Source organism: Spodoptera frugiperda, chromosome 20 (assembly GCF_023101765.2).
Source record: "Spodoptera frugiperda isolate SF20-4 chromosome 20, AGI-APGP_CSIRO_Sfru_2.0, whole genome shotgun sequence".
NCBI classification, from domain to species: domain Eukaryota; kingdom Metazoa; phylum Arthropoda; class Insecta; order Lepidoptera; family Noctuidae; genus Spodoptera; species Spodoptera frugiperda.
The window spans coordinates 12,021,220-12,165,398 of NC_064231.1; the positions used below are offsets into that span (position 1 = coordinate 12,021,220).

Genomic DNA, 144,179 nt, shown 5'->3' on the forward strand with positions numbered 1-144,179 from the left:
GACTGTGAAGCACAGCTGTTCACACGGAGGGCTCCTGAACTAAGCGCCCTCCAATTAAGACTAGCTCCAAGTACCTTGAGCCACTGTTTTTAAAACCATACGAATTACTTTTTTTTATCCTTCGTTGTTCGAATTTTGAAATATACCTTGTATTATTGTATTATTTTTTTTTTAATTAAGGAGCATTAATATTTGTGAAATGTTTTGTATATCAAGATATTGTAAGACTGTCTCGTTGGTCGAGTGGTCGCAAGTGCGACTGCTAGACAAGGGGTCTCGGATTCGATTCCCGAGTTGGGAAAAATGTTATTAACTTTATATTAATTATGTTTGTAACAGTGCAAATAAACTGTTTTTCTTTCTTTCTTTATTAGGCATTTTCGGCATATTAGCAGGAAGTCTGAAATTGTGCCTCGTATATGGCAATAGGCTCACCCCTATTTCATAGGATTTATAACACATGTGGTGAAAAGTGGGTGTATAGCGGTATCACGTACCGTAATGTGCACCTCAGCCTACCCCTTCGGGGATAAAAGGCGTGACGTTGTGTGATATATTGTAAGTATAACGACGACTCATGTTCGATTCGCGCGTGTATTAATAGTAGAGTTTCTATAAAGGAAATAGGTTAAAAAGTATTTAGTAACTTAATTAACTATACGTTAATGTTCCTATATTCCTTCTTACTACTTAGAATAAGGGCACTGACGATAACATATTACTAATTAAATTTGGCGTGCTGGCGCGCTGTTGCCGCGCAGTGTGTGGCGGGTTCGATTCCCGCTCGGAGCAACTCTGTGTTGCACTTATATGTTTGTAAACACACCGAGGTCACAGGATAAAATCCTAGTATGGAGCAACGTTTTATATAAGATTAAGCGCCAAGTTTATACACAACCTGATGTTACCACAAATAAGGAAGTTACAGGTAAGAAATAAAACTCACCATAGATGAAGGAAACATTCCAAAATGAATTGTAAGTAAACAGATCACGATCGCAATTGGACCGCAGGTAGTCATGCTCGACCAGCGTAAAATTTAATGTACCATGAATACGTACTGACCTACGTGACATAGTATAACATTGCGCCTGCTTTTCTCTAAGAAAAAATTAAAGGTTTACAGATTTTTACCTGTTTTTTTATTGAGCACGCCGTGTAAATGACCTTGCGTATCACCTGATGGTAAGCAATCGCCGCCGCCCATGGACAATTGAAACACCAGAGGCGTTATAAGTACGTTGCCGGCCTTTTGGGGGTTAGGAATTTAAGGGTTGTTGGGGAATCGGGGATTGGGAATATTGGGAAGGGAGGTAATTGGGTCTCCAGTAATCTCACTCACACAACGAAATACAACTTTATCTGCTTTGATTGTTTTAGGAGGTGACGGGTTTATTTATTTATTCATTTATTGCACAATGTACATAAATAGAGGCATTATATACTAGTACAGTACATGACCCTGTTAGGGCGTAGCAATTTATCTGGTAACTAAATAATCATCTAATTTAGGTATTACATATTATACTAATTGTTAACTTACTTACTATAAACTTATTATTATAATTAGAATGTATTATCAAATTCTCGTTTTGATATTATACTAGTTAGTAAGTAACCTGGCCAGTAGGCCTGACAAATTTCATACCTCACCATTTAAACCTTCCATAAACTTCCACAACAAAAAAGAACCAGATTTCTTATATCACATTAAAAATACTTCCTTACTTGGCACGATATAAAATTAAAACCCGAAACATTTAAGTCTTAGAGCTATCAAACCACATGTAAATACAAAAAGAACCCGCCAACAAACCGAACAACTCTATTAAAACAAAAGACAATCCAATCAAAAGAAAAAACGTCTACAGAAAAAAAAAGAAAATCAGCAAACAGTTTCGTGCGTCGGAATTCACTTAGCGTTCCGAAATTCATGTCGAGATATCACTAAATAATTTGAACGCTATTGCAACACGATACGGCATATATTCCACGTTCCCTGACCCAAATACTAGGTATTCAAGTATTAAAGCTAGGGCTGTACCGTCCGAGACGATTGCATTGTTTAATAATTGAGACTACGTTCCGACGGGGCGTTGTATGGCCCAAGTATAATACTTTCGCGGGAAAATTTATTACACGTCGTAAATAGTCCTTTCATTTCGTTCCAATTTCGTATGCATTTGTTTGGAATTACGAGGTTCCGTTTTGGAAAAAGATGATGATTACATTTGAATTTAATTATTTTGCGAAATCGAGAATGCCTTGGCCTCGTTTCGGCAGGCAGAGTTTTAAAAGATTTGTGTGTTTTTACCTATTGAATAGAAGCAGCTTGCTTCTTGATTGCTTGACACAAATGTATTGGATTTTCATGATAAAATTAAACATCACGGAAGGTTTTGATCCACACTAAATTATTATGGCACACATTTAAAATGAATACCGATGAAATCAGTTTATTCGATTTCGTCATTCTCAGTGCCATGTAACGCTTATACCTACATATCATTCATAACATAACTGGGAAAGTTCATTTTTTATTATATAACCACATTCAATGCACAACCTTGGGCGATTATAGTGCATGATATCGCGACGTAAATTAATTCTTAATTATTTTTTATTAAAGTCGCTTTCATCTTACCACTTGGTCCACATGTAACAATTTTACCAGTTTCTGCTCGATTCTATCGAAGATATCCTCTCGTAAAGAAGAGGTGTTATGGTTATTATCTCTTTAACCTGTTTACTATTTCATGAAGATACTCCTTTTGTAATACAAACTCTTTTCTCGCCACCTATTAAGTCTTGTTCCTGATCTTTTATTTTATTCTCGTACATGCCATTTGTGTACTGTTGCTTTGAGTTCTTTTTTTTTTATTTTGTTGGGACTTTAATAAGTATTGTTGTGGATTTTCAGACTTTTATTTTGTGATTTATATATTTTACTGCCTCTTTTGGGCATACGTCGAGGGGTATAGACCACTATCGTACAAAATATTATCGCTTCTGTTCTTTAGAGTTCGATTTTTGGGTTGGACGAAAAGTTATTGTATTTTTCGATTTTTCAAAATTCTCTAGTAGCAGGGGGTCTGAAATTATGTCCTGTGTATAGTAATAGGCTCACTAGTAAAGTATGCGTAGTACATTAAAAATGAACTTGTACTTCTGCCTTATTCGTTTAGAAACAAAAGATTTCTGATTTTGTGATAATAATTTAAAACTTATAACTGTAACGATAACACGAATAGGTATCTAACATAATATATTATAGCCAACAAAATATTAATTCTAGTCCCTTTTACATTTAATTTTCCAGCCAGCAATTCTGCGAACAGACCTTTTCGAAACACTGTTCTATGTTATTTTACTTTTAGAACTTCTATTCAACAATAAATGTTTTCTAACTAAAAGGATTAAATAAACAACACACACATTTCCAAATGTTTACTTTTAATTTCAAAATTTTCAAATCACTACTTAATTTTCTTATCTAAACAATACAGTATCTATTTGGTTCATTAATAATTATTTATATACAGCTAATAATGTTTTTCAAACATACTCTTTAGTATAATTATAAGCTTTCCTAAGTAATTTTTAAATATTTTTCAGTGTTATAAGAAGTCAATAAACCTGTTTTAGCTAAATATTATTAATTAGAATCTACGGCTTACTCACAAAACCTTTTGACAAGGATACTCGACTAGTTTCAAGTCAAACCGGAGCTCATGATTAAGAACAACACGAGCGACCATTGATGCGGTGAGCGTTTAATTGCTACGTCGTTCCTCACGTGTAAAATTAGTTGTCGTATGTAGGTATGAGTCCCTGATGTAGTTTGAAATTAGTCGAGTAACCTCGACGAACAGTCATGTGACTAAGCCGTATAATCTAACTAATTGATTACGTCTCATGGAAGTTTTAATACAACAAATAATACTTTTGTTTAAAACATAAAGAGATTTGACAGATCATTCTGTAGCTAAAATAAGTTTACTGTCTATTTGTATAATACAGAGGGTCAGCTAATGTTTGTATTGAAAACCGTTCAAGTCTCTAAAAATAAATCACCTCGCGGTAATGTTATGAAGAAATCTAGTAAGAAATATTATATGTACTGAAAAGAATAAAATAATAGAGTTTCTTAATTTAAACAAGAACCATTCTTTCATATAATCAAGCATTGAATTTGAATAGCCGTCAAACACTGAAGTTCAAAGCTAAACAAAACAAAACGTAAAGAAAATTAACAATTACAACCAAACAATTAAAATACAATAGAAGTTTTTTTTTAATCTTCAAAGAAACAATGATGACGTAAACGAAAGCAAATTCAAATATTTTCTCAAAACAACTCAATGGAGGCGAAGAAACAAAAATCTTTCTCTATTCAAACTCAACAATTGTTTCACATTCCTTTATGATTTTCCCTTCAATTTGCAAAACACCGTCTCTCGACTACAGTTGCACAATCAATCCTACCCATTTCCCTGAATATCCTCGACAAATTGACCAACATGTTCACGTCATTATTCCTGCACAACCATAAGTTCAATATATTCTCCGTCGGCGAACAAGTATTCGAGAAATAATAATAGAAAGAGGAAACATTTAATTTCTCAGCCAACAGTCTCCAGTCGTTCCCTTTCACTGACTGAGAGTCCAACAGCTTGCACAGTATCACTCTATCCGACTTGGTCAACACATTAGTTCGGTAATTATTGTCAACGCTAAAATAGCTCCTAATGCTGTGATTCTTATACACGAAGTCATACCTCCCCTCCTTCTTAGTCAGCGAGGAATAATTGAACGGGTTCTCTAATATATTAACAGTCTCTACACTCGCACAACTGAATCTCTTACTATTCATATTAAAGTTCAAGTCGTTCGTCTTGAAATTAAAATTGACAGAATTCGATTGCTTCTGCTTCTGATAAATAGAAACGTTTAACTCTAAACAGTTTATTGAGTCCGTTTGCTGCAACACAAATATGTATTGCAGAGGCTTCATTGTCATATTCCACACTTGTGAATACGACAGCTCCTGGTATTTCCCTCCGGAATGTACCTTCCAACCTACTCCTACATCTCTAATGTTTATACATAAATCAGAACAATTCTGTTGAAAATATAATGTCTTTGGATCACAGAGTAAAGAGCCACCTAACTTCTTTTCACTTTCGAAACAGTCGTAGAAAGCGTAAGGCGTATCGTGAAACACATGAATCTTCAAACTATAGTAACTGTCGTCCATTCTTTTAGATATAAACAAAGCTATTTTATACAACTTCGCGTCTAGACCGCTGAAACTTCTCCCGACTAGAACAAAGTCGCTTAGAAATTCGCTCACTAGGTAAACTTTGGAAGGGTCGACTTGTGCGAACAGTGGGGTCCCGGGCGTTTCCTGGCCCAAAGTCAAAACTTTCCGCCACTCCCTCGAGTTGACTTCTTCGGGCCTTTGGAGGATGGATAGTATCCAGCTGGTGTTCTTCAAAGCTGCACAATGTGGAAAGGACAAAACCACACTCTTGCAAAAGTGAAAGTTTTTGGGTCCGCACCGTATAATAGGGCTTAGTTGAGTTTCACCTACAAAAGAGAAAATCGATTCATACATGATTTATGTAGTTCCTATCTGGTAAAACAATAGTAACTAATAAATTATTCCAATGAATATCAATATATTACGGTAGTTGCTACAATGTCGGTCGGTCGCATTCCATAATAGATAGAACACAACATTCGTAATCCCCGAATATCTAATAAGGTACTCATTTAACTATGTAACATATTTCGAGGCAATCAATCGTGACCCGGCTCCGAAATAACATCGGTAGGTTGCGAGGCGGACCAACTTATAGGTCAGAATAACCTGACATTTGAGATTTAGGTCAGACCACGGCTCAGTGTAATCCCACTTCAGTTCCAACTCTGAGAATGGCCAAGTTTAATATTAAACACAAGTTTCTTACGCGGGCTTTATTTGTTGCAGGTGTTGAACTGAGTTCAGAGCTGCTTCTCTAAGAGTTTGGGATTTAATATGTTTGTAGTTGACGGTTTGTTCACACAAGTAAAAGTACTTTCGGATTTCGTTTGGGGCGTTCTGCTTAGATTTATAAAACTCGTAAAACAAATCTTCGCGTCGCATTTCTAACTTGTTTTAATGTTCATCCTCGCTTAAATTCACTTTCGATATAAACTGAAAGCTATTTAAAACCCAATCTAAATCTAGCGATCCGATCTCGATTCCTATCCAGGTCAATAGGCCTAAACTTAAATTGGATTTACCTTCTTGCAGTAGCGGCCTATTCCAGTCGTCGTCTGCGACCTCAATCGAGAATAACTCTTCGCCCTTTTCCACCACTCCATCGGGAACGAATAGGCTTACTCCACATTTATTAAGATTCAACCAATCACCGTCTGGTGTAACTATTTTTGAAGTAGCTGCTTCTAATTGCTTAGCAAAGAACTTTGAGTCTACTGATGCATTATTTACCAACGATGGTGTCATCTCTACACTTTCATTACCATACGATGAGCCGGCTGGAAGAAATGTTTCATCAACATTATTAAATATAGTACTTAAAATTCTAATAGAGCGGACAAAAGCTAAGAGGCATTTGATTGTGAAAGTGATGGCTAAATAAAAAATGTCTTTAAGTCATGGCAATAAAGTTCAAAATTATCAATTGTAACTGCAACATAAATAAAAATATTTCGCAATCTGGTGCCTCGCGAAGGTGCATAGAAGAACTCACAGCTCAAAAAGCAACTGGAGTCAGATCGGTCTGACTCGACGCTGTCCTTGCAAGCGTAATTCCTTTCGCTTCCATTTCTGGCGTTCCTTACCTCGTGGTCGATGGGTGTGATGTAGCTGCAAATGAAAAACATTTTAATGAACATAGTAACTTCTGAATTTAGTACCGCGTTTTGTTGAAATTTCCTTAAAGGAACCTTTAAAGTACAACAAATTCATGTTAAGTCAAATTGATTAAAAGTGTTCGGTAATTGAAAATTTTGATCCCATTTATCTCAATTGAAACCTCAAATATGATTCAGCAACGTGCATAACACATAAACATTAAACTATTTCAACGAGACAACTAAAAAGTGCATCTGAAAAATATTCTAGGTAATGCATAATTCTCAGTTATTTCATATTACAAACTAAATGTTCGTTCTCTTTCTCTATATTGTGCCTAGTTCATCCCCTAGGCAACCAATTAGTTGGCTAATTGCGTCTCTAAGGACCGGACTTGGTCCTCTTAACATCTTAACAATAATCCTTAGCTAAAACTAAGGATTTATTGTTGCAAATGATCTAGTAGTTTTTTACTGTTGAATTTTTATATTTGTATGGGAGAATTATTGTATTAGTACATACGTTGTATATACATTTATTTAACATTAGACGTACTTATTTAGATACTTGTAGTAAGACAAGAACCGATTTTATTTAACACTATTTATTTTAGAATATACCTTGCCTTCCGCTAAGAATTAGATTATGCGGTGCGTTTACAAACTTACAATTTCAGATGCACATGACATTTAGACCCGAAACAATAATTTGTGGACCAATTGCTCCGTGCATTGGTAGTATACGTTGCGCGGCAGCCAGTTGCCTAGCCACCGCGAAATCGACAGTTGAATTTCTGTCTTTGAATCAATCTTTATTTTTGACAGAACCTAAAGAAATAGACAACCACATACATATACTATATATACAAAAATCTGCTCCAAAATATAGTTGCAACATTCCAATTCACTCACACACATTTATACATACATAACAAGTTAAATAAAAGCTTGTAAAAAAAAAATTATATTTTACCTGTTAGCAAGCTGTGGTACTTCATACAGATGTTCATGGCGAGTGTTAGTAGATGTGCTCGTATGTCTGTGTGTCCTCCGAGAATCAATAGTTTGGAACTCTTCGTGTATAGTCAAGTCCGGCTGATTGGTTAGTGTCCTCTTTATTACGTTACCGAAGTAATTCGAACCTGTTATAAGAAATCTCTTATTGATTGATGGAAGAATTTTTCGTGTTTCATGTAAGATTTGTTGTTAGGAAAATTTATTATGGGATCTTTTTATATTTGGTCTTTTGGGATATATGATATTTTTCTTATATAAATGGACGTCTAACATTTCAGTATTATAGATAGTAATCACATCAGTATTTTATACGCTATTGTATTTTTTCTATCCTCCGTTGATATCTATTTTTGACTCGAAAGTCAGAATCGAGAAGTGTGTATCACGCCTTTTATCCCCGAAGAGGTGGGCAGAGGTGTGCATTACGATACGTAATGTCACTGTAAAATGTACACCTACTTTGTACCATTTATGTTATAAGTTCCACGTAATAAAAGCCCAGCATTACTTTTTCCGATCCAGGAATCGAACCCGAGACCTCTTGTCCGGCAATCGCAGAATCGAGCCTTATTTTATAATAGACGATGTTGTACTTAATAATGCTTATTAAATTACATTGAATACAGTACTGAAAGGTTTGGAAGTTTGTTTGTATAAATCATCTTGTTTATGTAAGCTTCAGTATTTCAGTAAAGCGCTACATACCTGAAGGTGGCTTCACATACGGCGAACTGTTGTTAACTTTGAACTTAATATACTTGATGCCCAATAAAACGACGACTATGAATATCAGGAGAGCTATCGATAACGCAATCAAGAGAGGCCAATATGGTCCTGCAAAAAAAACCTTTATTAATTTAACAGAAAAGCGCTGTAAAATAATGGCTGAGTAATTTTTTTAAGTCTAAAAAATCGAAACGAGATTTTAAAGTGTACCCTTAGTACGAGTTTGCTTTACGTTTCAAGTAATCGAATGAAGAACGTGTTAGGCGTTCTGATTGGCCGGCTCGAATAAACCAACCAATCATATTGAGTAAAACAAACTCATGCTAAGGGCACAGCATAATCTTTCTCCAGAACATAAATATAAATTGTCAAATACTTATTTATTTTTACTATCTTATTGAAAACCGCTAAAAGCAATCACCAACAAACCATTATATCATTAATGTAATTATATTTCTAACGACTTTTAAGCTTTATACACCATAATATATTAAACTTCGTAATGATTGACAAAAATGCATACAAAGATCTTACCAATCTTACCATTATCAAGATCACTCTTAGAAGTCCTGACACACAGGTTGCACTGTGCCACTTGGTAGTCTATTCCTCGGCAGGAATTTATAGACAAACATCGTCTCCTTCTCGTTCTAAGACAATCCAAGTCACATCTAGACCATTCTGACCACTGGGACCAACGTCCTGTGAAAATATTAAGAATGTTAGGAAAAATAATAAATATAGAAGTTCGTCGAATATTTCTATTATATTTTATTTATACAGGATAACTTGTAATTCCACGTATTCCACTTGGAAGGTCATAATACAACTAATTTTCTATAAAATTAGTTCTGAGGTCCCTGGAACTATTATTACCCACCGAGAGTAATACGACGAATTACAAGTCGCCCTGTATAATATACATTTAAAACTGAATATAAAAAGCTGAATATTACTAATTCTGTACAATCTGATAAAAATATTTTATTGCATCAAAAAACTCATCATGTCAGCGGAGAAAGAATCCAGACAGAGAAACAGGCAGCAAAAATAAAAAAAAAAAAAAACAAAACAAAATTTCAAAATATTGATTTCAAACCGTTTTGCTAACAAAAGATAAATTTATGATCAAAGGTAAAGCAAAACAATTAAAATCAATCATATTCTTTATAAACATGCATTTAAAAACAAACACAGGTTAGCACAAACACCTGAAAAAAAAAAACAAAAACACACAAGAGAGGCTAAATTTCTAAGGAACAATAGAAAATAGTTATAGCCCACCTAATAACAAGTCCGGTGATTCATCAGCCAACTCATCTAGTTCATCTAGATGTAAGAAAAACATTTATTATTCAAGTCCTAAGTCATCCATTATTCTATGTGAGTCATATTTGTATTAGCATAATTAATCAAAGCATTTTGTATTAATTACTTCATGAAATATATTATGTTGTACGATGCATCATTTCTTTTAGAAGCAAAAGTTCCCTTAATTTACTTAAAAAATATTATTTTTCACATGTTAACCCCCAATTACCTAGTGGGGGATTTGCCATCAACAGTATACTCTCGGCAGTTAATGCTTTGATTTAAAAAAATAATGTAGTTCTCATTTTCGTTTTTTTTTTAATGTAAGTATATTAAAACATATAAATTGTTGTCTAGTAAATAAATTAAGGGAGTTTTTTCATGTGGATTTGGACAAAGAATTAATTCTATACGCCCGTTATTGACAAGAAGATTAGTGCAAAGTTAATCACATTATTTCCTTCTTTTCTTTTCTTCTATCTACATACCTAAATCACAATCCAAACAATCCTGCGTCTTCTGTATATTGGGTCCCATACACGGTTGTCCTCCATTCAGAGGTCGTGGTGCCGTACAAGTCCTCTCCCTCTTCCTCCCTGAATGGGTTTCTCTTCCTTGCTCATCACAAAAGCAGTCGATCCAAGCCGACCATGCGCTCCAACCTCCATTGACTACAAGAGGGAAAATGGTCATAATTGGTCCTTTGGTAAGAGTCTATAGTCTAGAAGTATGACATAATATTATCACGTCTATGTATAGTCCCTAAGGGGCAAATTAAACTAACGAAAATTTGGTATAAGAACCCAAATGGTTGGTTATTTTAATTTGAGATTTGAAACGAATGTACAATGGAAATTGTTATTGCCAAATTAATTTCTTTTGGTTCTACCTATTATTGATTACTTTCAGCTATATGAGTTCTAGCGACTAGCCAAAAAATTTGACCTCATATGTATTTTAAATTTATGGAAACACAAAACCTCAACCAAAAATAAAATACCCTAAAATGCAAAAATGGCGTCAACTTTGTAACAAAATAAAGAAACAAACGAGCGTAGTTTAAAATTTTGTACGTACCGAACACAGTCAGCAAGGCTGGTTCAGACATCCGTTTCCCAGCTAAATTTTCAGCGACACATGTGTAGTTCGCCATGTCCTGAAAATTGTTTCACAATTGAAATCTGTCCGAGTCCAGTGCCCGTTAAATTCACTACTTTATTTACTCGTTTCAGGAAGTTTCATGTGAAACTGACGGGGCTTCTTTGTAACTAGTTTTACTTTGTAAACTTTTTAAATAGGTACCAAAAGCTTTTTATTTTGTTTTTATTACATAGTCATTACTCGGTACATGTAATGTACGAGCAGGTAGACAATACCATTACATAGACTTGACAGATTAGGAAATTATGCACAAATCATTTATCTTCTATGACAAACTGCAAGTTTTTTATGAATCATCGAGCACCAATAAAGAAAAGCAATTGATATTTACGAAATTCAACAACATTTATTATAACATTTTTTCTAAGGTAAATTACAACTAAGTTAACATACATTTTAATGAATCTTACCAACAACGAAGCTTGCTTGATAAGCAGATCTCTGTCTTTAGACACGTGTACGTTTTCATCTTCGACAACGGGAGCTCCGTTCTTTAGCCAGTAGATTTGGACGAAGGGGGCAGCTGGTGGCGGCTCGCAGCGAAACGTAACTGGTGTATACTGCTTAACCACTTGAGATTGTGGGGTTAAAGCGAAATGTTTCTTTATATCTAAAAGAAATATTGATGTTATACACTTTGCCATTTTTCAAGTGTTTTTTGTTAATGATACCAAGCTTATTAGTAAATCTCAGACTGAATTCGTTTCTGTGTTAATAAGATTAAGACAAAAGATTTAACAGATTTAACAGATTTTGATTTGATTATTAAACTAACGTGTCAAATTATACGTTAATTTTTGGTCCTAAGGTCCGATTTTTGTGTCTCAGGTTGTACTCGAGTCTTTCTGATTCAATATAAGTATATTTTTATGTAAGTATACAATCTAACATACATAGGAAAAATATAAAATATATTATTTCAAGAAATAATTTATAACCCAAACTGTTACAAACACGTAGCTTTCCTTAACTTCTGTACATACAAAGGTTTCTAAATAATCAATATTTGGCTACTAGCCAAAATATTAACTTAGCTTTGTAGTATCGGATCTAAAGACTGTATCAAAGTAAGTATGTTCGTAACCTAAAAGGTCAAAGTCAAAATCGTACATACACAATTATTACTTTTCCATTACAATTCATTCTTCTTATGACCACCCAGAAATGTTATGGTACGGAAGGTTACTCTTATACTTTCGTTTTACAAATCTACACTTTGGAATAAGACTATTTATTCAATGTTGTAACATTATTTTGATAAATATATTATATTAAACCATTTTGGAATAAGTAGTTTAAATCGACTGATTAACAAGTCATTTTGTTTTAACGTGTGTAAAACATTTGTTTTCCGTTAATTTTAAATGCTATGAATGTATAGTGACATGCTACTTACACGCTAGTTCAATAGTAGCAGGCTGGCTCCGTATATGCCCACGGCTAGTCCAAGCAAAACAAGTGCATTGATACTTGTCACTCCCAAAGTACTCCTCAACGTTCTCCCTCGTCACTTTGCACTCTCCCTCAATTATCCTCACTCCAGTTTGAGGGTCAACGAATTCGAAATTTAGTGCTTGAGTTTGTATGCCGTTGCATTTGAAAAATACCTTTGAGTGGAAAATAAAGCTGTTATAATTCTGTCCTGTTTTGTTATATTATTGTGAAAAGGGGAAAACCGGAATCGTAAGGAAGAAAAATATTGTGAAGTATATCTTGAAATATTTTAGGTACAATTTCTTAAGTGGTTACCGGTTATAAATAAGTTATTCACGTTTTAAAATTTGCAATTATAAATAGCAAGACTGTTTTTATATCAATGAGATCTAATCATTTACGAAAACAAGACAAACGATAAAATTTTTGAGATAATTGTAACCAAACAATTTTCATTCATATCTAATGACCACTATGATAAATTTTTGACAAATCAACATAAAATATGACGCCAAATATTCATCATCAGCGTCACCCCTTTATCCCCGAAGGAGTAGGCAGAGGTGCATCTGCACATTACGGCATGTAATACCACAGTACACCATTTGTTTCACCATTTGTGTTATAAATCCTATTGATATGACGCCAAATATTACAAAAGAAATACTCTCATCAAGTAATAGAATACCAAAACACGATAAAAACTTACTTTCAAAGCGTTAGCAGCCCGACATTTTAACGTAGCAGGTTTGTTTTTGACAACATAAGTGTTCTCTGGCTCCAATAAGAAAATAGGCAGATTATCCTTTGCCGTATGCAATGGTATTTTATCATCGACCACAGGAACATCATGAGTGTCTGTCCGAACCGTTGCCAAGTCTGGTGAGTCCTTATAATTTGATTCCTTTATCTCATAATCGTAATCTAAGTATGCTGTATCATCGTCATCTTCCTCATCCTCATTATCATCAGCGGTGAACACAGGAGGTAGGTAATAATCTCTCTCCTGTACAGTCGGACGATTTGGTATCATTTCATCTGGTTTTTCATTGTTGAGATCCTTTTTTATTACTGTATCATCTATACGATGGTGAGAATCTATAATGAAAGGTTCATGATAGTTTTGAGACGTAGTCGCTGATCTTTCAATTTTAAACTAAATAATCAACTGCATAAAGCTTTTAACTGACTTCATTTACGTAAATAATTTAAGGATTCGTTTTATAATATAAATAAATCAAATTAACTAAATAATATTAATAACTATAACTAAAATATAAATCCACACCTAAAATTAGTCACTGACTAAAATACTTTGAAAGAAATTAAAAAAAAAATCCTAACTTAAGGCTTCTTAAAAAAATAATAACTAAATAGATATGTTTAATTCACAGCTAAGTCAAATTAATTATGATAATAATCTCCCTTTTGATTCGAATCACAATTTTGTATCCTTTACTTAATTAGATAGAGTACCCATTCTTCAGAAGTATACAGTAAATAATATTAAGTAATACTACCTATGTATGGTTAAAGTCAGTTAAAAGCAAAAACAACTAACAAAATAATAACTGTCTCAAGTTTTTCGTATACACAGAAATACAACATCAAAGAAAAACAATACTCACGTTTGGCCAAGTTGTCTCCGTTCACATAAAAAACCAATTGTAACTGTACTAATATTACGACAAGGCAGACAAAAAGATTCACTTCCATTTATAAACTTATTCCTTTGCCGATTATTTAAAAAAATAACTGAAATAACGCGGGCATCGCGTTCCATTACTGCTTAAAAAGTTTTACATATTTTTATTCACTTTTTTAAAAACAAATTTTGTCATCCATTCATTGGTCACTTTAGCACAAAGGTCGTGTACAGGCTGATGTCACTTCACTATTGTTTTAAAAACTATAAACAGATTTGCGTATTACGTAAAAGTTTTCGGTTTCGCGCGAACGGTTGGGTAGGTGTTTGCCCAACGACAAACGACATACGACTGAGTTGAGGGTTGAATGAAAGTAACTTCCACCCTGTATACGATCAGTGCGCATGTCTACTGCGAAGTTGTAACGGAACTTTATGTTGTTGTATTTAATTAAACGTATATTGGCAATAATCATTGTAAATAATATTGTTTAATAATAAATAAGATGCCTTGTTGAAAGTGATAACTAGTAAGTGCCTTCGCAACTCTCAGGTTGAATATCAGGGTCGGGCAAAGAACTTAGTGTAATATAACTAAGTGCAATTCAAAATTTTCGGGTTTTCGAAATTTTTCAGTAACTCCTACATTTATGCCCAAGCGATATTGACAGTAGACTTATCCTCTATTATATGCGAGAATTGGAATCTCGTTCAATGTTGTAGCTCGGAGGTTTAGGTGCCCATTTCTAACGAATGTAGGGTACGGGTTTTAAACTGGGCATGTACCAATATGACTTTTTCCAGTATACTTGCTAAGATTATTTAAACTTACGATTGCGGTAAATATCGTGAGTAAATTCTGACTTATAATTTAAAATCCCAAATCCTCTAGCAATTGCAGTGATTAATGCCTGCCCATTTCTTTTTCGTACGAGAAGAGGCATTTTCTTAACAGTGAGACATTTACCGCCGTACTCAGAGTCTTTTAATGGTTACTTAACCCAGTCCTTAGCAATTGTTTTCGGAACAAAATCGTTACTAAGGAATAGTTTAAGTATTCATTAAATGTCTCTGAGTATGGCAGTTATAGGCTGATGGTGGTACCCATAACATAACTGATGATAAGTGGATAGGTAATAATGTATGTGAATATTGTTCATCGTTTTTTTTTAAACGTTACCTTTCTAGATTTTCTTCCTGTGTAATTTTAACATTAATAGCAAGCAAGCAACGTCACGCCTTTTATCTCCGAAGGGGTAGGCAGAGGTGTTCATTACGACACGTAATGCCGCTGTACAATGTACACCCACTTTTCACCATTTGTGTTATAAGTCCCATGTAATAGGGGGTGAGCCTATTGCCATATACTGGACACAATTCCAGACTCCGTGCTACTACTGAGATTTTTTCGAAAAACCAACCAAGACCCCAGTAATACTTTGCCTGACCCGGGAATCGAACCCGAGACCCCTTGTTCGGCAGTCGCACTTGCGACGACTCGACCAACGAGGCAGTCTTTAATTTTAAAATTAACATTAAAGTTTAACATTAATATGTTTATGTTTAATGTGCATAATGCACCTGTTTCCAAATTGTACATGGCGGGCGGCGAAGTGCAAACCCAAGTTGTTATCATCTGCAATAATATCATCTGGAGGCACGGTAGTGCCCTTGGCCAAGAAGGACCTCTAACATTTAGTCTACCACGAAAAAAAAACAATTCAACTTTAAAAATGTTTATAATAATCAAGAATACATGTAACTTTTTTATTATTTAAATGTTATAATAACAATATATTATGTAAAATAATTTTGAAATACTACAAAAATTAGTCTCCAATGCAATTTCAAACCGTTTTTTTTTTTATAATGTAACATTATTTGTTAACTTACTAAAGAAATTATTTTTATTTAAAATTCTTTTAACAGAATGTGTCTAACTGCCATACTCAGAGTCATTTAATGATTACTTAACCCAGTCCTTAATAATTGTTTTCGGAACAAGATCGTTACTAAGGAACAGTTTAAGTAATCATTAAATGTCTCTCAGTGTAGCAGTAAACATTTAAATTCAACAAATAAAAGTTTAAGGTATAAGTTCTGAATTATTATATTCGTTTTTTAAACTTACTATCCAGAGTATATTCCCGAGAACATTTGCTCTTTAAGAAACACTATGTGGAACAAAAACGGTCGATTAGCATGGAATATAGGAAGACCCAACTGTTGTGACAACTTTGACATTACCGCTCCTGCAGATGGACAAAAGAATAATTCTTTAAAATATAATTAAGCATAAATCGTCATAATGTATGTTTTTCTACTCACATTACACTATCAAAGTATATAACGTTCAAGGTAAAAGTTATATTTTTAAAGATATTAAAACCTTTTTTTTATGAAACACGCCGGTAATTGAGCAGACATATTACCTGATGGTAAGTAATCGCCGCCGCCCATGAACACTTGAAACACCAGAGGCGTTACAAGTGCGTTGCCGGCTTTTTGGGAGTTAGGAATTTAAGGGTTGTTGTTCGGGAATCGGGGATGGACCACCTTGTTGTGGGGTTTAATTGCTACCTATCTCTTTCGCACAACCTGATATACTTTAATAGCAATGACGTCACAAAACATTACTTGGTCTTTTTTTCTTCTATTTACTGAACAAGAATTCAACTTTCGGAAACATTTCAATTAAATAAATGTTTTGTTTAAATATCTTTCCTTTTTCATCTAGGTATTTGTCTACATACTGATGAAGATGTAATGAAAGTACAATCAAGAAATATAGTTAGTCTCGCAAAATGAGGTTGATTTAATGGTTCTGATTAAGTTTTTGAAATAGCTTTGTTAATATGATTAGTACTTATTATATTCCTATAAATATTGTGTTAATTTTTTACAAAATTCTATATTATAATGTATAATACAAACATTGATAAAATGTTGAAATACATTATATGTATTGTGAATTATACCAAGCCTAAGTTATCCTTAAACTTACTTACTTATGTATACATATACATATCGTCAGTACTTTAATTCCTGAAGGGTAGGCAGAGGTGCACATTATGCCACGTAATGCGACTGTACAATGTACACCCACCTTTCACAAATAGTGTTGTAAATCCTATGTAATAGGTGGTGAGCCTATTGCCATTAATTACTTATGTAAGTATTAAAAATAATTAAACACAGGTATTGAAAAGTAAAAAAGCAACATAACAACCAAATGATTTAGTTTATTTATTAAAACATTCAATTTGAATCGTGAAACGTGCCCACAAACAGTTGTTCCTTATTGGCTATGACGATGAAGTAAAACGGACAGGTTGCGTTAAATTTTATACGCTTTATTGGCACAGAAATTCCAACGATAGCTAACACTGAAAAATGTAAAAATTTTGGTCAAACTTTAATATAACTCGGAATATAATTACAAATACAAAATTTTATTCCTAAATCGAACTGCCTATTGCAGTAGTAACATCAATCGATCCTTGAATAGGCCATAGTTAGGCCGGCCTTATACATATACAGTATGGAGATCACTCATATGACTTTAATGAAACCGCAAGTATTACTAATCTACAGAATTTTTCAATTGAGTGTGAAAATAAAAAAAAATAAATGTTTAAACCAAATAATTATTAAATTAATCAAGTATTAAATTCTGTATGCATAGTTCCATGTTCCTTGATCACAGAAGAGCTGTAATATTGTAGGTTGTTCAGGAATGTTACGGACATGTGGCGCGATAATTTCAGAGCCGTATTTGTAAAGAGTGAAAACCGTATTTGAAGAGAGTTAGCTCGAAGAGAAAAATCCTATTTTGCTCATTTTGCGTATATTGTCAGCAAAGATGATAATAAATATGTGGCTTAAATTAAATCATAATAAGAGGTTTTCCCATACGGTATGTATGTGTTCAATAAAAATTGGACATAATCAATCTATATATATAATTCTTCTGTACGTGTGTATGTCACTGAACTTCTCTTTAACGACTGGCCCGATTTTGATGAATTTTTTATGTGTGTTCAAGGGGATCTGAGAATGGTTTAGATTCACAATTTTGTCCGCTGGACAATGTTTTTTTAATTAATTTTTAAGTTGTTGATTTTGGAATGTTTTACATCGGATCCGACGGACGGCGCTACCATCGCAGTGTCAAATATTAATGACGTTAGATATTGTCATAACATTTGAATAATAATTTTCATCAAAAAGGTCCAGAATGTTTTAGTTTATTAAAAAAGTTTAAAATTTTCAAATTAACGTGTAGACAGGACAACGTATGTCGGGTCCGCTAGTAATCAATCTAAAACAATTTGACCAACGACATAATATGCGACTAAGACGGGCTAGTTGATCGACAAAGTGTCATTCTTGGTGGCCAGTTTGTCTGTCTAGACTAACCCACTACACAGGAGATTTTATAGTGCACAAGTGTGTGCGCGAACACATGTAATACTGAAACACTGGCAAACACAAGAAAATCATGTGATAATCAAAAAATTAACTATGGACATGGGCAAGTAGAATAGTAAAGTTAGATGATAGTACAAGAATATTATATAGATCAAAAAAATAAAATCACCAAAGCACTTTCAAACCATTTATTTATAATTTCACATAATAATAATATATCAAGCGACACATTCCTTAGTTGAGGTTTAGTTTTATACTGACAACTGATTTAAAGTACGCGTCCACAGGCCCGCATCGTACGCATCGCACGCCATGGATTTTAATTTGTCTTGTATAGAAACTTATACAACTTCGTCCACTAAACCGCATCATCGGCAATGCCTATATGCGATGCGTACTGATGACGTCATACGGAATGCGTACGATGCGGGCCTGTGGACGCTTACCTTTAATGAACAAAATATAATGATGTACTTTAAAGATCGATTACTGCCCAAAAAATATTATTTACTATCCAGAATATACTCCAGAGAACATTTGCTCTTTGTAAAACACTATGTGGAACATAAACGGCCGATTAGCATGGAGTATAGGAAGGTTCAAATATGAGAGCTGCTGTAATCCCGCTACTGCAATCATGAATGCATATATTCAAAGTCAGATAACAGACGACAAAACCAAATTACTTACTACTACTTAAAAATCAAATATTGTGTTTTAATCGTAGTAGGTACCTATATTTTCGAAAAAATTGCAATAAAAAATTTTTTTTTTTATAAACGAATAAAATAACCAAACAATTAAGATTGTCATGCATGTCTCGTCACGCTTTTTATCCCCGAAGGGGTAGGCAGAAGTGCACATTACGACTTGTAATGCCACTGTAAAATGTACACCCACATTTCACCAGTTGTGTTTTAAGTCCCACCCCTATTACGTTCCGGAGCTGCGGACTACCTAGCGGGTTTACCGGGGCTCCGGGTCGAAAAGCAGGAGAAGGAACGGGGTGGTTTTTAGTCAGTAAGAGTCTGACACTCCCTCTCGCCTTACCCAAGGCGGGAGAAGTCATAGGATGATTTTCCCCCCTCAAAAAAAAAACCCTATTACGTTATCCTATTGTCATATACTGGGCCTAATTCCAAACTTCGTGTTACTACTGAGAAATTTTCGAAAAACCGAAAATAGTCCAGCAATACTTTGCCCGACCTGGAAATCGAACCCAAGACCCCTTGCTCTGTCGCACTTGTGACCACTTGACCAACGAGGCAGTCATGCAATGTTAGTATATTAAGCAATAGCAAAACAAAGAAGAAAAATTGAATTAAGAGATAGTCAAAAATAAGGTATAAAAACCCATGAATTCTAAAAAGAGAGTTTGAACAATGTAACTAAAAAAAATTGTATTATCGGAAATTATTTCTCTTAGACTTGGCTCTCGTTTCACAGTTATGTTTTTGTTGTAATACTTAAGTAAAAGTACCCTTTCAAAATATTCAAATGTGTTTTGTACGGAAAGATGACAGGTATGTGTGATACCTATTTTGTAAAAATCTTAATACTTTGACTGCCAAAAAAATCTGTTGAAGGCAAATCTTTCGCTAGCCCCGGTAATTTTTGCCCAAATTTAGTGTATCAAATAAACGATATACGACATTTCAAATCAAAGTATTTTTCTACGTTTTTGTTTAAATAAGAGAAATGTTTAAACTTCGTTCCAAGGTTTATAAAAATATATCAGTTTTATTTATTTTTTTATTAAATATTTATTGCATTTTGTTTTCAAACTTACCCCTATTTCATTTTCATCCAGATCCCATCAGCCGTTTTGACGTAATTGAGTGACAAACATACAAACAACATCACAAGTATTCGCATTTAAATAAGATAGATACTTAATAAGTGTATTTCGTGTAATGCATGGAAAAATAATATTTGTTACTGATTGAAAACTGCTAGACCGATTTGGCGAATGTTTTAGTTGGTTATTAATTATTATTTGTGCAAGTTCAGAGAAGGTTTAAAAGATGAGAAAAAATGTTTAAGGCGGTACGAAGTTTACCGGGTCAGCTAACAATTAATATATTATTAGGTTTAACAACAAGTTATTGAAAAAAAGTTAAACAACCTAAATCATTTTTTATGGAATAAGTGGCAAAGGAGCAGACGCGTTGCCGGCCTTAAGCAGTACGCTCTTTTATAAAAAAAATATGTTACCTTAAAAGTAAATACTATTTCTATCAATAGCCAAAATAACAAACAAAAATACCTCACGGAATTGGTACCAAATAATACTTTAAACGGGTATTGTAAAATATAAACCAACATATTACCAAATAACTGAGTTTATTTCAAAATAATTCATTTTTTACAACTCTGAAATGTGCCCACAAACAGTTGTTCCTTAATGGCTGTGATCATGAAATAAAATGGATGATTTGCTTCAAATCTCTTTGGACGTATACCAGCAGAAGTCACTATAATGGTTGCTGAAAAACATTTTAACAATGAACAGTCAACACCGGTAGTTACTATACAGGACAGTACTCATTAGTTGGATACTGAACTATTGAGCAAGCATGGTGATTAATGCTCAAACCTTCTCCGTGTGCGAAGAGGCCTTTGGTCAGCAGTGGTCACTTAAAGGCTGTCGCCACTTAAACGTAATTAAAAATAAACGCACGCAGAGGTGAATAGCTAGATTTTTTCAAAGATAGATATCATTCCTGTTGGAAAATCTAAGGTAGCTGAATACAAAATCTTTAAATATTATTTATTTTTTGTGTTTACAAAATTCCTATACAGAACATATTCCCGGGAACATAAGCTCTTTGAGAACCACTACGTGGAACAGAAATGGCTGATTAGCTATTATAAAAATCAAACTACAGTAAACTTTAACATTTAAATTTATTAATGTTTCCGATAATTTCCTTGAAACGTTCCCACAAACAACTGTTCTTTAATAGCAGTGACATAAAATAAAAATGGACGGTCCACTTTAAATTTCAATTTTTCTATATACTTTATTGGTTGTATAACATACACTGAAAGCACAGACTACAGTCAGGGAATAAATCAAATGTGGGAGAGTCAATCGTCGGCACGAATAGGCCGGCTCAACCAGAGTGATACCACGGCTTCACAGAAAACCGACATGCGAAACACGCTTGCGTTCTGTTTCGATATGTGAGTGAGGTTATCGGAGAGGCCTATACCCCCCTTCCCAATCTTCCCAAACTCCGATTCCCCAACAATCCTTGAATTTCTAACCCCCAAAAGGCCAGCAACGCACTTGTAGCGCCTCTGGTGTTTCGGGTGTTCATGTGCGGCGGCGATTGTTTACCATCAGGTGATCCGTCTGCCGGCTTAATGCTTATATCATGAAAAAGGAGTTGTCCAACCAAACAGAAGAAGTAACGTGGTATAGAAACTATTGTTATTACTTATTACAAAAATAATTACCAGAAAATTAAAACGAAGATAAAAGAAATAAGAATAAATAAAAAATAATAAATATTTACACGAGGAAAACAAAACTAGAATCTGGGGGCTATAATATGAATAAATATTATTTCTAGCAGTACCTAGTATTCTTCTAAATGGCCCATTCTGCCAAATGTCTACATTCTACCCATTAATAGGTGATGTCAGATTAACCAAAAATGTGTATGTAATCAGAAACTTAATATATTATTAACATCTACTTTACACTGATTTGAAATGTCGTTTGAGGTCGCGTTTCATATTTTTTTTACATTGCGAGCTTCTACTACTTTCAATTGAGAGTGTGTTTAAATAAAAGAGTTGTTCATTTTTATTTAATGGTGAAATTCGACCTGTCACTCAATCGATGTATGAATATAAAAAAGGGCTTAAAATAGCAAAACAATTACTTAAAAATCCAACGCCTATAGACCATAAAGAATATGACGATAAAACAGTGAATGTGATACAAACTGAAGTAAATTGAAATTTTGATCAAGTGGACGATGATTTCAAAGGTTATATAAACATTATTAGTGACACGAAGAAACTCACCGATATTGATTTTGCTACAGATTAGTATCAGCCACAAGCAACAGTAGTTAGTAAATAGATATGTTTTGAAAGTCCCATGATTGAGAATGAGGACCTTTTCCTCTAAATGATTTACTTTTTTTTCTTACTACATTGTGTTCGGCGATTTCAGTACCCTTAGTACGAGTTTGCTTTACTTTTAATGAGACCTAAACGACAGCGCGATCTGCGCTTTAATTGGCCGGTACGAATGAAGTAACCAATCAGAGCGCCGAATGCGCTCTCATTTCGATCTCGCTGAACGTAAAACAAACTCGTACGAAGCCCTTTGATGATGATGATGACTATTATGTATAAATATAAAAATATAAAAACTCCATAGATCTACCTCTAGACACTGAGATACTCGTATCTATTCATAAAGAATAAATAAATATGACCAAGGTAGATGTTAGATCTGTTTTAGAAATTTAAAGTGTTGATATTGTCTTGTATATTCTTACCTGAACTAGCCGCCGCTTCAGTTCCCTTCTCATTGACTTCTATAACAGCTTTATGTATGGCTTTAGAAACATGAACGGTTTCGTCATCAATTATACCGGTCAATTTTGATTTTTTTGGGTCAAATATTGAACGTACTCCGACCTAAAATTAAAGTTTAATTTGGTATTTAGTTATAAACACTTAAGTCTAGGATTGTATTTGTATAAAAGGCAGTACCCTTAGTACGAGTTGGTTTTATGGTCCGAGATCCCAGAGCTGTCAGACATATCTTATTTTTACAAGCATTTAACCTTCGGCTTACAGTAATCTTGTAGACAAAATCGCCTTACAAAATTGTATATATGGTGCCCCTGTAATGCAAAACAGTAGTACAAATCATCATAGTTTTACCAGATAATTTGCACGAACGTGATTACCATCGTGAATGTTACAAATGTTCTACTGCTTTGCCGAAAAGATATTTCTCTCCAACCTCACATATATTGCTATTACAATTTTGTAAGGCGCACTATTTTTTAGAGCTTTAAAGCGTCTGATAAAAGTTTTGGTCCATGGAAAATGTCTGATTTTTTTAATATTATTTCAGAGTAATATTCTACAAAACATATATAAAAATCAGACATAAAAATTTAAGTTAAGTGAGTCTAATTTTTAGTTACCTTTCTCACCTGGTACCTGCGCAGGTGTCACTCGGCAAGCTTTACAAACATTAAGGCATTAAAAAGTATATACAAGACTACTGTAAGCCGAAGGTTAAATGCTTGTAAAAATAAGATATGTCTGACAGCTCTGGGATCTCGCTCTATTACGTTTAACAAGATCGAAACGAGCGCGCGTTCGGCGCTCTGATTGGTTGGTTCATTCACGCCGGCCAATGAGATCGCCGAACGCACTTTCGTTTCGTTGTCGTTCAACGTAAAGCAAACTCGTACTGATCATCACAGCATCATCTTTACCCTTGTATAGCAAATGTTTATTTACTTTAACGAGTAAAACAGCGAAAGAGTGCTAGTGACTGCACGGTTAACGCGGTGGCTGGGCAACTGGCTGCCGTGGAACGTGTAGCGGGCTTTTGCAAATTATTTTTTCTGGTCTGGGTGTCACGTGTATGTGAAATTGTATATTTGTCAACGGACCCATGACTGTGCACAAAATTCTATAGCGGAGTAACAGCTTTTATTTTCAAAAATAAAAGTGTAAAGTTTGTTATTTACATAACGCATTATATTCTAGTGTTAATAATTAATTATTATCAACTCACCTTTTTATACAAATCACCTAGATCGAAATCAGTTTCAATTTTGAACTTAGGCATGCACAATATAAGGTCTGCTTTTTTCATTTTCTCCAAAGCTTGGTTTAATAGTTCAGGGGCTAGTTTTAAAGCTCGTAGCAGTACTGGAAGACCATTCTTATTGTATGGAAGCACAACAATCATTGAAGATTGCCCTCCTTCGTAAGGAATTTCGACGATCTGTTTACAACGATAAAGAACTTTAGTTTAGAATACAGCTTAATTCAATCTGTCTTATATCTTTAATAGATTCGTTCAACCCTTTTTTTAAGGGAGGAACGTCATTATAAAAAAAATCAAACGATTCATTTCAACAATTCATTCAAACGATTGATTTTAACTAAAAAATGTTTTAGGAACCTTAATGACTTTTTTAAAGTCCTATCCAAAGACACCCATCACGGATACATTAGTAGAAAAAAAATTTTTTTTTAATCAGTTCCATGTATGGAGTGCCCCAGAGTGGTTACCAGAATACACCAAGCTACAAAGTTTCAACTCAACGGTTTCGGAAATAAATGGCTGTTACATACGGACAGACAGACATGACGAATCTATAAGGGTTCCGTGTTTACCCGACTGCGCCAGAAGGAGGGTTATGTTTTTCGAGAGTATGTATTTTACCATTTGGCTACGAAACCCTAAAAAAGATTACCTGAGCGTTCAAAGTATCACATTGGTAGTAATTGTATGTCCCTTCCCGAGACATCATTGGTATACGGCGCGTTCCTGATGCTGAATGAAAGTCGTCTGTGTATGTCTTGGTGAATCGTTCATGCCAAGTTCCCTGAAAATTATAATTTCCATTATTATCAACCAACAAAGAAACGAATAAACAAAACAAAAATCTTTGCGACTAAAAAAATCTTTCTATCTCTGCAACTTTTATTGTTATCCGCAATAATATAAGAACAACGCACCAGTTACTTAAGCGGATACAAATTCATTTGCACTCGGCAACCCGGAAATGAGCTCAAACAATTAACCGGGCAATCCTTTTTTTGGAAAAGATGGGAAGGTATGTACCTACGTCAAACCATGTAAGGGCTTAATGAGGATAGGTTCGTCCTAAAATAGGCACCTAATGGAATGTGGGTCTAAAACACTTTTTGAACCTTTACCTTTCGCCAAACCAAATATAAACTTATTTAGGCCTACGTTTGTGTATTTCTGGGACAACCGGGAAGTAATGTGGTGGTGATAGAGTAAAATACATTTGTACATACTCTTACCACGAGTGTGGGTTAGGGTCATCGCAAACATAAAGCGTAAGGATACGACACGGCCTCTTATCTTTGAAAACTATACAAAAAGGCTGAAATTGCGCTGCCAGTTCGCGTTCCGCGCGCGCCTCAAAGAGCCATCAGACCACCACAGATGGGGCCCATTAGGGCTGATGCCTGATCCAGAGCTGCGGACCTCTTGGCCGTAATCGCCAACCTTGGCTATGGCCGCCAAGCTTGGCCATGGCCGCCAAGCTTAGCCGTGGTCGCGGTCGATTACGAAATATTTCATATATGTATGTATAATTGTATATTATATAATTTAAATAAAAAATGTTCTTTAAATGACAAATTTATCGCTGGGGTGGAATAATGCAGTTCAAATATGATATGTCTTTAACACAGAAGTGGATTTTACAGAGACCAAACAGCACTCTGATAAATGTGAAACTATAACTTTCTTTAAACTGCAATGTTCAGCCCACCTGTCAAGAGTCGAGGTTTAGTTTATATCTGGTTCAGTGAATTGCCATAAGCTTCATAACAATGATCAATTTTTGAAATAAAATTTCGTACTTACGTAGAAATAAATGGCGTTGACCAGAATAAGAGAAGTGTGTTTTGAAATATCCGATGGTTCAATCAACCTTTTTATTTTTCCTCGTGTTTTTTCTCTTACCTGAATTTTGAACATAATCTTAATTAAGTAAATATTGGTTACTTTACAACCGTACTCAGAGTTATTTAATGGTAACCCAATCGTTAGTAATTGTTTTCATTACAAAATCGTCACTAAGGAAAACTTTAAACAATCATTAAATGTCTCTGAGCGCGACAGTTAGTGATGATTTTATTATAATTGATGACTGTTTTTAAAATCTAACCAAGACTGGACTGCTGATTTTTGTAGCTTTGAATTGTATATCTTTATAATTGCCAATTTTACACCTTGCGATCTTTTTTAAGTTGGCTTAGTAAACTGAACTGCTGACCGATGGAACAAAAAAGTCCCAGATTGAAGGCTACATTTCAGCAATCGCAATAAAAAAATCAAAATGAATAAATGCACTGGTCAGTTATCCAACCTTACTTACCCAATTGTTAATCATCGATGCGGTGTCCGATGGTTCTGAGGTATCAATCCTCTGACAAGAGGACTTAAAAATTTGTTTAGTGTGTTTTTCAAATTTTCTGTTTAGTGATTTATCCGATGCAACATATACTCTGCTGGCCACATCCAGAGTAACTCCGGGCAGATATTGCATGTTTGTGATCAAATGTGCGAACGAGGTTTCTAACTGTATTGAAAAAGGAAACATTGAAATTGATACTTGTCTCTTCTTCTTTAAGGACCATTTTTATAAATAGTTGTAAGGCATTCTATATCTTCTTCCTATTTATTTTATTACTCTGTCTCACTTCAAATATCTTAGAGAACTAGTTAGAGTCTTCTTTCTATGTGCTATATGGAGTCGGAACCTGTTTCTCATGTATGAGTGTGCGGGGTGGAAACCTACTAACGGCAAACTATTAAAATATTTTTTTCCGAGTTATATCGTGAGTAAACCTGAGCTTGTAATTTCTGATTATAATTTTAAAATGGCCAGCATTGAGCAAGCGTAGTGTTTAATGCTCAAACCTTTTCCGTACGAGAACAGGCCTTTGGTCAGGAGTTGTAATCTGTTGATGTGATGTGCTGTGTGATGATGCGCTGATCCTAGGCACTTCCAATTCTACATCACTTGGAAGATTTACGAACTAAATAAAAAGTCACTTACTTCAGTGTGTACTTACTTGCTTACTACTTTCAAGACCTAACGCCTTTAATAATTCTCTTTCTGATCTTCCTTCTGCCCCCAGTGCCAATTTTCCTAAAGGCATTAGCGCAGACATTGGAGAACATATCATATTCCTCGCGTGATCCACGAACGCTGCTTCCTAAAATGATAATTACTTTTAAGCATAGCACAATAGAGTTTCTTTACAATCTAAAGGCAGTTTACCTATTTAAGGGTCTGCTATTAATTATGCATAAATACTGACAGATGAGTATATTCTAATTTGATGACCAATCTTAAATCACTTGTCCCATTTTACTAGCTGAACAAGCAGTTAATGTTTTAACTGCGTCATCATTTTCAATAATTTCCACCTCTAGTTAAACTTGAGCTACCCCTTTACGAAGACGCTATTTTTTTATGGGACGAGCTCGCCACAACCTCTCATACCGCTGCAACTGTAAACCAGGATCTACAGTAGATACAACCATGAAAACACCGAAAAACTGAAGTCCGTCGCGTCCCAGGGACAAGAATGATTGTCTTGGATCCCGCAACGAAATAAATCAGAAGAGAATACAAGGACGATAGTCCTATACTTAATAATGGTCCGCAACGCACTTGTGATATCTCTGGAATGCACTATGCAATTTTAGTTACTATACGGTGACTGTCTACTATCTCATGGACCATAAGCTTTGCTGCTATTAACATTACCAATAGTTATAAGTAAAATGCGCGAGCTATTTACAGAGTTTGAACTTATATCCACACTTACCAGAGCGAATTCCTTCCTCATAGTTCCTCTAAGATCCAAATATGTGTCGACGAACGTGATAGTTTCCGCATCGTGCTCTGCACTTTCCCACGATCTCGTTCGAGTCGCCTCTGTCGTACTGTCCTTGTCTGAGGACCTATGTTTATGTTTTTTCGCTGATACTATGACACCTAAATATATCACTGAAAAGATAGTGTCCGTTATAATCAGGTCGTCAAGTTTTTTAAGATTTCGGTGATTGTTTTATTGGTGCTCGGTTATTAGGATCTTCGACGGTAGGTAGGTACGTACCATTTATTATGGATTCGTATAGATATAGGGGCGTAGCTAGCGCCGTATCTGCCGTATCAATTATACAGGGCCCCCAATGGTGGGCCAGCTGTTGTAGCAGCGGTAAATCCCCTCTTTGAGTGGAGTAAGAGCCTGAACGAGTCACTCTCTCTCGTCTCAACTAGAGTGAGCCGAACGGGCAGAAAAGAAATTAAATGATTCCTCTGATCAAAAAATAAAAAGGCCCTAAACGGTTTTTTTATACGGGACTTCGCCAAGGCACGCTCCGCCACTGTGTAGGTACCCACCTATCCTCCCACTTTGCTTTTGATCTATACTATACGCATTACCTTGCATTTATTAGACCCGTAACAAAAGAGACAAATAAATATATACTTACAAATAAAGTATAGTCTCATTATTATATTTAATTAAATAGCCAATCCATGAGATTTAAAGAGACTACACCGTAAAAATGTACGCAGGATCTAAAAAACGCGCATCATTTTTTTTTAATCAAGGAATTCGATACTGTTGATGGAACTAATTAGCAATCTACGGCGAGAATACATAATGAATTTGCATTTGTTTTTGCGTCAGCTTTACCTACTCCAAACAAATAATCCATTATAAAACTATCCTATTAGGACATTATAGCTACCTAGCGCCATCTATTAAGAAAAATATGTAGGTACCTAGAGCCATGCTTCGGCATGAATGGGCCGGCTCGACCGGAGTGATACCACGGCCTCACAGAAAACCGATGTGAAACAACGCTTGCGTTGTGTTTCGATGTATGAGTGAGGTTACCGAAGGCCCGATTTCCCAATAACCCTTAAATTCCTAACCCCCAAAAGGGCCCCGGCAACGCACTTGTAACGAACGTAAACTGTTTGAACATCCTTAACGTACGATAGGTAGTACATGCCTTTAGATGTATTTGTACATAGTTACGTAATTTTATCTGTTCATCTTATTTTCTAGTAAGATTAACTAGTCAAAGGTAAACCGAATCAATTTAACGGTTCGCACAATGTCCGTTTTGGTACAATTAATCGTAGTAGTTATAACTGAGTTACACATCGGATCATTCTTTGAATATGTGAGGATGCAATTTTTTTTTGTGGGTTGAAAATCATCCTATATCATCCTATATATATACATCTCCCGCCCTGGGCGAGGCGAGAGAGAGTGTCAAACTCTTACTGACTAGAAACCACCCTGTTCCTACTTCTGCTTTTCCAGCCGGAGGTTCTCACGACTTCTTTACGAGGTCACGACGACCAGTTTACCCGTCTTCCACTAAATTGGGAACTGGCCCCTCTCCAAGTATGCGCTGTAGAGACCGATTAATCGAGGCCCGAGTGTCTCCGAGGCCAGGACTTACGCTTCGCCATTCAGGCCATCGGGTCCTGAGGCGGTGTTTTTGGCACCCTTCCGGCGCACCGCCGCTCTCAACACTGCCTCGGTCACGTCACCTCTGGAACGGTGTCATCGTCGTCATCGTTGTAGCCCGCATCGGGCACCGTAGGGGGCGGAGTCATGTAAGGAGGGGTGAACTCCTCCGAAGTCGGGGGAACAAGGTGCCAATCACCTCTATTTTTATTTTATTAAAGTCGCTCTTGCTAAAATGTAAGGCAGTTTGTTAAGGCAAGGCCTTATTGAATTTGAACAGGACTCTATTTTGTACTAATTGTAAACGAATTAGGTAAGTAATTATTTAGTATCACCGTTTACTATTTTAGGATAGTATACTTTATGTAAAGTATCTATAAATATTTATATTTTAGTTTATAGCATTGGATATGAGCTTAATGCAGTCACACATAAATGGTTAAATAAAATGTTTACTGAATTTATGCATCAAGAACTTTATGCAGAAACTTTTTTTTGAGTTGCAACACTGTCACAATTTGACACTTGATAGGAACAGAATTTGACAGTTGACAGAAGCTAAAACTTTTGTATAAATCGTTTGTCGTATTGAGTTTTCGACTTTTCGCTTGAGCAAACTCAAAACAGCATTTATTTTCTGTGTTAATGCAGATTTAGGTATTAATACCGCTGTGTACGTGGGAGACAACTAAAAGATTGTCAGTTTCTCTCACAACCACAACAAAATGATTCCAAGCGAGATTTTTGCTGAAGATTTGATGAGTACAGTTATCCGGTATGGCTTGTACATCGGTGCCGCTTTCCAAATTGTCTGTCTAATGGCCTGTGTAACTCTAACTGATGAACAAAGCGAACCACATCCATACGAAAAGGTAACTTTATTTCTTTAAGTTATTATTCGAATAAAACTATTAGAATGGATGTCCTCTTATTAGTAGGCACCTTGTTTATGCTTATTCCAATAAGATTGATAATAACATCAGTGTGTTATTACAATAATTTCATAGCTTGCATCTTGCATTTTAGAAATTTGGAATGTGCTCGAAATTCAAGATATGACAACCATCCAAATTTTTCTTAGCCTAATATTATTAATGAATGTCAAGGCAAGACTTAAAAAAATTCAATCTCATGGACAGTCCAGGAATGGCATGGCATTCATAAAATTCTTTTATATTATACAAATGTATAAATAATAATTTTACTCTAAACCTGCACCACATCTATGGTATCATTCATAGATAAAGAATATCACACAATTATATCATTATCTACAAAACTATTTCATTTAATTCCAGGCCTATACTGACAGTGATGAATGCAGTTCTGAGCAATCTTCACCAGGACACCGAGCAACCATGTCTCGAGCTCGTCGCCATGACAAGAAGAAAAGACGTTAAATATAAAATCTGATCAATGGAACCCACCGATCTCAAAACGTGTCTCTAACAGCTAATGTATACTTTTATGTATTAGATATTTTGATCTCTATTTTATTTTTCTATAATAATATTATTTTTTGATTAGAAATCAAGATGGAATGATTGAATGACATTGGAACACTAGTTAGAAGTATAATTTTATTATCGTTTTGTATTTGGTATAGTTGATAGATGCACTCAATATTTTGTTATAGTTGGGCCATAACAATGTGCAAACCAACCAAACAAAAACATATTGTGTTGATGTGGTATCAAAAGAATGTGTGGGATAGTTCTCACACAACTGACATAAGTGTGAGTGAGAGATCTGATAAAAACAATAACTTATGATACACATAACTCGTGTCCCACATTTAATGAGGGGTATAAGTACCACATGTAATGGCCCAACTATAGTTAGGTTTATCCAGTTTTTATTTCCATGTATGAAATAGATCTCTGCATAATAATTGTGTAAGTAGATTTTATGGACATACTGTGTTTAGAACAAGTTATAAGTTTAAAATGAAGTCTGTAAACAATAATTAATACTCAATCAGTAAAAAATAAAAATGTAATCAGAATCCACTGGACAAATTAAGAATACTCAATGAATAAATATGGCATGAGAGTAGACTAATCAATTTTGTATGTAAGTAAACTGTGTTGTATTGCATAATGGACTTACAGTCAGTTGCAGGAACGATCATTAAATTTTTAAAGTGACTTTAAATATTAATGAAGCTTTAAAGTGTTGCACAAAGAAGTATTTCTATCTCATTTTAATGCCGGATTAACTTTAATTAAAGAAACGTCAAATCGGGACTTTAGCCTATTTTTTACGTTGCACAAAACGTCATTAGCGCTAAAGGAGCATTAAATTGACAGTTTGGGGTTATAATTTTTAATGCCTAGTCAAACATCCATTAAACTTGTTATTAAACTCTGAATTCTTTTGTAAATAGTGCTAGTAATATTTTTTTACTTTATTACAGTATTATTTTGTCCCTTTCATCTTTATCCGCTCCTTCCACGACGACGTCGTGTACCAGATAGGATAAATTTATTTGAAAAACATGACGGAGAAGAGTTTCGTGTGAGATACAGGATTTCTAAAGCTTTACACATTTGCGAGATACTCAATTTACAAACAAATTCGAAGAAATAGAGCCATTGATGGCCTCACATAGTTATTGATATGTTTGAGATTCTTCGCTACTGGATCTGCCGAAGATCAGCTTCCTGCCAAACATAGGCCTTCCTTAGTGTTAACAACCACTAGCAACACCAGACAGATATAATGTAGGATGTAATTATAATATAATAGTATTTAATTACTGAGTACTATTCATAGGAATAAATATATTAAACCTTTTTCGTCATTTCATATTAAACCTTTTTCGTCATTTCATAGACTACATAAACTGTTTAAAATAAATGTTAGCTGAAATGGAACGTCAAATGATATATTTAAAAACCGGCCAAGTGCGAGTCGGACTCGCCCATGAAGGGTTCCGTAACAGCAAGTAGATGCCATATTATAAAAGTTACAAAATAACTTGGTTTTACATAGTGTTTGTATGAACGACAAAGTTATATTTACGGTTTTTGATATCTCGTTCAAACCAATTTTCGTTGTTAGTTTCTATTGAAATCTACACCATATATTTTTTTTTTGTTTTTTCACTCTCTTATTTTAAAAGTTACAGGGGGGGGGGGCACTCATTTTTCCTCTTTGGAAGCGTCTAACTTTCAAACGGTTGATTTTGACGAAAAATGGTTTTGGGAACCTTTATGTCTTTTTTAAAGACATATCCATAGACACCCATCACGGGTATGTTAGCTGAAAAAAATTTTTTTGAATCAGTTCCATGTATGGATGTAAAAACCCTTTAATTTTTAAATTTAATAATTTTTATTCAAAATTCGAATAGCGGTTATCGAAATACATCAACCTACAGAGTTTCAACTATGTAGGCTCAACAGTTTCGGAAATAAATGGCTGTGACATACGGACGGACGGACAGACAGACAGACAAACATGACGAATCTATAAGGGTTCCGTTTTTTGCCATTGGCTACGGAACCCTAAAAATGGCGGAAAATAATTAATTCGAATATTGGTCGATGAGACGGATTGTTGGTTTATAATAGTTCTGTAAAAATAAATTGTAATTCCTGAAATGTTATGAATTTCATTTAATCTTCTCGCATCTTGAAATAACATTCGGTATTTCCATATCATGCTAGGGGAATAGGTGTATTAATAGATGTATATACCTTGTATATTTTTAAGAATAAATAAAACGACTAATCTTGTTTTAAATTAATTTATTTTATTAGATATTTATTTTACTAAAATACCATACCGTCATTACATGGGGGCAATTCGTACTTCCTCTGTGGGTGCAATATTATACCATTCTTTGGTTAATTCTTTGCTTAAAAAGTTAGTACAAGGGCGATGCATACTGCCTGAACCAGCCTGTATTGCACCAGATACCATGGTTAATGAATAATGCTGAAAATTCTTTCTACAAAAGGAAAACTCGAGACGAGTCCAATTCTCAATTAATCACAACAATAACAAACACCTGGAAGCTACGTTAAATCTTCTCTCTTACAAACGCTGTTACGATACCAATGAAAGATAATTCAACACAACATTAAAGCAATTGATAATATTTTTATCGTAAAAAATTGGATTTTTCCTAAATACAGAGATGACAGAAACGCTCATGATGTCAATATTGACAACTAGGGCTGCCGATCTAGGAATTTCTTCCCGCGAACCAAAAAGGTTGATACCTATTTTAAATCGGAACACATAACTGACAGTCAGTTGCAGGAACGATCATTAAATTTTTAAAGTGACTTTAAATATTAATGAAGCTTTAAAGTGTTGCACAAAGAAGTATTTCTATCTCATTTTAATGCCGGATTAACTTTAATTAAAGAAACGTCAAATCGGGACTTTAGCCTATTTTTTACGTTGCACAAAACGTCATTAGCGCTAAAGGAGCATTAAATTGACAGTTTGGGGTTATAATTTTTAATGCCTAGTCAAACATCCATTAAACTTGTTATTAAACTCTGAATTCTTTTGTAAATAGTGCTAGTAATATTTTTTTACTTTATTACAGTATTATTTTGTCCCTTTCATCTTTATCCGCTCCTTCCACGACGACGTCGTGTACCAGATAGGATAAATTTATTTGAAAAACATGACGGAGAAGAGTTTCGTGTGAGATACAGGATTTCTAAAGCTTTACACATTTGCGAGATACTCAATTTACAAACAAATTCGAAGAAATAGAGCCATTGATGGCCTCACATAGTTATTGATATGTTTGAGATTCTTCGCTACTGGATCTGCCGAAGATCAGCTTCCTGCCAAACATAGGCCTTCCTTAGTGTTAACAACCACTAGCAACACCAGACAGATATAATGTAGGATGTAATTATAATATAATAGTATTTAATTACTGAGTACTATTCATAGGAATAAATATATTAAACCTTTTTCGTCATTTCATATTAAACCTTTTTCGTCATTTCATAGACTACATAAACTGTTTAAAATAAATGTTAGCTGAAATGGAACGTCAAATGATATATTTAAAAACCGGCCAAGTGCGAGTCGGACTCGCCCATGAAGGGTTCCGTAACAGCAAGTAGATGCCATATTATAAAAGTTACAAAATAACTTGGTTTTACATAGTGTTTGTATGAACGACAAAGTTATATTTACGGTTTTTGATATCTCGTTCAAACCAATTTTCGTTGTTAGTTTCTATTGAAATCTACACCATATATTTTTTTTTTGTTTTTTCACTCTCTTATTTTAAAAGTTACAGGGGGGGGGCACTCATTTTTCCTCTTTGGAAGCGTCTAACTTTCAAACGGTTGATTTTGACGAAAAATGGTTTTGGGAACCTTTATGTCTTTTTTAAAGACATATCCATAGACACCCATCACGGGTATGTTAGCTGAAAAAAATTTTTTTGAATCAGTTCCATGTATGGATGTAAAAACCCTTTAATTTTTAAATTTAATAATTTTTATTCAAAATTCGAATAGCGGTTATCGAAATACATCAACCTACAGAGTTTCAACTATGTAGGCTCAACAGTTTCGGAAATAAATGGCTGTGACATACGGACGGACGGACAGACAGACAGACAAACATGACGAATCTATAAGGGTTCCGTTTTTTGCCATTGGCTACGGAACCCTAAAAATGGCGGAAAATAATTAATTCGAATATTGGTCGATGAGACGGATTGTTGGTTTATAATAGTTCTGTAAAAATAAATTGTAATTCCTGAAATGTTATGAATTTCATTTAATCTTCTCGCATCTTGAAATAACATTCGGTATTTCCATATCATGCTAGGGGAATAGGTGTATTAATAGATGTATATACCTTGTATATTTTTAAGAATAAATAAAACGACTAATCTTGTTTTAAATTAATTTATTTTATTAGATATTTATTTTACTAAAATACCATACCGTCATTACATGGGGGCAATTCGTACTTCCTCTGTGGGTGCAATATTATACCATTCTTTGGTTAATTCTTTGCTTAAAAAGTTAGTACAAGGGCGATGCATACTGCCTGAACCAGCCTGTATTGCACCAGATACCATGGTTAATGAATAATGCTGAAAATTCTTTCTACAAAAGGAAAACTCGAGACGAGTCCAATTCTCAATTAATCACAACAATAACAAACACCTGGAAGCTACGTTAAATCTTCTCTCTTACAAACGCTGTTACGATACCAATGAAAGATAATTCAACACAACATTAAAGCAATTGATAATATTTTTATCGTAAAAAATTGGATTTTTCCTAAATACAGAGATGACAGAAACGCTCATGATGTCAATATTGACAACTAGGGCTGCCGATCTAGGAATTTCTTCCCGCGAACCAAAAAGGTTGATACCTATTTTAAATCGGAACACATAATTGAATCGGTCAGTGAATTAGAATAAGATTTGATATTTATATGTATTCCACTATTAAGACACTACAAAATACATTTAATAGTAGCTAATTAAATTAACACATATGCTTAATCTGTCAAATATAGAGATATTTAATCAAATACAAAATATAGATATAGGTATTACGTAAATAATGTAATTAGCTCTGAAAAAACTCATAACTGACAGTCAGTTGCAGAAAACTGTCTTTAAATTCGACATTAGTTAATCCGTCATTATCGCTAATATTCCATTAAATTTAAAGACGTTGCACAAAACTGTTGCGGGTCCCTTTAATGGGACTTTAACTAAAGACGACATTAAAAAGTGTTGCAAGTTAAAACACATATTTTGAATGAACTGATTACGTAGTATTTGTATACTCTCTGGAACTGATTGAATGTAAATTGTCATTAAGGATGGAAGGAAGCGAATCCCGCTTCGAAAGAAACCGATTTTTTAAAATGACGATTTATCGATTGTGTTTGGATTTATTTCATGTAGTTAAAGGACACTATAAAAATCAATACAATACCATTTGTTACTACTTAGTTACTTGTAAATTAAGACTCAGTTATGAGTTTTTTCAGAGCTAATTACATTATTTACGTAATACCTATATCTATATTTTGTATTTGATTAAATATCTCTATATTTGACAGATTAAGCATATGTGTTAATTTAATTAGCTACTATTAAATGTATTTTGTAGTGTCTTAATAGTGGAATACATATAAATATCAAATCTTATTCTAATTCACTGACCGATTCAATTATGTGTTCCGATTTAAAATAGGTATCAACCTTTTTGGTTCGCGGGAAGAAATTCCTAGATCGGCAGCCCTAGTTGTCAATATTGACATCATGAGCGTTTCTGTCATCTCTGTATTTAGGAAAAATCCAATTTTTTACGATAAAAATATTATCAATTGCTTTAATGTTGTGTTGAATTATCTTTCATTGGTATCGTAACAGCGTTTGTAAGAGAGAAGATTTAACGTAGCTTCCAGGTGTTTGTTATTGTTGTGATTAATTGAGAATTGGACTCGTCTCGAGTTTTCCTTTTGTAGAAAGAATTTTCAGCATTATTCATTAACCATGGTATCTGGTGCAATACAGGCTGGTTCAGGCAGTATGCATCGCCCTTGTACTAACTTTTTAAGCAAAGAATTAACCAAAGAATGGTATAATATTGCACCCACAGAGGAAGTACGAATTGCCCCCATGTAATGACGGTATGGTATTTTAGTAAAATAAATATCTAATAAAATAAATTAATTTAAAACAAGATTAGTCGTTTTATTTATTCTTAAAAATATACAAGGTATATACATCTATTAATACACCTATTCCCCTAGCATGATATGGAAATACCGAATGTTATTTCAAGATGCGAGAAGATTAAATGAAATTCATAACATTTCAGGAATTACAATTTATTTTTACAGAACTATTATAAACCAACAATCCGTCTCATCGACCAATATTCGAATTAATTATTTTCCGCCATTTTTAGGGTTCCGTAGCCAATGGCAAAAAACGGAACCCTTATAGATTCGTCATGTTTGTCTGTCTGTCTGTCCGTCCGTCCGTATGTCACAGCCATTTATTTCCGAAACTGTTGAGCCTACATAGTTGAAACTCTGTAGGTTGATGTATTTCGATAACCGCTATTCGAATTTTGAATAAAAATTATTAAATTTAAAAATTAAAGGGTTTTTACATCCATACATGGAACTGATTCAAAAAAATTTTTTTCAGCTAACATACCCGTGATGGGTGTCTATGGATATGTCTTTAAAAAAGACATAAAGGTTCCCAAAACCATTTTTCGTCAAAATCAACCGTTTGAAAGTTAGACGCTTCCAAAGAGGAAAAATGAGTGCCCCCCCCCCCCCTGTAACTTTTAAAATAAGAGAGTGAAAAAACAAAGAAAAAAATATATGGTGTAGATTTCAATAGAAACTAACAACGAAAATTGGTTTGAACGAGATATCAAAAACCGTAAATATAACTTTGTCGTTCATACAAACACTATGTAAAACCAAGTTATTTTGTAACTTTTATAATATGGCATCTACTTGCTGTTACGGAACCCTTCATGGGCGAGTCCGACTCGCACTTGGCCGGTTTTTAAATATATCATTTGACGTTCCATTTCAGCTAACATTTATTTTAAACAGTTTATGTAGTCTATGAAATGACGAAAAAGGTTTAATATGAAATGACGAAAAAGGTTTAATATATTTATTCCTATGAATAGTACTCAGTAATTAAATACTATTATATTATAATTACATCCTACATTATATCTGTCTGGTGTTGCTAGTGGTTGTTAACACTAAGGAAGGCCTATGTTTGGCAGGAAGCTGATCTTCGGCAGATCCAGTAGCGAAGAATCTCAAACATATCAATAACTATGTGAGGCCATCAATGGCTCTATTTCTTCGAATTTGTTTGTAAATTGAGTATCTCGCAAATGTGTAAAGCTTTAGAAATCCTGTATCTCACACGAAACTCTTCTCCGTCATGTTTTTCAAATAAATTTATCCTATCTGGTACACGACGTCGTCGTGGAAGGAGCGGATAAAGATGAAAGGGACAAAATAATACTGTAATAAAGTAAAAAAATATTACTAGCACTATTTACAAAAGAATTCAGAGTTTAATAACAAGTTTAATGGATGTTTGACTAGGCATTAAAAATTATAACCCCAAACTGTCAATTTAATGCTCCTTTAGCGCTAATGACGTTTTGTGCAACGTAAAAAATAGGCTAAAGTCCCGATTTGACGTTTCTTTAATTAAAGTTAATCCGGCATTAAAATGAGATAGAAATACTTCTTTGTGCAACACTTTAAAGCTTCATTAATATTTAAAGTCACTTTAAAAATTTAATGATCGTTCCTGCAACTGACTGTGAGTCTTAATTTACAAGTAACTAAGTAGTAACAAATGGTATTGTATTGATTTTTATAGTGTCCTTTAACTACATGAAATAAATCCAAACACAATCGATAAATCGTCATTTTAAAAAATCGGTTTCTTTCGAAGCGGGATTCGCTTCCTTCCATCCTTAATGACAATTTACATTCAATCAGTTCCAGAGAGTATACAAATACTACGTAATCAGTTCATTCAAAATATGTGTTTTAACTTGCAACACTTTTTAATGTCGTCTTTAGTTAAAGTCCCATTAAAGGGACCCGCAACAGTTTTGTGCAACGTCTTTAAATTTAATGGAATATTAGCGATAATGACGGATTAACTAATGTCGATTTTAAAGACAGTTTTCTGCAACTGACTGTTAGTATTTTAGTGTTTTCCATAGACATAATTAATTTTTGGATTAATGGACTGAATGGCCAAGACCAAGAGTGACTGTATGCAGTAATGCATAGTTCATTGGGAAATGAATGAAAAATGAGAAGAAAAATTGTACTCATAAAATTTTAATCAAATAAAACTGGTCAAGATAATATAAAGCATTTTATTTGTTAAGTGGACTAGAAACCTTACAGCATTAACATTATTGCATCTATTTATTATTAAACTATAGAATAAAAATCTCATATAAAATTATTCAACATTTTGTACAGAATAAGCACATAGTAAGTACAACATTTAAGGCACTGGGGGACTTATTAACTACAGATAGCACCAAACATTTGTTCCTTACATTATTTAACGAGCTTCATAATATTGTTCTTTTTAATCTATGGCACACAACTGGCACTCTGTCTCACTGAAGAAGTACTGTATATCTTACTTCATTGTATAACTAACCTACTTTGTAGACATATTTTATAAATATTGGTTCTGGTTAAAAATGATTGCATCACCGTAAATATCACATCTACATTTCATAATATTTTTTTTTGGAAATATCTTTGTACTTCTTTCTCATTACATTTCTTGGGACAGAGAGCATTGTATTGGAGAATTTTAATTATTAACAATTACACATTATATAAAATAATTGACAAACATTATAATTGCACAATTCATTGTATATAAATAAATACTCATTGGCATGGAATATGGCCTAAGTAAATTGTAAACTGGGTCGCGCAGTGTTAACGCCATTTGAACTATCAATGAATTGGAAACACCTACATGAGCAAAGAACATGAATAAGAAATTTCTTCAGCATGTAGGTGGATCATAAGATCACTGTTAGCAATCAAGTTACGAGCATCTTGCAGGGAGGATACATATTTTTTGTAAAAGTTTCTCGATTTAAGTTACTAGTTCATTGATTCATATCACCCTACTTCGCGTTTTATTTCCGTGATAAATCACGCATGGGCCACGTTCCTTGCCGCTGAGTCTATATATATTAATTAATTACGTAAATTGTATAACATTGCTACAGCAAAAACATGTATATAAAACAACAAAACACAATTCACATATAATATAATATTATTACTTATATCGATGAAAATATCACTTAGGGCAGACTAACAGCGTAAAGATGGCAATGCAAGAAACCCAATGCTTTTGTACGTAGTTAAATGCAACGGTTGTAAAAGCTTCAATTGTTAACTTGATGTTAGATTGAAATTATGCGCTTTCAAAGCGTGTATCAGGTCGTTATCTGAGAGAAATTGCTTGAAAGCTTCAAGTTTCTTGAAACATATTGTGACGCAACACGCCTCTTCGCCATCACAGCAGTTTTCTTTTTTGACGGTGCAAGACGATACCTCTTCTGCAATAGACTTTTTGGCGTCTTCACATGAATCTTCTTCAGTAGGCTTTTTGCCGCTACATGGCGATTTCTTGGCACCACAAGGCGTTTTATCTCCGCCACAAGGCGTCTGTTTACCACCACAAGGGGTCTTGTTAGTGCTGCATGGAGTATCACTGTCGGTAAAAGGAGTATTACTGCCGCTGCATGGCGACTTCTTACCACCACAAGGCGATTTGTTCTCACCGCAAGGAGACTTATTATCGCTACAGGGTGGCTTTTTATCGCTGCAAGAGGATTTTTTGGCACTACAAGGCGTCTTGTCACCACCACCGCAAGGAGTTTTCTTCTTGCCACAACACGAAGATTTCTGTTCACCTTGACGTTGACCACATTTTCCACCAGATCCATGACCACTGCATGAGCACGAGAAACTCTTCATCAGTGCCGAAGTTTGAAGATTTTCTTCACCTTCATGAACGGTGAAAATTCCTAAATCTTCCAGGTTTGAATTGTTATGTCGACGATGATAATGTAAGAACGTGTTGTGATTCGTGTCAGTAGCTTGCCCGCAACCTACCGCGCACTTCATAGCTGCGTGGTCGCATTTACAATCGATACATGAGCACGTATCGTCCAAACATTGCTGCGGCTTCGGAGGCTCCACGGGAGGTGGTTCTTCAGAACAATTGCCCCTGCACTCCCCGACAGAAGGATCGCACTCACAAGTCATACACGAACAGATGCCAGCGTCCGCCGCCAACTGTTCCAGAGTATTCCTTTTAGCAACCTTACCAAATATATTCTCAGTCCTCACTACATACATATCAGAGGGAGGTTCATTATCAAACAATAATGTATCTTCCAAATCTAAGTCCGTATTGAAGAGGACCGAGTTGGCTGGGTTTATTTCGATGTTCTGCCTTACTTTGGACGGAGGAGGTGTGTTCAGAGATCTATCTTCATCAGACCCTAAGAATAGGTCGATATCAGTATCTATTTTATTTGTGTCGAGATTAGTGACTATTTCACTGTCGTTGAACACTTTGTCACCGACATCTAGTACACTTGGAGTATCTAAATTGAATGAGTCGTGAGTTATAAGATTGGCGGTCGGTGCAACTTCTGTGCTCAGGTCTATGTAACTCTGCATATGTGTGGGTACAAAGGTTGCTAATGTGAAAATGCTTTCTGGAGTTTTTTCTTCGATACAAACTGGCGTTTCTGATATTGACGCTGCCAGAGCGCTTACATCCACCCACGGTGCCTGGTCTTCTATTTCATTGGCCAACGCCAGTTGCATCGCTTTGGACTTGACTTCTAACTTGGGATGCGTCATCTCAATCTCGGGTGTTTGCAGTGGTACCGTGGGTTGCAGGTCGTTCACATTGACCCACGGATCTTCGGGTTTCCTGTCAACTTTATCGACTGCGAACGGTGATAGAGTTAGACTGGCTAGATCATAGTCCACTGCTAGGTCATCTGGTTCTATATTTTTAAGGTTTTGATTGTTGTCTGGGAAAAGGAGTTCTGTGATGTCGACAGTGTTGACTTTGGTGATGTCCTCTAAGCTGCCGTCTGTGGAGTTGGACTCTGTCGTGATTCTCCCAAAGGATTCGAGTAGACTGTCCCAGTTCATGACATCTTCGCCTGTTTTGGTCGGTTGTATTTGTTTCTGGACGGGGTCTATGATATCTTTGACTGGTTCGGTTTTGATCTGTGGAACAGAAAGACATGTTCTATATCAAAACTGTTATGTAAGACAATAAAGAAATTCATTATACTTAGGTAATTTTTGTCAGATTATTTAGAAATTCATTTGAAAATAAAGAAAACTTTTACACCGGTTATCATGTTTACCACATCTACGTATTTCTCTGAATGACTAATAATGCGGGGGCTGAGAATCTGATTCATTACGTTTTTCAGCCAGTATCAAAACATGTAAAAAATTTAAATGCTCGAATTCTCAACAGAACTGCGTTTTGGCCACACTAATGCACTAATCTCCGGAACAAACGCGTAATTTATTTAATTTTAAAACATTTTTAATTTCGTTAGTTGAATGATTGCGATTTATCTTTGCATCAAAACATATTTTGTGCCGTGAACTAAGATACTCACGTTTGGGTGGACGCCAAAAGTTTTTAATCTTTAAATTGAATATATCAACATGTTGTTTCTGTTTGTGTTTGACTTTTTGAAGATTAACAGCAGTATAGTCACAGCCACGCATTTAATACAATGACATTGTTTCTTATTCTATTAAAGTGAGAAGCCGTATGACGAAGGCAAAGTAGTATACATTTGTCATCACTATTATACTTTTAGGTATCCTGTACCCCCAGTAAGAGTTTGCTTAACGTTGAACAAAAACGAAGCGAGAGCGCGTTCGGCGCTTTGATTGGTTGGTTAATTGGAGCCTGCCAATCACGGCGCCGAACGCACTTTCGTTTCGATCTCGTTAAACGTAAAACAAACTCGTACTAAGGCTTTTGAGGGCCCACTCTTACAGCAAAAAAGACCAATCTGATGGTTGTTTTTTTATTGCATATATTTTGTTCTCAACAGACTCAAGTCCGTGCCTTTGTCATACAATTAACTGATGCTGATACCAACCTGATGTTTCACCGCATGAGCTTTGAGACTGGTAGCAGTGGAGAACAGCTTCCCGCAGCCGGGCTCCGGGCAGGCGTGGGGCCGCGCCCCCGAGTGCGTGCGCCCGTGGGCCTTCAGGTGGTGCGACGCCGTGAACGACTTGCCACACCCTTCTGTTCGACATCTGGAAGTTGTTCGATGAATTCTTAAGTAACTACCGTTTAAAAATTATTGTACGCTTATCTAAAATTTACTAGTTGGAGTTTTTGCCTAGTCCAGACAATGATAGAGTTGACTTAAGTAACTAGAGTTTAGGAATTAATGTACGGTTACCTATCTTAAATTTTCTAGTTGGAGTTTTAGCCTAGAATCTTGAGAGAGAGAAAGAGTCCTCAGTTTATGAGATTTAGTAAAATTGTCTCAACAGAAATGAATTATAAAACGCCACACTAATTATTTTGTATTTCCAATCTTCCTTCTTGTAAAAGACACAGGTTCAGAACTTACCTAGTACATAGTTTATTTATACATACCTACCTAGTTTTAGTACATATTTTAGCCTAGTTTAGTACACATTTTGGCCTAGCACTGATAGGTATATGTCACCTGGCCACATGCCAAAAAACACTTTCTACAAGCATTTGGCAGTACAACAACCGTAACATGAGACCTACAACATTACCCATTTGTCATGTCAGTCATTTCTAAAATTATGGGGCCAGGTAAAGACACTGACTGATGATATAAGAACATAATTCATTGACGGTGGACAAATGTTTCGCAATGTACGAATATAATTATCTAATCCTTGCAGTTCTAAGACACGGTGTCGGCTTAATTCGATTGTTGGACAACTGTTCATTAGAGATAGGCAAATGGTTATTTTAATTTGCGTGGTGGTAAGTGATTAGCTGGAGTTTACATCTGTTTTGCGGATCAAACGATGTAACCAAGAATTATATTTTGATTCTGATTGAAAAAAAAAGATTAACCTATGGAGTTTCTTGCTCATTGTTCTCCGTAGGAATCTACACTTTGGAACGAGCAAATAACTTCACTAGAGGACTGACCGACAGATAGTCATTTTTAATATTTGCTTTGACGATCAAAATCGCCTTCCTGGTCTACTTTAATGGTACCTAAGCGATCAGCGCCGTCAGGGAACACTCGCTACTGTTAGAGGAGTAACATCTGTTTATCGGGCCTTTTAGAAAGAACAACGCTCTTATCTTGCAGGTTTGAAGGTCGTATCAGTTTGGAAATACCTCAGCATTCTAATTTAGACTTAAAAGGCTTATGCTAAAGTTTTAATTAGACAGAAAAGATACTTACTAAAAATATTCTTATCACTTAGGTAAGTATATTATTATGAACTGTAGGTAACCTAATTTATTTTGTAAAATTAAAATGATGAATCAAAGTGTAATTTAGATATTATTTTAACACGTATAAGCCTATATCTTATTAGATAAGACAATAATATTATTATTTTTTTCCATTTGCTGATTGTACTATTTGAATGACAAAGCGAAACTCGTAGCAGAATATTTCCAGTGCATTGTAATAAGAAATATTTTTGTTTTAAAAAACTTAATCTAATAACTAGGTATCTTAATAAGTAAAAAGGCAGTTTATACCAGTTACAATATTTTTTATTTTACATTTGTGTGAAGAAGGTTGTGAGCTATCTAAATCAGTACTCACGAGCAATTTGCTTTATAAAAATATGTCATTAGCAATATCACAACCACATGTCATTACGTTTTGCGGCCTATTCACGTAACTATTTAAAGAGGCACTCGACTAGTTTCAAGCCATTCTAGAGGCTTATATTCATGAGCACGTAAGTTTATATGATGTTAAAATAAATTAAAGAACCTTAGATGTCAAGTTTTAAGGAAAAACATTGAAATTATATTTACACTTCATAATGCTATTGTACCAAGAAATTGGATTTTGATATTGGACTATGCCCAAAGTACAATGGGGACATTTATGACAAATCGGGGGGACTAGATACGAGATAAAACCACCAAATAAAATTATCTATTATGAAAAAGTAACTATGACGTTTAATCCCGCATGACTAAAATATAGGATGACATTGACAATTTATAATCTATGTTATCTATGTATAAGATACAGATTATAAATCAGTATCTTGTCTACGCTCACGTACGCACAGGTACACATAATGTGATAATATAAAGGATAAATTATTATTATAAATTATAAATATTTATTCGTAGATAAAAATATATCTTGAGTAAGGAGTAACTTATAAAAGTTATGAAGAAACATGTAGTATTCTCAAAAGGACTAAATTATTTATGTACTTTATTTAATATTGTATTGTTATCTAGTAAGAGTCTATCTAGAGTAAGCCGTGGTGGCCCGGAGGCTTCTCGTGCATAAAAGCACTCTCAGAGCACTCTCAGTAGGATTTGAAACCTACCAACGGCAAATACCAATGTGACTTTTTCGAGCTATATGTACTTTCTAAGATTATTTAGACACCGCTGACTAACGGTGAAGGAAAACATAGTAAACAAACCAGAGCTTATAATTTCTAATTATAAGTTTGAAATCGTCACCCCGCATTGAGCAAGCGTGGTGATTAATGCTCAAACCTTCATGCGAGAAGAGGCCTTTGGTCAGCAGTGGCCACTTATAGGATGTTGAAGTGATCTAGATCAAGTGTTAGAGGTCTTAATAAAGGGTCTACTTACTTGTACGGTCTTTCCTGTGTATGTGTTCGTATGTGTTTCTTAAGGTCGCTGAGGGTCGTGAAGAACTTCGTGCATCCATCTGCTGTGCAGTTGAAAGTGTCGCCGCTATGCAGCCGATGATGAGCTCTTAATCTGAAGACAGAGAGTATAATTTTCAATATCAGAATTTAGATACAATTGAATAGGGTAGATGATTTTTCTTTCTTTCTTCTTCTTTGTATATATCGTGTGACGTCATTTTTAGGTACTTTTTATACGTAGAAATTACCTATTTGCTCCCACTCCTAAACTTTGTTTCGTTTTATTTAAGTAATGTTATCTTCTAAAACGAAATATAAAATACGTGTCTAATATTTTTTACCTAACTGACGGACTGAATAGATTTATAATTCTCATATCCCGTCATCATCCCTATTCCAAAATGAATATCTATCAGACATAAACATCACGCTTGCACATACGTAAATTCTTAACAACATGAATTTATGGTTCAAATTCGTTTACATATAATATTTAGAAGAAAACGTGTTAATTAGACGTGTAAACATTTTGGACGTAAGTCTCGTAGAGTACAATGTTGAGAGCATAACATTATGTTTAACACGCATATAAAATCGTGTAGCAGTACACAGACACACATAAATTTTACGTAATTATGCTTGTAATATCGGATGAAATAATAGACACGCGAAGTAACCGTTTTCAGGTTATACTTAGATGATAGAAGTAAGTCTCTTATATCGACGGTTAAAAGGTAATTTGGTTAAAAATTCGTTTATTATGCTATCCTACGTACAATTTTCCGCTCTATCGATTTCGAATGCGCTTACTCTCATGGCTATACGATGACATTTTTGGCGTTTATAACAAGCAAAAAATATCAATTTCTTAGTATTCTTTCGACGACCGACGAGTTTAAACGGCTCTCTGAACATTTAATTTTTTGTCGCTTATACCCTATTTCCTTTTAACCGTCGATATGCTGCTATTCTTGACGTATAAAATTCTGGATGTTGTTGAATTGTGCTCAGGGGTGAATAGCGTCAAAAATGGAGTGAAAATGCGAATGCGCAAACAGGTGAAGGTAAAAACGAAGAAGAAGTATACTATGAAGATATTCCCAATGCCTATTCACCCCTCTTCTGTTTTTCCTCACCGTTTCACCGTTACTTCATCATCATCATATTAATCAGCTTGCTAAAGGAATTGGGACTTTTGGCAAAAAGTAGGTACCTACTTATAATATAGTCATGTCTACCCATTCCATGTATAGAAAGCACTACATATATTTTTCAATGAACTTTTCTCCTCTAAAGAATTGACTAAAACTGCAAATTTACACCAACTTATAGCAGATTAGATATTCGCTTTACCGGTCCAATGCTAAGGCCATGAACGAGAGAATTCTACACGAGATATAACATCATAATTGAGTTTATTGAACTTCGCTATATGGTCTCCGCTAATTGTTCTACCAATAAGCGAGTGCGCGATTTTTGCTGAGTAACTTCAAGTAATTTGTGACGTTTGGTTGTATTTTATCTATTAGATTATATACTATAGCCACATATAGCGGCTAATATTGACTGTGATGTAATGTCCATATCGCATTACAGCGGGTTATCTAACTTCACGGCTGATTCCTTATCAGTCACGCCCAAACGCTTGGTAATGAAAATTTTGTAGGTTACATCTTGGGATTTAAAGTCGGCTTATAATATTCAGTATATTTTCTATTAGAAACAATTATTTTTGGGCAATATAATAGTAAAACTGGACACTGTTTTCTACTCTAGTTTAATGAAACTGATTTTTTCCGTTTTAGATCCCAACACAGAACAGAAAATCAGATTTATCGGAGTTACGTGTGCTGCAGTCTACCTAGCGGGTTTATCGGGGCTCCGGCTCGAAAAGCAGGAGTAGGAACGAGGTGGTTTTTAGTCAGTAAGAGTCTGCCACTCCCTCTCGCCTCGCCCATGGCTAGAGAAATGATTGGATGATTTCCCCCTTAAAAAAGGGGAGTTACGACATGATGATCTAAATGAAACTTTACTAGAATTACATAATAATATGTTGTATAGGTAGGTACGACAAAATCAAATCAATATTCAATGCTACAAAAGATATAAGAAACTGAGAAAGAAGAGTGCAATAATTCGTAGAACAATGCTTACACGTAGACTAAATAGTGGACGCACATTCAAAACAAAGATTAGAATGGAATAACACCGAGACACGACTCATCACGACTGATAACGTTAACAGAAGAAGTAGTTTTTTAGATCTGTAAACAAAACTCGATATATCTAGTAGTTTCATATTTTTGTTTGCCAATGATAAACTTCATAGTTCAGCAGTGGCCTGTTGATGCTGATATATCTTATCTAGAATTCTAAAACTTTGACTTAAGCAAAATGAACATAAAATAAAAAACCTTGACTGATAAGTATCGTATCTAAATCAGTTATGGCTGATATACCACATAAATAAATTGGGAAAATTTTAAAATCCCATACCATTCATATACGATTACTTACTTTAGACTTGAAATTAAATGTCTTAAGTTTTATACAGAATAGAATCAGGCGTTACTTTGCGGAAATCCATGCTACACAATACATTTTTAGTTTTTCCTGTAGCATACCAAAACTTTTTACATACCGAATAGGAGAAAAGAATATTGAGGGGACTCGATGACAGTCATTGTCTTAAGATTATTGGAATTTATCAAACTACTCGGCCAAGTCAAAATCATTTATTTCAATTAGACTAGGAAACATGAACATCAAACAAAAAATTTCAAAGGGTCTATCTGTCGGTCAGTCCTCTAATAAAGCTATTTGCTCGTTCTAAAGAATGTTTTTCTTAAAAGTTAACGAGTAATTTAAGGCGCGGTGAATAGACAACTTTTATGTATTTGAGGGGGTGAAGCAGGTGAAGTGGGTCTCGTGTACTGAGGGGTGCACCGTGCAAATGTCATTGATACGCGTATTCCATTTTATTTAGGAGCGTAATTTCGCTACTATAGTTTCATGGACGAGTGGCCCAGTGCGTTGCTGTCTAGATTCGCGTTCTGTGATCCTTAAGATCGAATCTCATTACTCGTATTAGTTTTTGTTTTTTTATTTTTTCAATATTATGTTGTATACATTTTTATTTTATTTTTATTTTATTTTTTTATTAGTTTTTTTATGACTAAAACCGAAATCGAACAATAATTTACACAAACTTACTACTACTATAGTTTTTGCGCTAGTGACAGTTGCCTGTATGACGATGACGTCTCTCAGTACCACATGATTAGGGATGGACATTAGAAAGGTCTTTTTTTATCGCTATCGATACTCGCAGCATACATTGAATTCTCTTTAATTTTGTTATTAAAGTGTGTTGTTTAGTTGTGCAGTGTATCTGCGTGTATATAATGTCAATATACAGATACAGATTCAGATGATCCTGACTCAGATAATAATATGAGTTTGGACGAATAATAAGTAAATAATTTTGGTTTTAAGCAAGGAGCGTGTGTGACGTGTCGAAGATCTGACACGTTTGGCTCTCCAGTGCCCCGAACAGTCGCTACAGTCGAAGACAAGTTTTTACATTCAATATTCTGTACTTAGGGCCTATGCACACCACGTTTTATAAACGGCCGGCGACGCGCGTTTTGGAAACGCGCGTCGCCGGCCGTTTTTCTCCTACAGTGCAGTTTGTTGTCGTTTGTATCGATACAAACGCACGGCACCAGCGCGTGTGTATCGATAACACGCGCGTTTGCATCGCTGCCGCATCGCTACACACGCGTGTCTGTAACGCTACACACGCGCGTATCAGGTGTGCAAAGGTCTGCAGGCCGCGTCTAACTATCGCGTCTGTAGCGATACAGACGCGATACGCACGCAAGTATCGCGTCAGTATCGCTAAAAACGCGCGTCGACGGCGCGTTTAAAAAACGTGGTGCAAACATAGGCACTTAGAAGCAGTAGGCACTAATCTTTTAAAAACTAAAAAACGGACAGGAGGATATATAAATAAAACACCAATTATGTATAAAATATGTATTATTCATCTTCAATAATTAGGAGAATGTCATCTAAGAATTGTGTAGGGGGCGGGGTACGTATATTTTCTTGGTATCTTTCCCAACTGAGATACCATATTATACAGGCTGAGTTGCACGCCACTGACGAATAACTGATAAAATCGCCTCATCTTCCAAGACTCTTCTGCCAATAGAGTTACTGCGACCAGTCGCAATCGTACAATCTACACAGCGATCCATGTCGTCAATATCCGATTGATAGGCTTAAACATTTGTCCAAAATAGAGAGTAAGGTAATTTAGAGATGCAAGATCCGTCAAAAGTCCTTTATAAAGCCGAGGTCGTGGGGTTTAACAATAAAACATGGAAAATACGTGCGCATTAAGAACGAAACACAACAAACAAGTGTCATCTGTCAATCGATGACTGACTGATATCAGACAGAAGTGTTGTAAGAAGTTTAAATCACAGAGTACTTATACGCATAATTGATTAAATAATCATTAATGTTTTATAACTTAATTTAAGTTTTCTCGCTTCCCAGATAGAAACAAGGTACCATATTTTGTGATTTCCTTTAGAAAAATATGACGGTTTTTTTAATATACATTTCAACTAGTTAACTGCTGGGCCCAAAAGTCCCCTTCTCCTTTCAAGAATGGTACGGAACGTTACTGAATGTGTCATCTGCACCATGCTACGCGGTAATAGTATATGAAAAAATTAATTGTATTTACATAACTTTAAATCGATTTCGTACAAAAAAATATACTGACAACCCAACTTAGAAAAAGCTAATTACAAAATAAAATATTACAAACAGCAAAAAGATATGTTAGTGAATGATTATTTTCTGAGCGGCGATTGACACAAACTGACATAGGTCCACCAAGCAGCGCGCCTCAGCGGTCACTGCCGGTCCGCGTAGGAATGAAAGAGAAACGAATAGATGTCATGATCGGACGACGTTTTGTTCGATTCGTTCTGAGTTATTTATCATGAATTATATTAATTCTTACAAATATCTCATTTCAATCGACAAATAAATAAGGCAGATCCCTTTATTATTTTAAATTACGTCACTGTTATTAATTTTATTAAGATATGTTCATAAATAATATAGTTACAATGGCTAGAATTTCAATTTAAATGGTTAGTTTATGATTTTTTTTTATCGAGAAAATTTATAGAAATCGTGTTTTGAAGAAGGTGGTCCATTCATAAAAATGATCAAGATTAACATATATTTTTTTTGTTGCTCTAACATGTAAACATTGGGCAAAAAAATCTGTTGAATCAATCCTATTTTGACTATGCACAGCGCCTTAACGCGCTACTGCTGATGACCATGATAACACGAAGTTCCATGCTCAATATAATTAATATGTTTATTTGTATGACTTGCGAATACAATAATATTGTTATCGGCCTTATCGCTTTTACGTTGGGAACACGCGAGGCGGTACATTCCGAGATTAGAGGCAAAGGTGATTTGTTACATACGGTTATATCAAGGGCTGATTTGACTAAGTTCTTTTTATATCTAGAGGAGAGCTGGTCCTTAGCTTGGATTGCGTTAGGCACTCGGCCTCATCTCTGAGTTTGTTTCGGCATTTCTTCTCAGAGTAGTCCGATAGGAAATGTCGGCCTCATCTAGTTATTTAAGAGATTGACGTGTAAAAGAGTTACATTGTAACCTATTTGCAAAAATAAATATCATTTATCACTCAACTTCAACCATAGGCTTCAACAATGAATAATCTACTAACTATTAAGGCCATTACATAATCTACTAACTATTAATATCTACAAAACAACGAATGATAAGGAGGTTTGTGCCTTCCTCAACATAAAGAGTGTTTTGTCATAATCCAAGCTTGCCAGTCAGTTGAAGACCGCAATTACTTAAGCTTGTTCTAAGCTGAGAAAATCATCCAATGGCTTCTCTCGCCTTGAGTGAGAGAGAGCGTCACATTTACTGACTAAAAGCCACCCCGTTCTTATGTCTGCTCTTCGAGCCGGAGCCCCAGCTAAGTCTTCCGCGACTCCGTATCGAGTATCAACCCCACTTTTTTATAGGAAGGCGACGCGCAATACGAATGGAATTCGAAGAAATCTAGACAGGAAAATTCGCATTTATGACGCAAGACACACATTAAAAATATTGCCTGTTTCTCATTAGCAGAAAACACCGCCAATTAAAACAAAACTGATTGGGTAGTAGGTAGGCGTTTTATTTTTAAAATCTTTTTTGTGTCTGTATTTTTTAAAGTTTGTTTATTCATTAACAATAACTCGGTTGAACCCCGCACTAGTGAAGCTCACTATCAAAGCCAGTGGGGGTCAACTATTTCAGATTACTCTCTGTGTGCAAAAATGTATCTAAACAAATACAAATTACGGTTGTTTTTATCTCCTCGAATATTTTGTTAAGAGATTACTATGTTTACATACGTTATTTTTCCATTCTTACTCGTATCAATATCCATAGATTGTCCGATTAGATTTAATATTTATGGCAGCAATACTATTATCAATGCCCTGTGTTTAAACAATTTTGTGTTTTACAATAATAATTTATCGTTCATTGTTCAGAAAATTAGAAGATTATTAAATTCGCAGCTTAATTCAGGTGATAAAGAAAATAATATGGGTATTTCTTCTTTGGATAAGTATTTGTTATATAGTAGCGACCATGAACCATATTACGCTGTTTAATATCAATTAGATCTATTCCTGCAACCGCAACTAATTCCAGCGTGTCAAAGAGGCATCAGACCACCACAGTTGGGGCCCAGTAGGGCTGTTGCCGACCCAGAGCTGCGGACTGCCTAATGGGTGGTGACTTCAGTTCGAAAAGGAGGAGTAGGATCGGGATGGTTTTTAGTCAGTAACAATCAGACACTCCCTCTCGCCACACAAAAGGTAGGAGAAGGCAGGGGAGATGATATACCCCACTCAAAAAAAAAAATCGCAACTTCTATCGATAGTTACAGTTATGCCTATTTTTTTCTAAGAATCAAACTATTATGACTCTCACTCATTAGCCACGCAAAATGCTTGTACATAACGTATTTTATGGACAAACACATCATTATTAACAACACACAAGAACTGTTGTTGCTGTTTTCTTAAATCAATTGGCAAACTTCCAAAGTCATAAATTACTAGAGCTTTCTGACTCATCGTGTTATGTTTGAATTTTTTATTATTTATTATTACATTCGGCCAAAAAACTGATCGACTTGCTATGGCTTGGCCGATGTTTGTGATTGCGTTGTAAACCTATCAATATGTCTGTTTTAAATGCATTGCGAAGGCCATGTTATATCATTTCATCGTTCGCCATGCGGTTCCTTGTACGTGCAGGCGAAATGGATCTCTCTGGAGACGGCATTACGTGCTAATGTGGGATTGAAAGTGAAAATGCATGGGGTAATGTTTACTCATATTAATTAAAGCATAGGTGTAGTTTTAATCTTTAATTTTCAGATACCTAATTAACGTCTTTAACGCCAATAAATAGTCGTGTAAGTTACTGTTTACAGAGCCGGATTCGCCACGTGGCATAAAACGAATGGGCCCCGTGCAAAATTAAGGGGCCCGTCAATGGAATTTACGGGGCCCTCGTATGTCTAATCAACCTGTATTAGACATAAATTAGTGACTATTACGGTCGTTCTGCTATTAATTTTGCAGCCTAACAGGTGTAACACAAAAATGTGAAAATCATCCTCGTCTACGCACGTAATATACTATTTTGTTTGTTATTCCGTATTGTTGAAATGTGTGAGCTATTTCTTTTCTTTACCTCAAAATCATTACAAGTCTCTACAACACTTTAGATACTTATTATAAGTATCTAGAACCTTTCGCAACGAATCAATCAGATATTTTTATATTTAATGATGATGATCGTATGACCATTTTTCTTGTTCGTGTTTTTTGTTGATGATAACTAACAAATACACAAGTGCTTATTTAAAACGAGTGTACGCCATACAAAAAAACAATATGAGTCTTCTAAAACTTCTAGTTGTAGGTAACAAAAAACTCATCCGACGTAATTTATGTAGAAGTTAGATACTTAAAAGAGTTCTTTTGACGTAATTATCGCCAAATTGACATAGAGCGCACGCCTAATAACATTTTTATGACGCATCTATTTGCGCGTTGTTACTAGTTGTAGCTAATAAATTATAATCTGAAACAAAGTTATTATTTACATATGCGTAGTTAAAACAAAGAGTCGAATCCCATTTCTTTATCTCTGTATTTTTTCATTTAAACGAATCGTTTAAGATATTATTTATCTTATCGTATCGTTATACGGAAGAACGTTGTTCAACATTTATGGAAGTTAGTATACAATACAATATATAATTTTATCGGTGTCATCTACTTCTTGTTTTGTTTTAGAATATCTGAGAAAATCATGGCCATGGAAACATTATCGAACAATCACCTGCAAAAATCTATAGGAAAATAGTTCCAAAGTTAAAACGAAGGACATTTACTTTAAGAAAATAGTTCTGAACCATGATGTCATGTTTAGAAATATCTGGTACATTATGGGTAGGTATTTCATTTACTGACTTAATTGGCTAACTTATTAAAAGCCTAGTCATCAGCACATACAAAAGACGTTTAGTCTTCCTCAACAGTACCTACAATTCCTTGATAACACGCTACGTGTCAAGGAAAAATAAACACTGTTATAATATTTTTTAGTTATGTTTGATGATAGAACCAAAAATCTCGTAGTATAATCAGTGGCATGATTTGAGACAGACGTGTTGCTACTTGCTACAGTTAAAAGTTCAATATGAGTAATTTACATCATTTATTTCAAGAGACCTCTGAGGACCCCTTGTGTAACCTTCTAAATTGATAGTATTTTTGTAATTAACAAAAATATTATGGTATTATCAGTGGTATGACTTAAAACATACGTGTCTCGACTTTCAAAGTGATAGGTTCATTATTACAAGCAATTTGCATCATTTAGCTGGACCCCTTGCGTAAGATCCAGTTTTTTTCCTATTGTTATTTTGATTTGGTATCTGAATTCTGTATAATTGTCAAATTACTAATTAGTGGTTTTTTGTCTCTCTGATTATCAAAACAATGTGTTTTCCTTTTAAACGGCAACTAAGACATTGTTTACTGTCTTATTTTAACTCCAATACACTAAGTATGCCCTTGCAACAAGCATTCATATAGAGAAAAAAATATAAGAGACGCGGAATAAAGATATCATTTCAAACATTTTCCAAAAAACATACCTGTATAATGTGTTGAAGGCTTTTCTGCAGGAACCTATGGTGCAAGCGAAAGGTTTCGCCTTCGTGTGCGCGCGAATGTGTATCTTCAGACTGTATGACGTTAGAAATGCTTTCTCACATGATTGCATCGGACATTTGAACCTGTATTCACCTGAAAACAAAACAAAAAATAAATATTAGAGGAAAGGTAATCTCATATGGGTTTTTCCAATGATGTTTCTTTTTGTAGCTCCGGTGTCCCACAAAAAGTGGATGGAATAAAAAGGTGATGTTAGTTGTATAAGGAGTAATAAAAGACCCACTAGAATGGGGTAAAAACAGAAAGAAAGCATTGATTTCTATCCTAAACGCAATAGTCACTAGGACTTCAGGACATCCAAACAATGTTAAAGAGAGATCTTTGAGTAATATTTCGGCTTTGAGTGTAAAGATAAGATAATTTTGAGTATTTTGACAAGAGTAAGAGCTGAAACACTAATAGCAGAATGGAAAATTTATAATAAATGTGCGCAAAAAAACATATGGTAATATGACGACACCAAGGAAAGTAAGCTGTCTACTTTCTATGCGAATCAAGTTTCAATGCAAAAATCTCTTCCTAGGATAGTGTTTCAAGTTCATTGTGGTTTAGCAAGATTGTTTACAAGATATATTAGGATTTTATTGACAAGCAAGGAGTAATATTGTAAGACTTTACGTGTAAAATTGTTTTGGGAGTAAGGCATGGATGTTCGGTATATATGTATTTAAGATCTTTCACGATTATCTGGCAGAAATTTCGCGTATGCTTGTATGTTACCAGTTTGAGAAAGTGTAACGCAGAACAGAGCGTGGGTGACAGATTAACCCACAAAGTATGTTCATATACAGTTTTGGCAAAATCATTTTGGTTGCGTTACGCTTAGCCGTTGTGGGGACACGCATTCGATTCATCATCATAATTATTACCAATCACTAGCAAAATGTTTATTAGTTTCATCAAATTCTTTACCATATCACCTCTTTGGTCCTCGAAGATGAAACTTAGTAACAACACTGTTATCACCAATGAAGGGGATTAGGTATGGCTTACTTACTTGCTTGCAGGACTTTGGATTTAGCAAGGCTGGTCTAACAGCATGAATAGGAATTTTATGCAAACAAGATTAAAACTGCTAATTACATGAATGAGTGTAACTTTCGAGGCCAAGTTTATTAAAAGAAATAACGATTGAAATAATTATATTAATTTGATTGATTGACTACCGTATTAGGTCATCTACGTGGAAAACCCCACAAAGCCGCGTACCTACGTTTGTTAGATTACAATGCTGATGTCATGTACACCGATAATTTTTTCGGATTGGTTCATTCATTATCGTATTTTGAATCTAAGCCTTTCAAGCGTACGCATTTACTATAATTAGCTGCCAATAAACATATATCTTGATTTGGGCTGATCGACATCTACCCAGGGATTCCAGTGAATGGCTTTTACTTGTATACATGTTTCATCACCCTGCTAAGTTCTAGGTACTACAAGTGAGCCTACATGCAGTCACAAATCATTGGACGAGGTCATGTCCACCTAAACAGCCACGTAATGGGTTAACATTGTGGTAGTAAGTGTATTCTTTGTATCAACGCTTGTGGTCAGTGTGTGGGTGGCGAACTGGCGACTAGATCCATAGCTAAATGTTAGCTACATTGGTAACTCAATGTAAACCAATTTTTAATCTAATCAATATTTTATAAACATGGCATTATGATTATCAGAAGTATTGTTGAAGGAGTGAGCCAACATTTCCTAAGACCTACTCGCTTTTCGCCAGTCTTGTTATTAGTTGGGTTTCTACCCAACAACAATGGGATTGCGATTTGTAATTTAGCTCTAACGAATGTATGTAATATGGAAGTATTTATATGTATTAATAAAATTTATCAATCTTAGATAAAATTGATAGGGTTTCCCAGCAAAGATTGTGGATGTTGTGGATTGTATGAGTAAAATGTTTGTCTAAGTACTGTGTAAAAATCTAGAAGTTGCAAACCAATCTTTCAGAGCATTCACAGTCGACAAGTCTGACGGAAATATATTAAATCATAAATGAAATACGATAATTCTGAAACAAGATAATTTAGAATTTAGAGGATGAAAAATATTCCATTTCGAAGACTAAAAAACCAGAATTGGCACATGAATAAGAATACAAAATAGACGAATACGTATTTTTTTTATATACAGGATGGTGAAATTATAATGGGCCGCCTTGAATGCATTGCAACTAGCAGCTAATCTTTCGGTAATTTCCATCATTCCATAGCGGTCATATCTAATTACATCAATATTTTATGATAAACATACATAGGTATTTTGAATTACAAGTCACGCCATTATATTACAATGCAATTTGAAATCGGTAGCTACGTACTTATTGTATAAATCTGTGAAAAGGCATTAAGTCACTAATGCTATTAATAACTGTAATTAATGATAATTGCAAATATAAATTAATAATCCAAATAACAACTAGTAATACACTAATAACTAAATTAATAAGGAGTCACGCAAATGAAATGCAATTTAGGAAATACGTTTAAACAATTAATAATTATTTAAGCTGTATTGATTGCGTTGGCAAAATTTAGTACCTATAGGTACTCATTCACAATGCCCAAAAAAGAAGATATACCTACGTAGCAAACACAATTTATACTTTACGTTAATTATACCTAATTTCACTCATTATTGTTGTAGTATAAAATCACGCAAAGTTCAACGAGGATTGGGCAATAATAATGTCACATGTTTCAAATCAAAAAAATCTATTAAAAAAATGGATAACAAGTACCTACACCTTTAATTGGGTAAACTGACTAAGCAAACATTCTGCTCAACTGTACTGTGTACAGTACAATCTGGTTTGAGGGCAATACATGACCAAGTTATCTGTGTTATCAAACAAAACCAGAATTGGTCAGTATTGCACCAGTGTTACAAATTACAAATCACCAAACAAATGACATCTGACTTGCTATTTCTGGTTGTTGATATCTGAAGGTAGAATTCTGACTTCTGACCGACAACGTGTCGTAGTTTGTGATTGTCGGTAGGGGCCCATCATGCAGGGCACACAAATGTCGGGGCCCCCTTAGGGCCGTTGCTACCCGGGTGATGGCCTAATCCGACCCTGCCCACATGTAGCAAAGAACAGGAAACTTTTGGGTATAATTAAATGTCTATTTACGCAGGTATTTTACCACATTCATTGATGATATACCAACTTGGGTAAGTAATAATCATTGTCAATTCAATAATTAGGTATATTTAAAAGTCGCACTGAAAAACCCAGTTGCAATACCTTCAAGACATGTTCACTGATGACCAAACCATCACAAATAAATTACTTACTCCTTTTAATAATGAAAACCTAGCAAATATTTTTGTCAGCGAATAATCGTATCGCAACACTAATTAGGTGACTCAAAATTCCCAATAATTTACAACTAATCTAACCCTTTAATTCTGTCTAGGTATGTGTAATTCATAAGGAAATATAAACGTTAATTCATTCATCATAAGGAAATTTTATGTTAGGTAATCTTACTAGGCATACCGTTCCTTGTATGAATTAGGTAATTGAAAGTTCGATTTGGCAAGTAAGTATGTACATAGTAGGTAGATACATCATCCGAGCTCCCGATGAAATGCTTTCACAGACTCGAAATGAGAACATATGTAATTAAAAGATTAATTTCTGCCGATATACGAAAAACTTGAACGTCCCTATAAAGTTTGGCCGTTTATTTAAACCATGAATGTATATACAGACAGCAAAGTTAATTGGTATTACCTATGGAAAATAAAAGTATTTTTATAATAACTGTCGTGAGACACACTACTGAGAGTAGACTGCGTGACGTCGCCGCGTCTGCGCACACTGCTCATGATAAAGAGTCCCTCTGTGACTCGACACTAGTAGAGCTTTTCTCCATTAATTTACGTGAGTAAACCGTGATTTTTAGTTATTAAAAGTATTTATTCAGTATAAAGACAGCTCATGCTCTATGCTCATGTTTTATAACGAAACCAAATCTTTTATAACCATTAGTCAACTCAGTAGCCAATCAACGGATACCGCCTCGGTATTGAATCAATATTAATCATTTTATTACCTGCTTGCGATGATTTAATAAGAATTTTGGAAATAATTTTCACAATTTTACACGTCAGTATTTTACGACGAAATTGGGTATTTAGGTACTTCGGTAGTTCAGAGTCAGACTGCACGGTTGGCGCGGTGGCTAGGCAATCGGCTGCTAAGCAACGTGTAGCGGGTGCTATTCTATTCCCGCACAGAGCAACTCGTATGTGTGATCCACAAATTGTAGTTTCGGGTTTAGGTCTGCTGGGTATCATGTGTATGTGAACTTGTATAAATATAAACGCACCCACGACACAGGAAAAAATGCTCATGCTATGCAACGTTTTTAAAAAAGGAAAGATACTGTATGTTATGGTAAGTAATTATGACATTTTAAATTTATTATAATTTTAGTAGATGAAATATGTGCGCACTTAGGTAAGTAGGTATAGGTACTTAATAGGTACTAATTGATTTCATTCATATTTATTGGGTGACTAAATACCACTAACCGCAGACGAAACATGAGAAAATTATGAGAATTCGACGACACGCTACGTTGACAGTCACATCACGTCATTACTAATTAAAAATTAGTAACAAAGGGAATGAAAGTGTTGATTTAAGTTAATATTAGGTATTTGTTTTATTGATAATTTTATTAGCTGTTACTCGCCACTTTGTCCGGAAAGGTCAATGACTTCTGACAGAATTTAAATGTACACATGTAAGTCCCATGTACGAAAAACCGAAAAAAGCCCAGTAATATTTTGCCCGACCCGGGAATCAAATTCGAATCAAATTATTTATTTTTAATTTTCTGTTTTCGTTGAAGTATTTAGTTTTATTATGCTTCTGTGGACGAGTACAACCTGCAGTTTCATTTAAATCATATGAATAATTTCCATACTGGCAAGTGGCTATTTTTTGTGGGAAATCATCCAATGGCTTCTCCCGCCTTGGATGCGGCAAGATGGAGTGTCAGATTCTTACTGACTAAAAACCACCCCGTTCCTACTCCTGCTTTTCGAGCCGGAGCCCCGGTAACCCGCTAAGCAGTCCGCAGCTCCGGATGGTAATAGGCTAACCCCTGTTATATGGGACTTATAACACAAATGGTGTTACAGTGGTATTATGTGCCGTAATCTGCACCTCTGCCTACCCCTTTGGAGATAAAAGGCATGACGATACATATAACTAAGATTACCATTAAACCAATAATTTATTTATCTTGATAGCCAAAAGTGGTATTATCTAACTACTAAAATAATTAATGTACCTGATAATACTATTTAATCTTGAATTCATTAATTCATTTTAAGCTTCTTAAAAAAAGTAAATAAAAGGCCAATAAATCTTTTTAACTACAAAATTATGTTGATTCTAATTGTGAGATAAAGCTGAAGATTTTGTTTGTTTGTTTGTCTGAGCATGCTAATCTCTGGAACTACTAATGGAATAATTCACTTTGTGTTGGATAGTATATTTATTGAGGAAGGTTAGAGGCTATAAAATATCACGCTACGATTAGTAGGAGCCAAGCAGAGCAGGTAAAACCGCACATAAGTCGCATATCTACGATACCTAATAAAAATTAAAGTGTTGCTAAGCTCTAATCTTGAGAACAGCTGAACTGATTTCGTTAATATTTTTTTGGTGAGTTCGGTATTGTTAGAAGGTTCTTACATAAGAAAAGAGGACGAAATTGCGCAGAAATTCCGAAGCGAAATAAAGTATGTGGGATCCGCTATAAGTATAATATTATAGATAATCAACATATAAAAAAATTATATTATGTATTTGGATCTTAATGATGTACCCAAAAACAATATATCTGTTAAGAATCTAATAGATACTAAATAAGAAAATCAATCTCCTTATGCATAAGGGACATTAATTTATGCGTAATGAAAAAAGAATATTAAAATCAAAGTTTGCATACACAGACCTCAGTTAAAAATGATATAACTTGGCAAGTTTTAATAGAAAATTATATACTTGACTCATTGCGTTTAGTAGGTTTATAACAAAGTGTGTGAAAACTTGCCAACTTGTTATATCATTTTTAACTGAGGTCTGTGTATGGAACTTGGTACTTATTTAGATCTCACTTCTTTTATAGGCGAAGCATTCCAATATTATCGAACTTGGCAGCCTTTCACATTTATGTTTTGGGTGGGATTTTACTTACATAACAAATACAAATGTTTGTATATTAACATAATATGCAAATCTTAATAGCACTAGATAGAAAATGTAAATGAATGAATAAGACAAATCAGTCAGCTTCAAACTAGTTCCCACTTTTCATAATAGATCTTATTAGTTCATAACATTTATTCTGATCTCAATTCTAACGTCATTACCATTAGGTCATTAATTCTTTATCACTAAGTGTATGTTTATCATATTTAAGTTCATGGGAAGTTTTTGATAACTTCTAGTTATGTAATCATTTGTTTGTTGTGTTACCAGTGTAAAATATGCTATGTAGTCATTCTGTGGTTAATTTGCATGGATATAAACATTTCATATGACCATAAAAGGCCTTAAGGAATCACAGTCAACAGATAAATACCTATAAGGCTTAAGAAGACAAAATAAGCATGTAGTTTTTGATTTTGAATAGTATATAGAGTAAAGATGAAGTTCCTTGGTCGTTCTTCTCCATTCGAAGCTAAACTTTGAAACAAACACCTAGCGTCACTGACAGACAGACTGACAATTTGATGTTTCTAAAGTGCCTAATTTAGGATTATTTGAAACAAATGTTTTGACTTTGACTATAGTGTAAGTAGAAAAAGCTTGTTATGGTATGGTATAATTGATGGGTAAACTAAGAAGCGTTGTGTACAAACTACATTCGAGTCTGAATGATCTCACCCTTGTGTGTTTTCATGTGTGTGCGCAGGTTTCCAACAGTGCTGTATGTGCGTTCACAACCCTCATATTCACATTTGTACCTCGCACTGCTGTCCTCCGGCTTCCTCTTGCTCTTGTCCATGTTAGAAGCGATGTCAACATTCGAATTTTGCAAGTCCGATACTGAGTCATCGTGGCTGAAAAAGAAGTTTATATTTCATCGTTATCTCCAGAGGGTATCGAATATCTTCACATTGATATGGACTTGGTAATTGGCATCTAAGTGGCAATAACAAAAGTAAACATTAAGTCAAACAAGAAAAGTTATGTCCTTAGTAACATCATGGAAACATAATGAAGATAACTGGGAATTATACTGAACAGAATTAGTTCTGGAACAACATAGGTTAGTGGAGTGGTTTAAATTTACTGCTCTGCTATGGTGTTATGCTGATATCATGGTCTGTACTATATCAAGAACTATTATTTAATAACATACCTCTCACTCGCCTTTCAATTGTGTACTCATTGGAGAACACAAAATTAGGATATTCGCATCACATCGTGATGGTAAGTAATGTACCAAAATAGAATGCCCAAAAACGATACATCGTCTAAAAGACCACTTATATACAATCCCATAAGTGCGAGAGAGATGGAACACTATTGACAAACAGCTGATTGGATCAAATTGAAGGCGAGAAGCAAAAAGCGGCTAAATACGCAATAAAGGATATTCACGCACTTTAAGTAAAGAAAAGACATTTATGAACAAAATGGAACTTACGATGAGAATTCTATTGTATTTTCTGCACTGTTGTCCTTGGAATTTATTTCACTTTCCGACGTCACTGTGCTTCCAGAAGCTTTTTTGCCGTAATTATGCACTTGAAAACTATTAAACTTGGCGTCCAAATCATGATATTTTAAATCGGAATTTATATTGTCTGTAAACTGTCCAGAAGTAAAGTTCATAAAACTATTTTGTGTAAAGTTATCAAATCGGCCGCTGTCAGGGAGCCATGCGGCCATGTTTAGAGTTAGTGTTGTTCCGTATCACAAGACGAACTGTCATGCGTTGTTTTGTAAAACCGGCAAAGATGATTCGGCAAATAAAGTCGTATTGCGTAAAACAGATGGCGCTAATGTCAATCGGCCATAGAGAGAGCTACCGCTATGGAAGGCAAAGTAGGCGCCTGTACCCGCTCTGAGGACTCCCGGCGTAACTCCCGTTATAATGAACACCACTTGTTGTCTGCGCGGGCAGTGCGTCGACCGCACGCCCTTCTACTCACGCGAATGTATCATCTTCACATTCGGACGATAATTCGCGTATAAAAGTGTGCCGCACAAATTTTGTTATTATTATTTATAGATTTAAATCACAGTTTAATTTATAAAATGTGTTCAAAAAGTTTATCTATTTATATTAATTTGGTAAGTTATTATTTTATTTTTGTTAATTTTATTTTTTGTGATTAAAATAATAATTTTGAACAATAATTTATTCAATTATTAAGTTAAAAGTGCCCTTAAAATTCGACTTAAATGTATATTGTATCGATTATTTCTTATCACCGTTTACAACTGTTGTTGACTTATTTTTGTGCCCTCGTTTTTTGAAGTGAGATAAGGAAAATGGTATTTTACTTTGCAACTATGTGCATTAAAAACTTTACACTAGGTATGTCATAAATGATAAAATTTCAACAAAAATTTAAAGAACGTTGAATTATAATTAATGAGTTGGATTCGCTAAATACAAGTTGGTATTTTAATTGTTAAGCTCCAATAATACAAGAAATAATGATAAACGAGCACAATATTTTATAGTTAATTTATTGCCGGCAAAACATAATCTGGTAATAAAATTATAAAGCTGCCTATCGTAAGTCATACAGTGCATGGTTGACTGACTGACTCATTGCCTATGCATTTAGAGCGAACAAGCGCTCAGGAGATAGGTAAAAAAAGCATAAAACAGTGGGTGAAGTTTATCTTTATTTACTGTTACCCACGGCACCCATTCGCCGTCTAGGCGCATTAACGTATCATTAGTTGAAGGTTGCTGACCGACATTATGTTCTATATCTTGACGACTATCCGCAAAAGGAAGTTGTGAGACTTTCATGTTAACTGTTATCATAAAACGCTAACTGCTTTTCGTTAATAATCTAGGTACTTCGCTTTAAAGCTGTTCTGTTCCGCTTTAAGTTATTACTGTAATCAGCCCCACATTAAGCCTTTACATTGAATTTCCACAGTCGTTAAAATCTTATCCATAAACCTATTAGATAGGTATTATCTGGATTTTCAATAACACAATAATTCATTGCCCCAAAAACAGATGTTAGTAAAAGTTACCTTAGCTCTTTATGTAGCCTCAAGCAGAACTTTCATACATGCCATATTCCAAACCAACACAACGATCCTGTATCCGCATTTTGTTTAATATTGCCGCGACATGACATAGGCGTTCACATGTAGGTAGTTGACATTGTAGTAGAAAGTGGTATGTCTAGTTAATATTAAAATGCATGACTAACATTTGATAACGTGCCAAAATAAACAGAGAAACTATTGAAAGCCTGGACGGTAAGTGTTTCAAGCTTTCGAGATCTCTCTTACTTGCACCTCTTTGGGTAAACAATAATACCATGACCATGATCGTTACTACTCGGAAATTGAGCTTCAAAATGTCGTTCCAGAACGTGTTGTCCATTACAATAGACTCAAGAGACCAATGAACACTTTCGCTGCTTTTTCTTTATTCAAATTTCACTTTTGATCCATTCCTCGTGTCCACTGAGACTTTCAGTGGATTATAATAAAGTAATCGATCCCAGGAGAGCTAATATTGCATCAAAGGAAGCACCGTGGCTTGAATAATACATTTTGAAAAGAAAAATTGTGATGCAACCTGTATGCTTTAGGCATATAAAATTCACAACAGCTATCGATAAGTCCATATTATAATATTGAAAGTGACAAATAATATGACTTCATAGAACCAAGCATACCTACACGTAATCTTGTAAGATTTTTGAAACTGAAGAATGCTAATTTAATGGAATTTTAATAAGTCAATATACACCTGACACTAGCCTGTGTACGAAGTGAGTTCAATGACATGTTATTCACACATGACCTAGAAATCTGACACTGACACTTTCTTCTTGAGGGACTTTTCGATTCACTGCACATCACTACGTTACCCTTTCGTTTCCAATGAAATGAAATTAACTCCGGAAATGAATAATAATTTTGGAATTTTTCGCCAAATCTTGGGGAATTCTTAGAAATGGAAAGAACAACTTTCTGTAGAAGTTATGATTTCGAAAAGTTTTACACATTGATTGTTATTCAATCTTTTTTTTTATAAATCTATGCATTTATTTTCTCAATAAATAAAATACATTAAAACACTTTTTCTGAGTCAGTATGTTAATTTCATGAGTAAAATCCTGTTATTATTTCAACAAACAAGTATTGGGCAGATAATTGCTTAGTCACGTCTTTGGTTTGCTCCGAAAGTTTTTTAAAGATAAGCTAGTGATGTGCAGTTCCTGTGATAGCTATCGAATGGAATTAGACAAGAAAAAGGACTGGTTTTGTTTGTCAAAGATGGCTCGTGGCGGAGGGATCTGTGTCATTCGGCCACGACACACATACCGCCCTGACGGCGGCTCACGCGCCGACGATGAATTCGTGCGACCAATCATATTTTATTTATACAGTGACATACACAGTCAAAGGTACAACAGGTTGTGTGGACAATGTCACAGACTTAGACAATGTTCAAATATTTTATGAAGGGTTAAAAAAGTTCTGAATGATATATTCAATTAAATTGCCTATGTTCAATTATTTTAACCAGATAGGCGTTATTTAGTAAATAATTTATTTTCAGTAAAATAACTTAAGTATGTCTAGAAAATATGAATATGTGCGTGCACTATGTTCGTAAATTTTTCCTGATATTTTATAATTTTTCTTTTCATGCACATTCCAGGCTTTCGTAGCGTGCTGCGTGATTGCAGACTGCGGTCCAAGATTGAAATATGCGTGGGGTGATGCGTTACAAGGAACAGATTGTCCAGGCCCAGATGGGACACCCTACCCTAGGTAATTAATTTACCGGTTTTTTTTTTAAATTACGGTTTTCAATTTTCAAGCTCTATCTATTAACAACTAGCAAACCTGGCGAACTCCGTTTCGCCACCAATGATTTTCTCTGTCTTCCTGCTTTTCTCTTGATTTTTTCTTGATTTTTCTTTGCTATAAACCTCACGGAGCCCGAGACCTTTGCAACGATTGCAAAACCGTGGAAATCGGTTCGTGCGTTCTGGAGTTATAGCGTCAGGAAGGAAAACCCGACTTATTTTTATATAATAGATAATTCAAATTAACTGTTCGTTGTGACTTGTGAATGTGATAGTGACTGTATTTTATAATTCCTGAAATATACCTATATAGTAAGTAGGTACTGTTCTTTCTACATAATAATAAAAATAATTTGAGACTCAAAATACAAATTGCAAGTTCGTTCGAGCCACTAAGTTACTGAGAATAGGTACGTAAATAACCTACCTATTTAATTTGAAAACCAAATGATTAAGTACAAGGAATCTCTCATTATCTCATTAGTTAATCAGTTGATGAGTAAAGGAACATTTTAAAGTAGGTAAAAGGTACAATGGTATAAAGAAGGTACAAGTTAAGTTGGTTTTACATATAATTAGGTATATACCAATGTAGATAGATCATAGTGGTATGAATTTAATTTAGATAGGTAACCATTTTCTGTTATTTCGTAGGAATAGTGCGTCACCTAATGCCAGGTATCCATAATTAAATATGGAACCAAATCGATAAGAAATAAAATCGATACTATTCGAGACCATACCATAACCGTAAAATCCGTAAACCGTCGATAGAAATGCTTGCTCCGGTACCTAACGCATTTATTATTATTTCTAACGGGATAAACTATGTGGTCCAAAGTTGATAACACGGCAATGTAACACGGTCGACGTTTTAGTGACAATGTGCTAATAAATAGTTTTACTCAATCGTGAATCGTGCGTAATATAGGGACCTATTAAGTAGCTTTTGTTTTTTTGAAAATTATAGTTTATTTAAGTGCTCAGGTAGATCCGCATTATAGTATATAATAGCGTAAATAACTCAGTTACCGACGTTTTAACAATAGTTTGTCATAATGTTGATTAACTATTAAGTCATCAGACTACCGAATACCTATCTATCATTTTTACCAACCAATATTTTATACTTGTTTAACGAAATAACATAAAAGAGAAAACTAATTTGTAGACACGAAATGATTACGATACTCGTATGATATAAATACAGCTACAAGCTACATAATTAAGTATAATCTAGACAAGCAACCGGTTCAGCTGATTGACTATGGGATGGGTAATGTGCGTTTCCACTAGTCGTTATCGAGTTTGTGCGTGCTAGAGAAAGACCGAACATACTCAGTTGTGTTCGGCTTTGTCCGGTTTTGGCGCTCGGACAACTTCGAGCATTGACGCGGCCGCCATATTGCTATTTCGTGTTCTCGCTTCTCGCCTGTCAGCCAGTCAGTATTGGTTTATTTTACTACCTATGTGAAGTGTTTTGGTGTCGCTTCCAGTTTTTTCTCATAACACCCGGTTGTCTTGTGTTCGAAATGTCTGACGTCGCTGTCGGTTTACAGTCTGATATTAAAAATCCGAGCAATGAAGATGTCGATAGAGACGAGTTTTACCGGAGATTATGCGAAGTATTAACAAAAAAGGCATCCAATGCAGCATTGCTGTCACGTGAAAAATACTGTTGGCTAATCGAAAGAATAAAATACGCAAAAACAGCTGCGAAGAAAACTCCCGCAGATTATCGTCGATTGAAAAAGTTTGAAATTATTGAAACTCCAGACGGCGAAAAGTTGTATTCAGCCCGTGCTTTGGGCGATAAAAGGCGGCAAATGTTTGTACCGATAGATGAAGTATATGACATTATAGCCGAGTATCACATCAAGTTGAATCACGGTGGCCGTAGTCGTATGATGGTGGAGTTAAAACGTAAATATCGAAATGTTACTGCTGAGAGTGTTTTAGTATATTTGTCAATGTGTGCGACCTGTAAAAATAAAACACCCAAAAAAAGAACAAAACCAAGCTTAAATGCGAGTATTAGTGAGAAATTTGAGAATGTAACAGAAAGTTGTAACGACACTTCGTCTAACGCGATTTCCGAGTGTTCAGCCTCTAATCTGGAAATAGAACCTGAGGATTTACTACGAGAATTAAAATATTCAACTTATAAGACACCGGAGCTTTACTCGCGCGGGCAAATTGATATACTCAGCGTTACAAATGAATTATGCGAAGAATATAAATATTTGATGGTATATAGAAACTTTATTTCTAAATTCATTCACTTGAAGGCCATGAAAACATTGAATGTTGATGAAGCTGTTGATGAGTTGTTGACTATATTTTTGATGTTTGGAGCCCCAAATATTTTGCAATCACTAAATGGATTGGCTTTAGCAAAACCTATTTGTAGACGAATCTCAAATTTGTGTCCTCAAATTAAGGTAGTGGCATCAGATTCAACATTTACAAAATCCGATTTTGAAGGTAAATCTAATGAGGATATTTTGAAGAAGTTAAATGATTGGTTGGACAAAAATGATAGCAGGAAGTGGCAGGAAGGAGTAAAGTTTGTGCAGTATGAATTGAACACTACATTTAATGAGGTATTGTGCAGAACGCCCAGTGAGATGGTCTTTGGCGGGAACCCGAAAGGTGGTTTAGCTAGTTTCATGTCGAGAAATGTGTTCGAAGATTTGATAACAGAAGAAGATCTAGTAGCGGCTTTGGACAATAAAGATCCTATAGGTCCAAAACAATTGAAATTGCGAGAGTCAATTGTGTTACCACGAAATTTTATTAAGATTGAACCAGGCGATGACAGTCAGACTGAGATGGAAGAGGAAGATGCAGATGATTAACTATCTGTTACAAATTAAAAATTTACCTCATAAATACATAGTCTATTGACTTCTAAGGAATAGACGTCGAATATGTATTTAATAGTATACTTCTGATGTCGGTACTATCAAAGATATTTGTTTGTGATTTATTAAAAAGAACTCTAATTAGGTATTGTAATCTCACCTATGTATTTACTTTATTAAAATAATTCTTATTACTAAAGTGGTTTTATTGGCTAATGACTTGTTTGGTTAACTGGTTTTCAAAACTATTTAGTAGACATTATCTAGGCATATAAATAGGTACTTAAAATTTTATAACGGTCTGCCGCGTCGTATCCTTGCTAATGATGAGTAATCGATGTACCTAATAGGTAAATTATGGTTATTTAAAAAAAATACTTACTTATGTGCAATATATCGATATATCCTAATAATATATAAATATCCTAACAATATATTTGATTTATTTGTTACTGCTAAATTAACGATATAGGTAGGAAATTCTGAATTTTTTTGCGGAAACTTGCTATCATATATTGCCTTGTCGATCAAGTGGTTGCTCACGTGACTGTCGTGTAAACAGGGTCTCGGGTTCGATTCCCTTGCCGGGCAGAGGATTATAGGGGTTTTTTTAGGTTTTTCAAACCATTCTTAGTTCTTCCTATTAGCTTAATTGAGTGTAAACTAGCGAAAATCTTAAATTTATTTCGGTACTCCTGTAAGTTGATTCTTTAACACCCTACGAATCTTTGTCCATTTTATACCTACTATCCTACTTATATGAGAGAGCCTTTATTGCTGTTGACACGTATTCCGGAAACAATAGAGTGCGAAAAAAAAAAACACAATTTTAGACATGTAGGTAGGCAGGTAATCAGTGTGAAGTGCGCAAAAGTTCCGTTAATTCAAATGCACAGCACAGTCCTACATTTCATTCTCCAGCCGTGGGAACTTTCTCACTAAGTCCCATCTTTGTTCTACCGTCGACTTAATGTCGTACCTAATATTTTCCGCACTTACTGTAATTGCGAAATGACGATTATTACGTCTGTCTGTTCACCTGTTGATTGCAGAGCGTAACGGAACGCAAGCTTCATTATTATTATATTTAACGACATCTAGTGGTCACCGTCGTAAACTTTTACATCGCAATTTCCGCAGCGAGATGAAATTAATATGGAATAGGAGGTTTTTGTTGTAACGTTTTGTACATAGGTGACGCCTATTTTTTACTCATAAACCTTTGTTTAGGAGAAACAAGCATTATTTTAATAAAAAATACCTCATGAAATATGTAACCATTAGGGAAGAGGAATTCATAGAGAACAGGCTCCTACCTGAGGTGTGCTTTGGGATTAATCACAAATAGATAGATATCGAATATAGAATCAGTAAAACTCATGTTAAGCAACTTATCGTCAAAAACTCAAACGTCACTAAATTTTGGGGCGCTCTTAGAAACAGTTCTGTCATTATACATTCTTTATAAAAGACACAGATAGAACGTTATTTAAGTACAAAATAAAATTGAGTAGCGTTTCAGTATTCGAGCGTTAGTTTCTCATAAATGCTGTTCTATTTGTTTTAATAAAAATGCTAACAATCTAAATTGTATTTTCCAGGCACTTAGTGAACAGAGCTCTGAAGTCCGGTCCATGGCAGTCATCGAGACAAGGCCGAGGATTGCGGACGGTGGACCCTGCCATCATGAGGCGGGCGCTGCTCGACGCACACGCCGGTTATTCAGAGGGCGCGCCTACGCAAGGCAGCAATAGAACCGGTAAACAACTTTATTTATAGTTACACGGATGTTACTTACTCAATTATGTTTCTAGGAATAGAAATATGTATGTGAAAGCTTGTTAGGATGTACTTTTATAATGGTAGTTATAGGAAGACAAATTACCGGACTGATTACCTATAAGTGGACACTTCTTCTCGCATGGAGAAGGTTTGAGCGTTAAATTTATCAATTTCAATTTATAATTAGAAATCATAAGTCCAGGTTTCCTCACAATATTTTCGTTCACCGTTAGTCAGTTGTGTATAAATATGCTTTGAAAGTACATGTAATTCGGAAAAAGTCACATTAGTACTTGCCATTGATAGCTTTCAAACCTTATGCATGAGAAGCAGGTATTAAGCCTACGGGCAATCACGAAGCTGGTTGGTTAGTAAATAATTGATATAGAAACCTTGAAACCTACATATTGACCTAAAGAAAACTATGTTTAAATTCTAGGTCGCTCCTCAAACCTGCCCGGACTATCGCCGGCGCCTACAAACTCGTGTGGCGGCACCAGATTATGTCGGACGCGGTACAACACTACCGCTCCTATGTACGGAGTGTCCCTAACTTCGGGCCAACCTGTCACTATAGTGCAGAAGTTCCCTGATTTATTGCAGCAAGTCGTCTTCGAGGTTTGCGAGTGAGTAACTTTTTGGATATCATTTAGAACTGTTAAATAACTAATAGTCGCACTCAGAGATATTTAATGATTACTTAAACTATTCCTTAGTAACGATTTTGTATTGAAAACAATTGCTAAGGACTTAAGTAAGCATTCAATGGCTCTGAGTACGGTGGTTAGAAGTGTAAGGACGATAACAAGAGTTAAAAGTAATTAAATAGTGTTTCGGACTACTTTTGTGAATTCCTGCTTATCTTTTTGGGATTTAACTAATACGGGGTCATCTACACTTTAAAATAAATAGTTTTTATGATATCTTTCGTTTTACAAAGATGTTAAATGAAATACATACCTAAATATATCCTATTCATACCTTCGGTTATCATTAGATACTTTTTCAAACCTATTGTAACACTTCTCTGCACCACCTTGCGGTTGGCTGGTAGAGAATGCTATTCGGCATTAAGCCCGCCTTTGTTGGTTTGTACATAAAGTGTTAAATAAATAAATAGAAGTAAGCAATATTAATTTATCTATTCTTTTTTTCAGGTCAAGCGAATGCTCCCTAGTAAGAGGGACATGTTCACAAACGTACGTGCCCTACCTATTCTTGGTGCTTCCACTGGGACCAGTAACGCTAACAGGTCAAGACTACGTGCTCGTAGAGTCTGGGTGTGTCTGTAGACCAGACCCGGTGCCATAGACACATAGACCTAGGCCATAAACTACGAAAAGCTATTAGAAAAAAAAAATGATCCGTCCAATAGACAATTTGCAAGATGGCCGCTGTTTCCCGCCATTTTTGTAGTTAATGTTTATTATTTATTTTTCGAGTTTTATGATTGTTGTGTTCTTGCTGGGTTTGAAAGCTTATTTTGAATTTTATTGTCGAATGTCAATTGAAGAATCTCTGTTTAAGGATTAACCGCCGTACTCAGAGTTATATAGATTAATGGTTACTTAACCCAGTTCTTAGCAATTGTTTTCGATACGAAATCTAAGTGCGGCAATAAGATGTTAGCTGGCTTCATTAGATTGAATTTCAGTCGTCTTTGGTTGGTGGATCTAGCACAAATTACTTTTTTAAATTGGAGAGACTAGAAAGTTTTATATATAAATTAAATAATGTAGATAAATTAATCTAAAATTCTTAAGACTATTGACGCATTTATTAGATTTTATATTGGTTAAAAGAAAAGTATTTTATTATAGAAGGGTGACATTATTATTGATATTATAAAGGGTGCATTTATTCAACTGTAAAATTGCCGAAAAATTAATAACTTAGTTGTTTATAATTTATCGGCCATTTTTCATTAAAAGTTAACTTATTAAACAGACTGAATATTATTTTTACTTTTTATTTTTGTTAATTTATTAAATATTTTTATTTATTCTATGTACCGTTGCTTGACGGAGCTATTTATAAATTAACGAATAGAGTTTACGAGAGAACTTATAAATGTGAATAATTTATTTTATTATGACTTCGTGAATTGCTCATGTTACGTTTAGTTACGAACAACGAATGTATCAAAGATTTAATAAATTTTAATGGAAATTATTTCACTTGTTTCATTAACATCTTGTAACATCTCAAACACGGATCCAAGCGAAACGCAATACCCGGAGCTGCGGACTAACTACCGGGTTTACCTAGGCTCCGGCTCGAACAGCAGGAGTAGGAACGGTGTGGTTTTTAGTCAGTAAGAGTCTAACACTTCCTCTCGACTCGCTCAAGGCGAGAGCAGTCATTGGATGATTTCCCTCTCTTAAAAAAAGCGTGACACAATGTTTTTTCTATTGTCTTATATAGAGGTTAAACAATTCGCAACGAAATCTAAGAAGTATAAGATTGTTAAACATAAAAATAATAGACGCATATATTTTTGTTAAATAATAGTAACTTTATTAACATTTAATAAGCTACATATTCTGGCATTCTCTTACACAATCACAATTTTTCGCTTCTCATTTTTATTTAATTTTACAGCAAGGGTAGATTTACAATATACAGCATGTAGAAAAATAGCGAATCAAGCACACAATCTTTTAGGAAAAATTGGTTCGCTTATTTGAAGTATAGATTGTTGAAAGATTTTTCGTAAACCTTCCTTATTTTAATTTTATTTTAGCTATTACAGAAATTCCTACTCATTGTCATCCATAACTTAATTTACGAGGCATAGAGTATCTACATACAGCTATATTATACACACTAACTAAGAATAAAAATGTCTACATTATCTATGCGATATTGGTTTGAATTACTAAAATATGACTCGATAATTTCAAACCAATTTGGGAAAACACCATTTACTTTCTACTGGTCAAATATGGCTTGAGATCTGACCTTTAAAATGTTAATATTTCGACTTAAAATTTTAGGGCTACCGGTAAAATGTTTACCATCACCGGTAAAAGTAGAAAAAAACAGTTAACAATTTTACCGTTCTTATAAAAATCACCCCGTATCTTCAACACGATATTGTCAATTAAAAATTATCTTTATTTCCTTACAATTTGATTCTAATTTCCCTAAACACAATAAATATGTAGACAAGTGTTCAACAGCTTATTGTTCGTAACGGTAGTACTGTTGTGGGGCAGCGTGTTGTGGTTGCGGTGGCTGTGGCCGGGGCTGCGCGTGGGCAGCGTGCTGTACTTGGGGCTGGAGAAGCTGGGGCTTGGGAGTGGGGATCTTCACCACGATGTCTGTGGGCTGCCTTGAAACCTGTGTGATAGAATGAGGGAATCAGTAAATATAATAACGTTGATATCATAAAATGTAGGTAGATACAGTTTTTTTTCAACAGGGGAAAATCATCCAATTACTTCTCCAGCTTTGGGCGAGGCGAGAGGGAGTGTCAGACTCTTACGAAACCTCCCTGTTCCTACTCCTGATTTTCGGAGCCGGAGCCCCGGTAAATCCGCTAGGTAGTCCGCAGCTCCGGAGGTAAGTACAGTTGAGAACTGAATTAAGCCTAATCATATCTTCAACCATTATTTCAAATACCTATTCTTAAAAGAAAGACAAGAAGATTGGTTACAATAAGACGTTGTGTAGACCAAGATAAAGAAAAGCACATTCTTAGCTAGTGACTCATCGAACTAAAGTACCTAAGTGAGTGAAACTTAAACTTCTTGTCAACAATTTAGTTTATGTAAGTACCTGCTTACATACGAAACAATAGCTCCACAATCAGGCCTGATTCGTCGTAAGTGGGTCGGCCAGATCTTTAATGCGATTAAATAATGCCGACTAAGTGTACCCATGGCCTAGTTTCGATGGTTTCATATTGGTATAATCGTTTGATTTGTTATTTTGTGCAATGGAATTGGTAAATTGGTATTGTAAAATTTGCAGGTATTTGTTAGGAAGCTGTTTACAACAGTTTTGTTCACCAGCTTTAACTTTATCAATATCTAAATGGTGTAGTTATAGGTACCTATTAAAAGTTGTAGTGTACCTATCAATTGTACAATTTTACCGACATTCTAAAAAAATCATCCTATCTTCAATATGTCATTATGTGGAAAGAGTGCAAGACAAATATCGCAAACATCGAATTTTTATCCTGTTGATGATAGCAAAAGACTGGCAAAAATGACACAATCTAAAGGAGATCTAATCTCAAAAGTAGTGGATACACCAGGTTTAATAGTCAATAGCCTCAGAGCTGAACTGCGATCAAGTCTAAAAAATAGTGGAAGAATTCAATGTCCTTACCTCAGCCTTGAAACCCTCCTTAGGGTCAGCGGTGTAGGTGACTGTCCTGACGAAACCATCGCTGTCGACCACAGAGTAGGAGCCCTTGATGACGTCACCGTCTCTCTGTTCCTTGCGGTTCTGGTAGTTGGTGTACTGGTCATCGTTCACGTCGAAACCGAACTGGTAGGAGGGATGAGGCTGGAAGAAAAATGTTTGGTTAGAATTTTTTATGGAATTAGCCGATAAACGAGCAGACGGATCACCTATAAGCAATATCACCGCCGCCCATGGACACTTGAAACACCAGAGGCGTTACATGTTATGCACATAGAAATCAGAAGTATTCTTGAAGCATGCCCCATTTTTTAACCGATGAGAAAATGGTATCATTTACCTATTTACTAAGTATAATAGAGAATAAGTTTGAACAGCTCTATGAATGAAGACTTTCTACTAGTACTAGTCGGTATAAATACCGAATCCTAAATCCGAAACACGGAAGGACTAAAGCAAGGAGATTGTTTAGGTAGCGATTGCATCAACCATGCTTACATACTAACTAAGTCCTAATTTATATCGTAATGTACGAGTAAATTGTAATCTATTAGGTATTCATAGGTTTATTTTTTTGAAGAATGACAGTTAATAGTAAATTATTACGAACATACCATTGTGTGTACCTTTTGGTATCACCTAGACACTTATATTCTTTAAAAATATATTAACCTGTGCTTGATCAACACTATATTAATAAAATTTTTATTAATTTGTTTTAAGTATTAATTTGCTTTATAGCGTATGTATCATTAGATTGCAATCATTATTCGCAGCTATATCTAAAGAAAGTTAGTTCCCATTGGCTATCGTAAATTGATATCACGCAGTGATCAAGTACAGTCTAACCACGGAAATCCAAGACAGCGTGCAGCGATAGGTGGCAGAAACAAATGAATAGAAATGTACAATCTTTCAAATGAAACATGATCCATAGGGTTAGGTTTGTCAGAGAGAGCTAAATCCCAGTCTCTCTCAAATGTCCCTTAGTAGGTTCTCACAAAACTAGTTCTGTTCCTATCAATTCTTTATAAAATAACAGAGACAACTATATAAAGCACGATATTTAAGTACAACTTAAAATTGAGTAGCACTTCAGTATTCGGGCGTAAGAGTAGTAAAAGGTAGTTAAAAATCTAGGTAGTCTATTAAGCCGTCATAGTGTTACGAAGTTTGATGGCAGTGTTCACATACTTTGACAACAAAACTCAAAAAAAATATTATAGTGGGTCATAAGTTTAACTGGTCGATTGTACTAAGCATGCCATTCGCTGTCGCTGCCTCCGATTCCCGTGGTCGAACCGAACCGTAAAGCGCTTTATCAAGCCGTATACAGGTTTCAAGTGAAAGTTGCAGCCGACCGTATTCCTGCACTTGTTAATTTGATCCATCCGTGTTGCTATACGTTGGACATTGTATCGGTTATAAATAAGGAAACGACATGAACTAGGTTGGATTTATTCCGGCTTCATTTTACGTACGGAATTGTGTTAGTTCATTTTATGTAACTTTATGATTGTACTTGAAGGTAGAGAAAGGTACGGAGCCTTCACTGATCGACATGTTTACGGACTATTTTGGTGTTTCAAAAGACTCTTTCACTACATAGTATAAAACAAAGTCGTATTCTCTGTCCCTAAAACTACACAACGTGATGCGGTTTTTTAATAGATAGTATGATTCTATCACCATTGTACCCATGCAAAGCTGGGGTCGCTAGTTTTAAAATAAGACACTGTCTTTGTGTCTTAAAAATTTCATTACATTTTATTTTAAACCTTATGACCCAGGACTTAAGTAATAAGTAACCGATAGTAACAAGTAAACGTAAAATTAAATGTAGGTAAACCGACGAAACAGTCCTACTTTTAATTTATTATTACACTGTCATGCCTCTACCGTTACATTTAAAACAAAATAAAATACGCAGCTAGCTTAAGACTTTTTCTATTTTCTCGTCTAACCTAGATAGTCAGTAAGTCGCATTTTATTTCCTAAAAATTGCGATGCAGACATTATTACGTTTCAAATATGACTAATTGTCATTTTCGTTGTGTTATGCGATGGTTTACGCAATATTTAGAATTAACTTCAATTAATTTTTTATGTATTTCTTTTATGTGAATGCAATAGTTATCTTAATAGAAAGGTCTCTTTTAGAAAGGCAGTTGAAGGTTTCATGGTTTATAAATCTAGATCATCTACCGTCCTTTAGAAACTATAGAATGTAAACAAGGTCCTAACAATTTTCTTAGCCAACATATATTTTTTACCGACTTCAAAAAAAGGAGGAGATTGTATTATGTCCGGATGATTCTTCTTTTATTCATGGGTGTAAAAATGAAAGTTAAAGATGTATGATGAATATCACGGTACCAATTTTGCTTCAATTCTACTGAAAAATTAAAAGTCCGTCTTACACCAGATCCTTTACCTATTTCCAATTTATTACTCCAAGACCCCAACCACCAGTTACGAGTAACCAGCTTCACTGTAATATGAACCTTAACTCCAAAACAACTTACATCATATTCCTCTGGCTCGCGCTGTTCCTGCTGCCTCTGGGGCTGGTATTGAGGTTGGGGCTGCTGTTGCCTGTACTGCTGTTGTGGTTGGGGCTGGTATTGGGGCTGAGGCTGGTACTGGGGCTCGCTTTGGACCGTGTATAGTTGCTGAGGAGCCTGGAAATGAAAGGGATTGTGAGTTTTGTAACAAGTGATTCATGTTGCTTTAAGTTTATTGTGTATGGTGGGTACTGGTCTTGAGTATAATGTTTAATTTATTGGAAACTAACTGACTCGGGAAACTTTGTACCGCCTCAAATACAGTTTTTCTCACCATTTAAGCCTTTCCAAGACTTCCACAAATAATTTAAGATTAAAATTTGCCAAATCGGTTCAGGCTTTCTCGAGTTTTATCGAAACTAACGCACAGCAATTGACTTTCATAAATAAATATTATTAGGTGAAATCCTATTGGTCTAGGTCCTAGGTCAGATGCTATATCTTCATCTATATGTCAATCAGTTTTTTTGTGTAATTAAGTAATCAGCAAATTACTTAACTGTTAATAGTTATTACGATTTTTATGATTTAATGTTTTTCGAGAAGAAACAGTGGTCTGTATAACCTATGTAGTGAGGTATTTGGTGTAAATATGTACTAATGTATGTATTTGGTGTATCTACCAAATACTACGCTACTACTACAGCTACTACTACAATAACTTACGGGTCTGGGCACTGCTTGCTGTACGTGCTGGGGTCTGGGGATGACTTGTGTAGGCGCGGGCGCTGGCGCCGCACCGTGTTGGTCGGCGAGGTACTGTCTTAGAAGGTGTGGGTCGAACCCTCCAGCCTGCTGACAATGGAAAGGTCAGGGTTTAGTTATGGTAGAAATGGGAAATGTATATGAAGGTCTAGTAGGTTAGTGACGATTTAAGTTCTAAATAAAATCTGTATCCAATAGGGGACGAACACATTGATGATGATAAAATTGGTAATAATGATTAACTGCCGTACAAAGACACAGAGTCATTTGATGGTTACTTAACTTAGCCCTAAGCAATGGTTTTCGGAATAAAATCTTTACTAATAAATAATTTAAGAGTGCGGCATGTAAGAGCATGTTATTGCTTGTTGGTAAATAAGTAATAATTGTCTTTAATAGTACTCGTTATAGGAGAAGTTGACTGAAGACAGATTATTTAGAAATCTAAAGGGCCTGTTAGATCTCAGATCATAACAGAGTTCCTACTTAGCAAAACTTCAATGTAAAAATGTTTAATCTATTGTACTGCAATGTAAAAATGTTTAATCTATTGTACTCAGAAATAAATTGTTAACTCTTTGTGTGCCAGAACGCGGATCCACACGAGACACAATGTATTTTCTACTGTTATCATATATAAAAGAGGTTAATAAGCTTTATTATTGGCAGTAAATAAAATCATAATACATTAACACATCTAAAACCTCAATTCTTCAATTATGACACACAATATACTTAAAATCACATAACAGTCGTAACAGCGACCAACAAAGCACATCCAATTAAGGCCAGACAAGGCCCAATTTGATGCTGTTACATCGGCATCCATTAGAAAAATAAGCGACTATTAAATACCAAGTAACCACTCGTGATTATCAGTGCGATCAGAATGATTATGTAACGTTAATCCAATTATCTCGTGGTCCACTAACGTTACGAAATGTTAAAAAGTGTAACAGCTATTAAAAGTATAGTCGATCAAGTGTGCCCTGTTAGGACGCGGTTGATTGACGTGTAATTTTTATGCGTGAAATGCGACTGTTTTCTTTTTACTGGGAAATTTATACAATAATTTCGCCCGCTTTGTGTGAGGCGAGAGGGAGTATCAGACTCTTACTGACTAAAAACCACCCCGTTCCTACTCCTACTTTGAGGAGACTTGGTGTTTATGACATATTACGATTTGAAAATGACTATATTATTTATCTGTTGCGAAGAATCAGCATGACGAAATTATTTCTTAATTTAAATCTATGTCAATGGCATAAAACACAAAACAGAGAATTGTTTTTCTATAAAATGACCCAAATGATGATTGTTGAAATGTTAAAATAAAAACGGAACTGGAAGAATATTTATTAGATAAAAAAGTTAAAGAACGGAACCTATTAGTCAATTGTCGGTGTCTAGATTAACTTAAAACTAGTCAATTGTCAGCGTGGTTTGTGTCGACAGTTTAAGTGCTATGAAATTAAAATGAAACAGCTAAACTCTATAACGAATTTCCGATAAGGAAGCGCGTGTCATGTCGCGTTATTTTCCTGCAAATGATCGCAGCCTAACGTTTCGCTCGATTTGTCATGGTTTGCCAAAAACACGTGTGTCCATACATTCTTGTGTTGTGCAAAAAACTGATGTTAATTTTTCCGGTCTGTTTGCACTCATTACTTTGCTCGGTGAAGCAATACGGTCACAATACATGTGTTGCGACTTCATTGAAATAGCGGACGTACTACTTTTGTATTAAGATTGATTTCTACTTTTTATTGTAGTTTCAAATTGTTATACTATCGTTCCGTTGCATGTCATAATAAAGTTTATCGCACGACACATAATCACGCTAGGAATTTATGATTGTTACATGACTTTGTTGCTAACTGCCGCACTTAGAGACATTTAATGATTACTTAAACTATTACTTAGTAACGATTTTGTTCCGAAAACAATTAATAAAGACAGGGAACCATTAAATGACTATGAGTAGTCTAAGCGTTTCTTTTTAGTAATAGTTAGAAATTTTATAATCGATTGATATAAAACATCGATAGAAAGTATTTTAACAACAACTAGTATTTCTTTTTACACAGAATAATGAATACTAAAAGATGAACTGACAAACGAAAGCAAAATCGCAATGTAAACAAAAGAAGAAGATCACAATAGATGAATAGAGAGAGTCCTTGACCCAGTCTGTCTGCTTAAAAGACTGAATAGTGAACACTTTCTTAAGAATAATAATTGACGACTTAAACATACAGGTCTGTTTTAAAACAGACTTTTAACTTCTTACAAAATACAAAAATACGTACGAACCTAATGACTGAAAGAAGTGATTGAACATTATAATACCCATAAAATCTTTTGGTTCATAATAGATAAGGTAAGGTAAGTTTGATATAATAACTGTTTTCGGCCTACTTGCAGATATCATTGTAAAGTATTAAACTTAAGCTTCATTAACATACAAAAAGAAAATGAAAACTTCGTAGTCCGATTACCTCTATTTTCTTTTGAATGGTTTCGATAAAGCAGTGCTTTTTTAAAACTATAACTTAACAATGGCATTGGGATCCCTTCTAAACCGCAGTTAATCTACAATTTTATCTCAATCCCAGCGTAAAGCGTGCAAATAGATTTTTGATAACCTTTCCATTGACCATGTCCTTATTGTAGCTGTGTATTATGATTTTATCACTGCTACATTCGCCTATTGATCGTAAGTACAATTCGTGATAACTAAGTGCATAATTTAAGAAGTATTAAAAGGCGTAGTGGACTCTACCTTTCAACATTCAAGGGAATATACAGACGAGAAATGTAAATTTTGAATATTGTATGAAATTTTCAGAACTTGTTTTTGAGTTGCATGATAATAATTGATAAATTCAAAGGCACTATAATATAATAGCTAATTATTACTTGGTTTGACTTAAATTCTCACTTTCACTTTAAGGATTTTTGTTAGTCCAATATTAGGAACGAAATTATCATTAAGTTAAAATGGAAAGTACTTACTACTACGCACTGTATACTAAACTCACAGCTATCTATCCTTTTAGATAATACTTGAAGACTACATATACATTACAATAAAAATAAAAACTTAACAACCAAAAATAAAAGACTGAAGATTTCAAATGAAGTATGTAGCCCAAATAACATAGTGTTTGTAATTTTGATGCAATTGAGGCGCGGGGTAACGCAATCTTAACAATAGGTTGCATGGCCTACAGTTCTCAGCGGTGGGACTTGGCTGGCATTAAGGTTAATCCTAAGTGCTATTCATTTAGATAATGAATAAATAGGTACTTGTGCTTTCTGATGAGATAAAGTATAATAATATGTTTTTATGAACACTTAGTTTCATAATAAGTAAGTGCTCTGTAATAGGGTAGATGACTATTTTTTATAATGTCAGTCTTGTGATTATTAAAAAAAATAGACACGTATTTTTATTTTCTTATGGTAATAAATACTTTCGTAGATTTATCGATTTGAAATATCGTGCGATGTCACTTTGGTACGTTTTATACGTATAGATGACGTATTTTATTCGCTACCTAAACTTTGATTCGTTTTATTAAATATTGTTAAGATTTATTCATTACCTAAGTGACAGACTAAATATTTTTTTAATGTTCGTACCCCGTCATCATCCCTATTATTTTAATTTTTGCAGTGTCTTTAATGACGGAATAATATTTCAGTAAATATGCTGAGAAACTGTAGTTTTAAACGTCAATATTTTAATTAAGTACAATTAAAGAGAATATATAAATATTATTGTGGTAGGTCAGGTGAAAATCGTGACTTGGAATCATAAGATTTGACATTCTATTGTTTCAGTCTAAATTAGTGTGTCTAGGTACATACGTGAGGTTGAAGGTTTATGGGGTTAATTGGGGCCTAATGTCTAAGAATGAACCGAATTTTAGGAGCTTATATAAAGTTCATAAAAACTTGTGAAGAAATCTTGAATTAATAACTTAATGATACATTTTATTTCAATAAATATTTATATTAATTAGAAAATAAATTAATGGGTTGTTATAAAAGAGTAATAAAATTTCTATTATTAAAATTATCTAACCAGGAGAAATTATAATAAAAGACACTGTAATTTAAAAAAAACAAACAAAAAAAGAAACTCACTTGTTGATGCTGAGGTTGGTATTGGTGTTGGGGGGCGGGAACCGCGAAAACACACCCCAATACTGCCAACGTAACGCACTGACGTAACATGTTGCACTCACAAAAAAATATTTATTTAAAAAAAAAATAGAATTGTATACAGCCACTGCACTCGCGACGTATTTACGTAGGTATTATGCGATGCGTGTAAGTAACTGTGACTATATATAGGGGCACCCCTTCTAGCTCGTAGGTGGCTAAGGCGGGAGTAGTATGGCCAAATACACGTATGTGTGTGTGATTCGAAATTTAAATTGGAGCATCGGATTTTGAGTGTGCACTTTTGGGCTTTTATTTTTTCTTATTATATAAAAAAAATATGTTCGAAAAATTATTTGAAATTTTGATTTTTAATATTATTGTATTTGTTATTTTGTTTATAAATTTTATAAAAAAAAGGTTTTATTTTCTTACCGCTCGCATGGGGCAAAGGAATTATTTTATGCCTATGTATTTAGAAAAGTTTTAGGCCTAGGAACTGCTGGTACGTCTACATTTCTTCCTGTAGATTTATCTTCGCCCTTTATATAATAGTCTACTACAAGTTGTAGGTACAATAATTATAGTTGCAATAAGAACGATGCCCTCTGAAATAATTTGCATACTCGTTCTCATGGCGCCTGATTTGCCAGGCAACGTTATAAATTACTTTTCTCCTATCATGAATGTGATAGCGTAGAAATTGTTAATTAAGTAAATCAATCGGAATTTTTGTATTCACTTCTGAAAAGGTAATTAATAAGAGCGAAATTGTAGGTAAAGTAAAAGTTGTTGTATTATATTTGAGGAGTATGGACATAATTATATGTTGATCGTATGGTCCTTTAGTCGACTTTAGTCTGGTGACATTTAGAGGAAGAGTAAGCTGGAAATTATTAGAAATGTATTGTATTCTTTTTTAATAAATGTTGGGGACACTGGGGTTTCCTTCTGCGTTGTGGTTGCGATTATAAAAATACAAGTGCACTGACACCCAGACCCGAAACAACAATTTGTGGATTACAGAAAGAGGTGCTTAGTGAGGGAATCGAACCCACTACACGTTACGCGGCAGTCAACACTAAACGTACAGTCAAATAAGCTTTGTCTTCTAAGCAAGTCCTAGAATACTGAAACAGATTTTTTTAATTACTGTTGCAAAATACTATAGTTCTTAGCCATAATTTTAATCAGATGTCATAGATACAGGATCTTACAGTCGTGTCAGACGGTCACGGCTTCGATATCCTGTTTGGTAACTGAACTTACAATACTTTGTCACTAATATATTGGAAACGTGCTCAATATTATATTAATTGACTCGTCCTAATGACATTTGACCTATCTTTAATATTTTATGTGGAATAGTACGATGGGGTTAACGTATCCATATGGACCAAAAACCCTTTAAAAATAATAAAAGGTTGCCAGTCAACGTGGCTATGCTCCCAGTCTTTTGGGCACCCTACCTCACAAATCCTCACGAAAAATTAGTTTTTTCCTTTTTGATTTCTTTTTAGATATTTTTGAGTTGTAAATAAGTCATAGTTGTTATTATTATTTAGTTAACATGGTTTAATATAATTATTAATTGCAATAAAGTTACTTCGTCTTTTAGGCAGTAAAAATGTTAAACTTTTTCTTATTACTAAAATTGTAATTTAATTATGGAATGTCATTTTATTTAACACGTGGCTCCTAATTTGTTTCTTGTTCATTTGTTCGTATAAATAAGTACATAATAAATAAGATCTTTGTATTCCTTCACCCATTAAAAGTATTTGAAAATAAAATATAGACGTACTTGAAAGATCGTATAATTTTTATTACTTAATTCCGAAATCTAAGTACCTTTTTAGCTCGAACTACTTTCTGACCTCTCATTATCGTCCACTCACGCTTCAGAACAATGTAGTTACAACTAAAAATAATGTTCTTGAATAAAATAACTATGTATTGCAGATATTAATATAATATATAGAAGAAATATTTGATTGTTTGTTTGTTTGTTCTAATAGACTCCCATATTTTTAACTGACTTTAAAAAAGGAGGTTCTTTGTTTGACCTATATGAATATCTATATGTTTCACGTTATGTGCGCGATTATCTCACGTTTGGCTGCACTGATTTTAATGCGGTTCAATACAATATTTTTCAGACTTACTTAGTTTAGATATATTACCCGATTTAAAAAAGTTGAGGTTCTCACTTAAACTTTTGAAGGCGGTTCCTATGTGAGTGAGATTACCGAAAGCCATGACTTACTTAGTTTAGATATATTACCCGACTTAAAAATATATGGAGGGCCTTACTTAAACTTTTGAAGTTCCCATGTGAGTGAGATTATTACCGAAGGCTTAATCCTGTCCTCCAAAAGATTGGTAATTCACTTGTAATTCCTCTAGTGTTATGGATATGTATGGGCGGCGCCGATAGCTTACCATCAGATATTACGTCTGCTGGTACCTTATAAAAAATATCAAGTAAACCCGCAGGCGGTGCGCTAGTTACAGATAATATAAGAGTTGAATAGGTCTGTAATAGTGCATTGTATTAGGCGCGTGGCCTTGCACCGATGTTAATGTCAATGCACTCTCATGTACAAAATATCAGTTATTGCTCAACACTGCAAATGCGTTCACTTTGACTTTAGTTTTATTTTATCTCTAGATATATATGTAATAGAAATGTGTGTGACATATGTCGTGTCTGATCTAAGGACAGAGTGTAGGCAGTAAACTTCCAATATTCATTCAATAGGGTTAATGGCAAATTTTTGTTTTAATGTCCGTCTTGTAGATTATTTTAAAATATTAATTACTACGCTTGCTCAATGCGGGTTCGTGATTTTCAAATTATACTTTGAAGTAAAACATCGTGTGGACAATGTTTTACTTCAAAGTTTGTCAGTGGTGTCTAAATAATCTTAAAAAGTACATATTACCTAAAAAAACCTTATTGCCTGGTATTTGCCGTTGATAGGTTTCGAACCCGCACTCTCATGCATAAGAAGCAGGCGTCTTAAACCTCCGGCCACCACGACATAATACTAATTTACTTTAGTTAATATTTTGAAATTATTTTATAACATTAGGCTCTATTCTAAGTAAGAAGGCGTAAATACCATATTATCTTCCAATATTGAACCCATAACCTCCCATATGCCGGTCGTTCTTGTAACCACTTGGTCAACGAGAGAGTTCAGCATTTTTTCACATTACGTAAGTTAGCCGATACGAGTTAATAATCTTGTAACATAGACTGATACAGATATACTGATATGGCGATATGGACTACTGTGTAATATCGCTTAAGGCTATAAGTATGTGTGAATTTATTGCATACTAACTGAGCCCCCAGTTTTGCTCGCGTGTATTACGGACTTTGTGACTAATAAAAGTAGCTTAAGTTACTCCTTAGTATATAAGCTACCTGCCAATAAAAGTCCCGTCAAAATTGGTTCAGCCGTTTCAGTGATAAGCCGGACTAAACAAACAGACAGTAAATTTTTTAAAATATATTATTTAGGTATATTATGTAAGTATCGTATGTATATTCAAATTAAAAAGTGATTATATCAATATTACAAACAGACACTCTTATTTTATTTATTAGTCTAGATTGACTGTCAATGTAAAGTAATGGAGTGCATCCGGTGTAAGATTTAACTGTGTTAATATTTATTTTAGTATTTTGGTTATAACTTTTTTACATCTAAACTAAAAACAACAATTTGGTATGAAAGTTTGCGATATACCTTTTTAAAAAAGTAGATGAAATAATTGCTTTCTCTCTTTCTCTTTTAATCATTTGGATACAACGATATCGATATTTACTTGAATTTGCTTGTTTTATGCATCCACTATCATTTTGTCTCTGCATTACTCATAGGTTTGTCTGGAAGAAATTGCCCATGGCATTAAGCCCACCAATGTACATATTTTGTCCATGAAGCCTTAAAAAAATATCGATAGTTCCCATAAAAAAATAACAAACTCGTTGAATTGATCTCTTAATTCTTCTTGCCAAAAAAGTCCTCACGAAATTTTGGTTATGATCAATACATATTCATTTTAAAACATATAGGCAAGCTAAGATAAATCTTTCTACACAAAAGAATAATCACCAAATCGTATCTCCACGATAATATTATAATGTCTTATAATATAATAGCTAATGTACATTATATTTGCCTATCTTAGTAGACCATCGCGCTCGTAATGCGTCTCGTTAGCGTATGGAAAGTATATATGCAGTAATGTCAGTTGTATACTACATATATTATGTTATGCTATGACAAAACGCACGTGTAACTATTCGAAGCACGTTTTTCTCTAAAAGATGCTGTGTTTTGCAAAGATTCGTGGTTCTTTATCATATGAAAGTCAGATAGTAAGTTGGATGTAAGTGGATTCTCAAGATCCGAAGCTGCGAACTACCTAGCGGGTTTACCGGAGCTCAAAAAGCAGGAGTAGGAACGGGGTGCTTTTTAGTCAGTAAGAGTCTGATACTCCCTCTCGCCTCGCTCAAGGCGGAAGAAGTCATTGGATGATTTTCTCCCATTAAAAAAGTGGATTCTCAATAATCTAAGAAGGTTATGTTCAGCAGTCTATGTGGCAAATATGTGTTTATCTACGGATGTTGGTTCATATCTATTATTTCAAGGAACTTAACTTAGATATATCGTCATATTTACTGTAATATCAATTAGTCTAACAGGTTTCAAATTGTCTAGCTACAATTTCTTTGTAAATCTTCATTAACACGTCAAACTCTGCCTTTCCTAATTATACTGTGTATAAGAAAAGCTCAAAAGCTGTCGCAACAAACAAACATAACGTCATAATATAGAAAGTGTAACCAATTATTGTAAATAAGGCTTCGACAATAAATTAATTTTAGGTAACTGAAAGTTAGCAATGTCTCGTGAGTGAATGTAATATTATTTTCTATTAGACTTGCTTCAATTATGTAAAAGTTGAAAATTACGAATTCAATTAAGTTAACCTGAAGTTAGAATGGATTATTATGATTATGTTCAAAGAAATATGACAATTGGTGATTATAAAAATGTGGCAAATTATTAAAAAATATGTAAAAGCATGACATTCGCTTAGTCAAAGCAGTTGAAAGAAGTCTTGAACCACCTTCAAGAACATGCTCGCTACATTATTTCTCTTCATACAATTTATAGAACTTTTTATTAAGACAACTTTACATCAAAGTCACGTATAAAATTGATAATAATATTTCAAATCATACGCTAACGCGTTGATGTCTTTTATACTAGCAATATCTGAGAAAACTTTTTAAGCATTAGTGTCGGTAAAACATTGAAATTAATATCTATTTTGGATTAAATGAAGAGATTAATGATATAATGATGACCAGCATTATTAACTGCGTACTTTTAGTCTTTCAGTTTATTCACAGTCACAGATAAAATAAGCCTACATTTTGGAGCAAAATCATTATCTACCTACATTTGTATCAAGTAGGTTTCACAGTACATGACCGAGTTTTTGTCATAATGTAACTGATAACCGGTCGCGTTGCGGAACATACGAGTTGCTGTTATGAGACTTATAAGTTGTAAGTAATAACCTAATTTAGAACGGACTTAGATACACTCACGTTGTAAAGGTAGGCGTTGGTTTTTGATTAGTATATATTTTAAGTACTACCTAATATATTGAGTAAGGTAATTAGTTGGAATGCCTTATTTTTTGATGAGTGGCTCAGGTAAAATATTATTATACGGGTTTTTCAAATGCCTTAAAATAATTTTTTGGTTCTGTAGAATTGTAGGGTAGACTGGGTACGGTTGAAACAGTTTCACTTATAACGTCCATAGTTCTGCTTTTTATAACCCGAGCGATGAAGAAGATATGTTAAATAAAAGAGCATGTTTCTGTCTACTAATAGGCAATATGTTTTTAGTCCCAGGTGTGTTATTTTTAAAAGTAGATCAAATTAAAAAATAAATCGGATTTGTTGCAACCGTCCCCATACCAGGGGCGGTTGAAACAGTGAATGGGGTCAGTTGAAACACATGCAAATAATACAAAATATAATATTACAACACGTTTTATTAATTGTTTATTTTAAATCTAAGAATAATTAAGTAACTCTTTGACATTAGTAATCAGTCTTCAATATTTATATACTTGAAACGATATTTTTAATCAGCCTTTAATGTTTTAAAGCACACTATTTAAAATATATATAATCAATCATCAAAAAACTAAGTAACTACAAATTACTTAACATTGATATAAAATTTACGTAAATTAAACCAAAATCAACTGTTTGTTTTTTAAACATAGCAAACTAAACAATAATATTAAAAAAAAGTTTGAAAGAAAACAATTTTTGGCTTTCATTAGTCCAATAAGGATAAGCCAAATTTAAAGATCAATCAGATCACTCTTCACACGTCCACATTAAAAAATATTATTTGGTGTAAAAACAAGAAAAAAATAATAAGTACACTGTTTCAACCGTACCCAAAAAAAATGTTTCAACCGTCCCCAACTCCTACTTTAGGTAAAATTCAGTTATTAGTCATTGTAACAATAATGATACACAAAAACTAGTCACAATATCATATTCCGCGAGCTTCATTTCAAACAACAACGCACCCTCAATGCTGTCACATGAATAAAAACGACAATAATTGGAAAAATCTCCAAGCAAAAATACTTAGTTTTGGTTATCAAAACACAATAGGGTCCCCTAGAAACAGCCAAAGCGCGCGGAGAGTGACGCAACACTAAGATTCGTGTTTAGACCTATCGTCCGCTTCGTTCTCCCCTTGGACCCTTAGCCGCACCACCAACGGTTTGCAAGATATTCGTTTTGTTTCAACCGTCCTTTGTTTCAACCGTACCCAGTCTACCCTACATATTAAGTGTCATACCAGTTTCGTACCTGTTGCTATGCCATTTCAGTCTACATTCAGCTACTGGAAATTTCCTAATACTGAAACAACTTGCTGTGTATGTTTCGGAACTATATTGCTAACGAGCTACCGGTAAACTATGGCAACTTTACCAGACCCTTGGCAACTTTACCATACTATAGGTATTCAGTATAAACTCATTTATCTAAAAATCTACCCACTAGAATTCTGTTTTGTAATAGTAGTATTTTTTAGACATTAAAAGGAAATATTTACTATATTTTGCGTAGACGCAAGACTGCTATTATGCCAGTAATGGCCGTCACAGTGTAGTGCGTGAAAATGTGCTAAAAGTTAGTAGTTCCTAAATTGTGCTCACAGAGCCTTAATTATATGTCACAGGTGAGTGAAATTTTGATCTTGAATGTATAATATAGTTGGGATTACTGTTGTAATGTCAGCAATTGCTTTTTCTTTAATTTATTGATAAATAATCGCTTCGGTAATGTTGACACAGGTTAGGTAAAGTTGCCACGGCCTGCTTTGTGGCAACTTTACCTACAGTTAGGGTTGGCAATAAATGTTTTTTTCTTGTTTGTGTGTATGTAACCATTTTCAAATACCTAAATTTCCCAGCATAATAGTGAATATCCTGGATGATAAGTTATAATGTATTTAATAATACCTTTTGTTTTAGAGCCAAAATGGCTCACATGAAACAAAACCGCAGATAACTCGGAGTTAGACAATATAAAAAGTATACGAAAGTAATGTTAAAATTAGCTATGGAGATAGTGAAGTCAAAAAATTAAAAAGTCAAAAGATTAAACATTATTTTGTAGCCTTTTTTTACAATTTTAAACATAAATACTTAAAATTTTAGAACTTAATTTAGTTTAAAAGGGAACAATATTTATGTCAGATATTTATGCTTTTTTTTACTTTAGGTTTAAGGTTTATATTTTTTTTTAAATATACATGTCATAAAAATAATTCTCATTTTTTGACAACCCCGAGCGTAACAAATTATTTGTATGTAAATTACGATGAAACCCGTGGCAACTTTCCCGACTGTCTGTGTAGCCGTTATCTTTATAGATTTCCTCATATTGTTTGCATTATAATACGAAGAGGTCCTAGATGAAGCCCTCTGTACCTCAACAACTCTTTAATATGCAATACACGATGAATACGGCGCGTAGGTAAAGTTGCCAAAAATTTGGTATCTTTACCCATGTTGTTTTTTCTTTACTACGGCTAAAGTAAGCGTTTGTATATAATGACGATTACGGTAAAGTGAGCCAGATAGACTACAATTCTAAATATATAGTTTTGGTTTCTATGCGTCTTATGGTTAAAAATATATTTCGATTTTTGTTCCAAAATATGGTAAAGTTGCCATGTTTTACGGTACTCATATATAAGACGTCCTAAAATTATCTGTTATAATGGGTGGTAACTCCTATTAAATCCGTGGCATTATGGATTATAGTTACGAACGTTGTCCTTAACATTGAAACTTCAAACCAACAGAGCGAACAAACAAAAGCAAGAAACCGCGACCATAGTGACAATATACGAGGAATTAATTATCTGTGCGTAATTATACGTAATGGCAACACTGGAACAGTGAAAGTATGAAGTGTTTGTACCGTCGCGTTAATTCATACGAATTGATGAAAGAAATGTAGGTATTCAACCTTTTTTTTTAATTATATTGTTTCGATGTATAATTTTCTGTGGACTCTATGTGGTGGCGTTGCGTGTTTGTTACAGAAATTGTAACTTGCATGCTGTTTGCTGCATTCTGAAATAATGAATATACCTAAAGAATGATACTTTTTAATTGTGGGGGAAACATGCTTCGACACGTATGCGCCGGCTCCACTGGAGTTATACCACGGCCTCACAGAAAACCGACTTGAAACAATGCTTGCGTTGTGTGAGTGAGGTCCAATTACCCCTGTTCCCAAATTTCCCAATCGCAGATTCGCCAACAACCCTTAAATTCTTAGCCCCCAAAAGACCGGCAATGCACTTGTAACGCCTCTGGTGTTTTGGGTATCCATGGGCGGCGGCGATTGCTTACCATCAGGTGATTCGTCTGCTCGTTTATCGACTTATACCATAAAAATTTTTCGTAAATACGTATATTCGTAATCTTTGACAGTCTATAAAAAACATGACCACTTATTATTTTAAGTCGTTGAGTTTACTTTGTTATCTAAGTACCAATATGCGATTAAATTAGCGTTGCACGTGTGCTCATTAAACCTACTTACTGAACTACTAGTCAACTCGCATGATATGTCACAGCTATACTATTGATTAGAACAAGGTCAATCACGAAATAAACTGTCGATAGATTTGTTGTTACATGTCCTGAATACAGTACGTACAATCAGGCAAGATATTTGGTATGTGGGTTAGAAAATAAAGACTGAATCAGTAGCAGCATAGAGACAGTAGCTATCGTATACTATTCAATAATTTATATACTAACTTTTGCCAGCGGATTTGCCGACATACCCGTGGGATAAAAAGTAGCCTATGTATTATTCCAGATCATAATCTATCCCTATTCCAAATTTCATCTTGACCCCTTCTGTAGTTTTTGCGTGAAAGAACAACAAACATTCATACTCACAAACTTTCACAATTATACTATTCGTAGTATACATCACATTTAGCAGACAGGACAACATCTATACATATAATAAAATCGTAGAAAAGTGCTGTCTGTACATTGAAAATAAAAATAAAAAAAATAGCAGGGGTTATTGTTATGTCGATGTCGAACCCAAAAATGTAATTAACTTTTTTTTGTCTGTTTGTCTGTTTGTCTGTTTGTCTGTTTGTCTGTTCGTCTGTGCGCGCTAATCTCAGAAACGGCTGATCCGAGTTGGATGCGGTTTTCACGAATATATTGTGGGATGCTTAAATTTACATTTAGTGTTTGTTTCATGACAATCGGTTCATAAATAAAAAAGTTATGTCAAATTAAAGAATCACGTCGAACATTCTATGCTTATACCATTAATCTCCGCAACTATTTGACGGATTTGGTTGAAATTTGGTACAGATAGTTTAGAACCTTAGAAAGGACATAGATATATTTTTATTTCAAAAATCAAAAAATAAAATAAAAATAAATTAAAAATAAAATAAAAATAAAAATAAAAATAAAAATAAAAATAAAAATAAAATAAAATAAAAATAAAATAAAAATAAAATAAAAATAAAATAAAAATAAAATAAAAATAAAATAAAAATAAAATGAAAATAAAATAAAAATAAAATAAAAATAAAATAAAAATAAAATAAAAATAAAAATAAAATAAAAATAAAATAAAAATAAAATAAAAATAAAATAAAAATAAAATAAAAATAAAATAAAAATAAAATAAAAATAAAATAAAAATAAAATAAAAATAAAAATAAAATAAAAAATAAATAAAAATAAAATAAAAATAAAATAAAAAATAAATAAAAATAAAATAAAAATAAAATAAATCTATACATATAATAAAATCGTAGAAAAGTGCTGTCTGTACATTGAAAATAAAAATAAAAAAAATAGCAGGGGTTATTGTTATGTCGATGTCGAACCCAAAAATGTAATTAACTTTTTTTTTGTCTGTTTGTCTGTTTGTCTGTTTGTCTGTTTGTCTGTTTGTCTGTTCGTCTGTGCGCGCTAATCTCAGAAACGGCTGATCCGAGTTGGATGCGGTTTTCACGAATATATTGTGGGATGCTTAAATTTACATTTAGTGTTTGTTTCATGACAATCGGTTCATAAATAAAAAAGTTATGTCAAATTAAAGAATCACGTCGAACATTCTATGCTTATACCATTAATCTCCGCAACTATTTGACGGATTTGGTTGAAATTTGGTACAGATAGTTTAGAACCTTAGAAAGGACATAGATATATTTTTATTTCAAAAATCAAAAAATAAAATAAAAATAAAATAAAAATAAAAATAAAAATAAAAATAAAAATAAAAATAAAAATAAAAATAAAAATAAAAATAAAAATAAAAATAAAATAAAATAAAAATAAAATAAAAATAAAATAAAAATAAAATAAAAATAAAATAAAAATAAAATAAAAATAAAATAAAAATAAAATAAAAATAAAATAAAAATAAAATAAAAATAAAATAAAAATAAAATAAAAATAAAATAAAAATAAAATGAAAATAAAATAAAAATAAAATAAAAATAAAATAAAAATAAAATAAAAATAAAATAAAATAAAAATAAAATAAAAATAAAATAAAAATAAAATAAAAATAAAATAAAAATAAAATAAAAATAAAATAAAAATAAAATAAAAATAAAATAAAAATAAAATAAAAATAAAATAAAAATAAAATAAAAATAAAATAAAAATAAAATAAAAATAAAATAAAAATAAAATAAAAATAAAATAAAAATAAAATAAAAATAAAATAAAAATAAAATAAAAATAAAATAAAAATAAAATAAAAATAAAATAAAAATAAAATAAAAATAAAATAAAAAATAAATTTATTCCGGACATACAGCGCCATCTATTGTTCAATTTCGTACTTATAGTACGGAATTGAACAATGTCGGGCTGTTCCTATACTTCGTAGATAGATGGCGTTGATCGCGCAATGGTGTAATTACAATTGTTCAGTTCATGTTATTGTTTTAATTCATTGGAAATTTGTTTTTACAAAATAGTAAAAAGCAATGAAAAATATAACATAATACAACTTTTAGTACAAAGAAAACGCTCTAACGGAGTATAGATAATTCTATGTCGATCGTTACACGACTTCGGTTCATGTTATTGTTTTAATTCATCGAAAAAAGTTAACAAATAGTAAAAAGGTATGAAAAAAATTATATCAATATAATTAAACTTTTAGTACAAAGAAAATGCCCGAACGGAGTATAAATAAATAATCCAAGTTGTCTTTATCCTCGATAGATGGCGTTGGGAGCGAAATAGATTGCGCTATGGTTTTGTTACAATTATTTGGTTGGGTATCGGCCGAGCGCTTCGGTACTATTGTAGAAAATGTGTATTATATTATCAGTCGTATGATTATTTGTCTGTAGTGGTCCTGCTGTTTCGTATATTCTAAATTGGTTTCGTTGTATTTGTCAATTAATAAGTTTATTTGTTGGGTTTTCCTGGTTTTCTGGTTTAAACTTTTTAACGTAGGTTTAGTTTGATATCGATTTATTAGTAGTTACTGTAGTTAGTTTTTTTAATAAAATTGTAAGTCTAATTTATAAATTAATTAGATTAGATTTAAGTCGTTTCTTTTAAATTATTTAGTTTAAGCTTGGTTATTATAGCATAAAGGATAGGTTCTAATATAATTTCTTTTTTAATTGTTATTAATTCGTAATTCGTAGCTTTCTTTACTTTTAAGTTAGTTTTCATCTTAAGTTCGGAAAGATTATAATATTTCTTTAGTTAAAGTCCGTTTTTAAACAATTTTTTCAATGCCCTAAGTGAGTATACATCTATTAAAATCAAACGCAGAGCTCATTATGTTGATTTTTGAAGAGTTCCCTGGAATATCTTCCACATCTCATTTTTGAAGAGATCCCGCGAGATCGGGAACTATGTGGTTAAAACCAAAAATTTGCCGGAAGTCACTATTCCACGCGAACGAAGTCGCGGGCAAAAGCTAGTACTGAATAAAATTTATGTTGGAAATGTTAATAATAATGTATGTATTTATCTAAAATGTTTGTAATGTCTGTAAAACGCGGCTAGGTCTTTAAGCACTATAATAATTTTGTGACCATCATAATTATTTTCACTTAGTTGCAATAAACGTTTTGACTTTGAATTTAAAATTAAAGTACATAGCTGCTAATTACGTATGCTTTTCAAAGAAGCCATTTCTTTCGTAACCATTAATCGGCTTTATAGTCAACCAAACACACATTACACATAACACAAATACCTAAGAAAATTTCTTAAACTCTCAATCCCATTAACCTTTTAATTAAATAAAATACCGAATTTCGTGCAATCATTAGCAGTTCAAACGATAAATTTAAAACGCCCTAATTGGTCGGTCGGAAATCCGAGCGGTTAATGACAATTTTGAAGTATCAGCAGAGACATAAAATGTCGATATTGCATCATATAGTACTTTAAATGATCATTTAAATCTGTTCAGGTCAGTTTGGGCAACAGTTCCGTTGGTTTTCCAACTTTCTCATTCGAAATGGAGTAATATTGACCACATATTTACCCTATCGAAAGCAATCTGACCTTTCCTCATTATTATTTTTTATTTGTTTTAACTTTGCTCCGTTCCGTGTTAATTAAGTTTCTTTCTTTATAATTAGCTTAAATTATAGGCAGTGCAGTGTAGCTGCCGTACTCAAAGATATACTTAAACAATTTCTTAGTAACGATTTTGTTCCGAAAGCAATTGCTAAGGACTGGGTTAAGTAACCATTAAATGACTCTGAGTATGGCGGTTAGGGTAAGAAAGTTCCATGGTTTTTGTATGTTTTAGTTTTTTACAGTAATTTAAATCTTAAAGTCTGTTTGTTTAATTCATTTTTTTTTGTTGGTAATTAACACAGCCATTTAACTTTTTGGATTTGGTTATTTAGTATTCATCATCCCAGTTAAGATTTTCAAAATCCTTTTATAAAAAATGACTTAAAACCATGATACAGTTTCAATTATATCATCCCAGTATCAGTGACAGGTCACGTTAGCACATACACACATGGTGTTGCAACACGCGACGCACAGGGCGTGGTCGACTCGACCAGTAGAGCGAATAAGTCCAACTTACAACTCGATTATATGAGAACGCGTAATGTGAAAGATTTGCCATGCCACATGCACATTCTGAGAACTGAACAAGTGCCATACGAACACCCTGTAATTGGAGTAATGATACAAGATTGACGCTAAAGGTACGCGTCCACAGGCCCGTATCGTACGCATCGCACGCAACGGATTTTAGTTTGTCTTGTATAGAAACTCATACAACTGCGTCTACTGATCCGCATCGTACGCACCGCATCAGCAGCAATGCTTACATGTGATGCGTGCTGATGACGTCATACGGAATGCGTACAATGCGTGCGATGCGTACGATGCGGGCCTGTGAACGCTTACCTTAAAGTGTATGCCTATTTGTTATTTCGAAAAAAAAACTAGATCAAGAATCTATGCAATTACCTAGATAACTAAAATTTCGAATTCTACGCCCAACAGATTTTACTCGCGACGCATTTTATACGACAATTGCATCAGAATTTAAATCCACTCACGTAGGACCAATAAAACAAAGATTAGAGTAAAATAAATCTAATTAAGTAACACAACAATTAAATCTAAGAGTATTATTAAATAAATAATGTAACAATAGTTTTGGAGGGATGATTTGGGGTCTAGGAGGCGTATTTGTCCCCCACGTGATGCCTTACTCCCCACTTGTAGTTGGCATTCTTGTCCGTTTTGACGAATGTGTGCACTGGGCCTGTGACCCCACTGGTGCCTTTGTGGTCATGGTCATGATCGTGGTCGTAGTCATGGTGACCACGTTTTGGACGCTGCCGTTTCGCGTCTTCTAGATCTGCTGATTCCCCTGTAAAGGTGAAAATTGATTGTGTTAAATTGTGTCGATTTTCAGAGATTTATTCATAATTCAACAACAAGACGATTTGGTAGTGTAATTGTGTTATAGACACAATGTTTTTACATGTTTTTAAAATTACATTAAATCAAAATTAAATCTTATAAAATAAATCAAAACATAAAATATAACAACAAACTCTCGCTCTTTAAAATAAAATAAAATAAAAATTATAGGCATTTGTTTACGTTACTCGGTTTTTGCATTTTTGTAATGAGTTTGTGCATTATTATCTAGATTGTACTCTATGTAAATAAACTTTAGCATTGATTATATTGAATTTAAATCTTTGTAATTAACGTGAAAGTGACTTATTTAGCTACGCTTTCATACCTAATTTGGTGAACTGATTGTTTCGAGTGAAATGTAATTTGATACAATGACAAACAGTCAGGTTTGTCCCCGAAGGGGAAGATAGAGGTGTACATTACGACACGTAGTGCCGCTAAACAATGCACACCCACTTTTCACCATTTGTATTATAAGTCCCATGTAATAGAGGGTGAGCCTATTGCAATATACCAGGTACAATTTCAGACGCCGTGCTACCACTGAGAAATTTACGAAATATCGAAAAATTGCAGTAATACTTTGCCAGACCCGGGAATTGAACCCGAGACCTCTTGTCCGGCAGTCGCACTGGCGACCACTCGACCAACGAGGCAGCCTTTTCTTTAAGGAATTAATATTAATGCAACGTCACACTTTTTATCCCCGAAGGGATAGGCAGAGGTGCACATTACGGCAATCATGCAAAATTATTTAATAACAAAATGGAAATGTAGAACCAAAACTTACCAGGTGCATTATGTTGTGGTTGCAAATGGGGTTGGGCTTGTGGCTGCAGATGAAGCGGAGTATGATGGTGATGGTGCAGGGCATGCAGCCGTAGATGCGCAGGCGGCGGTGGTGGTGGGGCGAACCTCGTGAACCTCATTGGTCCTTGGGGTACTGGGTAGAAAGGCCTCGACCATGCTGCAGTCGCTAGGACCATGCAGGATAGGATCAACTGGAATGAAAATAAATAATTGGTTACTAAAACGATTATTTTATTTAGATTAAAAAATTAAATAATTATTTGGAACCAAAATAAAGTTCTAAATAAGGTCTAAATACGGCTTTTATTGAATCTAAATTTTATGACAAAAAAAAAAATATAGTGCGATTGATTCCATTAACGAAGTTTGGCTGTAACACATTATTATTATTAGGCAGCTATCGATTAAGATAACTTTCGATTTAATTATTCTACTCTAAAGTAAACACATTTTATATAAGTTTTGCGTATAAGTAAACAGATTTCAACATAACATAGGAAATAACTATTTCAATACAACCATGTGACTGTTGACTGTTGAAACGGACAAAACCAAGCAAATGTAGGACAAAGTTTAATCACTAATGGTTGTATTAATAGGCGGACAGTATTATTAATTAACATAATTAAGGAGAAACAGACACCAGCACGACAAAATATACCAAATTATATTTCTTGTTCAATTGATTTTGGACTTTATTGCAAAAAGATAAAGTTGATATTACTTTTGTACAGATGATTAGTAGTGTCGACGTGCTACAATTAATGTAAACGTAAGCAAATTAATTAGATAATCAAGAACCTCGTTGATTTAGTGGTAACAAGGGTGACTGCTTAACAAGAAGTCATAGTTGCAATTCCCGGGTTGCCCAGAGCATTATACTTGGAACTATTTTTAGTATCATGTGATAATATCTTACTAACACCACACTAATATTATAAATGTGAAAGTTTGTTTGTCCGTCAATCATGCTGAAACTACTGAACGGATTTTGACGAAATTTGGTATATAGACAGGGTATGAACCGACTTGGGTGAAAGGACACTTTTAAAACGCGGAACGCAGGCAAAATCGCAGGATGAAGCCGGTAGTCAACGTCAAAACATTAATTCCAATTAAACCATAAATACTTAAGTACTTGTGAAACATAAGTCATATTGTTACTAAAATTTTGAGTCATGTTACTTGAAAATAATAATAATAATATTTTTTCCCCTTTAAGCAATAAAAACAGTGACAGTAAATTACATAAACATGTCACCGAGCACTAGAACTAGTGTCAACATGTTACAATTAATGTATGCACGAGCAATTACAATGTAATTGCACAATCTTAATGTATAAGGCCGGTAGGTGTTTAATTACTCATAACTTGATTAATTGCAAACACGTGACTTATGAAATTTATGATAATTAGATTAGAGAGAATTAATTTTGTAGTTATAAATCTTAGCGTGCAATGTGTGTGTTAAGATTTGTTGCTTGGCTTGTGACGCTTAGTGACTGTTGTATTTATACTAATACTATATAATATATGTAATATTATAAAGCTGATGAATTTGTTTCTTTGATTGTTTGTTTGTCTGAACGCGCTAATCCCCGGAACTACTACTCCGAATTGAATAAGTTTTTTTTGTGTTGGATAGTGCATTTCTCGAGGAAGGCTATAGGCTATAAAACATCACGCTATGAGCAGAGCGGGTGAAACCGCGCGGAAGTAGCTAGACAAATATAACTATTAATCGACTACACGGTTGGCGCGGTGGCTGGGCAACTGGCTGCCGTACAATGTATAGCGTGTTAATTATCCTCTCACTTTTGAGTTATACCTATATATTTAAATAGAGATAAATGATCGATACTCTGAAATATATATTCAAAATAAATTTTTAATCACACTAACTAGGATTTTCAATAACTATAATAAAAAAGACTTTTAACAATAAAAAAATCTAAATAAAATATTTGAGTTGCATTATCATTTAACCTACTGAAGAAGACACTAACAAATAACAAATCCTAAGTACTAAAACTAGAACAAAAATATAAATAAGACAATAAAAACCGAACTCACCAGTACTTGAGTCTCCATTTCCAAACTGTTGTACTATAGTGTAAATGAACTGTCTACCAATGGCGTCCACTAAGTCATTCAGCTTCTTATAAGAAAGAAAACGAATTTATAACACTTTCTATCAACCGTTTCACGGTTGAATGCACAGCGGTTTAGTGTTGGCCATCTAAGACATAAAAAAAAGTAGATAAATAAACCTTCTTTTTAAAAAAAGGGAACCTTCTTTACAAGTTTAAATCGGGTGATATACTTTAAACCTTCTCCTAAGTCTGTAATATACTATACTGAAAACTGTATCAAAATCGGTTCAGGCGATCGCGCACAAATGTACATATATACATACAGGTCAATCAGAGAACCTCGTTTTTGTTTCTGAAAGAAAGCAGAAGTGCACACATATTGAATGTAATGTTGGTTAATCATAGGGAAGGTTTATTACTAGTATTTTGTGTCATTACCATGAAGCAAGTACAAGAGATGTCATACTGTGATTCTGCACTGTGAAAAAAACAAATCGGTCCTGCCCAATGATATTATAAGTGAATAGGTGAAAAGTGGTAAATAAGTTATAAGCGTTCAGAAAAATGTGGACAATTGGCAACATTTTTGTAGTATGGGACTGCATGTTGGAAAATAGAGCGGGGCGTGTTTGTATCGTCCCGCGTTCCCCGTAGAGTGTCACGCAATAAGTTAAAGGGAATTCTAGTTATGACATACTATTTACTATTTGATTATTACCATTAAACACAATCCCATATTCTGTTATCTTTTTGTATTTTTTACGTTAAATTCTCAATAATCCTTTTTCACAATCCAGAATACGAACCCGAAAACCTCAACGTCTTCAGATTAGAAGGTAGTGTAGCTTGCTCAGTAGCGACCATTTGATGAACGATGTAAACATGTCTTCTTAAACAAATAATAGTTTGAATCAATTTATTTTCATGCAAATTGTAATTGATAAAAGTTATCTAAGAGGTTATCTAACAGTTGTAACGTTGTATAATATTTAATAGTACTCAGATTATCAAACTCGATGTTATTAAATAAAATCGTAAAATGTTACGATTGTAAACACGCAGGTGGTTTGAATGTCCGCGGAAGACCTGACGGGTTGCCAGGACCGTTTAATTTGTTTTCTTGATATTGATTGCTATGGGAAAAGACTCACACCCTGTTATATGAGACTCGTAATATAATTAATACGACAGTACGATTGGCGCGGTGGCTGGGTAACTGGCTTCCGCGCAACCTGTGCCGACTTCGGTTCCCGCGCGGAACGACGCTCTGTATCATGTGTATGTGAAATTGTTTATTTGTGAATGCACTCGCGACACATGAGCAAATCCAAGTGTGGGGCAACGTATTAATAAAAAAATATATAGTAAAAAGTAGATGTAATCTAAAAGTTGAATACTATATTGCCAAGCTAACAAGTAGCTTATTTATTATTTGAAACAAATAGGATATTTCAGTCGTTTTGACGTGGTTGCCTATCCATTCAACCTTTCGTATTCTAGGCATATCAACATAGACCTGTCTAAATGCCTAACATCAATCAGAAATACTAGTATAAATGCTGTAAGACTATAACAAATCTAAATTATATAATCGGCAAAAAATCTAAACTCGAATCGATTAACCGTTTCAAGTAATAAATGATAGTTTAAATCTTAAATCCGGTACAATTATGCAAAGAAGAAAGAGTTTTTACAATCACTAGATGTTTTTATAATATTGGAATGTTAACATTAAATTCGGATTGATTGAACTATTTACTGGAACGGGGTTAGTGGACTTAAATCGTTGAAGTATAGTAGGTAAAGTATTTTAAAGTAGGTATTATCAACCGACTTTAAAATGAGGTTCTCAGTTTGATCTGTATGTTTTTGACGTTTGGCTAAAATGATTTTGATGCGGCTTTCAGCATCGTAATTTTCAGACTTAGGAGTTCACAGGTTACTTATGTCTAGATGTTAATATGGCGTTAAAAATGGAAGGCGATAAAGAAAATTGAAGGCGGTTCCCTTTTTTAAAGCAACGTTATTTTAGTACAAGCATCGATGTCAAGAGTCATCAAGATTTTTTGTAATTAGAATTTTTGTATTACCGACTAAACTGGTAAACAGTCAAATCAAATCATTATCGTAAAAAATCTGGAAATAAAATATTAAAATCTTATAATACAGTTCCAATTCAAAGTATGTTTATCTTTAGCGGTTACCATTAGCGAATAATATGTTCTAATGTGTTTTAAAGTATTAAATTATACTGCTAAATCCATTTCATTTAGGCAATTGGCAAGGAAACTATATTTGTAATAATTACGCTACCAATGTATCTTAAAGGTTGCTAAAAGTTTTGATTATATCTACTTAATATTTACCCAGCAAGGTCGTCTCTATTCCGGAGCTGCGGACAACGTAAAAGGTTACCGGGACTCCGACTCAAACAGGAGAAGGTAGGGTGGTTTATTAGTCAGTAAGAGTCTGACACTCCCTCCATTGGCGTTTCATTGCCTCTGCCTATCTGCCATGCGAGACAGACGTGAGGTTATGTATATATGTATGTTCTATTGTTTACATAATATGTATTGTAAACAATACATTCGCATGGCTTTTTGCAGATTTACAGTGGTGCGTCTTATAGCATTTAGGTAGGTATTCATTATAGTTTTTATTTTGACTTAGTCTGGAATCGAAGTTATCTCAGTTAATAAAATAATTTATGTCGCGAGAAAAATGTTCAATTTTTAATTTTTTGACAGTGAATGGATAAGTAAGGTATTCAACGAAAGTCCCAGAGAATTTAAAGGTTTTTGTATTTTTCAATGCCAAAATGATTACGTCAGTTTACCGCTTAATTTTCAAAATATCTTAATGTACTGTTGCTACAATGCATTATTATTATAGCAGTTAATGTACTGAGTCCATTTTTAATTACTGCAAAGTGCTTTATTGCAGTTTGTGATCAAGAAGTCTGATAGGGAATAATTGTTTTTTTTAGCACTATAAAGCAACCGTGATGACTTCACTTATTCTCCGTAATTCATTGAAGAAGCATCTATCTAACACCTTGGGTTGAAAATTCCCGTATTTATCACTTATTAATATGACAATGAACTCCAAAATAAATATCAATTAATATAAAATACGACTCACATCAACAACCTACAAGTGGCCACTGCTGAACAAAGGTCTCTTGCACAATGCGGGTTGACAATTTCAAATAATTATTAGTAATTATAAGTCCAGGTTTCCTCAAGATGTTTTCTTTAACATTTGTCGTGGGTGTTTAATTAATCTCAGAATGTACATTGTACATATAACTGGGAAAAAGTCACATTGGTACTTGCCGTTAGTACATTTCAATTCGCCCCTCTTGCATGAGAAATGGGCGTCTTGAGCCTCCGGGCCACCACGACATCAAACATACAACATAGGGTTAAAAGAAATGGAATCCACATGACACGCAGTCTGAGGCTAAAACAACGCAAATAAAGCGAGCTTACGTGGTCCATTCAATTTTAACATACTTTCCTTCGCAAGGAAGCGTTGTCGTAACAGTTCCAATCAAATTATATTCACCAAAGCATGAACACAATCGCAGGAACTCCTTGCCAGTAGGTGTAGTACCGATATTTATGAGAGCACGACCAAAATAATTTCTTTTACAATAACCTGAGATATGCTGAATACCTGGATGTGGTGTTTGTAATAATGTTGCACAGAATTTTGTCATGGTGGCTTTCTAGTATCTTTGATTATCATTATAATTAATATAATGAGCAAGGGCTAAGTGTAGAGATGTTTTTCAAAACAACAAAAAATTATCCATTTGAAGTTTTTTTTTCTAAACTTCGATATCATTGTACAACTTATTAGGTATTAGCTATTCCAAGCGGCTTCGCTCGCAGTCCCGTGAGATAAATTGTTATTAGTTATTCTAGACTATCTCGATATTCGAACTGTGTCAGCCTATTTTAGCGTGATCTGAGTAACAGAGTTTACATACTCATAGTATACATTCGACAATTATAATATTAGGAAGAATTAAGATCTCTTCAAAGTAATACAATCTATTTTAACTTAGAAATGTTGTAATACTGCAACGGACTGTCTAGCTGTAATATTATACCAGAGCTCCGGACTACCTAGTAAAGAAGAGCAGAAGTAGGAACGGGGTGGTTTTTAGTCTGACACTCCCTCTCACCTCACTCTATGCTGAGAGACGTCATCATAAACTGACGAATAAAATCTTTAGGTATCTTTTTATCTACAATATGAATCTTTATCAATGACTACAAAAGAATATGAAATCAAGGGCGCATCTAATACAACTTTTGTGTACCTACAATTGAATATTTTCACCTTGACAATGAACTAAAACGTTTCGAGATTTCTACAACTTTTTGTCAATAATAGTCTAATTCTTTTCCATATTTTGTTCTTCACGATTCAATGTTGTTGTGGTTTCTAAAATATAATAAAAAGGCTTTATAATAATAAACATTGCATCGATTGTTGAAGATTTTGCGTACACCTAAGAGGTCAAGCAACATTAGTCTCGGCTTTTAGATAAACATGTTTTGTGGTATAAGTTATGAGCTGATTGCTGTTGTCGGTAAATAGGCATATTCTGCGTTAGGATAATCATTTTAAGAATTTGATATTAAAGAAATATAGATATTTAGTATCAAACATTTTGCCTCCAAAGGCAGTACCTAGTAGTAAAGCAATAGGTAAGGTAAGCTATAAGTAAAATATAAAACTAATTGTAATTCAATCAAATAATTTTAAAAAATCTGACATTATTTATGTCTTTTGGTTTATTATTTTGTCAACCATTGATCGTGCGCCCTGTTTAAATGAATTACCGTTCATGTATCATTTTGTTTAACCAAATAAAGTTACTCGTACTAAATAATATTATACGGACGCGGACAAAAATCGACTTGTTATTAAAAACAAATATTTTAGGGACAATAAATCGCTTTCAACTGATCCTTTTTCGCACTTAGTGCTAACAATAAACACATTGGGCAAATACAGTAGAAAATAACAATCATTACAACAAAAATATCCTAAAATATTTTTAGCTATTCGCTTATAACTTGCGCCAAACTTCACCATCAGTTGTTAGGCCGCGGATCGTGATGCCAGCCTATACGGGTCTGATCGGAAATCGTACTACACTGACATACTTTCCTGACGACCACGTTTCACAACACGATTGTACTTTGTAGCTGTAGCCTTTTGTAAGATTCTAATGCAGACCTACTGTTATTTTGGAAACCCAAAAAGATTTATTATATTTAGAAGAAATTAATGTCTACTTTTTATGTCTAACCAAGTACTAGATGAAATAATAATTAATTTAAAAAGATATAATGTGACAAGGCCTTTCCCATGCTTATATACCATTCTTTTAAATTATCTATCATTCAAAGTTCATAAAAAAATCCATTGACTAATCAGTCTCGGGAATTGAACCCGTGAGCCTGCTGGGTAATGGCACTCGACCAACGAGACCGAGAAGCAAATTGAATAACGTTTTTTCTAATAATGTTTAGTAGGTACAAGTATCCTATCGAAAGTTTCAAATAAAGAAAAAATATTCTAGGAAATCATTCATTTATTTGTTAAACAAAACACATTATCCAATTAACAACTTATATAAACTTAATTGGAAAGCAATACGGTTTATTTTCCTTTAACAATATCGCGCTCCATATCGACTAATGAGAGATTGGTGTGAAAGTTTAAAATGTTACGAAATAATACCGGGTAATGATCACAATTAGTTACATGCAGTGCTGTAAAGCATATAATATGTAGTATACAGCGTGTAACAAAAAACCTATATACATCAAGAAGCACTGAAGAATACAGGTTTAATAGAATCTCTACGGTCGGGTAAAAAAAATTGGTACCAAATACTTGGTGTCGCATGGTTCTTGATTTTATAAATCATACAAACGTGTCACAACACTACAGGGGTCATTCTATAATTACGAAACATTTCTTCTGTAAATCTGATCAGATTTTACAGAAAAAATTACATAATTTTAATTCGCATGAAAAATATTGGATAAAATTATATCTTCGTTCCATGAAAACATGAGTTTAAAAATCCCTTCCCGTATCGTTTGTTATGTTATCTAGAAACCGTGCACTTGATATGTATACCCCCTTTTTGTTACACCGTGTATATAATATGAGTGCATTTCCGTGAGTCCTACTTGTGCGGAGACAACACTCTTATAAGATCTGTTGTACACTTAGAATACAGTCACATATGACACACTAATTGTGAGTTACATGATGCTCGGTTATTTCCTGAACAATACAAGTTAAATGCGATTAAGTGGACCGACAACCTAATAAAGATTGCAGCGAGCTGCTGGATGCTTGTCGCTTCCAACTAGTTAGGAAATCATTGATGACAGTTTGAAATGTTTAGTAGTTGATATTTTGTGACTTATATGATTATGACGATAATGAATAATTCAGTGCAATATATCTAAGCACACACAGTGACTAGTAAAAGGTTTTACTCTCTATCTTCTATGAGACATAGGGTATGCAAATAAAAATGATGCATGTTAAAAGAAACACTTCTTTATTGCTTAACAGTCCCTTTATTCATTGAAGAGGTGTTATCACGACATAGGACATAGGATGCTTTTCCACCAGAGATGTGCTATGCTACGTTGCTGTGGATGCGTTTGGCTTCCACCAATCATATTCATTGGTACACCATAGCTTAGTACTGGTGGAAACGGACTCAGTTAAGCTACGTGTTTTATATGGAAAGATGCGTGCTATGGATGCGTGCTATGAATATGTACTATGGATGGCTTCCGTACTATCGATACATCGCATACAGAGCTGTGCATCATCCTCGCACAGTTAATATCAGTGGAATCGGTCACATAGGTCATAGTTCTTTGGTGGAAAAACACCCTTAATTTAAGTGTTGGAGCGGCCCACAAAAAAATGCAAGTCATTGTACCAAAAATCCTTTTACGCAAAATTCCATTAAGTTCTACATGATGCAACATAAAAAGTAATATCAATATAGTGTGGAAACAACACAAACAATGCTCTATCACTTTATAATGTAGCTTCACACGGCTCTAATTCGCAACCGAACTAACGAACAACATCATTAGACCCACTATCACACAGTTGCGACAATCATTGTCAAAAATTGTATGAAATTGCATCAAATGTTGACAATTGAGGTGACAATGTATACTAGTGACGTCACGTTATATGTCACGTGTTTTTTTGTAATATCAAATGACTGTGTTTTCGTCGAATAAATTAATGAAGGCTGAAAGAATGAAGGACAATGAAAGATTTTGTATACAAGTTTACATACATAATCCACATGTATAATATGTGCGTATATTTAACGTTGATGTTTTGTTTTTAATCATTGCCCCACACCAGGATTTTCTTCTGTGTCGTGGATGCGTTTACAAACATACAATTTCAACTACACATCACACCCAGACTCAATACAACAATTTGTGGCTGACACAAAGATTTACTCTGTGCAGGAATCGAACCCGCTCCCCGTGTCACGGCAGCCGGTTGCCTAGCCAGCGCGTCAACAGTAATGTATTAGGGAATAGGTGATGATCTGTAAATCGTATGTAATAGGAACGCATCATTTTCTCAATAAGAAAAAATCCTATTGGAAACAACAGAAGTATCAAACGACGTGGGAAAATTGCACGGTTACCGGTTGGCACGGTGCGTGCAACTTGTAGGTCACGGGTTCGATTCCCACAAGGAACAACTCTTGTGTAATCAACTAATTGTTGTTCCAAGACTGGGCTGTTCCAAGACTAATATGTATGTGTAGTTGTATGTTTGTAAACGCACCCACGACACAGGAGAAAATCCTAGAGGGGCAAGGTTTTTTTTAAAAGCAACGTTTTTTTAAATAGGAATGGGCCGGCTTAACAAGAGTGGCACCACGGTTTCACGAAATCCCATTACTACCTAAAATCCCATTATAATGGTCTATTTGCCAAATATTTTTTACCCTACAATTGTGTCACTAACCTGAAACAGTAATTACGTTGAGTTGCGTAATGTCAAAGTCATTACACGGTACTTGATTCAGATATTACATTGTTTTAAGTATTTATTTTTATAGTAAACGCGCTAATAACGTTTAGAGTTAGGCGAGAAATGAGCGAGGTGCCGGCCGGGGTTATAGGAAATGAAATTTAACCCATAGTATGCTGGGAACGTAGATCTACGCAAGACATAATGTTTTCTATTGTGTCTCATAAACCGGCAGACAAGAGGTTAAGTCCCATAGGGACTGCGGACTGCCTAGCGGGAGTAGCGGGGTACCGGGGCTCCGGCCCGAAAAGCAGGAGTAGGAATGGGGTGGTTTAAATGTTCTGTGGTCATTTTAGTCAGTAAAGTATGACAATAGGCTCACCACCTATTACATGGGACCCATAAAAGGTGGGAGAAGTCATTGGATGACATTGCCTACCCCATCGAGGATTAAAGGCGTGACGTTATAAAAAAATTATATAATTCTTACTAGCGATGAGTTAATCACTATTTTTTATCAATCCCTGAGGTCAATATCTCTTGAAAATAGTTTTAGTTTCACGGTAAGATTAATTCCGATAAGAATTGTTACCGAATCGGATAAGACGAAAAACAAAAATCATTAGATAAGGAGCCAGTTTCCAATATTTTCATAAATGATAAATTATATTTATTTTGCAAATAGATTACAATGTAACTCTTTTACACGTCAATCTCTTAAATAACTAGATGAGGCCGGCATTTCCTATCGGACTACTCTGAGAAGAAATGCCGAAACAAACTCAGAGGTAAAACACTCAGATATTTTATGGTTGATAAGTTTTCATTACATCACAAGGGATTAATATGTTAGACACATACATTATAGTAGGTAGACTTACCTACAACATAGTAGACATACTATCAGAAGAAAATACTACGACGATTGAATAAATAGAAATATTTAGGTTTTAGAAGTACAAAAAGTATTAAGCCATCAGTAACTAATAAAAAACAATACAGAGATTACTTTTAAAATTAATGGACAATATAAAACCGTTTTTCCAGTTAGAACAAAACAATAACGAGCAAAAAACTATTAAATAACATTTCCTATTGGAAACAACAGTCCATTCTAGGATCGTCCGCTCCATTTCTTTCTAATTGCGTGCAGCGTTATAAAAGTTACTTTTAACTGTTTTTTCGAAACGTCTACAAACTGTTATTCAATAGTTGAAACGTTTGTATTACACAATCATTGTTTTAATGATTTATTTCACTGTAGATAATCTGTTGCGTCATTTTTAATGATATTTTTTTTTCAAGGTCACCTATATATTGTTGTTTTATGTGTCGACGAATAAGTTTACGAAATGTTGCACGGGAAAGTTTGCAATGACATAGTTTAGAAAGCACAAAGTTCATTTATTTTGTTTGCATACATTTATGAATTTTGTTCACTAAATAACAAGGGGAATACCACCATGTACTGAAGGGTTCTTTGATATTCATTCTGTGTTATTTACGACACTAGTGTTGATGTAAATTAATATAAATATAATAATTATATCACGTTATTACCCATTAGTGTGTTTCAAATAATTTGACTGCACGATTTCCAATAGGAATTTTGTCTTATTGGGTATTTAGATGCATTCCTACTACATACATATACGTTTTGCAGATCATCACCTATTGGTGAATACATTATTGCATTGTATGACTGCACGGTTATTGATGCAGTGACTGGGCAACTGACTGCCGAAGACGTGTAGCGGGTTCGATTCCCGCACGGAGCAACTCTTTGTGTGATCCACAAATTGTTGTTTCGGGTCTGGGTGAGATGTGTATGTAAAATTGTATATATGAATGCGCAATCACGATACAGGAGAAAATCCTAGAGTGGGGCAACGATTTAAAAAAAAATCAATTGACATCAATAAAAAAAAATATTACAACAGCCCAGTTTATCATTAACCAGTTCTTGAGTAATTATAGATTAACCTTTTTGTTTACTTTTTTAGATTTAGATTAGAATAATAATGTGTAACTGAATGATTTCCATTATTATTTGCCACGGAAAGCCGGACAGCGGAAAGTCAATGACGCGGCGCGATTCGTAATGGGCGCATCTGAGATTGCCAGAGATAAACAACATTTGAGAAGTATTTCCGTAAAAGTAGTAAAGTAAATTAAATATTGTAAAGAAATAAAAGGTATTTAAATGTCTATATTTATTTTCAGTGTTAATTCCTTTAAAAGTATCTAAAAATTTAAATGTATCATAATTCTCTTTCTAGAAATACTCGCTGAGCAAAGATATAGTTTCGGTACCAAGCGATCTTACTTTGTCTAAGAACCCTGGAAAACCGTAAGGTATGGCAATAAGTTCGCTTTTAACATGAGACTAATTTATAAAAAAAATATCTAACATCCTTATTGCCTCCGGAGCTGCGCACTACCTAGCGGGTTACCGGGGCTCCGGCTTAAAAAGCAGGAGAAGGAACGGGGTGGTTTTTACTCAGTAAGAGTCTAACACTCCCTCTCGCCTTGGATCTGTGACCCGTATGGCCCATTTTCTCTGTCCTGTCATTGGATGATTTTCCCCCACTTAAAAAAAACATACCCATATTCTTCCCGTTGGAAAAATAAAACGAATGATATTACGTTACAACAAAATAAGTAAAAATACAAATGGTTGGTGATCACTGGAAACAGTGAATTGTAACAGTCTTGTCTATAAATGATACTACCGGCCGTTGTTGGGCACAGACCTTCAATCAAACCGCCGAGATGTCACAACGTCTTGACAACAAGGTATTATTTACGATAAATTAAACGACAATAATAATTATTTATCAAGAAAACAATAAATAAATAAATAATAGTAATAAATTCAATCGAAAATCGGTTTTATTCAGAGAAAGTGTTCAAGTGAAATAGTGCTTTTGTATTTGTTTGTTTAAAAATGGAGTGTCTGAGTTTGTTTGGATTGGAAATGTTGAATTTTGTTTATTGTTTTTGTATGTTTAGTATTTTACCAGTGAGATTTACCTTGCGCTTGTGAATCGATGACTTGATATTGTTAAATGGTGAACACATCGATTTTTGGCATATAATTATATTTGCTTTGACGTTCAAAAGTGCCTTCGTGGTCTATTTGAAATAAATAATTTTGACTGACTTCACCGTTTGACATTGGATACAGAAACATTATAAGTTGTGAAAAACCAAAGTAACACTTAAGGGTTGATGCTCACCTGTTTGTATATCAATTCACTGTTTTTTTTTGCCAATGAAATTGAACTTTCATTACTTTCATTTACAGAAATGGCTCTGGTGCCTTCTAGCCCTTCACGTGGGATCTGTGTGGGCAACAGCTCGACCAGTAACAGTGAGAACACCTCCTAGCAATCCTTCCACTATTGAAGCTCAAGCCAAATTCTTCCAGTAAGTACACAAAACTTCTATTAAGTCTTTTTATCTTCTTCACTTCTTCTTAGTTTTGCTCAAACCTTATAATGTAATGTGTATTCTAGTTTCGTTCTTTTAAATGCTCTAAAATTAGTCTCAGGTCATTCAAAGGCCAGAAAATTTAGGTCTAATTACTTAATGACTACTGAAATAACCTCGTTATGAATTACAACTTCACTACCAACCTTCAAACTGATTGGATTCTATTGTCGCCGCATGCAAATAAGTTTCAAAATAACCAAACATTGACACACTTTACGCTATAGCAATTAGAGAAATGGATTTCGGTCACCAATTCTTCTTTGTCATTCCATTCTCGTTCTTGTTATTCTCAAATAATTGATGCTTAAAACAAACGGTCATTACTTCAACTTTAATGACATCTTCAATGTCTTTAGAGTCGATTTTCCTTTGACAAGTGTTGAGCAAATCTTCATGATCTTCAATGTTATTAGTAAGGATGGTAAATACTTTGCTTTATAGGGATTTTTTCTCAGTACAGTTGAGTCCGTACAAGATAGAGTTCGGTCACGTCTGCGAGGACCCTAACACGTGGGAGCAACGATACGAGAAGAAAGACTTTAAGAACCACAGGGACATGGGAAAAGTAAAACACATCTATTATCTCGCTCTGTCTCTAACCTTCTTCTATTTCTTTCTCTTTTCCGCTTTGCTTCGCTTGGCTGAAGGTATAGACACTTACCGAAGGCTGACGAGTTTGATCAGGGACATCGGTTGGGCAGCGAACGACACTTCACTGAGAGACATGAGAGGGCCAAGCCCTCTGAAGGACTGTTCTCTGCCAAAGTATGCTTACTGTGCTTCATATTATTAATAACTAATAGCGGAATTTTCTTTTGATTCAATAAATAATTGACAGTATTTTTAACAAGTAATGATATAAACGAAATCAAAAGAAAGATCTGTTATATTCATATTTTATTTGTGCATTCTATTTAAGTTTATTGTCTCTTTGAATAACGCTAATAACTATTTATCTAATTTAAAACTTATTTTATTTAAAACAAATATCTACACTAACTTTCTATATTTTCTTATGTTAGCGTGCTGTTTTAACTTTTCTTTCATTTCTACTAAACTAATATCGATTTCTGTCTCTAACTAAACTCATACTTACATTAATTACTACTAGGTACTAAAACTGCTGAATTTACTATTTACACAAGTTAAAGAACAGTCACTAACACATTGTTCTAATATAGGTACGTTGGGGTGACAAAAAGGGAGGGTATGGAGAACATTACTGGGACCTGAACCATGCAGGCAATGCTGACAACATTGGAGATGACGGTGATGATGGCTCATACAGAGAACCCCACGACATTGATCATGGCTCGTACAGAAATTCCCACGACGTTGATCCCTACGATGAACCAAGCAACAGTGCACCAACCTACGGCGAAGAAGAATATGACCCAGAAAGATCAAGCTACGAAGAAACTGGACGAGCTAAACGAGCCCACCCAAAAGTAGAGAGAGCACGTAAATCAGAAAGGAAACATCCAAAATCATACCAAACAGAATCTGCTGAAGAATCAGCGCCTAAGAAACAAAATAACAGAGATAACAGAGAACGCAACAATAACAATAATAACAGAGAACAAGAAGCAGCTGAAACTTCTCATGAAGAGGAATTTGAAGATGCTGATGATGAAGAAGAGGAAGAAGAAGAAGTTTACGAGAAACCAAAACCAAAGAGACAACACTATAGAAAGAAAGAAAATGATACAAAGCAAAAAGAAAAGAATCAAATAGTATTAGTAGTAAGTCACAAGGACGATGAAGAACAACAGCAGAATCAGTTTACACCCACAAGTCCACCAGACCATTCGTCGTACTTGAACCAACAGCAGCCAGACTTGACACAGTATTTACCACAACCTCAGCAACTGCCTCAACAGCTGCCACAGTACTTGCCCCAACCTCCTCAAGTACCTAAGCAACATCTAGAGCCACCTCATTTCGTGCCCTACGAAGGTGGTGCAGGAGTAAGGCAACATCACCAACCAGACGTGACCGCCGCATCCACCGTCCCAAGACTTTTCTTAGAACCTTCAACTGGTCACGTAGTAGACCGAGCCACGGGGCAAGCTTACGTGTTGCAGCCAATAGCACCGCATAATAATTACAATTAGAAAGTTGTTCTAGGAGATTAGTTTAGTAACGTAGTTTTGTTATAGTAATTTATTTTTATAATTAAAAGTTTTGCTACTGTTACTTTCGTGTTGTCATTTTTTCTATTGCTTTTGTATGGCGGCGTCACGTTTCCAAATCGTGACTGTTTCTTTGGGCTATTGAATGTGGTACTCGCGTTGATCACGAGATTTGGATGCCTTCTGCGTTATTAGTGTCAAATTCCATATAAATTTAGGATAGACTTCAATAGCCTATTTGTTTATCACGTTGTCCCATAAATCAGTTCTGTTTAAGGAATTTTCTTCCAGCAAGTGTTGATTTATACACAGGAAAATTCATTCATAAAAATGTCAACAAGTTTTACAGCAACGTTGAATGCAAATGAGCAAATTAACGTCTTTATAGTTGGAAAGTAAAATCCTAACGAGTTGAAAGCAAGTCAGGAAAAGGAAGCTAGCTTTCTTGTTAATAACGCTAAGGAAAACCTGGTTTATCTTTTAATATCATCGACTTAATTTGTTTACTTTATGGAATGGACTGTCGTTTCCTTGATCAATTATATTAGTTTAAACATGGTTTTACCTAAATGTATTGTGATTGAATTTACAAGCATTCATAAAAGTTAATTGCATTTGCAAACATTTGCATCAGGTTGTTAGTTACACATCATATCCAGACCCGGAACATCAGTTTGTTGATAGCACAAAGAATAATGTTTGTAGAAAAAGTCAATATCTTTTTGTGGTTACTCTCGATAATGTTTTTCTATTTGATTTGAAAATATGACCACGTCCGTGTTCATCAAAATGTTAAGAAGCTAGGTCAGTCAGCGGTTTCCAAGAACCTCGTAATTGATTTTTTTTAGGAATATCTCACCACTAATTTTGAGAAAAAAAACTTCACTGAATATTGAAAATAATTTACTATTGTCAATTTTCAATCATATTTCAGTAATGGGAAAAACAGCCATGTTTTGATTAATATGACTGTATGATTGGCGCGGTGGCTGGGCAACTGGCTGTCGTACAACGTTTGGCGGGTTCGATTTCCGTACGGAGCAACACTTTGCATGATCCACAAATTGTTGTTTCGGGTCTGGGTGTTATGTGTATGTGCAATTGTATATTTGTAAACGCACCCACGACATAGGAGAAATTACTAGAGTAGGGCAAAGTTTAAAAAATATATATATCATCATTTACAGCTCGCATCCACTGCTAGACTATAGGTCTTCTTTACATGAGAGATGAGAGAGAACTCACCTACTTTAAATACGCATAATGAAACAGTGCATAGAAAATGTTCTTAATACCTAGATTCAATTAACGAACAGGTTAGCATTAACACTTTTACTTTTGAAATCAGTCTAGACTCAGCCTGATCTAAGTACGTACCTATTTAATTCCTGCACTAGATACTCACTTCCTACTAGAAATAAACATAATCAGAAGTGTGTAAAAATATAATGATTAAAAAGAGTTCTTTGTTAAGTAATACCTAGTAATTAAGCGTTCTGACAAGATATATCTGGCACTAAAAAGTAAACAAAAGTACTAAAGTATATATAATAATAGTTAGTTAGGAAGTAATACTTAATTAAAAGTTTGTTTAACTTGTTATTTGTTTTGCAGTTAACTTATTATACTATCCACAGTTCTTTATTATTGAAATGATGGATTGGCCATCAACTATAAGTAGGTTAACGAGCAGACGGATTCCTGATGGTAAGCAATCACTGCTGCCCATGGTCACTCGAAACACCACAGGCGTCACAAGTGCGTTGTCCGCGTTTTGGGCTTAGGAATTTAAGAGTGGTTGGGGAATTGGGGATTAGGAAGATTGGGAAGGGGAGTAATTGGGCTAAATTCATACAACGAAACACAAGGCAAGCGTTATTTCAAGTCGGTTTTCTGTGAGGCCATGGTATCACTGCGGTCGTGCCGGTACATTCCTATCGAAGCATGGCTCTCACACACTTAAAATAACCTTAGTGTCATTCCGCATAAAAATTATTGAAGCATGAAGCAGATGAAGCACATTATTAACACTAAATCCTAATAATCATCCCTCACAACCTACAAATATGTTGACTGACCCGACAATCAAATCTAGACTCTCAACCAGTAACACCTTACATCAAGAGTACATTCACCTCTCTTTGTAAAGATACGTAGGTAACCCCTTTGAAAATCTTTAACGTTTTTGGCCATAAGGGGTCTGACTACATCACAATGACTTTATGCAAAAGGGTCATTATGTTCCCATGTCTTAAACTGACAGGTTAGAAGATAATCTTGATCGTTTCGCGTTAGTTTGTTGCGAGTACGATGCGGGTGATGACTTTTTTGTTTTCGTACTTTGTATAAGATTGTAATTATGATGGCTATGGGTTTTGTTTATAACTATTTTAGTTATTGTATTGTTTACTGTGTAAGTCTCCTATCAACAGAAACACGCCTTTAAGTATTCCTGTCTTAAAAAATGTATTCAAACTTATTAAGATATCCAAGTGCCTTGTGCTTAAAGTAGGTATAGAGGCGAACTTAATACGTACGTGTAATGCAATATACTTCTTTAATTGTAGGTAACTGACATTCTAAAAAAAAATACTTATAATATCATGCCCTGCCTCCTTATTTCTGATGGAGATTTTGTTAATCTAAGATACATAATTACTCTACATAATTAATGTACCTTCCCAATCAAAATTACCAAATCAAAAAGTTAAACTTGATACTTATTACTTATTCAATCCTCTCATAGGTAACCGTATAAATAAATCAAACAGGTTGCTTTTTTTACCACCCATGGACCAAGGGCAAACAATGCTCCCCAAATCTCAGCGTAATAGGGATGCAAAGTGCGCACGCGTCTGAGATGTACAAAGGGAAAGGAGATTGAGAAAAAAATAAAGGGCTGCTGTATTGTGATCCTATAATTGTAGTGAGTGCAATGTTAGTGTAAAATGTTCATATTTCATCACCTATAGATGAACAATTCTGGTGAATGGACCAGTATCTTTTATATGGATGTAAGATGTATTATTGATATAATAGGTATAGGGGTGCTTACTGAAAATGTGTATTGGAATTTTAAAAGGGCAATAGTACTTAACCACATTTACAAATACATAGAATACAATTGTTTACATAAATAAATTGTTATTAAGTTATTGAATATTGACATATTAATATTTAATCATTTTTCTTTCCTATAAAGTTATGAATCTTAAATAATGAATTGAGTCTACTTCCAAAAACCGGACATATAATATAATTCCTGACTGCGTGTCATTACTCTTTTTTTTTTGAAAAGCCCAACAGATTACCTGATTAGTGTTTATTTTTGCACCTAAGTATCTCATAAATAAGACTTAATAAACAGTGAACCGAGCCGTGGATTTAAAGTCAAACACACATTGTAAGATTGTAATATTGTCAAGAATCCAAGTACCTAGGTAATTCTCTGTGGATATCTAGCAGAATCTTCTAATTACTTTCTGTTATTCACCACGCTACAACGTAACGGTACCGAGCAGGTGTGCAGGGGCGTAGCGGCACTAATCTCTACGTACTTCCGCGATGTTGGAGTATTTTAGAAGTGCTATTACTTGTTCTTTCTTAGCACAATGAACTAAGCGACACACTGTTTGGTATAGATTTTGGTAAATAAATATAATTGGTGTATAATAACTACGGTTTAGTAGAGATCTACTAGGTAACTTTACTTTTATAGTTTACTTTACTAGTATACGGTATCTAGGAAGAAAAACAAGAACTGTATTTAGCAAGCTCTTTAAATTAATGTAGGTTAAACGTAAAACTGGAAAAGTGTTTTTATTTATCGTTTTATTTTAAAATTATATAAAAGATTTTCCCTAATTGACTTGTTTTTTTTTGAGACAAATCTAAGATAATTTGCTAATCAACAAGGCGCAAATTATCCTAATGTAGCTAAAAAAACATATTTTCGCAAAATTACAACGATTTCTAAGACAGACGTTAGAATTTAAAAACGACAACCGCCAAACATTCCCACACGTTAATCCTTGCAAAATCACCTCTATCACGTAAGTTACCACTGTCCCAAAGACCTAATACAAAAGACAAGACGGTCATAGGGTGTCCACCCTTCTTGGACGGCTAGACAAACCAGTTTGACCGGTGGCAACAACGTGGGAACCATTGTCCAGTACCTTTGCAAATACTTCGACTCACCTTCATTGTCTTGTAGCCCCTTGCATGACACTTGTTTCATAAAGGGGTGACATGAATAGCTGCAAAAAATGAGTGTCGTAAAAATGATGGGCATTAAAGATAAATTGTTTTGAAAGTGTTTTTGTTTTATGTGTTTGAGATGATAGATGAGAGATGTTTTGTTAAATTGTTTCTAGATTTTCGTTATTGGTTTAAGATAAATGAGTGGAAAAAAGAATAGTTATTATAGCTACTTTTTTTTACGGGGAAAAATCGTCCAATGACTTCTCCCGCTTGGGCGAGGCGAGGAGTGTCAGAGAGTTACTGACTAAAAACCACTTCATTCCTACTCCTGCTTTTCGAGCCGGAGCCCTGGTCACTCGGTTAGTAATCCGCAGCTTCGGGTAGTACAGCTAGTTACTGTTATTTTTAAAAGCAAAAAGTGTTTGTTTTAAAACAAAGAAAAAGTGGGTAAGTGTATCTTTTCTGAAACACACCGAAACACACATTTCTGAATCATTTCATTACATTAACAATCTTTTTTCCTTACTACAATAAATAATACTTAACTGTACCTACCTACAAATAAAATAACCGTTCAAAATCCAAAAACATTCACGCTCTACTAACTTTACTTCCGTGTGTCACACACATTCGCAAAATCGCAACGAACAACAGAACATGCAAATAAAGGGTCACTGGTGTAACTGTCCTTTCCCACACTGGGAAGTGGTCAGACTGGTTTTTGGACGAACCCTTTTCGCTACAGAACATGTGAGGACACTGTCTTCCTGGTCCATTGTCCAAAACTCGTCTAACCTGTTTTGGTCATGACAAAAGATGTCTTCCGTAATCATTGGTAAGTATTTTATTGGGATGCTAAAGTTTAATTATTATTTGGATATCTTGGATATAAATATAAGACGTAAATGCGTAAGAAAGGGAGGGGACATCGAGAGAAGGAATCGCGAATACAAATAGTCACCTGTATAACAATTTACATGAGTTCTTGGACGAGATCATACCAATAACCTATTTCTAAGCAAGTTTAGAACAAAGGTAATCGACTGCTGAAACTCGAATTAATGGATCCTATCGTTCTAAGGAATTCGTGTTTAGAAATACTTCTCCTTGAATATTGGTTAGTAATACTGCTGGTAGGTAGTACTGGCGGTATGCGATCGATAAATATTTACATGTGTTAATCCAGGATACATTCAGTAATTTATTTGGTTAAGTTAAAGCATTTCGAAGTGTTCAGTTACTAAATTGAAGCTCAAGCAAATTCGCTGTTGTTTGGTGAAAGGGACACAATCTTAGACTCAGAATAGCACCCAAGTAACTTAATGTGTTGGTTTTTAGGCACCCAAATTATGCAGAAGCGATTACCCACAGGTGATCAGTATCTGATATATAAGTATATATTTTTTAACAGGAGGCTTGATTGCCTGCTATTCAAAAAAAAATGTACAGCAATAAATTAGTTTTAATATATTCTAGGTAAAGTTATTATTAGGAATGATGATTCACGATTGTACCTATGTGTTCATTAAATGTAAAGGAAACAAATGCTGAAACACAATTTGATTGAAGTGGGACATCCACGTTCATGCCCATGGAGAAAATATCAGTTGTAATTTCAAAGTCAAAGCATTTATTCTAATTAATCTTTAAATTCTTCTTTAGTCTTTTAGTGAAGCTAGGTGCTCATTTCAAAGCGTAGTGCCAAATAATTTCAAATTAATGTTAAGATTAAGAAACACTAAAGTCATATTTTGGTTTGCAAGTCTGTCCCTTCAAGTTGAAGACCTTCAACCCCTTTGTGCACATGCAAATAAAGGGTCACTGGTGTAACTGTCCTTTCCCACACTGGGAAGTGGTCAGACTGGTTTTTGGACGAACCCTTTTCGCAGCAGAACATGTGAGGACACTGTCTTCCTGGTCCATTGTCCAAAACTCGTCTAACCTGTTTTGGTCATGAGATAGTACGCTTTAATTGTTCTTTAGTTTATTATCAATTCTGAAGATTGACTGTTGTACAGCGATTTTTTGTGCTAACAGCCTAATTTTCGGAAGAGCTTCAAACGTGAAACAATACTTGCATGATGTTTAGCCGGGTAAAGTCAAAGTCAAAACATTTATTTCAATTAATCCTAAATTAGGCACTTTCGAAACGCGGTAGACAGAGAAGTGAGATTACCGAACCGACCCCGTTCCTACTCCTGCCCTTTGAGCCGGAGCCCTCAAAAGCCTTGTGACACACCTGTGACTAATATTATAGGGTAAACCAATATACAGCGTTGATCACTTACGCAGTCACAAGGGCAGTGAATACATTTTTCTGTCAGAGACTATCCAGTAGGCCCGCCAAAATATAAGGAGCTGGAACCAAAGGGCTTTTAGTTAGTAAGAGACATTTCGGGAGACATTTGATAACTTTCCTTCCATAAAACAGAGGCGATGTGTTCATATTGTTGAAAGGTTTTTTTTTAAACTATGAATCACTCATACTTTTTAACGATTAATCGGGGCATATAAGTGCTTATTTACGTGCTCAAAAGTTGTTGTGTCATAAGCAGGTTTGCACCAGCAAGATTATTACAGCATAACAATTTTCCGAGACATTTAACTTCACATTTTTGTGGTCAGTAGTTCGTTGTCCTGGTATTTAGCGCATGTGTATTGATATGGAACACAGATCATATTGGTATTAAGGTATTTACTTAATATGTAAGAAAAATAAGTAGGTACCTTTAGCGGGTTACCGGGGCTCCGATTCGAAAAGCAGGAGTAGGAACGGGGTGGTTTTTAGTCAGTAAGAGTCTGATACTCCCTCTCACCTCGCTCAAGGTGGGAGAAGGTAATGTATGATTTTCCCCCTCAAAAATGGGTATGGAACGTTTGAAGTTCTGTTACCTATTTAGGTATGCTGTTTCTCACTAAATTTCAAAATAGAGATACCTACTGGGTATTCTTCCGCATTATTTTCATTGATAAACGTTTTTAGGCGACCAGATACAAATTCAAAGGAATAGTCAGCCCTCTGAATAGATGGACAGTCAAGAAGCCATAGTGTGTCAACATACTTCAACGTAGGTAACTAATCACTAAACAGCCCAATCCAACGCAACATAAGTATGAGAAATAAAAATAAATAATTGTCGCATTCTAGAGTGGAGACCGCGTGTAGGCAAGCGTAGTATAGGGCGCCCTCCAGCTAGGTGGAGTGACGATATCCGCAAGGTGACTGGTAGTGGTTGGATGCGTAGAGCTGAAGATCGAGCTCAGTGGCGTGCCATTGGAGAGGCCTATGTCCAGCAGTGGATGAAAACAGGCTGATGATGTGATTGTCGCATTAGGTACCTTCTCTAGATACTAATATAAATAGGAATAATAATCGATTATACCTACTTAGGTATCAGTAATACCTATTTTTCACAAGAGCTCTGTATCTACATAATCTCATTTAAAATAATTCCTAATATAGGTGCCTAAATATGTCTTGTCCTGTCCTTGAACTGATATAATCATACACAGAAGACACAATTCAATTAAGGTTGGGGTGACCTCATCAGCTGCCTCTTAGTATTACCAACAACCTGTGAATCGATAATCTTGTTAACACTACGTAACTAGGTTATATTAAGTAGGTAGACATACATGACTAGATAATCTAATATTAAGTATTGATTTGTAACTTTAGATGGCATTGAAGGACTTCTCATTGACATTATTTCAGTTGAAAATATGTAAAAAAATATAAAATAATATGTTGATCTGTCTATAATTGTTTTTTTTTTAATGCAGAGAACACACGACCAGACCGTGGCTGAATACTACAACGCCTTTGCAAAATCGTCTTTTATAATCATATGCATGGGGTACCAAATAGGGCGGGGAAATCTAAAACCCTTTTAATCGAGTAACAATAGGATATGCAAATCGCATGTAACTTGGATTGCATCTTTAGTCGGGTGTCAGTGGTGTACAAGACGTGCTTGTAGATACTTCGATAAACAAACTTGCGTAAAAGCGGGAGAGTTCGAAACGTCAAAAATATTTCTGGTGAAGTTTAATTTATTATAAGGATTACAGAAAGGTACAGATTTTTTTTATATACTTAATTACTTATTCGAATAATTTCAAACACGAGAATACAGTGTGTCAAAATAAGATAATTAATTGATAACTACATTTTTAAAATTACCTAATTAAACTGAATGATTGAATACACAATATCTGATGAAAATGACATTACAGTTTAAATTATAAAGGTGCCAACGTGTTTTTGTTGATCTGATAAACATTCGAATATTATATTTTGTCGATGTTATGACATAATATGAAATTCTGTATTATAACTTGCTTGATTTCTTTTTTTTGAATTTTTTTATAATTTTTTCGTTTTTTTTTTTGTTGTGTAATTATTAAATTCACACATCCTTTACTCGGGCTCGTTCATCCTGAGACGGGCGAAGTCTTCGAATACGATATTATCTTCTTCCTCGTTGGTGTAAAGAGAGTTCTCGTAGCGATGTCGTTCGATGGATTGCATCTTCTTCATCGCATTGAAGCGCTGACGTTCAACAGATCCTGTGAATTGGAACAAGTGTTATCTTACATTCAAAAGTCCAACTTAATTCGAATACCTTGAGAATAACTACCTTCAGCCGGGTGAAGCAACTTGAAAGGCACATCAGTAACGAGTTCTCCGCCAAGGGTTCCACAGTTCAGTTTGACCCTTACAGAGTAAGAGACAACGATACCAATGGCATCAGCTGGGCACTTTCCTTCAGGTACGAGGGTCGAACTGGCCAGGTTAACATCATCTTCCTTCAGGTGTCCATCCAAAGCCACACCTGTTCGATAAAAATATTTTAAACTATCATGAAATAAAGTGAGTTTATAAGAGTGAAAGTTGCTAAGTGCGTACCACGAATGTCCTTGTTACTACGAGCCAAAGGTACCAAGTAGAATGTCTTGGACAGACTGGCCCCAGGAGTGACGGGGCAACCCTCGCGGCTTTCCAAAGAGGCAACATGACGGCTGAATTGAGAGTTGATCATAGTAATCTCGACGTGCTGTACAACCATCGCGCGGATGTTACGAACAGACTTCCTGGAATTGTTAGATACGATGACGTTGGCAGCAACCTTCTCTCCGTGATAGTAGATTTCTCTATCCAAAGTGACTTCAAGGTTGATCTTTCCATTGCTGAAAGTGAATCCTTTGCTCACGAGAGAGCTCGGCAGACGACGTCCACGGGATGTTGGTGCGTGTTGCAGCTGTAAAAATTAACAAAGATTAGTTCTGAGTCGTAAAATATTATCAAGTTTTCATCAGGTCTTCTCGTAGTTACTTTCTTGATGGCGAGGGTGACTGAGCTCCTCTTGTGGCTCTTCTGGTCTTCTTGCTCGGCTACATACGTCCTGACGCAATATTCCACGCCCATGGGCTTGCCTTGATCTTCTTCAGAAGGCTGCAGTGTTACCTGAAGGCGAAAATCTCTTTATTAGAATCTATCATTCCCTTCTTTAAGTGGAAAGGTAGTAACTGATGTAATTTACCGAGCTTGGGGCCAATTCAGGGAAGTTGAATGTAAAAGGAAAAGCGTGGGGTCCAAGCTTCTTCAGCAGCTTCTCCTGAACGGGAGTCAGTTCCATTTTAGAGTTGATCATTGGAACAACTTGTTCTTGGCCGATAACCATTTCCTTGGAGAACTTCAATCCCATTACTTCATCTTCCTCCCTACCATAGCGGTACGTGGTTACGAGCTACAAAACACACAAGTAATTAGAACATTGGTTGGACATCAACAATACACGATCACACACTGCACTTTTTATATTTCACTGAACACTGCACCTGGCTATAAACTTTTCTTCCTTTCAGGTATTCCGTATCCACTACCACCACTCCATCTACAGGATCGCAGTAATCCATATGATCAATGAAGTCACGCTTGCCAAGGTAAACCGTAACTTTTCCATTTGGAGTAGTTTTCTTAAATACTTTTACTGCAACCACAAACGCCAAAGCAAAGTAGTCCAACATCTTGTTGGATTTTTTGGAAAGGGATGAGTAAAGGGAAGTTAGAAGAAATAACTATATTCAAGTTGTTATTTGAATAAGCTGAGTGTGGAGGTTTTGAGGTGTTCACCAGAAATGATCATGTTAAGGAAATGTGGCTTATATATTGGTGACATGTGAGGTTTCATGCAGGACACGTTACCAGACTAATTGGATTTCGTTCGTAGGCGTACTAATAAGATTTAAGCTATATGACGCATACCTACTCGCATTGAAATCGATTTGATGTCCCCTCACTAAGTTCGGCTAAGAAATCGTTGAATTAGCAAAGCAAACGTCAAAATTGACGTTTGTTTTGACAGTTTCCAAAGGTTATGAAGTGTTAAATGGGGATTAAATTATTATTTACGCAGCGAAAACTAATAGGATTCTGATAGGAATTGACCTAGATACACGAATTGGTATATTCATGGTTTTATGTAAAGCAATGTGACGTATTGGGTTCAAAAATCGTAAGTTATAGTGGCTATGTTTCTATGGCTTTTTGTTACATGTTTTACAAATTGTTTTTTTTTGTTTTGCAGTTATACTATCAGCATGCCAACCTTCTTGACACCTGGCCGGCACGGCTATAGCGTTCGGTTTAGCCGGACGAGGCCGGACACCCTGGCCGTTGCAACCAGCCAGTATTATGGTCTAGCAGGAGGTGGAACTCTGTTCTTCTTAGAGCTAGCTCCTGATGGCAGCACCATCATAGAGGTTCAGAAACTAGAGTGGAGCGATGGACTATTTGATGTGGTAAGTTACATTTTATTTGCTAAACTCAGGTCCATAGGTTACTTTAATTGATAACAATTTATTGCTTTAGCTCTTGCCTTGAATTTACATTATTATCATGTCATAAAAAGATAAGCAGGAACTCCCCGATACAATTTCTAATTAGAACTTTGATATCAATACAATATTTAAGAAGCCATTGTTCACAGTAGTCATATAAGAACACATATAGTCATAGATTTTATAGTCCCATTTTCAAAATTAATGTTGTATGAATAGCATCCCTTTTACTTCAAAGTCAAAGTCAAAAGTATTTATTTCAATTAATTCTAAATTAGGCACTTTTGAAAGGTCAAATTGAATTGCCCGTCAGTCTGTCTGTCAGTGAAGCTAGGTACTTTTTCCAAAGTATAGCTTCTTAAGTCTTTCATATTTCAATCAGGGTATCTATTCTTAGCCCTAAATGTAAACAAGAATATATTCATAATGCCTGTTCACACATGGAAGCCTCACAAGTGAAACCTAGGTACATCGGAGTATTTGCATCATCATATAATTGGCTTACTTTGGTGTGTTGCCATTAATTTATTTATTTATAGACAATTGACTTAAGTTCCTGGTTAATTTAAGTATAGGATTTATCATGTAATTGTTGGTTACATTTGACACCTTGTAATTCAATTATTTTAAGAGTTTGAAGTCCTATAAGAAAGATTTTTGATAGTTTATGTTGGTAACTAAATGTGTTACATGCTGTGGTAGACATTTGTGTTAAAATTATACATTGTTAGAGGATTCCACAGGGCATTGTGTTGATAATTCACAATCAATGGCTTATTAAGTAGCTAGCTTTGATTTATATGCATGTATTTTGTGTTCTTGAATCCAATTCTTGTAATACATTAACATAAATTAATTTATTAAAATAGTTGGATGGGTTAGAAGGCAACTTAATTGTAATAGGTAAATATTAAATGCATAATACAGGTATTTTGTTATTTCTTGACAGTATCAGCACAGAAAAAATCAATTAATTCAGTGTATTTAGCTCTAGTTTTCTTGTTGATTTCTGTGCCACCACATTATATTTTTGTTCATTGTAGCTAGTTAAATTAAAAGTTGTCATACACTTTGCAAATGAGAAGCAGCAATAACATTTAAGATTATAAAAATCAATTGCTGTTTGTCTAGTCGTAGTAGTAGTAGTTTTGGTAAAACTTGAGAACATCTGAAACAATTTGGCAAATTTTGGTCTTGAATTATTTGTATTACAGGGAAGGTTTATGAGGTTAGGTAAACAAATAATGTTTGAAGCAGCACGAAGTTTGCCAGGTCAACTAGTCTACAATAAAAATTATTTACAAATGTTTATTTATTTTGGCAGACATGGTCAGGGACCACAGAGAGTGCAGCAGCCTGTGGTGCGGGAGACGGTGCCATCATAGTCTGGAGGGTCGGCTGTGCAGCTCCTCTGAGGGTGCTGAGGGCACATACCAGTGAGGTGTGCTCTGTAGACTGGCCTCGGACACATCTGTTGAGTGCTAGTTGGGATACTACTATTAAATTGGTAAGTGGCTTGTGAATAAAATGGGGTTTGAGTAGAATTTGTAGATAGTTTTTGTGTATAATGTGTCTTGTTTGTGAAAAGTTTTTATAATTGTAGAATATATTATTCCAACTAAAGATATGAGTCTTGTATATCATATTTTGTGCTCTAGTAAAGTCAGTGAGAACCATAAAGTAAATGCAAATGCGCCATTTTGTTTTTGGGGAAACTTGTTTTGTAGTAGTAGTTCATTTAAATGTGTCTATGTTGTAATTTTTCGCACTTTTTTTTAAATGTTGCATTACATTTTTGATCAATATGAAATTCTCCAGCTTATTAAGTACCAAAACTGCCATGACGCCTAATAACCTTCAACCTTTTTATTCTAAAGTCTAAAATAAATATAATAAAAGTATGTTTTAACCATTTCAGTGGGACCCCGAATCTGAAGCTTGCCTCAGTACCTTCGTGGGTCATTCTCAGCTGGTTTATACGGCAGCTTTCTCCCCTCATTCTCCTGCTACCTTCGCATCGGTGTCGGGAGATGGTCACCTCAAGCTATGGACTTGTACTGAGCCTTCTAGACCTGCTGCAGTTGTCAAGGCGCATGATGCTGAGGTAATTTGAACTTTATTTATTTATTTAGTAGAAAAAATATGCATAATTTTACAGTTTATTTATTTTAAAAATTTATTTGAAAAAAAGTACAATTATTGTATTTTATTTTCTTTATTTAGTTTTAAGTTAATTTTTATTCCTTTTTTAAGGTATTTTTAAGTTATTATTTACATAATGTGTAATGACTTAAGTACTTAAATTTTATTTCTATGATTGTCCTGTCCAACCGCTACTTGTTTTGTTATTATTTAACTAATTGATCAGCCATCCATCTTCTCACAAAATCTTAAATATTCACAACATACAAACTTACATCTCACTGCAAACAAATCACAGTCTGGTGTCATAGTCAGGAGAGCACTGATCATCGTCAATGCATGAACAAGTGGAGAATTTATGTTGTCTTGATAATAATTTGTACATATTTTTATCTTGTTAGTAATTGTTTAAGAATTTTTATAGTTTCTTTAACCATTCTACATTAGTCTTTTTTCTTATTTTTATAGGTATTGTCCTGTGATTGGAGTAGAACGGAGACACATGCTCTTGCCACAGCTGGTTCTGATGGCCTCATTCGAGGCTGGGATCTGCGAAGACTGACTTCACCTATGTTCACACTCAAAGGTAAAATTATGGAACAAAAACTTGTCTATTGTATTTTGGTTGTATATGGTTATAGTGAAGACAAGATTACATTATTACATATTGTTTTTTATTATAAAACTGGATTAACATTACGAAATTTTAAATGATTTGAGTTTTATAATACTAATTTGATCAGTAATTTCATGTGTAAACATTCAGTTTTAAAATGCATGCATTACTTTGGAGTAATTTCGGTGCTGTGTGCATATTCTTTGTAAAACTAGTGTCATGTAACTAATTTTATAATGTAAATCCGGGTTAACTACGTTAATTTCTATTTCATTATTTCTTTTATCTTTTTCCAAGGATGTGAATGTGCAGTAAGAAGAGTGCAGTTTTCTCCTCATGCACCTTCCATATTGGCGGCTGGATCCTACGATTTTACTACACGGTGAGTTAATTGCAATATTCATATGACCATTGGACCTTGTTAAGTAGATAAGATTTATTACTTTTGAGTAAAGAAAGTTTAAAGTTAGTGTGATACACTACTAAATTACAAATAGGTACTGTAAACTAACTGCAAGGTAATTTTAAACTTCATAGTAATAAAATGTTGACTTGATCTTTTCTGCAGCGTGATTTTGTGATTGTTCGATCAAAAATTATAGACAACCTTTTATTTCATTTTCTGTATAATCTTCCGGAGCTGCGGACTACTTAGTGAGTTACCGGGACTCCGGCTCGAAGAGCAGGAGTAGGAACGGGGTGGTTTTTAGTCAGTAAGAGTCTGACACTCTCACTCGCCTTGGGTGACAAGGCGGGAGAAGTTATTGGATGATTTTCACCCCAATTTTATTACAAACAGACACTTCAATTTTATTTATTAGTCTAGATACTAATATTAACTATCTTCCTTGTTTCCACCAGGATATGGGACCTCAAACGCGGCTGCGAGCCTCTAGAAACGATAAGACATCACTCCGAGTTCACATACGGCTTGGACTGGAACGCGCTGAGGCCGCATCAGATCGCGGACTGTGGGTGGGACTCACTGGTCCACGTGTTCACGCCCCGGTCTTTGGCCTGAGACTGGAGTACATGTAAGTATTTTTATAATAATTAATGTGAGACATACTGAAATAAATGTTAATTTGTAGAAATGTTTAACATATTCACATAGAGACTCAGCGACCCCACAGTCAAGTTAGTATATTAAAATGACAGATTACTGTATGGAAATGGAATAAATAAATACTGAAATAAATAAAAAACACACTTTATTGACGTACATTACTGGAAAAAAGCCTCAAAGTTTCGAGTCACCGAGGGACTCTTCATCATGAGCAACGTGCGCAGAAGCGGCGACGTCCTGCAACCTGCTGAAGGGTCTGCTTATGATGAAGAGTCCCGCTGTGACTCGAAACTAGTAGAGCTTATCTCCATTAAAGTACTTGAGAAAATGTGTGTGATTTTTTTTGTTAGTTAATGAATGTAAATTGGCAACATTTATTCGTCGGTATATTTTTTTATTCTCAATTCTACTTAAAATGTTTTTTATCTGTATAATTTTATTTATTTGGCTTTTTTCTCATGTTCCAGGATCCATTGGAATGTCTGTGATTAAATAAGAGTGTTTGTGGAGGAATCGTGCCAAACCATTGTAGTGTTTATTGCGAAGACAATCAGGGTTATAATCGCTTGCAAGCGTTCACTCGGTGCAGGTAACGGTGAACAGGGATATTGAGGTTTTTGGTGATAGACAAGATGTGTATTGTAAAATATTCTTTGTTACTATTGTAGTAAGGTAGTGGTTTGTTTGAAGTGTTGTATTTTAACATTCCTATTGGCATATTATGTGGAGCTTGTCATTACAATAATTTGTTTATTCTGTTGTTAATTGTTTCGGAATTATTGTTAAGTTATTGAGAGAAAATATTCATTGTAGGCTTCGACTGAGGTTTTGTTTTAGATTATTCCATAACGCAAAGAACAGAATAGTGATCAGTCATAAAAAATATTAGATCTCTTTAAGCCTTTAAGAACCATGCAAAAAAATTTACAGAAGAAACATTCCTATAAAAGTAAACATAATAAAAGATGTGATGTGAAGTCATCACTTGATCTCATAATAATTTGTACTGGGTAAAATAGATTTTTTGCCATGGCTATGTCATAGGCATCTCTGCCTATCCCTTTTAACTAAAAGGTTTGATTTTATGTTAATGTCAATTATACATTTTGCACTTATGTTATGTATTGTGCACAGTATGTGACATTGTTTCTCTCTCTCTCTCTTTTTAAATATTTTTCCATACATATATGGTGCGTCTATTTTTGGCACGCCGTTTTCGCCCCAATAGGCAATACTTATAATAACTAAACTACTTATAATAACACCCTGTATAAATAATTTTATATGCAGACTGATTCTAACATGGTGCATTTTATTTTAAACTTTATTTTTACTCAATGAAAGTTAATAATCGCTTGTACTTAATCGTTATACGTCTTTTGTTTTTATAACTATTCGAGTTTTTTATTGTTTTATGTTACTTTAAGCATACAAATATGAACTTTATTGTGATGGAGATATGGTTGAATTTTCATTATATTGTATGATTTTATATTATTTTACTAGTTCACTAAACTGAACAAACACTGCCTGTTAAAAATGTATAGAAAAACAAAATAATTGATGATGTCATTAATTATAGCAGTACTATTTATTGCGTATAGTTTCGTCTTATGTTTTTTTTTAGAAACTGCAATCGATATGCTGCTCTCGATATTTTAATCGTAATCGAATTATTATCGATTTATATTATATTAGCGTCTTTTCTATATTTATATTTCGTCTTTTGTGTATTTAAATGTAAATATTCAGTTTGTATATATTTTATACTTAGTATTGTATAATATTTCTGTATTAAAATGTACCAATATAATTATTATATTGTCTAGCTTGTTGTTATTGTATCGATATTCACTTATCTTAATTTTTTCTAGTGACAAATTCATTTATATCGGAATTATCATGTTTTTGTGATTTTAAATATTTTCGGAGAGTAATTGTAAATGTTAAATATTTATTTGTTTCTGTTAACAAGTATTTGCATTTCTTTCTGAAAGTTGTAGAACTTTAAATAAATATGTTATCAATTACTGGTAAATTAATATAAATAAAAATTATTACTTAATATGTACTTACTTTAAACTAAGAAATTGTAAAATAATTGCTTTCAATTTTATATAAATTATAAATGTAATCATGGAACAACACAACTAGCTTGATAGAATTTAAACAACCTGTATAATAAGCTTGTAAAACTTGAACACCCTGTTTTTTCATCTGGTTTGTTGCCAACTATGGAAATAGTTGAAACATTTTGCTACAGACTTTATTCGTAACAAATAAAACAGAATAACGACTAAAATTGCTAAGATTTTTATTTAACTTATTTGTAAGCTAGGTATTTATTACAATACATTGTCAAATATTAAAAAAAAGTTGCTATGAATTGTGCTTGCTATGAAATTGTTTACAGAAATCAATTCAAAATACTACGACTTAAATAGATTTAAAAACTCAAAACAACGACATCTATTGACAACTTCAAGTACTAATTAAAAACAACTTGAGCGTTTGCAACCTCAAAATTTACAACAGCGACATCTATTGACAACTAGTACACATTATGGGTGCTTAGCTTGAGCCTTCTCAATCTGCCTTCTATTGCGGATAGCATGTAATAAACTGACTTTAAGTTAGCTTTGTCGTGTTTACAGATATCTGTTAGGCTTATTGCTGGGGATAGTATGCAGCAGGACATGTGCTTTGTGGGCTTGTAGTAAGGGCGTGCGATCGTCTGGCTGGCCAAGGCGGCTCGACCGCTCGGTTTCATAGTGCAGGCTTCTACTTTGTACGCTGGTAAGCAAGGGGTTACTGGTTCCTCCAGAGGTTGCGCTAGGTGTCTCGTCACTGTGAATTAAATGTTGTTAGGATAATAGGAGTTAGGTGTTTATACTTTAAAAAGTCAATACTTAGTTAGAAAAACAGTTAAAATAAATTTAAAATCTTTCTAATCCCCGATTCCCCAACGACTATTTCCTAACCCCCAAAAGGCAGGCAACGCATTTGTCACACTTCTAGTGTTTTAGTTTTCCATAGGCGGCGACTATTGCTTACCATCAGGGGATCCGTCTGCTTGTTTACCGGTTTATATTATTTAGATCTTATTAAAAAGGGTACGTACAGTTATTTTTGACACGACCAAATTGTTTCGTAAGCAAGCCGCTGTAGTAACGACATGATGTGACCAGGTGACTTCTTAAGTATTCATCTAGACCTGGAAAAGTATAGAATCAGCGTTGAGGGTGGTTTTCCTTGCTAGATGGACAGTTTAGATGTGCTATGAAGCTATGCTATGAAGATGTAATAACTAATAATCGATAGTAGGTAAGGAAACCATCAAAGTTCAAAGTCAAAGCATTTATTTCAATTAATCCTAAATAAGGCACTTTTGAAACGTCAAATTGAATTGTCCGTCAGTCTGTCTGTCAGTGAAGCTTGACGATATCGATACGACATCCATAGCACGTATCCATAGCACGCATCATTAATCTTACTTAAATCTTAATCTATGTGTACCAATGAATATCATTGGCATAGCACATCTGGTGGAAAAAAATGAAGCTGGAGATAAATATCTAATGTACTGTAAGTACCCTGCTTACCTTCTTTAGCATCTTCTGCCATGTTGAGTATATTCGTCTGAGTGAGAGCTTTTTCGGGGTTTTCGGTGTTAGTGACGCGGTATAATGTGCAGACTGAAATTATTGAATAAATAAATATTCATTATTTCATGTAGTACCTACATATACTACCACCCCGCCATTTTTTTCATTTAGTTCCTTGTCAAATAACTTGCACTGTCAAATAGTTATCATGTCCCACAAGCCAGTTTGTGAACTAAGTTCAGAAACTCGTTACTTCCGTTAAAATGTGCGGCTCTGTATTACAACACTCCTAAGACCCGGACACTAAAATAATTGAGTATGCGAACTTCTATGTTTGTAAGCACACCTACGACACAGGAGAAAATCTAACGTTTCTTAAAAAAAAAATCTTTTGTCTATGAGCCCCGGCGTAGTTTGAAACTAGTCGAGCTAACTCGTTAACTTAAACAGTTACGTGCTACAATAGAATTAATGTGAATACTTACAGTTATTAGCACGAGTGCCTCTATCACTGCCCGAACTCTTCTTCCCCGAGAGACTGCAGGTGCGGCCGTCTGAAGTAACCACGCCTGCTGATCTTACGTCGGGGATCTTGCTCGCTTCGACTTCTAGATAAAATAAGTTTATATATTTAGCTATTTGGAAAAACTCTATTCATTATCGGAAGGCAAAAGTCAAAGTTAACATTAGGAATTCAAACGACGACACTCGTCGGAAACCCTTTGTCAAGCAGTACCCAAATCAAACAGAATTTTCATGAAAATTTGGTAAATGTAGTAATAAGTATGTAGTATACTTATAAACGCTAATTTGAGAAAACCCAGAATATATCAGAAGGCGTTGAGAGGGATTTTTAGTTAACTATGTTAGGTTATTACATAAGAAATATGTAAGAATAGGCATCATTATCCGAAGACGAAACACCCACGACTGCTGAGCGAAATAATTAAATTATCTGATTGTGACTAGATATCTTGATAACAAGGTTACACCTACAGACATGTATATTAACACTACTTATATTATATGGTTATACAGATACATACATATATGATTAGATTAATAACTGCCTTGGTTTCCTAGACAATCTTAATGATATGTTGATCTCATTGAAGATTGATATTATCGAAAACACATAAGCAGGTGTGATCTGTCTACTCATTTGCCGGCTTTTCCCGTAAAAAATGTTTTTGGTTGTCGGGTAAAAATCTAGGAGCAGCATAATGACACTTAATTAATCGACATGCTTTTATGATCAGATTCATTAATATGATGTTAGTTACTTTTTTATGCCAGGATCGTACAAGGGTTAAAAGCAATAAGTTTTTCTATGCAGGTAGTTACAAATGGTAAGGTAATTTATTAATTTCGGGATAAAAATCAGTAGTCCAATCAAATGTAGTATCTTACTAGCTAAACATGTTAGAAATATGTTATCTGTATACATACATTTACATACTACTAATATTATATTTCTATTAACGTTGAAATGATAATGTCAAAATAGGTTGCTATTATACAAAATAATAGGGATGATGACGGGGTATGAACATTAAAAATGTATTTAGTTCAGTCAGTTAGGTAATGAAAAACTATAAGACACGTATTTTTATTTTATCGTATAAGAAAACAATACTTACATAAAACGAATCAAAGTTTAGAAGTGGGAGCTAACTACGTCACTATTGAGTATAAAACGTATTCAAAAGTGACGCCTCGTGATATTTCAAATCAATGAATCGTCGAAAGTACGTATCTGTAAGAAAATAAAAAATACGTGTCTTACGTTTTAAAATAATTTCTAACAGAGAGAAATAAAAATAATTCATCTACTCTATTTTTATAATAACTATCGTGAGAAATACTAAATTAACTAAAAAATCACGCAGCCTACTCGCACTTAGTAGGCAGCGCGACGTCGCCGCGTCTGCGCACGCTGCTCATGTTGAAGAGTCCCTCTGTGACTCGAAACTAGTAGAGCTTTTCTCAATTAATATACGCGAGTAAAGCGTGATTTTTTAGTTAATCTACCATTTTGGTGAAAAGACCGTACTTTAATAAGCCTCTGTCTATACATAGTCTAAACTTTTATTACAAAAGATACGATTTCAGATACCTAAATACCAAATAAGGGCGAATCTGTCTTCTAAAGACCTAATCAGTAACGTCTTGTGTGGTTTCAGTTTCGGCAGATATGAACTTTATAGTTATCATTAATTTCATTTTCATATTCAAATGTGAAGGAAAATGTATGTATGTCGAGTATAAGATTGGAATACTAATATTTTCTGGGAAAACAGTCAAATGTAATGAGTAGGAATGTGTGATACTTATGGAAGTCATATAATCCCTATCTTTGACATGTAGGTCTCAATATTATTAACCGAATTAAGAACATCCAAATAATTGTGAAATAGGTCGCACTATCTAATTAAAAAGCTAGTCTCTTGATTCTTACCTAATAAATGTTTCCAGAACAATGAAAATCAAGATTATATTAAATCTGACCAAAAAGTAATTACTCTATCTTAGGTAGGTACCATCTTAAGTATTTGCTTTTAGGTAATAACGTCTAGACTGATTTATATCTATTAGCTTATTTTTTGTTACTTATATCGAAAGGCCTGGCCCGTACGTGGTGTAGGTTCGATCACAGAGTAGAGTCTAAATTAGGATTAATGTATGACAAGATTTTTATATCTATGTATGATCGAAATCGGATCAATGATAATAATTAACTTGTAGATGATGGTAATAATAACATAGACTGCACAGTTGGCGCGGTGATTGGGCAACCGCATGCCGCGCAACGTGTCGCGGGTGCAATTCCCGCACTGAGCAACTTTTTGTGTGATCCACAAATTGTTGTTTCGGGTCTGCGTGAGACATGTATGTGAACTTGTATGTTTGTAAACGCATCCACGACATAGGAGAAAATCTTAGTGTGGGGCAACGTTTTTAAAAAGAACATTGAAAAAAATCTGACCTGCATCAATTCTGATTAAATCACTATCTCCGCTGTTGGGCTTCTTTGCGTCGCTAACCACCAACTTTGTGGTCTCATACAGGGCCTTATAAACTGCAAGAATAATAAATAATTTTAGAAACCCTTTTCTTAACATGTCATAGATATATAGTTAATGCCTATGTTAATAATAAATCGTTGACGCCTTACACAAGTTCAAAAAGATGGTATTAACAAAATTATTTATGCGTTTCTTGGGCCGTTCGAGGCAAAATGAAACAATTAATTTATTTTTGTAAATAGGCCACATGAAATAAAATTTTATATGTCACGAGGCAAAATTAAACAATAAATTTATTTTTGTAAATAGGCTACAAAAACGAAAATTTACATGCCAAAATTATTATTATAAAACAATCTAGATGAGGTCGGCATTTCCCAACGGACAGACTCTGAGAAAAAATGACGAAATTAATGTTTTAAATCAAGCCCCGTTACTTTTCCATCGTAAAGGTCCCCATATGTATTGAAACTTATGTCTTAAAGCTTGATTACTTGTAAGATTCATACACGTAAAAATATCAATTGGAAAATCTGTCTACATATTTTCCCCTGATTCTCATTTCTCCGAGTATATCCTTTTTCGTACAAAAACGCAACGTATTCACGCGTGACTACTCCAAATATTCTATTCACAAAAAAGGCATATGTTTTGTACCTTGTAAGCATAATGAACATCGTTGATTCCTTGCCAATGTAGCTTCGTTTAATAAATCAGTTCCTAAGCACAAGAGGGCGTATCCTGCGGTACTTACCCGATGATAAACGGCAAATAACATAGTGTTTTGACGCTTGTATTCAGTACATAAGTGCTATTTTCCCTTGTCCTATAATACTATGGTTCAATGGAGGTTGACAGTGCTTTTGTTGTTTTGTTTACTTGCTTTGTATATTTCTGCCTATCTAGGTACTGTTGTGTTTAATTTAGTAGTTGATCTCAATAGAGATAAATATGGTTTGAAGCTGGCATTTTTTGACATCTATTTATTTATAACGCATTTAGACGAAAAGTCAAAGTTTCTCTGCTGAATTAAATAGTTTTGCATCAATCTCTTGATAACTTTACCTGAATCGAAGATCAGTCGCGAACACGAGGTGGTGATTGCGTCCTTTCGATTAATGATATTAAGTCATACTTCCAAATTCCACACTGGGCAGTATTAAAGAACATAGATTTAATACTAAAAAAAATTACCTTTAGGTGATAAAACTTCTGCAATGCGTACGCTTGATTTCGCTTGACTGCGCATCGCTCGCATAGCGCACAGAGATGTCAGCATACCAACGGAATGATCTACAACATAGTACACCAACCGTTTCAGATTTAATACCGAAATTGAATTATGTTATTCAGACACAATGCTGTGCTCCCTACATTAGCAAATTGACTCGATTGAGTGATTTATTCCTTTGTTTAACTTCTAGTTTTCAAGGGAAATGTCCTTTTCCTGAGTTATTTGTCTCGACGAGCTATTTCTGTTATTACTACGTCTAAAGAGTTTGAATTGTGACTTTTTAAAGGTTAATTTAATTAAAATGCTGTCATTTGCATTTCGTAGCTATAGTTCGACGACGTAGCAGATGTGATGTTATGCCTACGGCGTAGGCTCTACTACGGCGTAGCAAATTTCGGATTTACCTTATTTGGTTCTATTATTAAATTAATAATTATTGACGAATCATACATTATTACAGTTATATTACAAATTAACTACGTATTTTAATGAGTGTTTATAATTATTCACCACTGTCGCCTGTCGATACGATCTGAACTTCGGCGTCGGCGCTTTTTCTGTGTATCGCGCAGTGGGGCTGTCCGTACACAAACACACACTCTGTAACCCCAAATAAATAAAAGGTTAATAATTAGAAGAACTAGAATGAAAAGGAGAATTAGTATTGTTTTCAGCTTCAGCCAATTTCTTTTCTTCGAATTCGTAAGGTAACACCAACTATTAATGGAATCCTAATATGAACGGACATAAGTTATTCGGGAATTGTTTAGTTAATTAGAGCCTACATTATATTTAGATATTAGGTCCATGGTCCCATTATCATATTATGCATTTTATTTTTTGAACTCACGCCTAAGGCTACCTGTCCACCGGAACGGAGCGAGGTAGTCGAGTGGACAAACGGAGAAACATTAACCAATTACACAAGATCTGTCCACTAAACTGGAGCGGGGATGTTGCACTTTAAGTATTCATAAAAAATAAAATAAATATACTTGACCATTTTTGGAACCGTTCACTGGGAGTAAGCACCCAGAACACGGAGGAGGCGATGGCAGGACACATTGAGTCGTCAGCACGCATGCAGATTTCTGTCTCGCCAATAGCGACTCCGTTCCTACACCCGTTAGATTAACATCACTATTGTGTTAGCCATAAGAGCGTTTTTAGAGTATTTTGTGTGTCATTATACTCTTTAGTCACTTCATTCAAACACAATAACCGATATTGTGTTACTGTGATAAAAATAAAACTAATGAGTGTACAAAAAAGTTTCTTTGGCAAAGTTGTTTGTAATCATGAGTACAATCACGTGTTTAAATATCGTTTACTAATTACCAGTCACCCTATATAGTATCAGATAAATTATTAAGCATAATAAAACACAAACATTTCTTAAAACGTCTCAAAGAAGGAATAAATCAAATAAAATTATGAAAACAGCCCACCTATTTCTTACCCTTCGTAAAGCTTATCGATATCATGTATGGTTTACTCTTATAATTACTGTCCACCTTTACTATTATACGGAATTTCGAACCCTTGGATCGACATGCCGAGTCTACGGAGAAATTTTCTAGTATGACTATAATGTAGGGAAGACCAAAATATTCCAATAAAGGCAACAATGTACCTGTTTCGCAAATATCTGGACAAGCTTGAAGTATAGACTCTTTCACATCTTTGGTTACATGGACATTTTCATCTAAAATTTGAAAATCGTCTATGATAGTTACTTTGTATATTGTATAAAGAACTAGATTATCTTTGGAGTGTATAGTACCTGATGTAACTTCATCAACCATTGCGGGGTTCACAATGATATCATTATCATTATCACTTTTAATAAAGCTTTTATTTTTCACTCTGCTTATAGGCAGTACGTCTTCAAGACTGTCCTTTGACAGTGTTATTGTTGGGGGCCCTGTAAAATGTTAATTGTAAGGCGTAATAATATTTCTGGTTGAATTATCTTCTCCTATATGTAAACAAGCTGTGTTGATAGAATTTGCGTTTTTGATATTTATCTAAATATTTTTTTTTTCTTAAAATAAAAGTAGCCTAAGTTTTTCCTTAGTACATCTGCTACCTGCTGATAAAAGTCCCGTCAAAATCCAGTCCTTTTTGAGATTAGCCAGAACAAATAGACAAACAGTAATTTCAATATTACAAAAAATTATACTCACCGATTGCAATTTTGTCTCTCTGTATCTCTTCTTCATCAGAAATGATTATTTCTTTGTACGCTGTAATTTGAGAAAAAAATTACTGATTTTAATAATGCATAAAATATGTGAATAGGCTAGGCTTAAGCTATTGTGAAATTAGTTACCATTTAGGTTTCAACTAAGAATTAGTGCCCGTTTTCAACGTCGCATAAATTTTAGGGAAGTCCTAAATTAGATAGGGCAATAATATTATACAAATTGACCTTTATTTTGCTGTTTAGACCATTAGTAGCTATTTAGTTTGATATTTTTTATAAGTTATTGTGATTGTACCAACACTGGGCGATGTTTTTCTCAAAGAGCCAAAGTCCTTTAATAAATGACATTAATCAAATACAAACGTTTTCCGACAGAATGGCACTCATTCATCCAATTCTCGGCGGTCATGTCGCTGCAAAATGGTGTCGAGAACTGTGCCAGTACTGGAGTACTGATTGTGGAACTGTGTCTCTTCTTGGCCATCAAACGGGATAAAGAGGTTATTTGCTTCTTGATATCTGTAAAATATTGTAATCTATAATATAAAAATAAGTCGGGTTTTCTTTCCTGACGCTATAACTCCAGAACGCACGAACCAATTTGCACCGATTTGCATTGCCGTTGGAAAGGTCTCGGGCTCTGTGCGGTTTGTAGCAAGAAAATTCAGGAAAAAATCAAGAGAATAGCAGGAAAACAGGAAAAGTCATTGGTGGCGAAACGGAGTTCACCAGGTTTGCTAGTATTATCATACAAAACCCTAATGCTACGCACGTACCGTTTTCACGTTGAGTTTTTGAAGTTATCGGTTTGTCCAAAGTATTGAAACTTGTTTTGATTGTTTGACTGAATTCTACAGACTTCTGAGTAGACTGTCGCGAGGTCAAATTCGCTGTTGAATAAAAAGATTAGGAATCTTAATCCAAAATCATCAAAATATAACTAGAATAAATCATTTCGGGAGCTAAATAATCGCGTTTAAATGCTACGGGACAACATTTGCTACGGCGTAGCACATACCAGCTACAACACCGTAGCTCACAAACTAAGCGCTACGAGATATTTATCGATCGACCGATTTTTTATATTTAGTATTATGATTTTTATTTTACTTACTTATGGTTGTGTCAGTGTTAGTTTGATTATCGGAGCTCAACTGTGAGGAGATGGATCGAGGTTTTTCTGAGGGCGTAAAGTTTTCTGTGGGCGTAAAGTTTTCTCTGGGCGTAAAGTTTTCGGTGGGCGTAAAGTTTTCAATGGGCGTAAAGTTTTCTCTGGGCGTAATGTTTTCTGTGGGCGTAAAGTTTTCTCTAGGCGTAAAGTTTTCTCTAGGCGTAAAGTTTTCGGTGGGCGTAAAGTTTTCTCTAGGCGTAAAGTTTTCGGTGGGCGTAAAGTTTTCTATGGGCGTAAAGTTTTCTCTAGGCGTAAAGTTTTCGGTGGGCGTAATGTTTTCTGTGGACGGAATGTTATCTGCGGAAAGTTAAGAAGTTAAAAGTAAACTGACACTTTTTTCTATAATAAATCTTGTTTTACTAAAAGTATTGTTAACTATTTAAATATTTATCATAATATGAAGGTTTCATTAAAAAGTGCTTACCAATACTGGGCTTGAAATGTGAGTTCGCTTGCTTGAACGAAGGTCTCTCTGTGGGAAACAGAGAGGAAAGAGTTAATAAAAATATTAAACCATACTAATATAAATCATTATCATTCAAGTCTTTACAAAATGTGCATACCAATATTGGATACAGCTTCCACTTTGAAGACTGATACTGCTGGTACTTGTATGGACTGAGCTTGGCCACAGTATGACGTCATGATTGAGGCAGATTTGTGTGGACCCGGTTCTGTAGACCAACGAATTTTATTACTGTCTAAAAATGTTTGCCATTCTCATTGGGCTTTTCAAAGATGATCTCAAGGAGTTTTGCAAAGCATCCCAACTAATATTATAAATGCGAAAGTAACTCTGTCTGTCTGTCTGTCTGTTACGCTTTCCCGCTTAAACCTCGCAACCGATTTTGATGAAATTTGGTACAGACAATCTTTAGACCCTGAGACAGAACATAGGCTACTTTTTATTTCGAAAAAAAGGGATGAAGGGGTTGAAATAGAGGTTGAATGTTTGTATGGGATTTCTTAATTTTAAAAGATAAAACCATGAAACTTTATATTTAAGCACTTGATAAGAAATCATTAAACATTTGTTCTAGCATTTTTGAAATTTCGACCAGCTAAGGGGTGAAATAAGGGTTGAAAGTTAGTATGCAAGTTCGTCAAATATCACGTCATAAGAAACAAAAAATCGTTTGTTCTAGCATTTTGAAATTTTTACCAGTTTGGGGGTGAAATAGGGGTTGAATTGAAGATAAGACCATGAATCTTGGTACGTAGGTCTCAAAGGATATGCAGAATTTTTCTACAAACGGAATTCCCGAAATTCGAACGGAACGGATTCGGAACTGGAACTACAAAGCCAAACTTTTTTTATACGAAATCTTAATCACTGAACCTAGGAACATAATTTAGAAGTTTTGGGTGTATCAAATTATCCTACAAAGTTCGTTATTTGAAGTTTAAATTCCGTTTAACGAATACTCTGCATCGCCGCCGCTGCCATCGGTCGTCGTCGCGCACATTCGCCGAAGTGTGGCGGCATCTGCGGCAAGCAACGGCGCGGCGCTGTCGTGTGGTGGGGGATCGCACGAATCTAAAAAACTATGCCTACCCGAACGGGCAGACACGTGAGGGCAGACGTCGTTGTCGGACGCATGCGATTAGAGAAATTTGCACTATAGAGAATTACATTTTTCGATCCAGTAAAATTATTTTTTTTGTTTCGTATAACTTTTTAAGTGTTTTTTATTAATTAGGTCCTGTAAATTAATTTTGTACATACTTGATATTTCTTTTAGTTCATAGTTAAAAGTAGGTAAGATAGTTTCCGTTACTTTAAAAAAATCCGATTTGCTTTTATTTCCTTTTTTTAATTAATCTAAGAGGTCGTAGTAGGTGTAAAACTAACCTAAGCTACTAACCTCCTACTTTTTTATGCATTGGTTGTAAATAAATATTGATAATTTAATTTCTTAGTTACTTTTTTTCAAAGGGCAATATTAGCACCGACCAATGAAATCGTGGGAAAGATCAATGAAAGAATGATGTCACATGTGCAAGGCGATGTTGTCGAATATTTGTCAGTAGATATTGTCATGGACAGTGAACAGGTGACGTCTTATCCTACCGAGTTTCTAAACTCTTTAGAGCTGTCAGGAGTGCCGTCTCATAAGCTGAGACTGAAAGTTGGGGTTCCAGTTTTATTAATGAGAAATCTCGAAGCGCCGAGACTATGCAACGGGACTCGATTGCAAATTACGCAGCTAGGACGCAATATTATTGGAGCAATTATAATGACAGGTATAGCTAAAGATGAAGAAGTTTTGATTCCACGCATACCCATGATCCCTACAGATTTACCGTTTCAGTTTAAAAGAATCCAGTTTCCCCTCAAACCAGCCTTCGCAATGACCATTAACAAAGCGCAAGGGCAAACACTTAAAGTAGCAGGTGTCCATTTAGAGAAAAACTGTTTTTCGCATGGCCAACTGTACGTGGCCTGCTCGCGAGTGTCGAGTCCAAACAATCTCCACATTTTAACAAATGATAACAAAACAGCAAACGTTGTGTACAAAAATGTTTTAAATTAGGTCATTTAAAAATATTTTTGTACACAACGTGAGGCTGGCCCCTGTAAGAGTCTCTTAGACATAAAGGACCAGGATTGACAAAAACTAATTTCACGCGGGCGAAGCCGCGGGCGGAAGCTAGTATACCATAAAGCAAATACATACAAAGAAGAGATGCCATAACTTTATTTCCCTTTAACATAATGCTTCACACTTCTTTTTTTACTATCTCCTCTCTATTTTCTATCGCGCGGTCCCATACTATATAATCGTTTACTGGCTTATTCCATAAAAAAATAAAACACAAATATGTCGGGTTGTTAGCCACAGCCTATAAAACATCTAGTCTTAAACCAGGCCTTTAAAACCCAATAAATCTTTGTATAAATGTCTAAAGCGATATAAAATAAACGTCACATAAGCGCGTCATTTCCCATATAAGCGTAATGCTTCTGCGCCATTACACACAATTGTAAAGGGCTTTTGGAATAAATGCTGTGAAAAATCACCTAACTCCCCCTTGTAGAGTGGGGCATGAAAAATGTATGTCGTGGGGACATTTCGTATGCATTTATGTTTATTTCACAATAATACACTATTGTGAAATATGTACTTTGGGTATCCAGTAATAAGAGCAGCAAAGTGCACAAAATCGGTTAAATTATCTTTTGAGGTAATTGTTATTTAATAATAATAGATTATTTATTATATAAAAGCCACAAAGAATAAAATAAACAACAATTTACATTATTTTTTGTTTTGACCAGAAAGTTTAGTTTTGAACGAAAAATTGTAATTACAATTAAAAAGTTAATAAAGTCCCCCAAAAATAATGCTTTTGCTCTTTTTGTTTGAGAATTTCACCAAGAATATTTTGTTTAAACGATGCCAAGGTCATATTTGAAAGACATTCTGATTTTGAAGCGTGTTGATGTAACATAACCTTTTTACATAATATCGTAACTTTACGAGTTGGTAAGGAAACCAGGGCTGTCATAAAATAAGTTCTGTGTGAAGTGTTTATACTTTTATACTCGCCATCAAATTCAGTTTGTGTTGTTAGATCGCTAGTCTTTTGGTTCAGTAAGCACACTGGTACTACTCGATCATGACGTTCACTGTTTATACCTGAAAAGAAAAGGAAAATAAATATTAAAGTTATAATGTAAATTGTAATCT

General features: G+C 34.5%; 11 protein-coding genes across 29 annotated transcripts in view; 4 read left to right on the plus strand and 7 right to left on the minus strand.

Annotated features, from left to right (window-relative positions):
- Nucleotides 1-3,436: 3,436 nt before the first annotated feature.
- Nucleotides 3,437-14,533, minus strand: LOC118261938 (netrin receptor UNC5B). Of its 4 annotated transcripts, none has more exons than XM_035572986.2 (13): nucleotides 14,139-14,532; nucleotides 13,220-13,608; nucleotides 12,473-12,683; nucleotides 11,487-11,686; nucleotides 10,993-11,071; nucleotides 10,404-10,586; nucleotides 9,889-9,933; nucleotides 9,139-9,306; nucleotides 8,584-8,712; nucleotides 7,835-8,003; nucleotides 6,759-6,874; nucleotides 6,289-6,543; nucleotides 3,437-5,589 (listed from the first exon to the last, which is right to left on the minus strand). In XM_035572986.2, exons 1-13 carry the CDS (start codon nucleotides 14,224-14,226, stop codon nucleotides 4,436-4,438), a joined length of 3,186 nt encoding a protein of 1,061 aa, XP_035428879.2. In that variant the 5' UTR covers nucleotides 14,227-14,532; the 3' UTR covers nucleotides 3,437-4,435. The 4 variants fall into 4 exon arrangements, with proteins under 4 accessions (XP_035428879.2, XP_035428880.2, XP_035428881.2 ...); XM_035572987.2 differs by having other exon boundaries at nucleotides 9,148-9,306; nucleotides 14,139-14,531; XM_035572988.2 differs by lacking the exon at nucleotides 9,889-9,933.
- Nucleotides 14,534-16,029: 1,496 nt separating this feature from the next.
- On the minus strand, nucleotides 16,030-29,000 carry LOC118282160 (antichymotrypsin-2). 5 transcript variants are annotated; one of them, XM_035603101.2, is made up of 9 exons: nucleotides 28,851-29,000; nucleotides 28,181-28,362; nucleotides 27,419-27,562; nucleotides 26,719-26,922; nucleotides 26,205-26,303; nucleotides 25,057-25,188; nucleotides 24,369-24,581; nucleotides 23,107-23,248; nucleotides 16,030-16,407 (listed from the first exon to the last, which is right to left on the minus strand). In XM_035603101.2, exons 1-9 carry the CDS (start codon nucleotides 28,867-28,869, stop codon nucleotides 16,286-16,288), a joined length of 1,257 nt encoding a protein of 418 aa, XP_035458994.2. In that variant the 5' UTR covers nucleotides 28,870-29,000; the 3' UTR covers nucleotides 16,030-16,285. The 5 variants fall into 5 exon arrangements, with proteins under 5 accessions (XP_035458994.2, XP_050557119.1, XP_035458996.2 ...); XM_050701162.1 differs by lacking the exon at nucleotides 16,030-16,407 and adding an exon at nucleotides 17,399-17,541; XM_035603103.2 differs by lacking the exon at nucleotides 16,030-16,407 and adding an exon at nucleotides 18,761-19,215.
- Nucleotides 29,001-33,580: 4,580 nt separating this feature from the next.
- On the minus strand, nucleotides 33,581-63,761 carry LOC118280945 (protein suppressor of hairy wing). 4 transcript variants are annotated; one of them, XM_035601361.2, is made up of 6 exons: nucleotides 63,378-63,761; nucleotides 62,612-62,787; nucleotides 55,605-55,755; nucleotides 46,278-46,409; nucleotides 43,570-43,732; nucleotides 33,581-42,667 (listed from the first exon to the last, which is right to left on the minus strand). In XM_035601361.2, the coding sequence occupies exons 1-6, from the start codon at nucleotides 63,620-63,622 to the stop codon at nucleotides 40,805-40,807; spliced, it is 2,730 nt and encodes a 909-aa protein (XP_035457254.2). In that variant the 5' UTR covers nucleotides 63,623-63,761; the 3' UTR covers nucleotides 33,581-40,804. The 4 variants fall into 4 exon arrangements, with proteins under 4 accessions (XP_035457254.2, XP_035457269.2, XP_035457276.2 ...); XM_035601376.2 differs by having other exon boundaries at nucleotides 62,692-62,787; nucleotides 63,378-63,527; XM_035601383.2 differs by lacking the exon at nucleotides 63,378-63,761 and adding an exon at nucleotides 63,090-63,238 and having other exon boundaries at nucleotides 62,692-62,787.
- An 81-nt stretch (nucleotides 63,762-63,842) lies between these two features.
- Nucleotides 63,843-73,571, plus strand: LOC118280979 (uncharacterized). Its single transcript, XM_035601402.2, has 5 exons — nucleotides 63,843-64,027; nucleotides 66,603-66,715; nucleotides 71,219-71,376; nucleotides 71,839-72,025; nucleotides 72,557-73,571. The coding sequence occupies exons 1-5, from the start codon at nucleotides 63,992-63,994 to the stop codon at nucleotides 72,708-72,710; spliced, it is 648 nt and encodes a 215-aa protein (XP_035457295.1). The 5' UTR covers nucleotides 63,843-63,991; the 3' UTR covers nucleotides 72,711-73,571.
- Nucleotides 67,787-69,644, plus strand: LOC126911956 (SCAN domain-containing protein 3-like). Its single transcript, XM_050701473.1, has one exon. The coding sequence runs from the start codon at nucleotides 68,286-68,288 to the stop codon at nucleotides 69,609-69,611; it is 1,326 nt and encodes a 441-aa protein (XP_050557430.1). The 5' UTR covers nucleotides 67,787-68,285; the 3' UTR covers nucleotides 69,612-69,644.
- Nucleotides 73,572-73,891: 320 nt separating the features above from the next.
- On the minus strand, nucleotides 73,892-83,377 carry LOC118262125 (cuticle protein 8). 2 transcript variants are annotated; one of them, XM_035573271.2, is made up of 5 exons: nucleotides 83,195-83,377; nucleotides 79,004-79,129; nucleotides 78,299-78,454; nucleotides 75,738-75,917; nucleotides 73,892-74,741 (listed from the first exon to the last, which is right to left on the minus strand). In XM_035573271.2, the coding sequence occupies exons 1-5, from the start codon at nucleotides 83,282-83,284 to the stop codon at nucleotides 74,583-74,585; spliced, it is 711 nt and encodes a 236-aa protein (XP_035429164.2). In that variant the 5' UTR covers nucleotides 83,285-83,377; the 3' UTR covers nucleotides 73,892-74,582. The 2 variants fall into 2 exon arrangements, with proteins under 2 accessions (XP_035429164.2, XP_035429163.2); XM_035573270.2 differs by having other exon boundaries at nucleotides 79,004-79,132; nucleotides 83,195-83,376.
- Nucleotides 83,378-97,428: 14,051 nt separating this feature from the next.
- On the minus strand, nucleotides 97,429-105,113 carry LOC118261925 (uncharacterized). The gene is made up of 4 exons (XM_035572969.2): nucleotides 105,035-105,113; nucleotides 100,665-100,830; nucleotides 98,571-98,781; nucleotides 97,429-97,724 (listed from the first exon to the last, which is right to left on the minus strand). The coding sequence occupies exons 2-4, from the start codon at nucleotides 100,680-100,682 to the stop codon at nucleotides 97,528-97,530; spliced, it is 426 nt and encodes a 141-aa protein (XP_035428862.1). The 5' UTR covers nucleotides 100,683-100,830; nucleotides 105,035-105,113; the 3' UTR covers nucleotides 97,429-97,527.
- A 5,736-nt stretch (nucleotides 105,114-110,849) lies between these two features.
- Nucleotides 110,850-114,439, plus strand: LOC118282406 (PH domain-containing protein DDB_G0275795). The gene is made up of 5 exons (XM_035603470.2): nucleotides 110,850-110,892; nucleotides 111,459-111,544; nucleotides 112,056-112,177; nucleotides 112,685-112,808; nucleotides 113,425-114,439. The coding sequence occupies exons 1-5, from the start codon at nucleotides 110,850-110,852 to the stop codon at nucleotides 114,355-114,357; spliced, it is 1,308 nt and encodes a 435-aa protein (XP_035459363.2). The 3' UTR covers nucleotides 114,358-114,439.
- An 8,172-nt stretch (nucleotides 114,440-122,611) lies between these two features.
- LOC118282363 (arrestin homolog) lies at nucleotides 122,612-124,738 on the minus strand. The gene is made up of 6 exons (XM_035603411.2): nucleotides 124,420-124,738; nucleotides 124,122-124,328; nucleotides 123,914-124,045; nucleotides 123,488-123,839; nucleotides 123,219-123,413; nucleotides 122,612-123,147 (listed from the first exon to the last, which is right to left on the minus strand). Exons 1-6 carry the CDS (start codon nucleotides 124,606-124,608, stop codon nucleotides 122,999-123,001), a joined length of 1,224 nt encoding a protein of 407 aa, XP_035459304.1. The 5' UTR covers nucleotides 124,609-124,738; the 3' UTR covers nucleotides 122,612-122,998.
- A 176-nt stretch (nucleotides 124,739-124,914) lies between these two features.
- LOC118282364 (peroxisomal targeting signal 2 receptor) lies at nucleotides 124,915-130,744 on the plus strand. Its single transcript, XM_035603412.2, has 8 exons — nucleotides 124,915-125,096; nucleotides 125,169-125,382; nucleotides 126,746-126,928; nucleotides 127,340-127,525; nucleotides 128,032-128,149; nucleotides 128,477-128,561; nucleotides 129,041-129,213; nucleotides 129,713-130,744. Exons 2-7 carry the CDS (start codon nucleotides 125,182-125,184, stop codon nucleotides 129,198-129,200), a joined length of 933 nt encoding a protein of 310 aa, XP_035459305.1. The 5' UTR covers nucleotides 124,915-125,096; nucleotides 125,169-125,181; the 3' UTR covers nucleotides 129,201-129,213; nucleotides 129,713-130,744.
- A 798-nt stretch (nucleotides 130,745-131,542) lies between these two features.
- Nucleotides 131,543-144,179, minus strand: part of LOC118282459 (uncharacterized) — a 41,729-nt gene continuing 29,092 nt past the window's right edge. For 6 of the 8 annotated variants that reach the window (XM_050701469.1, XM_050701466.1, XM_050701468.1 and 3 more), the window contains 17 exons: nucleotides 144,039-144,128; nucleotides 141,051-141,161; nucleotides 140,912-140,959; nucleotides 140,431-140,784; nucleotides 140,093-140,206; nucleotides 139,680-139,835; nucleotides 139,297-139,356; nucleotides 138,894-139,034; nucleotides 138,744-138,815; nucleotides 138,111-138,227; nucleotides 137,621-137,710; nucleotides 137,071-137,169; nucleotides 135,837-135,929; nucleotides 133,336-133,458; nucleotides 132,848-132,940; nucleotides 132,367-132,459; nucleotides 131,543-132,092 (listed from right to left, as the gene is read on the minus strand). In XM_050701469.1, the coding sequence (XP_050557426.1) occupies nucleotides 131,797-132,092; nucleotides 132,367-132,459; nucleotides 132,848-132,940; nucleotides 133,336-133,458; nucleotides 135,837-135,929; nucleotides 137,071-137,169; nucleotides 137,621-137,710; nucleotides 138,111-138,227; nucleotides 138,744-138,815; nucleotides 138,894-139,034; nucleotides 139,297-139,356; nucleotides 139,680-139,835; nucleotides 140,093-140,206; nucleotides 140,431-140,784; nucleotides 140,912-140,959; nucleotides 141,051-141,161; nucleotides 144,039-144,128 (2,150 nt within the window). In that variant the 3' untranslated portion in view covers nucleotides 131,543-131,796. Of the gene's footprint in view, nucleotides 132,093-132,366; nucleotides 132,460-132,847; nucleotides 132,941-133,335; nucleotides 133,459-134,490; nucleotides 134,607-135,836; nucleotides 135,930-137,070; nucleotides 137,170-137,620; nucleotides 137,711-138,110; nucleotides 138,228-138,558; nucleotides 138,672-138,743; nucleotides 138,816-138,893; nucleotides 139,035-139,296; nucleotides 139,357-139,679; nucleotides 139,836-140,092; nucleotides 140,207-140,430; nucleotides 140,785-140,911; nucleotides 140,960-141,050; nucleotides 141,162-144,038; nucleotides 144,129-144,179 lie in introns of those variants that run through there. The other 2 variants (XM_050701470.1, XM_050701472.1) reach the window with 2 other exon arrangements.

What these genes read in the sequence shown, in the direction of transcription:
- LOC118261938 (XM_035572986.2), bottom strand. Translation starts at nt 14,226, where the DNA reads ATGGAAGTGAATCTTTTTGTCTGCCTTGTCGTAATATTAGTACAGTTA. An exon ending in GGGCTGCTAACGCTTTGAAA is followed by an intron (nt 12,684 to 13,219) that starts GTAAGTTTTTAT and finishes TTCCACTCAAAG; the next exon opens with GTATTTTTCAAATGCAACGG. An exon ending in TCAAGCAAGCTTCGTTGTTG is followed by an intron (nt 11,072 to 11,486) that starts GTAAGATTCATT and finishes AACAATTTTCAG; the next exon opens with GACATGGCGAACTACACATG.
- LOC118282160 (XM_035603099.2), bottom strand. An exon ending in CATCGATGATTAACAATTGG is followed by an intron (nt 26,304 to 26,718) that starts GTAAGTAAGGTT and finishes TTCAAAATTCAG; the next exon opens with GTAAGAGAAAAAACACGAGG. An exon ending in GTGATACTTTGAACGCTCAG is followed by an intron (nt 24,582 to 25,056) that starts GTAATCTTTTTT and finishes CGTTGTAAACAG; the next exon opens with ATCGTCGAAATTCCTTACGA.
- LOC118280945 (XM_035601361.2), bottom strand. Translation starts at nt 63,622, where the DNA reads ATGGCCGCATGGCTCCCTGACAGCGGCCGATTTGATAACTTTACACAA. An exon ending in ACACATGAAAACACACAAGG is followed by an intron (nt 55,756 to 62,611) that starts GTGAGATCATTC and finishes TTTTGTTTTCAG; the next exon opens with GTGAATACAGGTTCAAATGT. An exon ending in GCCTTCAACACATTATACAG is followed by an intron (nt 46,410 to 55,604) that starts GTATGTTTTTTG and finishes CTCTGTCTTCAG; the next exon opens with ATTAAGAGCTCATCATCGGC.
- LOC118280979 (XM_035601402.2), top strand. Translation starts at nt 63,992, where the DNA reads ATGTGTTCAAAAAGTTTATCTATTTATATTAATTTG. An exon ending in TATCTATTTATATTAATTTG is followed by an intron (nt 64,028 to 66,602) that starts GTAAGTTATTAT and finishes TGCACATTCCAG; the next exon opens with GCTTTCGTAGCGTGCTGCGT. An exon ending in GATGGGACACCCTACCCTAG is followed by an intron (nt 66,716 to 71,218) that starts GTAATTAATTTA and finishes TGTATTTTCCAG; the next exon opens with GCACTTAGTGAACAGAGCTC.
- LOC126911956 (XM_050701473.1), top strand. Translation starts at nt 68,286, where the DNA reads ATGTCTGACGTCGCTGTCGGTTTACAGTCTGATATTAAAAATCCGAGC.
- LOC118262125 (XM_035573270.2), bottom strand. Translation starts at nt 83,284, where the DNA reads ATGTTACGTCAGTGCGTTACGTTGGCAGTATTGGGGTGTGTTTTCGCG. An exon ending in ACCAACCTCAGCATCAACAA is followed by an intron (nt 79,133 to 83,194) that starts GTGAGTTTCTTT and finishes TTCCATTGTCAG; the next exon opens with CAGGCTGGAGGGTTCGACCC. An exon ending in AGGAGGGTTTCAAGGCTGAG is followed by an intron (nt 74,742 to 75,737) that starts GTAAGGACATTG and finishes TCTATCACACAG; the next exon opens with GTTTCAAGGCAGCCCACAGA.
- LOC118261925 (XM_035572969.2), bottom strand. An exon ending in ACCACAACATAATGCACCTG is followed by an intron (nt 97,725 to 98,570) that starts GTAAGTTTTGGT and finishes TCACCTTTACAG; the next exon opens with GGGAATCAGCAGATCTAGAA.
- LOC118282406 (XM_035603470.2), top strand. Translation starts at nt 110,850, where the DNA reads ATGGGCGCATCTGAGATTGCCAGAGATAAACAACATTTGAGAA. An exon ending in GCTCAAGCCAAATTCTTCCA is followed by an intron (nt 112,178 to 112,684) that starts GTAAGTACACAA and finishes TTTGCTTTATAG; the next exon opens with GGATTTTTTCTCAGTACAGT. An exon ending in ACCACAGGGACATGGGAAAA is followed by an intron (nt 112,809 to 113,424) that starts GTAAAACACATC and finishes GTTCTAATATAG; the next exon opens with GTACGTTGGGGTGACAAAAA.
- LOC118282363 (XM_035603411.2), bottom strand. Translation starts at nt 124,608, where the DNA reads ATGTTGGACTACTTTGCTTTGGCGTTTGTGGTTGCAGTAAAAGTATTT. An exon ending in GAAGAAAAGTTTATAGCCAG is followed by an intron (nt 124,329 to 124,419) that starts GTGCAGTGTTCA and finishes TGTGTTTTGTAG; the next exon opens with CTCGTAACCACGTACCGCTA. An exon ending in GTTGCTTCACCCGGCTGAAG is followed by an intron (nt 123,148 to 123,218) that starts GTAGTTATTCTC and finishes TCCAATTCACAG; the next exon opens with GATCTGTTGAACGTCAGCGC.
- LOC118282364 (XM_035603412.2), top strand. Translation starts at nt 125,182, where the DNA reads ATGCCAACCTTCTTGACACCTGGCCGGCACGGCTATAGCGTTCGGTTT. An exon ending in TCAAGGCGCATGATGCTGAG is followed by an intron (nt 127,526 to 128,031) that starts GTAATTTGAACT and finishes TTATTTTTATAG; the next exon opens with GTATTGTCCTGTGATTGGAG. An exon ending in ACCTATGTTCACACTCAAAG is followed by an intron (nt 128,150 to 128,476) that starts GTAAAATTATGG and finishes TCTTTTTCCAAG; the next exon opens with GATGTGAATGTGCAGTAAGA.